The sequence below is a fragment of the Pelophylax lessonae genome (genome assembly GCF_965119305.1).
Source record: "Pelophylax lessonae genome assembly, chromosome: 2".
Classification (NCBI taxonomy): domain Eukaryota; kingdom Metazoa; phylum Chordata; class Amphibia; order Anura; family Ranidae; genus Pelophylax; species Pelophylax lessonae.
This window is the reverse complement of record NC_138769.1, coordinates 502520334-502664512: the sequence shown is the minus strand read 5'-3', so window position 1 is coordinate 502664512 and position 144179 is coordinate 502520334. Positions and strand designations below refer to the sequence as shown.

The following is a 144179-nucleotide window of genomic DNA, read 5'->3' as shown; positions in this document are numbered from 1 at the left end:
AAAAGGTGTTGCAAATTATTTCCAATACAGTGTAAAACTGACCAAATAAAATCACGCTTAGCTACTAAATTCAGCCTTCACAATAGCCGGTCCCAACAGATTTGGCCCAACTCAAATGATCCAGCCATTTGACATCCAAAATGAAGATCCAAACTGTTGGTTGTATTAATGGTATTGGTACAAAGATCACATGTTATTCTGTTATATATAATACCGACCATTTAAAGTATGATCAATGGCAATCAAATAATAATCAACAGCTCAATTTACCTGTATACTGCATGATTGCTGGCAAACTAGGCATGAAGAGGCTCAGTTATTTGTGGCAAATACCTTTTTTTATTATTACCTTCAACAGTTTATCTGTGAGATGTTAATATCTATCTCAACATGCTTTAATAAGCAATGACATGAAACTGCCAATGGTCATGTATATCTGCACATATTGTTATAGAAGAGTCATTACACTATCTGACATTCAGTCTTCATTTGATGTTTTATTTTGGCTGTTATATATATATATATACCAGAATAGGTTCTTACCTCAAACAGTCCCATTGAAAAAAAAACAAAAAAAACTGAAAAAAAAAAAAAAAACCGCAGGACCTGCCACTTACAACTATTAAAATGGTTCACTTGGTACCCCCCCCCCCCCCATCTGCACAACTATTACAAGGATCTCTTGCCTTATTTTTCATCCATAAGGGCTTGAAAATCTGTGGCCTGTGTGATGGGGAAAGAGGCAGATATAGGTACTTTGGAAGGGTTATCTGGTGATCTTAGAGCATAGGTATATATATATATACATATATATATATATATATATATATATATATATAAGCAGTGATTGGGAGTTGTGATAAGTGAATCCTTTTAAAAACTACGGTAAATGAATTAATTCAGAACAATTTTAAATGCTTCTTTGCAGTTTTGTCCAGTCAGCAGAGGCTCAAATGAATTATAGCTGTCAGGATTTCTATACTCCATAATTCTCTGTAGATCAGACAAGTCTATATACTCATATTGGGGAAAAAAATGTGATGAATGTACACTTCAATAATAAACTCCTGTGTTTATTCATATCTGGGCTATTTGGGTGGACTAACCATTAAAGGAGTTGTAAAGTCAGAAGTTTTTTTTTATCTTAATGCACTATGCATTAAGATAAAAAAAAAAAAAACCTTCTAGGTGTAGCAGCCTCCCCAGCACCCCCTAATACTTACCTGAATCCCACCTCTGTCCAGCGATGTTCAGGAATTCCTCTGCCCTTTGGGACTCTCTCTCCTAAATTGTCTGAGACACAGCCGCGGGAGTCAATGGAGCCAATCAAAGTCAGTTAGCCAATCAGGAGAGAGAGGGAGTGGGGCCGAATAGCAGCTCCATGTCTGAATGGACACATGGAGCTGCAGCTCGCCTTGGGTTTCCCCATAGCAAGCTGCTTGCTGTGGGAGCACTCGACAGGAGGGAGGAGACAGGAGCAGCAAGGAGGGACCCGAGAAGAGGAAGATCCAGGCTGCTCTGTGCAAAACCAACTGCACAAAGGAGGTAAGTATAACATGTTTGTTATTTATTTTTATTTTTTAAATGAGAGTTTACAATCACTTTAAGGCCTCATGCACACTGGACATTTTTACAGCTGCTGTTTTTACTTTTATTTCTGCAGCCAGTAAATTCCCCAGCATGTTATCCTATGTGTCCAAGCACACATAGGCGGTTATCAGCAGTTTTTGACAGGGGCGTTTTCTGCCTGGAAAAAAAACCCCTAGAACTAATGGGTTTTTAAGAGGCATTTTTCAGCTGTAAAAACGCTCTAACTATGATAAAAGCTTAAATACGCTGAAAAACACCAAAAAATGCAGAAAAACATTCAGCATTTATCAACGTTTTTGAGCCATAAGCTTTTGAGAGAATATAGTTTTGCTAAAAAAAAAAAGCTAAAAAAACCTCTACAGCTGAAAAAAGCTAAAAAACACTACAGCTTGAAAAAGCTAAAATAAAGCCTGCTACAGCTTTCTACCGACATTTTGATAACGTCCAGCGTGCATGTGGCCTAAAGTGTAATTCCACTTTTGCAGTCAAATTTGAGAGAATCCCACTATATGTTTATTATTTGTTCCCATTCATACAACATACCCCCAAAAAGAAAAACTCATTAAAAAAGAAAAAAAAAAGAAAATATTTCTTATCTTTTTAGATGTTTTCAAGGTGAAGGCCTGAACAATGTCAGAGTGTGTTTGTTCTAAGCACAGGCTGAGTCTCCTCACATTCCCATACAATGAAAGAAGGCCATGCCATATGTCTGCCCTGCTGTTTTATGAACACAGGAGGTTGCTCACTTGATAAGAACACCAGTCAGAATGCAAGGCATTCTCTGATTGGACACAGTGCAGAGGCTGGGTGGTGACATCACGATCTCCACTACGTCCAACCAGAGAACACTTTACATTCATTGAGAAATTTTTCTCTGAATGGCAGCAGTGCTGAGCATTGATCTCCTGTGTTCAGTAAGCAGAAATGCAGCTGCTTAGCACAGGAACCAGAAGTTAGTGGCAATCTAATCTATTTTACAGCTTCCACGGAGATCCCACAGATATGGCACATACATACTTACATTGGTCCACACTGGACCTATGTAGAGTAATTATGTAAAAATCGTCTTACTAAAATTCAGCTTGGGCGGCTAAAACAGTGCTGTGCCACTGCCTGACAAAGCAAAATGTCTTGTCCACTGGATGTCCAGTTCACACCACTGCATTGCAGTGGTGTGCGGGGGGTGTGATGTGAACAACAGTACAGCATGCAATCCACTGCCTCACACTGCACGGCGGTCAATTAAACTTTATGAAATTACGTTTCAATAAAGATCATATAAAAAGTCAACAGTGTCCAGATGGGAGAAAGACCTGGACAAGTTCTACACAGTTGCTCAATGGTTACGTGCATATAGGGCAACATACAAAGCTACGCGCTGTAATAAACTGTGGGAACTCTCGCAGAAACTCCTTCTCCGCTGGTACCTAATGCCTGACAGGATATCTCACCTTAAAGGTAACCCTTCAGACAAATGTTGGAGGAATTGCACCCACAAAGGTGACTTATACCATATATTTTGGGGTTGTCCACTACTCTTGAAAATCTGGCAGGATATCTTTGCTCTACTAACAAGATTAGTCCATTCTCCCATTCCACCCAATCCAGGAATGGCCCTATTGAATCTAGACCTTGACACCTTACCTCGCCATACACAAAACACAGTCACCCATATTCTCCTTGCAGCTAAATTGTCTATTGCCAGACGATGGAAATCTCCAGCTCCTCCTTCAATTTGGGAAACATTAGAACTAACCCACACTCGTTATACCTATGAACTCTTGATGGCATCCAGCAATGGAACCTTAGTACACACACAATCTAAATGGCTACCTTGGAAGAATGGGTGGCCTCCCCCCTTGGACACAGTATGCTCCCGGGTGTCCGAGTCGGGGAGGCTCATGCTGATTGATGAATATTGATGTTGAAATACCGAATCACACCTCTTAGGTGGACTGAACTGAATGGTTGGATTGTTAATTTCTACAATATTATTCTCTGTTTACACAGTTAAATCTCACCTTGGAGCCCTGTGTGACATCTATGCCTATCCCTCAAATGTTTTTTCTGTTTCTGTTAACATTACTTGAAAATCAATAAAAACTATTGAAACTAAAAAGTCAACAGTGCGGTTCCTCAGCACTGTGGTGATCTCGCTGGAACGCACCATTACAACGCAGTGGCTGGTGTGAATTAGTCCTAAAACCCAACACCAAGAAAATTAGAAATGATCCCTTGCAGTAGGGCTGCATCAGTTGCTTATTTAGGTCTAAGGGACATAGAAAAGAAGATCTACTTAACCCATCCTCCACTCCTCTGGGCTTCTAGACTTGTCCTTGCGGTGTCCCCCCCTCCCCTCCCCCCCTTGCTCCAGTAGTCTAAAGTTATGACTTCATCAGGACCAATTCAGGAGGATCCATAGCCCTGTATTAGACATGATGAAGCTGAGGGACAAACCAGTACTGGGGTAAAGGAGTGCCATTTGCCAGAGGAGTGGAGGATCAGGAAAGCTAAAGGGCTTTTACACTCCCCTAGACCAAATGAGCAGGTAACCTATCAGTGCAGGTGCAGCCCTAAAGGAGGAATTTCAGATTAGGCTTCGAGAGGAACTAAAGGTTTAATACTCACCTCACCGGCATCTTCTCCTGTGTGCCAGTTTTTGGCCTTCTTCATTGGTCAGTGCTGTATGACTTCACCCATGTGCATTTGGAGGAGCTAATCGTTCTGGTACTTAGGGATAGGGCCAACCGCTGTAAGCTTAGTTGTGCATGCACAGCTTAGTATACAGATCAGGGATCATTGAGACAAGGCAGGTAGGTATAGAGGGGAGATTTAACAAAGCTGGTGCAGCTGTGCATAGTAACCAAGTAGCTTCTAACTTCAGCTTGTTCAATTAAGCTTTGCCAATAAAATCTAGAAGCTGATTGGTTACTATGCACAGCTGCACCAAATTCTGTGTGCACCAGTTTTAGTTAATCTTCCCCCTAGTTTATTGCTGAAAAGACATTGACATTCATTTATTAAAACCGGAAAGTGTAAAATCTGGTGCAGCTGTGCATGGTAGCCAATCAGCTTCTAACTTCAGCTTGTTCAGTTAAGCTTTGATGAAAAAAAAAAAAACCTGGAAGCTCATTGGTTCCTTTGGAGAGCTGCACCAGATTTTGCACTCTCCAGTTTTAGCGAATAAACCCCATTGCATGTCTCTTTTGCAACAAACATTCTTCCTACTGACAGTATGTTATCGATTAACCACTTGCCAACCACCCGTCGCATATATACTGCGGCAGGCTGGCTCGGCTGCGCGAATCGCCATACCTGTATAGCGATTTGCTGGAGCCCTCCTAGGCAGTGGGGATGCTGATCCACAGAACTGGTGGCACCGATTGCCGCTGGCACCCGCGATCACTCCCTGCTGAGAGAGAACACCGGTCAGCTGTTGTAAACACAGCAGACCGTTGTTCTCTCTGGAATGATCACAGAGCGCCTGTGATCCTTCTCTATAAGATCACAGGTCTCTATGATCATTTCACAAGCCAATCCCCCCACAGTAAGAAAACACTCCCCTAGGCTTATATTTAACCCTTTGATCACCCTTAGGTTAACCCCCTTCCCTGCCAGTTTCCTTATTACTGTAACAGTGCACATTTTTTAGCACTACTGTAGTAATGTCATTGGTCCCCCTAAAAGTGTCAAAAATGTCAGTTAGGGGTCCGATCTGTCCGCCGCCATGTCACAGTCCCATTGCAAATTGAAGATCGCTGCCATTACTAGTAAAAAAAAAAAAATGAATATAAATGACATAATTTTTTCCCCTAGTTTGTAGATGCGATAACTTTTGTGCAAACCAATCAAAATACGCTTATTGGGATTTTTTTTTATTTTTTACCAAAAATAATGTAGCAGAATACAAATCGGTCTAAGAGGATGAAAAAAAAAATGATTTTGAATTTTTTTTTTGGGGGGGGGGGGGATGTTATATAGCAGAATGTGAAAAATATATATATTTTTTCAGAACTGTCGCACTTTTATGTTTATAGCGCAAAAAAATAAAAATCACACAGGTGATCAATTACCACCAAAAGAAAGCTTTATTTGTGGGGAAAAAAATTACATCAATTTTTATGTATAAAGTCGTACGACCACGCAATTGTCCGTTAAAGTAACGCAGTGCCGAATCGCAAAAAATGGCCTGGTCATTTAGGTGGAAATTCTTCAGGTCCAGAACTGGTTAACTAAAACTGGAGCATGCAGGGTTTTTTTTTTTTTTTAGTCAAAGCTTAATTGGACAAGTTGAAGTTAAAAGCTGATTGGCTACCATGCGTAGCTGCACCCGATTTTGCATTCTCCAGTTTTAAATAACTCAGCCCTCAATGTCTCTTCTGCAACAAACTATGGGGAAGATCTACTAAAACTGGTGCAAACAGAATCTGGTGCAGCAGCTGTGCATAGTAACCAATCAGCTTCTTGTTTTTATTAGCAAAGCTTAATTGGACAAGTTGAAGTTAAAAGCTGATTGGCTACCATGCGTAGCTGCACCCGATTTTGCATTCTCCAGTTTTAAATAACTCAACCCCCAATGTCTCTTCTGCAACAAACTATGGGGAAGATTTACTAAAACTGGTGCAAACAGAATCTGGTGCAGCAGCTGTGCATAGTAACCAATCAGCTTCTTGTTTTTATTAGCAAAGCTTAATTAAACAAGCTGAAATTAGAAGCTGATTGGATACCATGCACAGTTGCACCAGATTTTACCCTCTCTAGTTTTGGAAAATGATTCCCCAATGTAACAGCAGACCTTCAGTTCAGCTTAGTTATGCTATGTGAATAAGAACATACATATATATACACACACAAGTATAAAGCAGGTGGTAACCCAATATGGCTGCAAAACTGGAAAGGCATTTTAAAATATCCTAAATATTCTGTAAACCGTGCATCTGCATTGTAAAGCAATTGCTGTGCCTCCATATATTCAAGCTCCTTCCCTGTAAACTGTAGCTGTGTGAGCTCATCCCCTGCCTAGACAACCTGCAGAATGCATCCAGAATGTGTATTTTGCTTACATAGAATCTAAAGCAATAAAACCAACAGTCTTTACTCTAAAATGAATGCACATACAGTAGTTATCACGACTGTGCCTTGATGGCAAATGTATATTTCATGGGTATGGAGCTTCCCTGGAGAGCCCATATCTGTTGCATCAAGATAACTGAAATCTAAGGAATGTGATTGAAAAAAAAAAAGAAAACCAGTGAGGTTTATTCATAAATGGTGTGGGAACATTAAAAAAACACAAAGCCTGTGGGATGCTTCTCCCACTAATTAGTTTTCACATTTCCTACAGCTGCTGATGCTAAATTGTCTGCAGACAAGACTGTCAGTCATTTGTGCTGCATCTGGGCTCGAAGTGCTGACGATTCAAATCTGGAATCAGCTTAATGAGTCCTGCTCTATGGCGAGTCAATTACAGGAATTTCAAGATGAGCGTCCCCAAACGCTGCATCTGCATTGCCCCATTCACCGAAGATTAGGTGCCACCTAGAAAATGACATGCATCCTCCAGCAGCAGCAAAAAAAAACACACAACCGGTACCAACAAGCAACAACGACAAACAGACATTTGGAAACATTTCACTTTAATACTGAAAAATATGCCATTATAAAATTTTGAATATAATTACTGAGTTTTCAACATCACCCCCATTGCCATTTGCCATGATTATTTCCGTATTTAACTTCAGATTTATTATATGATTTTTTTTTTTTTTTCATTTTTTTTTTCCAGCTAGCCTCCCACCCTAAGCATCAGAATGACAGTAATTCTTCATGCTTATCTGCATCGGAATACTTTGTTTTTTTTACTTGTTGTATACACTGTAACCATAATAAAAAAAAAGAAAAAATAACCGATAATTTTATACATTCAGAATGGAAATGCATATGGTTATGTCATCAAATGAATACAGATCTGCCTAAAAGAAAAAAATAATCAAATCGAGGAATAATGGAACTAATCATGCAAACACATCTTAAATAAAACAGTACAATAGAATTTTCTTTTTTTCTTTTTTATATATATATATATATCCACAGTAAACTTAGGATCTGTACTGCGTTATCCATTACAAAAGATAGAGCAATGGCACTTTAAGTATACCGATACTGTATAGCGAGAGACTTGAAGAAGATGAGATTTTATTTCATTTTTTTTTTTTGGGGGGGGGGAGGGCAGAGATATTGGTTGCTCAGATGTGATCGCCCCCGGGGTACGTTGTATCCATGCGAGCCATGCAGCACTTTTTTTGATTTTTAGTTTTTATTTTTTGTTTTGGACTAGTCACTTATTTACATGACATTCATGCCTTCGTGCAACGTTCTGCAGCAGCAGCACAGCAGAGAGCAGACGCTGCATAAGAAGAAGGCCCCCCTTTTTTTTTTTTTTAATTCCAGCCTCTGGTCCTCCTGGAACACAACCCCCCCCCCCCCCCCCCCCCTCCCCAGTTAAATACCATTTTATGGCTGGTTACCCCATCCACATCTCATGGTTATTATTCACTGTTAACTGCGGCAGGTAGCACAGCTGGCACACTGGTACTGTATATGGGTCTCTTACCAGTACTTGAATTATTCATAGGCGTCCTTTTGTGTATTCGCAATAAGGTAGCTTTTGCAAAGAAATCCTAGTTTATGGGAATGGCACAAGTGTAGCGAATGTTACAGCAATGCACAAAAGAAAGAAAAAAAAAAAAGAATAATTTGTGTCCTGATATTAGGTGACAGCTGTGGGTGCAGTATTTATGAAACCCTCCTCCCACCCACTCTCTTTCAGTCTGACAGTGAATGAGACCCACAATCATAAACTCTATGAGTGCCATCTGCATTATAGGGGCCACTGTGCCAGTAAGAAGAATCGCACACTGTCTGCAGGGAATTGATTTCAGAGGCTGAGGAGTTGGCATCTCTTCTCTTCGATCTTTTCCTGTTCCTAAGGATAAATACCAGCATGCCAACTACTGTGAAGGCAGAGGTGACAAACACCAGCAGGAGTCCTGGCACTAGCACAGAGATAGACACCCGGCTTGTCTCTAGGTAGGAATTGGGGTGAGTGTTGGTCTCTGCCAGGCCAGTGCTGTTTTTGTGAAGAGCATTGAGAGTTGGGGAGATTTTTGCATACAGCAGGGGACACATCATGTCATTAGAAAGAAATCTGAAGTCTTTCCCCCAGAACTCTTCTGGGAAATAACATTTGAGATCACTTACAATGACCTCGGGGCCAAGTCGCTCTGCCCATTGTTTGAAAGGCACATTGTTACAAGAGCAGTCCCACTGGTTCCCATGCAGGTCTATCTGAATGATGGACGTCAGCTGGTCCAAGACCCCTGCCACTGGAAGGTACATAAAATAATTATTGTGAAGACTTAATTTGGAAAGGCTGACCCCAGCAAACACATCCACCGGTAGAGACTTTAGCAGGTTGTTGTTGAGGATGAGTATCCTGAGGTTGGGCATGGGGTTGAAGGTGTTGGGTAGGATGAGTTGGATGAAGTTAAACTCAAGGTTCAGGTACTCCAAGCTTTGCAGACCGATGAATTTCTCTGGGGTGAGGGTGTCTATGCAGTTTTTATCCATGTACAACCATCTCAGGTCGGTCAGATTGTGGAAGGTGTTGTTCTCCACAATGCCAATGTTGTTGTTGCCCAGATCCAATAGGGTTAGGTTGCCATACTCCAGAAAGTTGGCTTTCCGGATGGTGTGAATTTTGTTTTCCCTTAGGAACAATTCCTGCACATTGGGGGGCTTGGGCTCCAGGTCAGCCAGGCTTTTGACGTTCTTGTTGCTGCAATCTACTTTTAATCCAGGGCCGAGGATCTGCTGACCACAGCTGCAGATGGCCGGGCATGCAAAGACATGGGGGGCTTTGGCTTGCCCATTCATCTCAGACACCACAGCTGTGGGTCTGGTTTTGATTTGCCAGTTGCCTGGGATCTTTGTCCCTCCGCTCACCAAGGAGCCCTGGGTGGCCGTGTCCTCCTGACCATTGGCTTTAAAGGGGGTTGGAATTGGACCGGGATCACACGTTTCGTCTTGGGCAGGGGGGGCAGCCAGGCTAGAATCGATGGCATTTTTTAAGGGGCACAGCTCCTGCTCTGTGGTCTCGTTCAGATCGTTGCCCTGCAACCTGGTGGGCGCCTCGCAGATCACCCTACCGATCAAGGCATTCTTTGGGATATTTTCTAGCCATTCTTTTAAGGCTAAGAGATCGCAGCTGCAGTCCCAAGGGTTGTCCTCCAGCAGGATTTCTGCAATTCCTGGGATCTGCTCCAGGACCCCCTCATAGGGCAATGTCTTAACACGGTTCCCCCGCAGATCCAGGTGGGTAATGGGCACGTATTGGAACACATTGGTGGGCAAGGTGCTAATGAGGTTGTCGTTTAAGATTAAAACCTCGAGCTTGTTCAAGTCACTAAAGGCACCTGGGTCAATGTCTCTTAAAAGGTTGAAGTCAGCCTGGAGGTATTCCAGATCATCCAAGCCCAGGAACGTGTGCCTTTTGAAAGATTTGATCTTGTTGTTGTTGATGTGAAGGCGTTTTACCAACTGCAAGCCCAAGAAGGCACCGGGGACGATCTCGTGCAAGCCATTGTTCTCCATGTGCAGGCTGACGGCATTGTAAAAGTTGGCAAACTCATTAGGGAAAAGCCTGGTTAGAGAATTCCCATGCAGGAAGAGGTGATAGAACTGGGAAGTGGGAGCCGAGAAGTGCTGCAGGTTAGTAAATCCCTTTTTCTCGCAGTCCACATGCAGATCCCCCTCCACCTCGTTACAAGAACAGATCTTTTCTTTACAAACGTCTCTGGTAACGTTTCCGGCGGCCAGACAAAGAGATATCTCCAGCAGCAGAATCCAAAGCAGCATTTTTAATCAGAGCAATGCATATCCCGATCTCATCGCAAAGGTGTTAACAATCCATCTCCAGCAACAAAAAAAAAAAAAAAAGAGATGTGCGATAACTCAGGAGCAAAAAAAAAAATGAGCAATAAAATACCTGATTAGAGGGGTGTCTCAGTCCTCTCTCCTCCACTGCAACAATCCCAGACGACAATCACTGATAGATCCACAAATGATAGGATGCAGCGATCAGAGGTTAGAAATGGAGGTGCCCATTGGCAGCCATCAGCGGTGCCATGCGATGAGAGATGCACACAATCCGGTTACCTTGCCCTGTAGCATCCTCTCATCCTCCATCCGCTTGGACCTGTGTGCTGTTCACAGCTTGTTGGTGCTGAAATCACGCCCCAGCCGAAAAACTCGCCACCGAGCCAATGGCGCTGCAAAATTTCCGCAATCGCTGCGTTTTTTTTTTTTCCGTCTTCTCCTAGCCTTGTCACCCTTCCGTCTCTGCCGATCCTCGTCTGTACATCTACAGGGCACGCTTCCAGTGTGCAGGGCTCAGGGAACGGAGTCAGTTGTCTATCGTCTCAGCCTGGTGCACTCTCAAAGATCTGACACCCTCTGCTGAGCTGCAGTGGCAAAAATCCATTTGCAGAGGGAGTGATGCTGGAATAGGGAAGCAACACACACACAAAAAGGAAAATCAATCAACGCCTAGGGCAAGCGCTAAAAAATGTTGCCATTAGAGAGCGGCGATCTACTGACACTCTTATTTATTAAAGAAAAACAAAAATACGGGTTTGTTTGTTGCATTTCCCCCCCTCTAAGTTTAGAGACTGACAGGCTCCTCTTGGATTCCATGTGATGTCACATACACGCACACGGAGGCAGGAGCGCGCACACAGACGCACACATACACACCGGCCGCCGCGATTGTGTGTGTGGGCTTCTATGGATCTGTGTGTAAACATACAATATTCATAAACGTCTGCCTATATACACACACGGATCGGAGCTTTACGTTACACTGTGGATTTATTGCCCTGCCATGTGATCACGTCAGCTCTCCGCATGGCTAGCTGGCTAAGCTATATGTGGTCATGGCTGAATGTATGTGGATAATGGCTACATACATGGAATCAAATAGGGGGATCGATCTGTCAATTCATTGGATTGATCCCGTTTTTAAATTCTGCATGGATGCTCTTCTGGCATGTTGCTTTGTCATGGCACTGTAGGCATGCACAGCTGGAATTGCTGAGTGTATACCTATAATAAAGATAGAATAGATAGATAGATAGATAGATAGATAGATAGATAGATAGATAGATAGATAGATAGATAGATAGATAGATAGATAGATAGATAGATAGATAGATAGATAGATAGATTATCTTTTCAACATAGTAGACATGCATTGTAGGCATGCACAGCTGTAAAGATTTGTTGAGTATATACAGATAGATAGATAGATAGATAGATAGATAGATAGATAGATAGATAGATGATAGATAGATAGATAGATGATAGATAGATAGATAGATAGATAGATAGATAGATAGATAGATAGATAGATAGATAGATAGATAGATAGATAGATAGATAGATAGATAGATAGATAGATGATCCAATTGTAAAATCTGCATGGATGCCTATGTTGTATATTGATCACAGGCATGCACAGGTGTAATTTAATGTTGAATTGGACAATAATGAAATAGATAAGGTAGAATAGATAGATAGATAGATAGATAGATAGATAGATAGATAGATAGATAGATAGATAGATAGATAGATAGATAGATAGATAGATAGATAGATTGGTTATCTTTTCAACATAGTAGACATGCATTGTAGGCATGCACAGCTGTAAAGATTTGCTGAGTATATATAGATAGATAGATAGATAGATAGATAGATAGATAGATAGATAGATAGATAGATAGATAGATAGATAGATAGATAGATAGATAGATATGAGAGAGGGGAGATATGATCCAATTGTAAAATCTGCATGGATTCCTATGTTGTATATTGATCAAAGGCATGCACAGGTGTAATTTAATGTTGAATTGGACAATAATGATATAGATAAGGTAGATTAGATAGATAGATAGATAGATAGATAGATAGATAGATAGATAGATAGATAGATAGATAGATAGATAGATAGATAGATAGATAGATAGATAGATAGATAGATAGATAGATAGATAGATAGATGATCCAATTGTAAAATCTGCATGGATGCCTATGTTGTATATTGATCACAGGCATGCACAGGTGTAATTTAATGTTGAATTGGACAATAATGAAATAGATAAGGTAGAATAGATAGATAGATAGATAGATAGATAGATAGATAGATAGATAGATAGATAGATAGATAGATAGATAGATAGATAGATAGATAGATAGATAGATAGATAGATAGATAGATAGATAGATAGATAGATAGATAGATAGATTGGTTATCTTTTCAACATAGTAGACATGCATTGTAGGCATGCACAGCTGTAAAGATTTGCTGAGTATATACAGATAGATAGATAGATAGATAGATAGATAGATAGATAGATAGATAGATAGATAGATAGATAGATAGATAGATAGATAGATAGATAGATAGATAGATATGAGAGAGGGGAGATATGATCCAATTGTAAAATCTGCATGGATTCCTATGTTGTATATTGATCAAAGGCATGCACAGGTGTAATTTAATGTTGAATTGGACAATAATGATATAGATAAGGTAGATTAGATAGATAGATAGATAGATAGATAGATAGATAGATAGATAGATAGATAGATAGATAGATAGATAGATAGATAGATAGATAGATAGATAGATAGATAGATAGATAGATAGATAGATAATCTTTTCAACATAATAGACATGCATTGTAGGCATGCACAGCTGTAAAGATTTACTGAGTATAGATAGATAGATAGATAGATAGATAGATAGATAGATAGATAGATAGATAGATAGATAGATAGATAGATAGATTACCTTTTCAACATAGTAGACATGCATTGTAGGCATGCACAGCTGTAAAGATTTGCTGAGTATATACAGATAGATAGATAGATAGATAGATAGATAGATAGATAGATAGATAGATAGATAGATAGATAGATAGATAGAGAGAGAGATAGATAGATAGATAGATAGATAGATAGATAGATAGATAGATAGATAGATAGATAGATAGATAGATAGATAGATAGATATTCTTCTATATAGCCTTTTCAGCATAGTAGACATGCATTGTAGGCATGCACAGCTCCTGAATGCATGCATATAATAGATTTAAATGAAATTATAGATGGATACAAATCTAAATAGATTAACTAGAATTATCCTGATATTCTTGTATTTATACTTTTCAGCAATGTAGACATGAATTGTAAGCATGCACAGCTGCTGAATGTATACCTATAATGGATATAAATAATAATAATAATACTATATAGATGGGTAGATGATTGATAGATAGCTGGCATGTAGGTGGAAAAAAGTATGGATAAATAGATAATGGATAGATGTAGGCATGCACAACTGTAATTAGTTGCTGAATGCATACATATGGATATATATGAAATGATAGGTAAGTAGATAGATAGATAGATAGATAGATAGATAGATAGATAGATAGATAGATAGATAGATAGATAGATAGATAGAGGGCCGGCCCTACCATGGGTCCCACTGGGTCCATTGGACCCAGGCAGCACTTTGAGAGGGGCAGAAAATTGATGCCCAAGATTTTTTTTTTCCAGCAGTTTTGTGTGTCATCAGTTTGCGGCACGTTACGGGCGACGTTTCCCATCCCATACTGCAGCCCATAGTGCAAACTGATGAGTATGAGGAGGCGGAGCATCTCCTCTGGGGAACGTCCCTCACATGATTGTGGTGTGTGCAATGATGTCAGACATTTAGACAAACAAAATAAAACTGGAGTTTGTGGTTTGGAATTGAACATAATGGTATGTCATATAATTGTGCATATAGACAAGGTGCTGTTGCATGTAAATCTGACTCCCTGATAAATGTAATTTTAGTTTCAATTATCATGATATAAAATAATGGATGTGGGGGCCTTCTGGTGGGCAAGATTTTTTATTGAGGGGAGGGGGCAGCATTTAATTTTTGGACCCAGGTAGCACAATGTCTTGGGCCAGCCCTGGATAGATAGATAGATAGATAGATAGATAGATAGATAGATAGATAGATAGATAGATAGATAGATAGATAGATAGATAGATAGATAGATAGATAGATAGATAGATAGATAGATAGATAGATAGATAGATAGATAGATAGATAGATAGATAGATAGATAGATAGATAGATAGATAGATAGATAGATAGATGGGATTGATTGTAATAATCCTGATACTGTTGTAGATTGCATTTTCATCACATGCATTGTAGGCATGCACAGCTTTACACAATTGCTGAATGCTTACCTATAATGGATATACATTAAATTATAGATAGATAGATGACAAATAGATAGCTAATAGATAGATTAATTAGAATACTCCTGATATTCTTGTATATTGCCTTTTCAGCATATGCATATTAGACATGCATTGTAGGTATGCACAGCTATAATTAATTGCTGAATGCTTACCTATAATGGATATCAATGAAATGATAGGTAGGTCGATAGGTGCATGGACGCTCTTGCATGTTGCCTTTTAATCATAGACAAGCATTGTAGGCATGCTTAGCTGTAAATACTTGCTAATGTATATGTATAAGGGGTGTATATTAAATCAGATGGATATATTAGTAGAATAAATCAAATAATCCTGATGTTTTTTGGATGCTATCTTTGCAAGCAAGCACAGCTATGTTAATTACTGAATGTATATGATAATTGGGTATGAATGAATGTGGATGGATGGATAGATAGATAGATAGATAGATAGATAGATAGATAGATAGATAGATAGATAGATAGATAGATAGATAGATAGATAGATAGATAGATAGATAGATAGAGAGAGAGAGAGATAGATAGATAGATAGATAGATAGATAGATAGATAGATAGATAGATAGATAGATAGATAGATAGATAGATAGATAGATAGATAGATAGATAGATAGATAGATAGATAGTAGAATCCAATGGTACAACCTGCCTGGATAGCTCTGTTGCCTATTGCCTTTTGATCATAGGCATGCATTGTAGGCATGCACAGCTGTGATTAAATACTATAATGGGCTATTAATGAGATAGATAGATAGATAGATAGATAGATAGATAGATAGATAGATAGATAGATAGATAGATAGATAGATAGATAGATAGATAGATAGATAGATAGATAGATAGCAATTGTAAAATCTGCCTGGATACTTATGTTGCCTATTGCCTTTTGATCACAGACATGCATTGTAGGAATGCACAGCTGTGATTAAATACTGAAAGTATATGTTTTAACAGGCTATTAATAAGATAGGAAGATAGATAGATAAATAGATAGATAGATAGATAGATAGATAGATAGATAGATAGATAGATAGATAGATAGATAGATAGATAGATAGATAGATAGATAGATAGATAGATAGATAGATAGATAGATAGATAGATAGATTCTAATTGTAAAATCTGCATGGGTGCTTCTTCTTGCCTGTTGCCTTTTGATCAAAGGCATGCACAGCTGTGATTAAATACTGAAAGCATATGTTTTTAATGGGATTTTCATTAGATAGATAGATAGATAGATAGATAGATAGATAGATAGATAGATAGATAGATAGATAGATAGATAGATAGATAGATAGATAGATAGATAGATAGATAGATAGATAGATAGATAGATAGATAGATAGATAGATAGATAGATAGATAGATAGAGATATATGATCCAATTGTAAAATCTGCATGGATGCCTATGTTGTATATTGATCACAGGCATGCATAGGTGTGATTAAATGTTGAATTGGACAATAATGAAATAGATAAGGTAGGCAAGATGATAGATAGATAGATAGATAGATAGATAGATAGATAGATAGATAGATAGATAGATAGATAGATAGATAGATAGATAGATAGATAGATAGATAGATAGATAGATAGGATCCAATTGTAAAATTTGCATGGATGCTTAAGCTGTATATTGATCACAGACATGCATTGCAGGTATGCACAGCTGTAATCAATGGCCGAATGTATATGTATAACATCTAGAAATGAAATCAGATGGATAGATCTATTCATTGGAACATTGTGTATGGATTCTCATGTTGCCCATTGCCTTTTAGGCACTGCCAGCTGTCCTTATCCTAGAGCCCACAACTCCTGCCACTTGGGTTAGATGAATGTATTTGCTGATCAGCTCTCCCTATTATTGCTGATCATCCAATGTTCGTCTCCTTGCCATTTGCAGTTCCCATCTGATTCCCTGGCTATTAATTTGCAGCGTTTTCTCTTTAGTAAGGAGGGTGAGTCATAGAGCAGTGTTAGGGGGGGAGTGGTTTTTGATGCGGTAGATATTTCATGGAAGCTGTGTAGATGTAGACCTGCCATTAGGCTTAGTGTGTTCGGCTGCAGTGTGGAACCCTTCTCCTCGCCTCCATGCCTTTGTTTGACCAAATCTTCCCCCCTCCTCTCTTCTCCCTTCTCCTTCCCTGTATTGTCTATAGAGAAGGAGCAGCACATCCGATCGTGTCCCCTGGAGACACCATTGCGGTACCCTAACGCCTGGGAAATGTCACGTTAGTCGGAGGAAGCTAAGGAGAAGATGGCTTGGGAATGTCATGTTAGTCGGTGGAGGCTAAGGAGAAGATGGCTTGGGAATGTCATGTTAGTCGGAAGAAGCTAAGGAGAAGATGGCTTGGCAGCGTGGAGGAATGGAGCTGGAGCTTGCTGCTTCCACGAATGATGCGGAAAGCCTTTGGGAACTTTCATAGGCTTAACTCCAGTAGTAGGCTTTGGGGGGTGGGGGTGATAGACACAGGGGGGGAGGTGGAGAGGAGGCAGGTCCTACAGGCTATATATAGAAGAAGTCAGCCTAAACCATAAGGAATGTTCACTTGACGGTCCCTCATGAATACTAATCAGCTTGGGCTTTCACAGTCTGCAGTTGTTAAAACAAATGAGACATCCTAGCAATCCTAGCAAGTGACCTTATCAAAGTAAATTAATTAAGATTTTACGGAGCGCTCAGCAGCGCTAGACGTTGCAGATCTCCTCCTCACTGGCACCTTGTTCCTCAGAGTCTACGTTTATTACAGCCACTGGCTGGAGGTGTCCATTCCAGAAATAAATAACCAGCTAGCTTTGTGATTGCAAACTAGATTGAAAATCCATTATTTACCGATTCACATCGGTTCTGATAAATGACTGCAGCATCCTAAACTGAGATAACTACAAAAGAATTCCCTAAACCATTCCCTTCCCTTGGATATTGTTGTATCATTGCTTTTTTTTTTTTTTTCTTTGCAGCTTTTATATATAAAACCTTCACAGTACAAATCAGCCATCACTCCAACGAATTGGTTGTCTTTTATGTCACCTTTGTAATAAAAGGGCAAAAAGGGCTTTTGCTTCAGGCGCTTTAGAACAAGGGGCAATTAGGAGATTTGAGAGGGCTCTAGCTTGGATTATTATGCTGTAAATAAGTTCACGCTTCAGTTCTGAAGGGTCTAAAGCGAACCATACATGGTTCTTTTTTTTTTTATATTCCTCCCACTTGACTCCCGGAGATTTACCCCCCTTCCTGACCAGGTTGTTTTTTGCTATTTGGCATTGCGTTATGTTAACTGACAATTGCCTGGTTGTGCTACAGTGTAACCCTAATAAAATTGATGTCCTTTTTTTCTCTCCACAAATAGAGCTTTCTTTTGGTGGTATTTGATCACCTTTGCATTATTTATTTATTTATTTATTTCTCTCTATAAAAACAAACAAACACTATCAGTTTTGAAAAAAAAAAGACTTTGTGCTATAAAACATATCCAATAAAAACATTGAAAAAAATCGTATTTCTTCTTTGATTTAGGCCAGGGGTGGGGAACGCCCGCACAATCCTTCTGTCCGGCCCGCACAATCGTTGCGATCCGTGCCGCTGTGTCAGAAGGAGCCGATGGCTCAGTTCTGACACTGTGAATCTCCGAAAAGGCTGGACCCGAGGCGCAGAGCAGTGCGCTTTGAGCCCCCCCCCATTTGTGTGACAATAGCGAATGAAAATTCGCTACTGTCTCACGGATCCGCCTCCTCCTCGACCAACTGTGGGCACGCCGCATTAAAAGGGGGCATGCTCTGGGCACTCCGCATTGAAAGGGGGCACGCTCTGGGCACTCCGCATTGAAAGGGGGCACGCTCTGGGCACTCCGCATTGAAAGGGGGGCACGCTGTGGTCACTCCGCATTGAAAGGGGGTACGCTGTGGTCACTCTGCATTGAAAGGGGGCACGCTGTGGTCAATCACTCCGCATTGAAAGGGGGCACGCTGTGGTCACTCTGCATTGAAAGGGGGGCACGCTGTAGTCACTCTGCATTGAAAGGGGGGCACGCTGTGGTCAATCACTCTGCATTGAAAGGGGGCACGCTGTGGGCACTCCGCATTAAAAGGGGGCATGTTCTGGGCACTCCGCATTGAAAGGGGGCACACTCTGGGCACTCCGCATTGAAAGGGGCACGCACTGGGCACTCCGCATTGAAAGGGGGGCACGCTGTGGTCACTCCGCATTGAAAGGGGGTACGCTGTGGTCACTCTGCATTGAAAGGGGGCACGCTGTGGTCAATCACTCCGCATTGAAAGGGGGCACGCTGTGGTCACTCTGCATTGAAAGGGGGGCACGCTGTGGTCACTCTGCATTGAAAGGGGGGCACGCTGTGGTCAGTCTGCATTGAAAGGGGGGCACGCTGTGGTCAGTCTGCATTGAAAGGGGGCACACTATACCTTGATTACTGAAGGCCCCTTTCACACTTTTGTGACCTCAAAGTCACGCAATTTTTTACAGCGTTTTTTGCCGCAAATCAATGCCTATTACATTTATGCATACATTTTGTACGGCCCCTGAATGATGTTACAAAAATCCAAATGGCCCTTGGTTGAAAAAAGGTTCCCCACCCCTGATTTAGGCCAATAAGTATTCTGCTACAGATTTTTGGTTAAAAAAATCACAATAAGCTTATTCTTGATTGATTTGCACAAAAGTTATAGCATCTACAAACTATGGGTTATTTTTATTTGTTAATTTATTTTACTAGTAATGGTGGCAATCAGTGACTTATAGTGGGACTTCAATATTGTGGTGGACATTCTGACACTAATTGGCTCTTTTAATACTTTTTGGGAACCACTGACACTAATACAGTGATCTAGGCTAAAAATATGCACTGTCACTGTACTAATGACACTGGCTGGGAAGGGGTTATCATCAGGGGAACACTGTGTGCCTGATCAGAGTTTATGTGAACTGTGGGAGATGCTTTTACTTGGATCCTAGTCCCTGCTTTGCAGAGACACATGGAGCCATGCCTTCTTCATGCCGGAATGGCAATTTGCCTTGTTTAAATAGACAGATTGCAGTTTTGTCTCTGTGGCTGATGATCAGCGGGTCCCAGTGGATATTGAGTCCACGGCACCCGCTGATTGTCTCCCCCTGTGTGTAATCACAGTGGGTGCAAGCCTTCAGTGGTACGCATTGGTGCTTCCTAAGTGGAAGTGCAGGATCACGTATATATACGTGATCCTATGCATAGCAGCCGCCTTAGTAGCTGTAGCCGTAGTAGTAAAACTGCTAAAGGGTGGTCGGCAAGTGGTTAAATCCAAAATAACAAACATGCCTATACTCACCTGCTCCATGCAATAGTTTTGCACAGAGCAGCCCTGATTCTCTTCTTCCGGGATCCCCCGCCGGTGATCCAGGCCCCTCCTCTTCATTGGGTGCCCCCAGGGAAAGCCAATTTCCCTGGGTGCACCTGTTCATGCTCTCTCCTGAGTCCTGCTGCGTCCATTGACACAGACAGCGGGACTCGGCCCTACCCCCACTCCCATGTCACCGGATTTTACTGACAGCAGGGGGAGCCAATCGTTTCTGTTGCTAGCAATCTGTCCAATGGGGGGATAGACAGTGGCAGGAGCTGCTACGCTTGTGCACATTGCTGGATGGGCTCAGATAAGGAAAAGGGGGGGAGTCTGGGGGCAGTTGCAGCAAAAGTTTTTCATCGTAATGCATAGAATGCATTATGGTGAAAAACCTTAAAGCTTTAGAAACACTTTAAAAAAAAAAAAAACTGAACCAATTTCCCTATCCACACAGATTCATCCATCTTCCCTGCTGTACTATTGTATTCTGACACTGGGGAGATTCCACAGCCACGGATTGAACAGCTTTAGGCTCCTTTCACACAGCAGTCCGTCAAACGGACTCCGCTTTTCTCAGCGGGGGATCGAGCCGCCGATCCCCCGCTGAGCCGCAGGATGACAGCTGTGTCTCCGCGCTGTGTGCGGAGACACAGCTGTCAGTTCCCCATTCATCTCAATGGGGGAAATCGGATGGGAACGGACTGTCAGTCCGTTCTCATCTGATCCCATCCGATCCGATCCGCTGGATGGATGGAAAATAGGGTTTCCATCCGTTCAGATTTGACGGATCGGATCGGGTGTCAGCGGACATGTCTCCGCTGACATCCGATCCCCCATAGGAATGCATGGGGGGACCGTTCATAGCCGCCGAAAAAATGGACAGGCGGATCTGAACGGCCCGCCTGTGTGAAAGGGGCCTTACTCTGACTGAGCGGTTGAACAAAAGTCAGTAGATGAATTTCTATTCCATTGCAATGGCCACACATTGACTAAAATTTGGCCACTGTGAAACTTGGTTTTATCCATTAACCCAAAAGACAACATGGGCGTACCTGGCTCCAGCTCCCAGCATTATTCCAACAGGACTGTTGAGCAGAAGTCAATTGGTAGATCAATTTCTGTTCAACTGCAATGGCTACACATAGATTGAAATTCAGCTGCTGTGAAATTTGGTTTGATCTAGTACCCCAAAAGACAGCGTGGGTTTACCTGGCTCCAGTACCCAGCAGAGATTCCCCTGCTGTGAGAATACACAGGTTAGCACTGCAGACATCGGGCACAGCTGCTGAGGGAGCAGCTTTTATCCAACAGGGCGGTTGAACAGAAGTCGATCGTTAGATCAACTTCTGTTCCACTTCATTGGCCACACACAGATTGAAACTTAGCCCCTGTAAAATATGGTGTTATCCATCACCCTGAAAGACAACATGGGTGTACATGGCTCAACACCCCATCAGAAATTCCCCTACTGTCAGAATACACAGATCAGTGCTGCAGACATCGGTCATAGCTGCTGATCGAGCAACTTTTATCCAACAGGGTTGTTGAACAGAAGTTGATTTGTAGATCAACCTCTGTACAACTGCAATGGCCAAACATAAAATCCAGCTGGTCTGAAAATCAGTTCAATTCATCATCCCGTAGGACAGTGTGGATGTACCTAGCTCCAGCCCACCGGTCTTTAGGACAAATGGATATTTTTTTAAAGTTTTTTTTTATTCTGCAGTTCCTTACCTAGGAGAGCATGACATTGCACATCTGTGGGCAGATGGGATGAAGGGTTCAACCAGGCTTGGTGACCTGGCAGAGACCTTAGGCACTTTTGCACACCTGCAGGTTTCCATGTGCAAGGACGGTGCAGTGAAGGAGGTCCGGGACCTCTTTTCCTGCAAATACGTGAGTGCATCTCATCACGTGCGCAGATGCACTGCAGAGCTTTGCCAGATTCCATCTGTGCATGTGCCAGACTATTAAAAATGGAGATGCTGCTGTAGGGTGGCGGAGCTACAATCAATGGGAATTAGGTTTCTTTAACTGGGCCTTAACGCTAGGAAGCAAGACAGACTCCTAAATCACATAATGACTGTGATTGGCTGTCACAGTGGTCACATGATCAGGAGCCTGTTCTGCTAGCTCCAGATCCAAAACAGAGCTGAAAGCTGTCACTGTGCAGGAAGTGTGCAGGGAGCGTGCAGGGAGCGTGCAGGGAACATACAGTGAGCACGCTCACAGCACAGAAACCTCAGCCCCCAGTGATGCATACTATATATATATACAGCATATGGCAATTAAGGCTCACCCTTCCTTCCGCCATCGCACATATGCTTTACATGGTTAAAGCTAAGTTCAGTGAAATTAATAAATAAAAGCTAAGTTCAGTGAAATTAATAAATAAAAGCACATCAACAGGGACGGTACATACGATAAATGAAGAGTGTCCTGGTTGTTGTTGGCTATTGTGTTTGATTAAAATCTGAATTCCCCAGATACCTCTGCAGCAGTGATCTTCCACACTCAACTCCCCCACTGGCCCCACCCCCTGACCCCGCCTCGAAACAAGATGCAGCTCTGTTGCTGCTTACATATGCGCGTGGGACCAACAAGTGCATTCACAATTGCCCAAAGAGCGAGGGCAGTTTACATTTATTTTACATTTTATTTTATTATCTTATTAAAAAAAAAAAATGACACTGTATCTTTATATTTTTTTAATTTCTTTATTTTTTTTGCTATCACAAAGGATGAACAACATCACTTATGATAGCATGGGTCATGACAGATTCTCTTTATGGAGAGATCTGGGGTCTTTTAAACCCCAAATCTGTCCTCTGGCCTCCAAAGCATCTGATCACACCAAGATCAGTTCGATCAGATGCTTGTTCAAGCCGGTAATGGCTTGGACCGAAACTGGAAGTGATAAAATCCCCCTCACTTGTGGTTTCTGATGTCACACAGTGGGAAAAACAGCATCCATCCCTATTTTTTTTAATTGCAGTAATGAACTGTATGGCTGCCTGGGCTCACATGTGGATCTGATTGGGCTTGGCCAGGTACAACAGGGCCAGATGCACTGCCCTATCAGCGGCCCTGAATAAAGCTTCTATGGGGCATGAGGGCAGCATTTGAATGCCTATTTCAGGTGCAGCTGTAGCACTGGGAGTTCACAGCTGCAGGGGTATCTGGGGCCAGATTCTAACTGAAGGCAACAGCCACCAACACAAGGGGCACTTTTGATTCATGGTAAGTATCATAACTGCTGGTATGAGAAAATTGAGTAGATATCTTACTTATCTGAAGCCCCAGTCACGTGATGATCCTCTCTTTTGCTGTTTACATCCTGGGGTCCTTCTTGAAGTTCCACATCACTGTCTGCATTATGTGGACACTTCATATTGGTGGAGGTGACAATTCCAGTGGCCAGTGTCTCATTGGCTCCAGAAGCAGGAGAACTCATGGGGGAGGTAAGGGGACCAGTGCCCAAAAAGATAATGAATGGAGAAAAATGCCTGGTCCCCAGGACAGGATATCAGCTTGGCTCAAAGAGGAACTTGTGGATCTGATCCATTGCAGTGCAGCATGAGTTAGGAAGAGATTTTTTGGAAGTAAGACTGAGGAGAAAGGCAATTAAGGCACTATTTAAATTGTATTTTTCCTTTAAGTTTCATTTTAAATTTAGTGGCAACCCTAAATTTTCTTCCTTAGGGCTTATTTTCACTTGATGATTCAGACAGAAACACGTTTTACGTCCTAGGGTGCCACCACTCTGGATGGAGGAGCAACTGGTACACCTTTGGACAGCAGCATTGTCAGTTTGGGGGGAAAGTTGTGTGAGATGCACTAAGGGCTTGTTCACAGTTGCTTTGGTCCCTGAAGAATGATCTACGTTCAGATCTCTCTTCAGAGAGGATTTGATAGGATGTGAGGAGGCATTGTAGCGCCTCCACACTGCTTGCTTTACCCTGCTGAACCCTTCTCAAGTGTGCTTCAACCACATGCATTGTGCGCAGTTGTGGGTCACTTTCAGAACAGCCTTATTCACTTGAATGGTATGTGCTTGGCGGGAGTAATGACAGGGAGTATCGTTCCTCCTACGGCCATGAAGCAATTTATGTACACCCCCGACCATTGCCTCTTCAGCTAAAGGGGTTGGGGGTTTTACCACCCTTTAACCATTAGTTTGAATGAGCCCTAACAGATTTAGATGGATTTAACACATTAAAGCCAAACTCTAACCAAATTCAATACTTTTATTTTAGTGATTGCAAGGTAGTTTTTTCCCCCTTTGAAATACCAATTTTTACATAAATTAATAAAAGCTTATCCTTGTAAGCACCCCAGTCAGTGCCAAATGATTTGTCTCAACCCTCTAACTGCCACTCTTGCTTGGTCTGTTAAAGGAAGTTGATAAATAACTGAGTTACTGGATCACCAGGTAAAAATACAAGGAAACGTAATGCAGCCACTACATCTCATCCCTCTATCTGCCACATTTGGTGGAAAACTTGGCTTGTTAAACAGTGTCATAGATATTTTTTTTTCCAGGCTTGGGGGGTCAGCTCTCTCAAATTCTCCAAAAAAAAAAAAAAGTGAGTGTGCTGCCTGGCACAAGATGGTGCCCTTTCCACCTCAGGTGGCACACTAAGTTGTTGTTCACACTAGTAGTTGGGGGCAGTAAAACCCTGTGGTTGAGTGGCAGTTCTACTGCTCCCCCCCCCCAACCACTCCATCTTCAGCTTCAGAGGCAGCTCCTGGAGATTTTACAATGCTACAGCCACAATGCTTTGCTACTAGGTTGTGGCAGAAATGATATCCCCTGTTGCACTACTGCCTGCTGAACATGAACCATTCAAGTGAATTGGGCCACTCTGTAATTGGCCAGCAATTGGGTGAAATGTCCAGGATTGCAACATGGTGGTGTGGCATTCAGGAGGTTAAATCAGGCAGTGAGGAGGTGAGATATTACCTCTTTACCTCCTTTAAAATGCTTCTTAAAAGCAATTCAAGTGCAGATCACTTTTCAAAGGAGCAGCTTTTCCTGCCACTAGTGTGAACAAGCCCTAAAACTTTGATACTAGCCAACCTTACTGTGCAACTGTGAGTACTGTACACATAGGTATGCGCAGCATTAGGGTGTGCACCCCAAGGCTCAATCACACACACTTTCTCTGCAGTCTCAGCTGCACTGGACAGTGAATGAACAGGATAGTGCTCTGCGCTGGACGGCTTTCTTTTGAGTCACACACTGAAGCATAGTACATACCATTTACTATGCTTCGTTTGTGAATGAACACAGTGAGTGAGTGTATTCACTGTGTTCATTTAGAAAAGGAAGGGGCTGGTAAATGACATATTTGCATGCAACACAGGGGGAAGCCCAGGCAATAGGGGAAATTGGCACCACACACAGACACACCTGTCACACCCCCTGCACACGACTATGACAGTAAAGGGTTTCATATTGTGGTAGGCAGTGCAACCACAGCTTTTTTTTTTTTTTTTTTGTAATATACGTAACACTTTGATTAAAGCAATTAAAAGCAGTACACTGCTTGCCTCCATAAGAAACAATACTGCACTAACTTTGATTTCATTGTCCTGAACAACCGCGGCCATTTTCGGTACTCAACATTTTTGGATGTGCTGGATCCCTGGCTTTGATTTCACACGACACATCCATGAATGCCAAAGATTCTGCAGGAGAGTGAAGTAGTAAGAAGATCTGAATAACCACCCATTGAACTGGAGGTTAAGACCTTTTGCAGGTTGCCTTTTTTTTTCTTTTTTTTTCTTTTTTTTTTTTTGGCAATAGAATTACTTAAAGATCAACAGTAACATTTTATTAATTTCAACCCAACTTGCATTTCCTTAAGAATATAACAATTCTGATACCCTCACCCTTATTGCCATTTTTTCATACCTGTAATTGGATGTACACAGGTTGACTTTTGGATACAAAATAGTAGTGGAAAAACCCCTAGGTCAGGTGCAGTGGTAGTCAAATCAAGTATGGATAACCACCCTAGATCATTAACTCATCTAAAATTAGATGTGGATTAATAACCAAAATGGAATGAAACACAGCAAAAAAAAGCATGGACAGAGTCATGCAAACAGTTAAAGGTATCTCTTTGCTTGGCTCTCTCCATGCTTTTTTTGCTGTGTTTCATTACAGGTTGACTTTTATTGCATTTAAACCTAATCCACACTTTTATATTTATTATATTTATGACACAGTCTCAGATTAAAGCTGAGTTTAAATATGACACCAGGAGACCTTTTTATTTTGAATGGTAACACTGTAACTTTCTTGGTCTAACAACACATAAGATTACATTTAACAATTTGCTACAAATGTAGTGTTAGTAACACAGCAATATGCTACAATAGAATCATTATTTGAAAACATGCTACATTATATGATACTGAATACAGTAGATGGGTTGCAATTAAACCTATTTTTACATATTATTACATACTGTTGACACTACTCCTTTTTGCAAATAAAACAAACATGCACTTTACAGGCACACCTAATGAAAAAATAGCTCCTTTTTGAAGATTTAAAGCTCATAATTTGGAGGCAATGACTGATCCTCTCCCTCATTATACTATGTATTATCATTCTCATATCAGTTATACATTTTTATATACTATTTCTACTTGTACTACTTTACAAAATTCTCATACCAATATTTATTCTTATATATTATTTCCACGTTTGACACTTTTCATCATTCTCATATTAAGTATTTATTTTTATATAATATTTCTACTTTTACCACTTTTCACCATTCTCATATTAAGCTATTTATTTTATATAATATTTCTACTTATACCACTTTTCACCATTCTCATATCAAGCTATTTCTTTTTATATACTATTTCTACTTATACCGCTTATCATCATTCACATATTAAGCCATTTCTTTTTATATACTGTTGCTGCTTATGCCACTTATCATCATTCACATATTAAGCTATTTCTTTTTATATAATGTTGCTACTTATGCCACTTATTATCATTCACATATCAAACTATTTTTTTATATATATATATATATACTATTACTACTTATACCACTTATCATCGTTCTTATGTCAAGCTATTTATTTTTTATATAATATTTCTTCAGTTTTATAGGAATTCTACTCTAGCCTACTATGATTGTTAATTGGGTGAATTAATCATTTGCTTGAGGGTGATAGCTTATGATTTTGATGTCATGAAGCTTATCAAAATCCTTTAATAAGGGATCATGATAATCTACTCTATATTTGAAACAACTGACCAGACAGAATGCACACTGTTTGATGTTACGCTTCATGTGCAATGATGTCTCAGAGAATACAGAAGATAATTTGTGAAAAAGATATGTCTTAAAGCAAACAGTCTTTTCTGGGAAGGGGGGAATGAAAATGCAATGATTTTTTCTATTTTTTGTTACGGTTGTAACTTGTTTGATCTCTTAGGCCTTGGTATGGTGCTGCCACTCAGCAGACACCGCTATGTATATTGTATGTCTGTATGTTATTTTTCTATGTAATTTAATAAAAAGAATGAAAAAAAAAAACAGTCTTTCCTTGAAGTGTAACTAAAGACAACACTTTTTTTTTTAAATTTTGGATAGGATGGAGAGGGATTCAAACATTTGTCAGTTTTTCTATTGCTATCTTTGCCCCTGTTAGGGAAATTCACACACTCTGTTTGTCCTGTTTACTATTATCACCAAGAGTGAAAATAATAGATAACAGATCAGGAATAAAGGGGAGATTTCAAATAAGGATACTAGTTCTGGTGTTCTTGGGGACAACCAGGGATTCCCTCACTTTGGAGATATTTTCTCTCATTTCCTGTTTTAGCTATTGCACAGGAAATGAAGCAAAATCTCCCAAATAGGACAAAGGTGGAAAAAATGAACAGGGGTTTAGAATCCTCCCATTCTCTATCCAAATGAAAAAAAAAAATGTTTTGCCTTCCATTCTCCTGGCTGGCAGATTGAACTGGGAATTTTACCTTTGTTTGTTTCACGTGTGGAGCCCTTCCATGTGTTCTTTGCCATGAAGGCCAGTAATAGGTGGGGGCAGTGGCCATTTTCTTTGTTGTTAATGTGTACTGGTGAGTGGACATACTGGAAGCCTTTGCTGTAATACTATCAGCTGGGCTTCCATTATGCCCCCAATTACCTTTCAGAGGAGAGATGGGCCACCTCCAGGCTCACCTGCCCCCTATCTATCCATTAGCTTGCATGTGCTTCCACTGTGAAGACTCTCATTAATTCATTAGAGTTAGGACTGCAGGTAATACAGGGAGCCGTGGAGTGGCCCTGCAGCTTTCACATGCATTTGCAAATGTGTGCTAACTAAACCCCTGTTTTGACGCAAACTGTTAGACAGGTTAATTTGGTTGGTAAGCAGACTGGCTGGCAGATTGAACTGGGAATTTTACCTTTGTTTGTTTCCTTGAAGTGTAACTAAAGACAACACTTTTTTTTTAAATTTTGGATAGGATGGAGAGGGATTCAAACATTTGTCAGTTTTTCTATTGCTATCTTTGTCCCTGTTAGGGAAATTCACACACTCTGTTTGTCCTGTTTACTATTATCACCAAGAGTGAAAATAATAGATAACAGATCAGGAATAAAGGGGAGATTTCAAATAAGGATACTAGTTCTGGTGTTCTCGGGGACAACCAGGGATTGCCTCACTTTGGAGATATTTCCTCTCATTTCCTGTTTTAGCTATTGCACAGCAAATTAAGCAAAATCTCCCAAATAGGACAAAGGTGGAAAAAATGAACAGGGGTTTAGAATCCTCCCATTCTCTATCCAAATGAAAAAAAAAATGTTTTGCCTTCCATTCTCCTTTTTTTCCCCAGAAACATATGTACACTTTTCCTTAGTTCCCATGGTGCTCTATTCAGCTGCCAGGCCTCTGCCAGTTTATGTTTTGCTGTGCAATTGTGGACATTTTTATTTGCTTCCTTTCCCAGTGACACAAACACAAAGAAAATTTCCTAGAATTGGGGGCATGAGGGGAATTTCATTCTTAGACCCCAGAAACGGTGTACTGATTTGAAGGGTTTCTACAACCTTTTGTTCAGAGGCCAACTCTATTATTTTGGATTTGATTTCACTTTTTAGATGGCAATGGTCACCAGTACTAATAGGGAAGTGGGGGGGGGGGGGGGGTGTATCTTCCCAATGAGGACACTAATAGCTTGAAAAAAAATTGGCAGAAAGAAAAGATTTGTTGGGCACTTGTGCTGAGAGATGGATCCCCAATTATGGGGTCTTGATGGGAGCGTGCGATCAGAACAATGACTGGACTTCTGGGGTGCACGGTTGCACCATGCTAACACCAAGGGCAGAAGTGATGTCCCGCTGACGAACAGAAAAGAGAATAGGCACCGCTAAGTCAATTTTGCTACACTTAGCGGCACCTATTCTCTTTTCTGAAAAAAACTGGCAGATAAAATAACTCTTCCCCACTTTATCCAAAAAAAGGTTTTCCAAGAGGAAAACGTCAGGCATGCCAAACAGGGTACATTTTTTCCTTTTTAAATAAATAAATAAAATAACCACTACAGAAACTTCACAGGCTCAATTAGCTGTGAAAAATATATTCCATGCCTGGAGATGCCCTCTGCTGACAAGGCCCACTATGACATGGATTTAGGCTTCCAGACAGTGAGACTTCCTGAGTAGCTGAAACGTTCATGGCAGCATAGCCATGTAGTGCAGGGAAGTTCACAAAAAAGTGGTGATATCGGGATATTTTTCCCAGAGGCACAATGCTCTCCAAGAATTTACTGAGGGAGCTAGATTCAAATGACTTAAAGTGACACTAAACAATATCCTTATTCTCCAAAAACAAACCATACACATCCACTATTTAATAGCCCTGCAATCTGTTTTCATGAAATTGTACTTACTGTATTTTTCTGCCTCCTTGTAATGTCTTCTGTGAGCACCTGAACGTTTTTTTCTTCCACCTCATTTCTTTTTATTTTCAATGAGCAGTGTACATTAGTTATTGTCAGTTGCACCACTTCATGCACATTACAAATCTTGGATGCCAACAACAGAGGAAAGCTACATTTATAATACAGTGGGACCATGGAAAAGTAGTAGATGGTAGCCACTTTTTAACGGGAAGTCAGATTACAGCAGCAAAACTAAAGGAATTTGAAGATTTGGAGGAGGCTGAGAACAATAGAAGGTACCTTTTTTAGTTAAGAATACATACTTGAATGCAGCATCTGCATTTCAGCACCCTGACTAGTTAACAAATAAGCAGATGAGTGACCAGGTCCTTCCTGTTTTAATATTCTTCAATTATAGACCTGCAAAAAAAAAAAAAAACAGTTATGATTCTGCAGGGGGAAGTAGACGAGAAAAAGTAGTATGTTTGTTTTTAAACCAGTGTCTGGCTCAATTTTTCAATATGAAGTCTGAAATTAATCTTCAGGGGCCTGGGAGAAGAAGATTGTATACTTATCGTTTTTGCAATGTAGCTAACAGTAACTGGTTCAGTTTTCTGTATGACAAGCAAAGTTTCCAGATGTGTGTCAAATGAGCACTAAGTGGTCCAAACCAGAAATTAAACCTGAACTCAAGGCAGATATAAACAATGTAAATAAACAAAGCTCTATAATTATGAATAATCATTAAATTTATTTTTTTTTATTTAAGTAGTGTAAGTATCTGAATTTGATGAGATATCAGCATATTGCAGTCCCTTTATAGCTGGAGTGTGAGAGAAAGAAGCAGTACAAGGATATAAATGACTTCATATGCTGACAAGAAGTATGCTGATAGGAAGAGAAAGCAGAATGACAGAGAGTTGTGCCCATCACGGTGCTGCTTCTCCTTTCACTATTCAGTAACAGGCTGGAGATGATGCTGGCCATCAGATCGAGGGCATCTAACAGCAGAAAAAAATTACTGCAAGGGACAACACTTGATTGAAGCTGAATATTGCAGCAAAAAACAAAAAAATCCAAAAAACAAAAACCTGATTTTGTTATTTTATATCTTGATGGACAATCTTAACCGCTTGCCGACCGCCGCATGACTATTTACTGCGGCAATCAGCCCCCTAGAGGCAAAACGACGTAGGGCTACGTCGCTCGCCCACGAGCCTCTAGGGGGTGAGTGCGCGCCCCCGCTCATTCACTAACATTCCCGAGCGAGTGATAGGTGGCTCCGATGTCTGCCGGTCACTCGCGATCTCCCGCTGCAGAGGGAGAAAGGCAGGCGGCTAATGTAAACAAAGCCACCTGTCATTCTCCCTGGTGTAACTGCAGAGATCATACGATCCTGCTATGTAGGATCGTATGTCTCTGTGGTTACATCACAAGCCACGCCCTTCCCACAGTTAGAATCACGCCCCTAGGGATACATTTAACCCACTGATCACCAATAAAGTTAACCCCTTCCCTGCCAGTGTCATTTTTACAGTAACAGTGCATATTTATAGCACTGATTACTGTAGTAATGTCACTGGTACCCCCAAAAATGTCAAAAATGTCAGTCAAGGGTCTGATCTGTCTGCCGCAATGTTGCAGTCCCGCAAAAAAAAAATCGCAGATCGCCGCCATTACTAGTAAAAAAAAAAAACAATAAAAATGACATAAATCTTTCCCGTAGTTAGTAGACGCAATAACTTTTGCGCAAACCAATCAAAATACGCTTATTGCAATTTTATTACCAAACATATGTAGCAGAAAAAAAATTGGCCTAAAATGTTAAAAAATTTTGATTTTTACATTTTTTTGGGGGAATTTCATATAAAAAATGTGAAAAATATTGTTATTTTTTTCAAAATTGTCGCTCTTTTTTGTTTATAGCGCAAAAAGTAAAAATAAAAATTCATTTGGGTACAGTTCTGCACGACTGCGCAATTGTCTGTTAAAGTCACGCAGTGCCGAATCGCAAAATGGGCCCTGGTCTTTGAGCAGCCAAATCCTCCGGGGCTTAAGTGGTTAATACTCATAATGTAGAGCTGAGATATAAGATCAGATGGATGGTGCCACAACTCTTCAGTTGAGAAGATTTCTTCCTTGCTCTCTCCACTGATGCCACCACCTTTTTGTCACCCAGGGGCATTTCCTAGAACATATTCTTCAATTCTGCATAATGGCATCAGCACCTGGCCTTGATAATGTTTCCCAGTGATGGGATGAAGGTTTTTGTTATTTTTCTTTTTACCCTGATGTAGTGCTAACCCCACAGGAGGCGCTGGGGAATATGGGTATCTCCCACCCTGCACGGCCAGGTATACAAATTCTCCAAGCACACTGTATTCAAGAATCAGTCCTTACAACTTTGTTTTTGTATTTTTATTAAGGGTATTGAACTCAGATAGGGTTGAGGGTATTAAGGGATGCCCACTTGATCAATGTAGCAGCAAACTCTTCAGGGACACAACTATATACAGCCGGTGTACACTCTTCTACTTCCAGCACACTCTTGCTTGTAGAACTACATTTCACAGGTTTGGATGATCCAACAAAGCTTGGTTAGATCTGTAGCATGTGCACCTTACAGGCAGGGACCGTGAGCCCCTATTGTAGTGTAGCAAAGAAAGTCCTAGTGCCCAGCTGTCCTCCTCCTGTGGTTACTAATCCCAGTACCACTTCTTCAGGCACTTACAGCCCACCTGGCTGCAGCTGCGCCTTTCACTAGCCCTCCTGGCTAGGACACCACAGTCCTCCTAGACTGACTCTGCATGCATCCTAGACTACTCTCACCTAGTCCTCTTAGGTATGTCTGTAAGTCCTCTTAAATGTGACACTCACCAGCCCGCTTGGCTGTGTTCCTTCCTGGAGATTTGCCTGGCAGTGTTCTCCTGCTGTCTTCCACTTGCTCCCATGCCTCTGGACAGGACATCTCTATGTACAGAGATAGATAAGGTTCCTTCCACACCCGAGCCCAGGCCCAAGATCAACCACCACAGACTAGGGGCTTTTCTCAAGGGCTACTGACAGCCTAAATCTCCATATCCATCTTCCACCCAAACTCCACACTGCCCCCACTGGGCTGACCAAGAGTATTTAAAGGGGGCCTGCCCCCTGCCATCCCATCTCCCCACTCCCATCCTTCCAGAACCTTCTCCATGTTACTAGAAGTAGGGGGAGGTTTCAGAAATACTGCCTATGAGTCATACCAGCCTCCCTGAGTCACTCCCCTGACCCATATAAAATAACACAAGTTTGGCTGCCAGCCACATCTGACATTTTACCTACACTAACAAAAATACTATCACTCTCTAGCACACTAACTAGAGGGTTCTACACTGATTTACCCACACTTCCTGTTTCTCAGTTTAGTTTCACTTTCATCACAGAGACAAGGCTTCGGAAATTAATTTTCATCTTACATGACAAAAGACTGGAAAAACATCCTTTGTACTGCACTTACCTGAAGCAAAGCTATATTGTATTCAATTTCTGTGTCTTATCAAAGAGTTAATCTGCTTGTGGATTCTGTTAAGTCAAGCAAATGGTAATACTTTTCAAACAGACTGGGATCTAAATAGGTATACCATTGCACAAAGCAGAATTTGAAACAGAAAATTCAGAAGATAGTTTTTTAAAGTCTCTTGTCTATACTCTAAGTGAGCACATGTTGCACTAGAATCCTTAAACTTTTGTTGTTTGCAGTTCCCAGGCAAGGTAAACAAAGTGGCCAGATTTGGGCATGTTTGCTCAACAAAAAGCACTGCTGCTACTAAATGACAACTTCCTGCTGTGCAGGCTGCAAATGTTATTGGTTACTAGGACCCATGAAGTTACCAGTATCCTAGAAAACAAGGATCCCTGCTAGCTGTCCGCTATCTTGTTTAAAGCCTTGTTTCAAGCTTGTAAACAAACCAATGGGTGCATCATTGACCAAATATGTTCAATACCATATTTAGTCAATCATGTCAGGCAGCATTACCCGCCAGCTTGTTGATATTCAGCTGCTGGCTCAGCGAGCTGTCAGTTGCAGCAATATTTAGTCAATGATGCAACCCCCCAATTGCGATGTCTCTTTGTTGATGTGGCCAGAGGTTCCCAACTAAGTAAGAAAATGGGAATTTATGACATCGGTAATGACTAAAGAAGGAGCTGGTTCTACACCCGCTACATTCTATGACCTATTCACTTACATGGCTGGGGATTTTCAACCATAAAAATGAATAGGCCAGGTGATGTCAGTGGTTGCTAAAGATGCAGCAGGTGCTTCCAACCTGCTTCCTTAGCAACCGTTGACAGCAGGAACTTTAGACCTCTTGCAAATGATACTCTTGTTTGAGTATCTACTTTTTCAGATGTAATTTCATACATTTTTTTGTATGAATTTGCACGCATTTTTGCATTTGCATATATGGAGGAGAAGGTTGAGTGAAAATTCCCCTTTAAATGGCTGGAACTATGGTGCATATGCCCATATGACTAGATTAGGTCAGGTCAGTGCCCGGACAAGGTCATCAGGGCAACCATGCCAAACTGTGCCCCCACCTCCTGTTAATGGTATGCGAGCATCTGGGATCCTACGCCTAGCAGCAGCTCAACTGTCACATTTCCAGCGCAACTCCTGATGTGTCAGTCATGCTTTGCATGGACCTGCAAGTGAGCAGTGATGTTTTGGGACCTTCTTACTGCGTTCTCTGCCTCTGCTGGTCTCCTTGTGCCAAAGCCCCCCCAAAAAGAAGGCAGAGCGCACATGCCAGTCACAGTGCAGTATGTAGTTGGACAGTTAGGGAGAATCAATCTGTTGTTTATGCCAGATTATCTAGCTATTTAGTAGCTAATGTTTTAGATTAAAAAAAGGTGGAAAATAGCAACTTTTTCTGTATTAATACTGGGCAAGTTACTATTCCACGGCAATACACATAGTTGTGGCTTAGCTGTAGTAAACATCATGATCGTGCCCGCCTTTTCCGCTTCCTGTCCAGAGAGACTATTGAGTCTCTATGGCGATGGTGAAACGCCGGACATGACGAAATAGGCGCCGCCCATCTCAAGCTTAAAAAGCCGGACCTATTGACCTATCAGCATCCCCGCTGAAGAAGTCTACGCCCACCAGACGTAACGCGTACGGGGGATTGGTCACTCGGTCCGTCGGCCACACAACACGGAAGCCAGACACCTCACAGCACGCTGCATGCTCTGCTATTTACATGCCCATTGAACCGGGACATAATGTAAGTGCAATACCATTTTTTGAGCAATAAAATGTTATTCCTGCAACAGAGAGCACTAGATTGTTTCCTCTTTTATCCATATGTTTTGGAGCTTATTGGGAAAGAGTATCCTCTGTGATTTTGGGATATCGTTATGCTGGAGGCAATTGTCTGGTCCTATTGATATCGTTTTGGCTGATCATCGTGGAGATTGATTCATGCTTTTAGACCCTGTGGGGTCAAGTTCTGGAGGTGAGAGGCAGAGAATGCCGGGTGATGGGATTTTATGAGCACTCAAGTCACACATATTTTATATTTCACCGGATCACCAGTGGACTGTGTGTTTTTCTTACCATCTACATCTTCACCTATGAACTTTTTTACTACCATATGCTTTTAATGTTTTTTGTGGCTTTTTAAGGATTTACTTTAATTTGTCATAATTTATTGTAACACTGGACTGCGCTACACTATTATTTATATAAGTTACTATTTGGACTTTTTTTTAAATAATAAAGTAAGCAACAGTTTGTGAGGGTAGATTTACAAGGACTATGGTGACTATGTGTTGGGTGGCCCTTCCAGCACAGTCCACAAGACATGGTTAAATACTTTGTCCCCTATCTGGCCGGTTCACACCATCGTGTTGTGGTGTGCGCTGGAAAAGTACTGCATGCACTATTTTTTTTTTCAGCACAGTGCAAGGCAATCTACTGCCTCACATCACATATGGCTGATAGACTTTAATGAAATGTCATTCTGTGACATTTCAGCAATATGTTTAAAAAAACTGAATAGTGTGATACACTGAATTTGGCGGCACTGCTGTCATCCCACTGTGCACCCTAATGTAGCTGCTGGTGTGAATTTACCATAAAACTTTCTTATGTTTCTGTTTTTATCATTTCTTTTCTTTTTTTTTCCTTTTATGGATAGATTTGTGCTTTTTATCAAATGTATTTATAGTTCTCATCTCTGAAGAGAGTACAATGGTGATTTACCTGTTTCCTCACTTTCTACGTTTATAGAAATGGCTTTGTTAAATTGCAGGCCCAATCAAACATAATCAATGGATCTAAAGCCTTTCATTCCCTCAGATGCTGCTGTCAGATCGAATCATGAATTTATGAATCTTGGATGAATACATGATGATCTAATGTGAAAGGGACTAGCCTTAGTTGAGCTTTCCCTGTAACTAGTTGGTCCTTAAGCTTCCTAAATGGGTCAAGCCAGTTAAAGTTGCAACTCCTTTGGAAGGATACTAATTATCCCAACTTCAGGGTGACAGAGCCTTTCCCTTTGAACCTCCTGGGGTATGCCACCTCCACTCGCTGGTCCTCTGCTAATTTTTGAATTCAGACTACTCACCTCTATATCCAAGACCCCTGGGTCCTGAGGAAGCTGGTAAAGCGAAAAACATTAGCCTCTGATTTCTTGGCTAATCTCTTTTTCTGAGGTCCAGACAACAAATGAATAGTATAATCATGTTATGCTGGTCCTTCACTTTATGTGGGCCTTTTGATCAAAGTTTTTATCCTTTATAAAATACATGTTATTTTTAACATAATATTTTTTTTTTACAAACCTTTCTTAATATAGTGTCTGTCCCATCTGTACCAGTAAAGTTCTATTATAAAATGTTGGGTTTGGTCATTGGAAAATACATGGATGTGTTACATTTACAAGCAGCCAGACTTTTTGTATAGTTAATCTAGTTCTGTAAAGCTCCAAAAAGTTTCCTTCTACATTCCTGTAGGAAACTTTTGCCCTGCTCTGCAATTTAGCTACAGATTTGTCCATCAAGGCCCATGCTGACATACTGTAGCTGGAATCAGGGTCTCCTAGACTTGTAAAGAAGTTTCTTCGACCAGCTATACAGACTATTTTATTTCTGCACACAAGGGACATTGCAAGCTTGACATCTTTAGAGATGTGACCTGATGTTTTCTTGGACTGTCCTAGGATATGTTAAGTTTAGGACTTTGAAGAGTCAGTTGAGCGTTCATCCTTCCCTTATAGACTTAAGTATATATGTTTCCAGCATCTACTCAACTGAACCAACTTTTGTTTGAGGCATAAGAAGTCTAACATTGGACGAAACGCCACGTCGGGCGGGACCTGTGATGTGGGACGTCACTACGGAGTGAAGCAGCGGTCATCTCGTTGGCGGTCAAACATTTCTGGCAGATAAGCTCTTTTTACTCTTATTACATGTAAGCATTTATTTGGCATAAGGAAATTAAATGGTGGTTCATTAGGTGTTGCACTATGGTTTTATTTTTTGCTTTTTTCTGGTATATATGAGTGATCAGTCTGCCTTGTACCATCTGTATGGAGTCGCACCTAATTGGCTTGATCCTGGAATCGCTGAGGATTTCTGGAGGAGCAGTTTGGTGGAACCTTTGAGCCTTCTTTTATTAGTGGGACGGTAAGCGGCAGTGTGATTGGGGTTGCTCTCTCTCTCTCTGGTGGTGGTGGCACTTCAAGGAGACCAATCAGCTGGACCCTACCTATACCTGGACTTTTTATATAGCGCTGCTTTTCAATTTTATACTGTTTTTATGTTTTATCCAGCATATGTGCAGCAGCTGTTTTTTATTTAATAGACCCAAGCACAGTTTTTTGTTTCAATTATCCAATTCTTTTTCAGGTTTTTTTAAGCTAACTGATGCTGCAAAGTTTATTTTTAGGGTGGAACTCCGCTTTAAGCTTTGACAATAAAACCTAGATGCTGATTGCTAACTATGAACAATTGCACCAGATTCTGTGTGCACCAGTTTTGGTAAATCTCCCTCCTAGTGGCCTCTCTATCTTAAAAATGGAATGCTGTGTGATAAGGAGTCAGTTAATGGAATCGCTTACCTCTTCTGAAGACCTACATCTTCAGGGGAACTGTCTCTGTATTCTTTTAAAGAATCATAAAGTCATACACATTCATTGACTTATTTCTGTGTCAATTTATAATAATGAAATCTAAAGATTTCAGGTGAGGAGTGTTGCGGCACACATAGTATGTGCTTTATTTTTTATATATAGTGGTATCTTCTGATACCAGGTGGGGAGTGTGCTTCCACCACAGACTGTTTATGTTATAATGCCCCATACACACGTGCAGATTATCTGCAGACTTTTGTCTGCAGACTTACCAAAACCATATAAAATGAGGTCAAACCTAAACACTTTCAATTTGTATGCAATCCGGCAGGCCCTTGCACTACATAGAAAAGGTAATTCTGCAGACAAAAGTCTGCAGATAATCTGCACGTGTGTATGGAGCATAAGTTTCCCTTCCTATATTGCTTCTAGTTAGTGCATTCCTTATCTGCATATTCCCTGCTGTTTTTTTATATGTCAAAGGACAGGAAAACTTTCTTTGTGCGCTTATCTTAAATAAAATAATGTTAGAATCATCTTTTCTGTGTTTTTGAAGTTAAGCTGTCTCTGGAGTCAGAAAGTGGCCATAGAGTACACACATACTGGGATCTAAAGAAGTATGTGGGGCACTTCTGCCTTGCAGCAGTAAGATCTTTAATTTTATTCTGAGCCAGGACACAGCCTGCATGAAGTTTGCATTTTCTCCATGCTCTGATTTGAGTTTCCACTAAGTCCTTTGGTTATCTTCCACACTCTAAAGACGTGTTGGTAAGTTAACTGTCTCCTGTCTAGATTCTACTGAGCATGCCCAAGGTAATTGACTTACCTTCTATCTAACCCAACATCAATTTGATAAGCACTTTGAGTCCCCAGGAAGAAAAGTGCTATGGAAATATAACATAATCAAAAATATAAATCAGCAAGAATCAGCAGTCATCATATGACCACAGGAAAATCATACTTGTAAGAAATCTGCATAGATGTGTTTGAAGGATCTAGGTTTGCCATTAGAGGACCATACACATCTTATTTGTTTTGTAAGTTGTGGTTGGAATTCTTAAAGTGTCACTTTTATTGCCCATCTTTGTAACCAAGTGTAACCATGTTAATTGTCAACCTATATATAGTGCATTCTGATACAATATGTACCTTCATCCCTCAAAATACAATCCAACAATACATTAAAGGTGGCCACGTGACTTTATATGACGTAAAAACGCAACAACGGAATAAAGTAAAAAAGATTTTTATTTGATAGAAATGTATTATTAAAATCTTAATTGTGAAGACGTCATATAGGTGTTGTCTGAATAATTTCCTAAATGGTTAAGCAGTAAGCAGCAATAGTTCCCTGAAACGTTTTGTTATTGACTGGGAGTGAATTGAGTCAATGACTTTGAGGAGCTAGGGTGCCAGAGTTTTTGGATACTGGATCATGACTTTAATTGTTTTTACTAAAGTTGATAAGGGCTTTAGCAAACACTTTCAGCCTGATTTACTTAAAAGAACAAATATGTAAAAAAAATCACTCAGCTGAGTGTGAGTTTTCATTTGATTCAATAATGTTTTTGTACATACCAAGTTAATATGAAGGCTACAAATTATTATTTTTTTCCATAATTAAATATTATTAGAAACAAACTTTCAACAAAGTACAGTACTATAATCATCATATAATTTAATACAGAATATTAAAACAAAAAAAAAACTCATCATGAAGCATACCAGCATAAAATCACAGCCAGAAGAGAATTGTTAGCAATAGAAAACCATACGCTTGTATATATATTCATGCCACATATTTCAACAAAATCATGGTAAACATCCAATAAGCAAGCAAGACATTCAGCTTCTTGTATATCTGAAACAAAAACAAAAATAACATAGTAGCCTCCTGAGAGACTCTGCCCTATTACCAATTATTACTGTATCTTAACCCAAAATTAAACTGAATAAACCTAAGCTAGTAGAGGGTAAATAACCCCTATAAGATATAGAGATATAGAAAATAGAAATGAGAAAAAAACTAGCTCTAGAGTCTGAGTTGGAGCTGGTCAGCTGATAGGGAGCTATATTGGAAAATATATATATTATGTGGTTGCTTATATCCCATTCTTCAAACTATATTACATTACACATAATAATGGAGGAAGAGAAAAAAATACAAAATGTGGTTAACATTGGTTACCCTTGCAGTTCATGTTTTTTTTAAATCTGGTCATGGAGTCGTGTGCAATAGCTATGGTTCTCTCCATTTCATAAATGTCACCCACTTTCCAGAGCCAGTCCTTAATAGATGGATCCAAGCTTGACTTCCAGTGTGTGTCGTTGGGTTGGAGTAATGATTTGGCCACATTCAGCAAGTGTTTAGTTAAAGAGCGTTTGTACTCTTTCGGTGGGTTTGAACTGATATGGAGAAGACAACACTCAGGATTCTGTATCCGTAATGGGAATATTCAGTTCACAAATTTGCCGCAAATACTTTGTGATAAGGAAGCAATCCCACCAAATTTGTAGCATTATTCCCCTATCTTTCCCACATCTTCAGCAGGTGTCAGATGTCTAAGAGTATGAGCTTATAAGGCATTGCCTACCAATGTGTAAGGAGCTTATGAGAGGTTTCCCAAAACGTCTTAGTCCACTGCTCTTCTGAAATTTCAACTTGTAGGGCAGATTCCTGCAAAGCTCTGAACCTGTCTGGAAATTTGCCTGTACTTTACTGTAGCCAAGAATATGATAAATAAGTAACTTTGTTAACTTCCTCAACCTTCAGACAAAGTGCTTCAAAGGCTGTTAAAGCCTTAGTAAAAAGCTTCTTATTCTGATGACTAGTAGGATAAATGTGGATGTCGAGGTACATATAATAAGCAAACATCTCAGTATGGCTAGGCCTTCTTGTCCACATCAGTGGCCGACCTCACAATTGCGCATCTGAAAGAATGGTCAAACATTCCCATAGACACACTCCTAAACCTTGCTCCCAGAAGAGTTGAAGCTTTTATAGCCGCAAAGGGTGGGCCAACCTAATATTAAACCCTAAGGACTAAAACTGGGATGCCATTAAAGTTCATGTGGGTGTAAAGGCAGGTGTCCCAATACTTTTGGTAATATAATGTATATTGAGGGTGTTGTCATGCTTGCAGACCAATCCATGTTTGTGAGGTAACTACCTACAAATCAAATATAATCTGTAAATGACATGGTATACTTTCTGCAATGAAAAGAAAATGTAAAATAAACAGTACATTAACCACTTAAGCCCCGGAAGATTTTACCCCCTTCCTGACCAGGGGGTATTTTGCGATTCGGCACTGCGTGACTTTAACGGACAATTGCGCGGTCGTGCGACGCTGTACCTAAACAAATTTGGCGTCCTTTTTTTCCCACAAACAGAGCTTTCTTTTGGTGGTATTAGATCATCTGTGCGATTTTTTGATCACGCGCTATAAACAAAAAAAGAGCGTCAATTTTGCAAAAATAGCAATATTTTTCACATTTTTTATATGAAATTTCCCCCCAAAAAAATGTAAAAATCAAAATTTTTTAACATTTTCAGCCAATTTGTTTTATGCTACCTATGTTTGGTAAAAAAAAATCGCAAAAAGCGTATTTTGATTGGTTTGCGCAAAAGTTATCGCGTTTACTAACAAAGGAAAAGATTTTTGTCATTTTTGTTGTTTTTTTTTTAACGCGTAATGGCGGCAATCTGCGATTTTTTTTGCGGTACTACGACATTGGGGAGGACAGATCGGACCCTTGACTGACATTTGTGACACTTTTGGGGTTACCAGTGACATTTCTACAGTAATCAGTGCTATATATATGCACTGTTACTGTAAAAATACACTGGTAGTGAAGGGGTTAACTTTATTTGGGAGGGAGGGGCTGTGTGTATCCCTAGGGGCGTGCTTTCTACTGTGATTGGCTGTGGCTTGAGCTGTAAGGACACTGATCAACGGATCTACATACTAGATCCGTGTGATCAGTGTCTTTACAGCGAGGAGAATGACAGGTGGCTTGTTTACACAAGCTGCCTGACATTCTCCCTCTCCCCCGCCGATCGCCGAGTGACCGGCGGACATCGGGTCCGCTGGTCACACGCGCGGGGGGGTCCGTGACCACGCGGGAGCGGGAGCGTGCCTCCGGCGGTGCGCGCTCGCTCCCTAGACCCTCACAAGCTAGTGACGTAGCCCTACGTCACTTTGCCTGTGAGGGACTGACTGCCGACGTAGATCGGCGTTAGGCAGTCGGCAAGTGGTTAAGTGAATCCACTCATAATGTAATTTGGAACATGCTGTACTTCACTACATAGCATTACAAAAACATACAGATAAAATACTGCAGAACAATTGTGTTGAAACAGCTGAGGTATTTAAAGAATATATATGTATTTATGAAAATAAATTAAAAGAGAATAGAAAACTTTTACAGAGTAATCCATAAAATTGTCAAGCAGAATTGTGGAATGAAAAGAGTTACATGCAGTTCATAAAAGGCAAGAAAAAGCTTGTCGGACAAAAGGGCTTGGCAGGTAAGATTAAAATGTTATTATGGAAAAAGTACCTGTCAACTGAAAATCTGAATGATTATGAAGCCTTAAGGATATAAAGATATGTTACGGAGGAAATAGTGACGCAAGCAAAAAGGTAGGAATAGAAAATTTAGTTAGCAAAAGGAAAGAATATGGAGTGCTAAAAAGGGTAAGGAATGGAAAAATATCTTCTTTATTCATTTAAATGAGTTGTAGAGGCAGAAGGTTTTTTTTTTTTTTATCTTAAGGAGGGAGGGACCAGGAGCAGCAACAAGAGACCAGAGAAGAGGAGGATCCAGGCTGCCCTGTGCAAAACCAACTGCACAGAGGAGGTAAGTATAACATGTTTGTTTTTATTTTTAAACAAGAGTTTACAATTAGGGATGATCGAACTTTTCAAAAGTTCGGTTCGGCCAGAACATCCGAACTTCCCGAAAGTTCGGCCCGGATTTCAGAACCCCATTGAAATCAATGGGACCCGAGCTTCGGTAATCAAAAAACACCATTTTGATGCCTAGGGTTCTGGGTCATACCCCAGGGACTATTAATCACACAAAAAAAGTTCTTAAAAATTTAAATTTTTGATAGAGAGCTGAAACTTCACAGGTACACCTGTTAGACCCCCCAGACACAAAATCACACAAAAAAAGTTCTTAAAAATTGTCATTTTTGATAGAGAGCCAATTATTGAAAAAAAAATGTCTTTGGATTTAGTATCTGGGGGTCTAAAAAGTGTACCTGTGAAGTTTCAGCTCTGTAGCATGTCCAGAACCATAAAAAAAAAGATTGTTTGTATTAGGTCACTTATAGAACAGGTTAGTGGCTTCTCGCTTTTCACACCTTGCCGGTTTAGTAGCAAGCGTTTTTTTGGGCATTTTTTAGGTTCTTTGGAGGCAGGCAAAACATCTGAACTTGTGTATAGTGGTATATATACCACTTGCCTGCCTCCAAAGAACACAAAAAATGCCCAAAAAAAGCTAGCGTAAAAAAAAACACCCAGGTGTGTTGTTGCAGGCATTTTTTTGGGGTTTTTGGATGCAGGCAAAACATCTGAACTTGTGTATAGTGGTATATATACACACACATACTTATATGTATTTTACACTTAGACATATATCGGTGTTATAGGAGCGTAACCATATTAGTGTAAATGATTTCATTAGCGCAAGCATATATTTCTGCTACTATCACACCTATATATGTCTAGGTGTGTATATACATATAAGTATGTGTGTGTATATACCACTATACACAAGTTCAGATGTTTTGCCTGCCTCCAAAAACTCAAAAAAAAATGCCTGCAACAACACAACTGGGCGTTTTTTTTTTTTTTTTTACGCTAGCGTTTTTTTGGGCATTTTTTTGGGTTCTTTGGAGGCAGGCAAAACATCTGAACTTGTGTATAGTGGTATATATACACACAAACTTATATGTATTTTACACTTAGACATATATAGGTGTGATAGGAGCGTAACTATATTGGTGTTAATTATTTCATTAGCGCAAGTAGTTTTTTCTGCTCCTTTCACACCTATATATGTGCAGGTGTATATATACATACATGGGTGTGTATATATACCCCCTATACACATGTTCAGATGTCATGTCTGACTCCAAACATGTGCTCAAAAAATCCCTATAGACGCCTGCAGCCAAAAAGCAAGCTGACGGGGGCGAAGCCATATTACTGCAGCAAAAGTGACTTCAGAGAAACTAGCTTTTCTCTATAGCGGTCACCCTGATATGGAAGGGTTTGGTCACCCTGCCATAGCAGTCATTGTCAGTTCACCCTACACTACACTACGGTCACCCTGGCACTTAACACTTTCCCTACAGAAACGGAATAAATTAGAGCTAACTAAAGTGTAAAAGAGCACCCTAACTACACTAGATATCCCTTTCCTCACACTAATAAATGCTAAATGACACTTTGTAGCAGAAGTCCACAAACTGCTTCCACTCTCTTCCATGTCCCTGTATAACAATGCTAGGAATTTGGCGGGGGCTATCTTATATACTGGGGGGCGTATTCACTAATGATTGGTCTATGGACCCCCTAGTCACTCCAATCACATTCCTAGCATTCTCCTGCCCCCTCAATTGGCTTTTGCTAATGGTTCTGGTCCAATCATGGGCTTTTAAAGCCCATTTCCTGTCCCATTGCATTTTGGTCGGTTCTGGTTGCCGAATTCCGAACTTTTTGGGCAAAAAGTTCTAAATTCGGCCGAACCTCGAACAGCCAATGTTCGGGTCAAACCGATGGTCGACCCGAACCGTTCGATCATCCCTATTTACAATCACTTTATTGAAATAATTGCAGTCTAGTAAAAGATTACACCAAAATAATAGCACAACAAAATATAATCATTGACATAGTAATGAAGTGCACATAGGACATTTAAAATATGTCCTTCAAAAAATAAAATGACCAGGAATTGGGGAGCAATCAATGAAGAAAAGAAGGTGGGAGCTGATGTGAATGGATTCCCTTGGGAACATTCCTGTAGACATAATAAAAGAAGCATGGGCAGAAAAGATTTTCACAAGAAGTCAATAATACTAAGCTCTAGAAAAGGAGATAGCAGAATGATCAAACCACTTGGCAATTTCTCTGTTTATTGGTCAAGGAACCTTCTAGTCATATATTTTGAGATGCAGCTCCAAGATTGCAATGAGCCATTCTTGTTAAAAATTTAAAAAGTGCCTTTAGATCCAGCTTCAGATTTCAGGTCTATATCTTCACTCTCAGACATATTGGTAGACAGTATAGAGTTTAAGTGATAACCTTTATTGGCTAGCATCATTTATTAAAGATGCGATCTTGATGGATAACTTACATCCCTTCTTTAGGCTTTATACATTGAAAAATGTATAAAGCCAAAAGAAGGGATTTAAGCTATCCCAAAGGCTTGCATCTTTAAAAATTTAAATTCCCAAAAAGGGTGTCTCTAAACTTTTTTGCATTAATTAATGGTTAACAGAGAACAATACTCTGCTATTGCTAGATATATTAGTAGAAGAGCATTCCAACTTTCTAAGCAAATGTGTTTTTATTAAATTTGCAGCAAAAATGTAATGGTAGTAAATTGAAACACAAATCAAAAGTAATGATGATGAGTAGTATCAAAATCCTTAGTTAACCACTTTCAGACCGGAGGAATTGGCTGCTCAAAGACCAGGCACCTTTTTTCAACTTGGCACTGCGTGACTTTAACTGACAATTGCGCGGTCATGCAATGCTATACCCAAACAAAATTTACATCCTTTTTTTCCCACAAACAGAGCTTTCTTTTGCTGGTATTTGATCACTTTTGCATTTTTATTTTTTGCGATATTAATAAAAAAAGAGCAAACATTTTGAGAAAAAAATTACATTTTCAACTTTGTCTTTTAAAAAATATCCAATATACTCAATTTATGTCATATATTTTGGCCAAAATGTATTTAGCTACATGTCTTTGACAAAAAAAATCTCAATGAGCGAATTTTTATTGGTTTGCGCAAAAGTTATAGCGTCTACAAACTATGGTGTAAATACTGGAATTTATTCAGCTTTTACTTTCTGACTGCCTATCTCCTTTCATGAAGTGCTAAAATGGCAGGGCAGTACAAAACCACCCCAATTTACCACTTTGCCTGAGAGGCATGTTGAGCTCATTGAATATTCAATTTTTTGTCACAGGTGTTTGAAAAATGACTTGTTTTTTCACACAAAGTTGTCATTGAAATTATATATTGCTCACGCATGCCATGGGTATATGTGTAATTACACCCCAAAATATATTCTGCTGCTTCTCCTCAGTACAGGGATACCACATGTGTGAGACTTTTGGGAGTCTAGCCGTGTACAGGACCCCGAAAACCTATCACCAACTTCAGGCTTTTCAATGGCGTAAATTGTTGATTTCACTCCTCACTACCTATCACAGTTTCGGAGGCCATGAAATGCCAAGACAGCACAACCCCCCCCCCCCAAATTACCCCTTTTTGGAAAGTAGACACCCTAAGCTATTTGCAGAGAGGCATGTTGAGTGTATTGCTGATCTCACTTTTTGTCACAAAGTTTTGGAATTTGAAAAAAAAAGGAAAAAAAATGCATTTTACTTTTTTTCTTCATTTTCCAAAATAAATGAGAGCTGCAAAATCCTCACCATGCATCTTAGCAAATACCCAGGGGTGTCTACTTTTCGAAAAGAAAAGTGGTCATTGGGGGGGGGGGGGGGGGTTGTACTATCTTGGCATTTCATGGCCTTCAAAACTATGATAGGTAGTAATTATCATTTAGTGACAGCTTTGTGTAAAAAAACAACAAAAAAAAACCATAATAATAATTTTCCCGAAACTTGTGGCAAAATATAAAATATTCCATGGACTTACAATGCCTCTCAGCAAATAGCTTGAGGTGTCTACTTTGCAAAATGGTGTCATTTGGGGGGGGGGGAGTTGTGCTATCTTGAAATTTCAGGGCCTCTAAAACTGTGACTGGTAGTGCAGAAGTAAAATGCACAATTTACGCCATTAGAAAACTTGAAGGTTGTGATTGGTTTTCGGGGTCCCGTACACAGCTAGGCTTCCAAAAAGTCTCACACATGTGGTATCCCTGTACTCAGACGAAGCAGCAGAATGTATTTTGGGGTGTCATTTCACATATACCCATGGCATGTGTGAGCAATAAATAATTTAGTAACAACTTTGTGTAAAAAAGCAAAAAAAAAAACAAAAAAATTATAATTTTCCCGAAACTTGTGGCAAAATATAAAATATTCCATGGACTCCCCATGCCTCTCAGAAAATAGCTTGGAATGTCTACTTTGCAAAATGGGGTCATTTGGGGGGGGGGGGGGGGTTCTGTGCTATCTTGAAATTTCAGGGCCTCTGAAACTGTGACAGGTAGTGCGGAGGTAAAATAAGCAATTTACGCCATTAGAAAACCTGAAGGTGGTGATTGGCTTTCGGAGTCCTGTACACAGATAGGCTCCCAAAAGGTCTCACACATGTGGTATCCCTGTACTCAGGATAAGCAGCAGAATGTATTTTGGGGTGTCATTTTACATATACCCATGACATGTGTGAGCAATATATCATTTAGTGACAACTTTGTGTAAAAAAAACAAAAAAAATAAACAAATTGTCACCTCCCCGAAACTTGTGGCAAAATATAAAATAATCCATGGACTCAATATGCCTCTTAGCAAATAGCTTTGGGTGTCTAATTTCCAAAAAGGGGTCATCTGGGGGGTGTTTGAACTGTCCTGGCATTTTATGCTCAATCATAGCCACACATCACCCTCTCTTCTAACCACTTGAAAACCAAGCCTTCTGTGACTTTTTGTTTACATGAAAAAATATTTTTTTTTACTAGAAATTTACTTTGAACCCCCAAACCCCCAAACATTATATATTTTTTTTAAAGCAGAGGCCCTACAAAACAAAATGGTGGATTTTGCCACACGGTATTTGCGCAGAGATTTTCCAAACACAATTTCTGGGAAAAAAATGTATTTTTTAAAATTTAATGCACAAATACACTATAAAATTCCAAATTTTTTGGTAAAATTTAAAAGATGATCTTATGCCAAGTACATAGATACCAAACATGACATGCTTTAGAAATTGCGCACGCCTGTGCAGTGGCAACAAACTATGTACATTTTTAAAAGCATTTAAAAGTCTTTACAGGTTACCACTTTAGACTTACAGAGGAGGTCTACTGCAAGATTTTCTGCCCTCGACCTGGCGTTCGCGGCGATACCTCACATGCATGCTGCAATTGCGGTTTACATATGACACTAGACCAACGCTTGCGTGCGCCTTTGCGCGCAAGCACGGGGGGGCGGGGGGGCTTGATTTTTTTATTTTTTTTATTTTGCTTTTTTATGTTATTTTGACACCTTTACTTTTTTTTTTTTTTATCATTTTTATTGTTATCACAGTGAAGTTAAATATCCCCTATGATAGCAATCTGTAGTAACAGGTACTCTTTTTAAAAAAAATTGGGGTCTTTTATACTCTAGATCTCTCCTCTTAACGCATCTGACCACACCAAGATTGGTGTGATAAGACGCTTTCCCAATTTCCCAATGGCACTGTTTATTTCTGGCGAAACAGAAGTCATGAAATGCTCGTAGCTTCCGGTATCTTAGGCTATAGAGATGATTGGAGCCATTCTCGTCTCCAATCAGCTCTATGGTTCGATAATTGAACCACCGGCTGCACGGTGGGACAGGAGAGCCCGAGAAAAACCATGGAAGGTGGCGGGAGGGGGGGTCGTCCCCTCCCACTGCTTTTAAAAGCAGTCTAGCGGCCAATTATCCGCTAGGATTGCTTTTTCATGTAAGCCAACCGCTGGCTGTAAAAAACAATACCAAGATGATGCCTAAAGCTGCAGGCATCATCCTGGTATAAACCCTCAAAGTCCAGCAACGTACCAGTACATTGCTGGTCCTTGTTTGGCATATAGAGTAGGTGTGGGCTGAACGAAAAGAAGAGAACCTAACAGAAATCTCCACAAGAAAATTGTGTAGTATACCCACCATTAGCCGACAAAAACATCCAAACCCACTTTCTAATGATGGGAATACATGACAAAATTCCATGTATACCTATGTATATATGGTATATACATGTATACCTATGTATATATGGTTTTTTAACTGCGGTGGTGAAATCACCTCCTACAGCGCTGCCATCAGAGATTTCCATATATGCTGAGCGCAAACGTTGTTTGTGTCAGAATATATAAAATCAGTGTGGCAGCCAATGAGTGTACCTGCAAGGTAAACTGGTTAACAATAGAATGAAAAACAATAACAAAGTACAGTAAAAGTACAGTAGGAAGTGTAGAAAAATAACTCAAATGACAACTATTTTTGGCTTTTTTATTTTATGTTTTTTTTTTTATAATTTTTTTTGTAACGTTTTATTTTTTTTTTACACTTTTTTATTTCATCTGCAACTTTCCAGGTTAGGGACTCTCAAAATGTCGATAGCCATCGAACATCTTTCGAGACCCTGTGTTAGTGTGCCCTACACTGTGTCGTGCTGTACCCTACGCTAATACTCCACTAGTGTGTGGTAGTGTTGGAAACAGTCCTCGATGCAGAGACCAGGTTGGTCAAGACAGAAGGGACAATAAAGACAGGTGTCATGTCTAAATCCACGCCTGCTACAGACACGACAACTTCTTTGGGGCATTCTTTGGGTAGGGGTACGCGGAAATGTGGAAAATGCCTCTCATGCAGCCGGCTCACTGCATCTGGTAGGGGAAGTGGGGCAGGAGCACCTGCTGGATACAGACGATGACCTGTTCCTGGAATTCTAGGAAGGATCCAGCTTGTCTTGCCACTTTGTATAGCACAAAAGCGTTCAGAATAGCCAATTGGAATAAATAAACAGACACTTTTTTGTACCAGCGTCTGGTTTTACGGGCAACTAAGTATGGTGCTAAACTATAGTCATTGAGGTCCACCCCTCCCATATTAACCGGTTGCCGACCGCCGCACGACTATATACTGCGGCGGTCAGCCCCGGCCAGGCAGAGTGACGTATCGGTACGTCACTCGCCTGTCACTGACTTGCGAGCCTATCGCGGGCGGGCGCGCGCCCGCCGAGGCGCGCGCCCGCCGCGGCTCGTTCACAGGCAAGTCAGTGCGTGTGACCGGCGGACTCGATGTCCGCCAGTCACACTGCGATCGCTCCTGTGAAGGGAGAAAGACAGAGCAGCTTGTGTAAACAAGCTGCCTGTCAGTTCTCCCTGTGTAAAAGTAAAGATCTGTCCGTTCTACTATGTAGAACGGTTGATCTTTGCTTTTACACCAATAGGAATGTCCCTACACAGTAGAAAGCACGCCCCTAGGACACACTTAACCCCTCCCTTCCCAATAAAGTTAACCCCTTCCCTGCCAGTGTCATTTTTGCAGTAACAGTGCATATGTATAGCACTGATTACTGCAGTAATGTCACTGGTAACCCCAAAAGTGTCAAAAATGTCAGTCAAGGGTCCGATCTGTCCGCCGCAATGTCGCAGTACCGAAAAAAAAATCGCAGATCGCCGCCATTACGCGTTAAAAAAAAAAACACCAAAAATGACAAAAATCGTTCTCTTTGTTAGTAAACGCGATAACTTTTGCGCAAACCAATCAAAATACGCTTTTTGCGATTTTTTTTACCAAACATAGGTAGCATAAAACAAATTGGCCGAAAAATGTTAAAAAATTTTGATTTTTACTTTTTTTTTTGGGGAATTTCATATAAAAAAATGTGAAAAATATTGTTATTTTTGCAAAATTTACGCTCTTTTTTTGTTTATAGCGCGTGATCAAAAAATCGCACAGGTGATCAAATACCACCAAAAGAAAGCTCTGTTTGTGGGAAAAAAAGGACGTCAAATTCGTTTAGGTACAGCGTCGCACGACCGCGCAATTGTCCGTTAAAGTCACGCAGTAAAAAATCGCAAAAAAACCCCTGGTCCTTTAGCAGCCAAATCCTCCGGGGCTTAAGTGGTTAAGGATATATTCATGGACACAGAGGGGTTTCTCCAAAATGCCAGTTGCCGTGGGAATTTGGACCGTCATGTCTGTGTGAAGGGAGGACAGAACAAAAACATTCCGTGTATCCCTCCACTTCACTGCAAGCAATTTGTCAGTTTTCAAGCAGGCTCTCTCCCCTCCCCCCACTAAGACAGGAATTCACAAGCCATTGGGGGAAGCCCCAGGTTGCACGATGCCACATGCGCCAATTTGTAATTCAAGCAAGTGACTAAAAAGTGGCACGCTTGTATAAAAATTGTCCACGTACAAATGGTACCCCTTTCCGAATAAGGGTAACACCAAGTCCCAAACTATCTAGCCACTGCTCCCTATGTGGTATGGGCAGTTGGGGGGCTCTGCAGTGCTATCTTTTCCCTTGTAAACCTGGAAACTAACTGTATAGCCTGTGGCCCTGTCACACAGCTTATACAGCTTGACCCCATATCTGGCACGCTTGCTGGGGAGATATTGCTTCATAGCAAGGCGGCCAGTAAACTTAATCAGGGACTCATCAATGCAGATAACTTGTTGGGGGGTAAACAAGGCTGCAAACTGCTGATTATAGTGGTTTACGAGGGGCTGAATATTGTGGAACCGGTCATATTCAGGGTCTCCCCGAGGACGACAGATTTCATTGTCATTGAAGTGCATGAACCGCAGAATTTGCTCGTATCTCGCCCTGGACATGGAAGCAGAGTACACGCGCATATGGTGAATTGGGTTAGTGGACCAATATAACCGCAACTCACTCCTTTTGGTTATGCCCATGTTAAGGGAAAGGCCCAGAAAGGTTTTAAACTCGGAAACCGTTATAGGTTTCCAGCAGAATTGTCTGGCAAGGGACGAATTTGGGTTGGCGGTGATGTATTGACCAGCGTATCAATTGCTTTGGTCCACAATAGATCTGAAAAGATCTTCTGAGAAAAACAGCTCATAAAAATTCAGGGGAGTAAAATTGGCTGTTTCCACGTGGATTCCAGGTTGGACAGTGAATGGGGGAAGTACTGCGCTATAGTATCAGTGGGCTGCCAATTAGGATATGCCAGCACATCCGGGAGGGCACTATGGGCTCTATGGGCCTGTCTTGGAATTTGCGGTGGCTGCTGGCCACTACTTGTGCTAGCCACCACACCAGCTTCAACTGCACTTACTGGACTTGCCACGTCACCAAGTGACACTGCAGTGCTGGTTGTTCTAGGTCCAGGATGTACTAGGCCGCTGGTGCTTGCCAGTTCACCAGAAGCGTGAGCGGCACTAGTACCGACACTCTGCTCCATACAAGCATCCTGCGATTCCAGCACCTCAGCAACTCCAGAATGGGGTCGGGTATGCCTGATCTTAACAGGGACTCATCCGTCGTCAGAGCTATCTGTCAGGGAGCCACTGTTCTCTAAAGGTTTGTATACTGACCCTGATTCTGCAAGTGAGGCTTCCCCATCGCTCTTATCTGACATGGTCAGTATACTGTAGGCCTCTGCACTACTGTACCACCCTTTGGACATTTTAGCAAATAAATTTACAGGTGACTCACAGGTAAATAAGCACCTGGTTGTCAAGGACTATTTCAACCGCTACCAAAAAACTGCTAACGCTAGCAGGGATCAGGCCTGATTCTGCTAACACAGCGGTTTTGTGTTTTTTGGAGGTCACAGTAATCTATTGATTACTGCACTTGCCTGGGTGGGGTGGGCGGAGGGGCTAAACGCAGGTGCTAGCAGGAATCAGTGCTGATCCTGCAAACACCGCATTTTGGGAACACTAAACTATTGGGGACACTAGTATTGTTCTGATCAGATCAGATATTGATCTGTTCAAACACTATACTAGTAATGGAGGTGTATGTGTGTGTATGTGTGTGTATGTGGTAATCAAGGGGTTAACTAATATTTCTAACTATGCGCCGGGGATCTGCGCTGTCCTAGACTGACGCTAGCGCTAACTAATGTCACCTGTGAGACTAATAATAGTGATCAGAGAAAAAACTGTACACTATAAAAGTGACACTGTGATAGGGAAATGAAGGGGTTAACTGGGAGTGATCAGGGGGGATCAGGGGGGTAAATATTTATTGGGGGGGTGGCGGGTATCCTAAGCCTAAAAGTAACGGTTGCAAGCGCTAAACCAAGTCACAAATCACACTAATACAGAAATATAGAAAACAGCTATGTACTGTATACAGTGTGCAATGTGACAGGGGGTGTAGGGGTTAACTGGGGGGGTGATCAGTGGTTAAGTGTGCCTAGCTAGGTGTGTGCAAGTGTGCAGTACTCACAGTTTTGATCCTCTCTCTTCTCTCGATGAATCCAAAAAGGATTTTGGGAGGAGAGAGCGGGTCATTTGTGTGCCTGTGTTTACATTACACAGGCACAGGTCAGTTTCTGATTGGGCAGGACCGATCAACAGGTCCACACCAAAAATCATTGGCCTGGACCTGATGACTGATCGGTTCTGATCCCAAACAGATCATCAGCGGGGCTGGGGTCGCGTGGGAGCGTGCCCCAGAGCGGCAGGAGCGAGCGACGTTATATTACGTCGCTTTCCCCAGTTAAACTGCGACGGGCGGTCAGTAAGTGGTTAAAGTGGAGTTCCACCCAAAAGTGGAACTTCCGCTCTTTTGTTTCCTTGGAAGTTCGGCTCCCTCCTCCCTCCACTGCCGAGCCAATAGGAATGTGTAGCACACTTCGTGCATGCGCAGTAGGAACCCACCTGTGAAGCTGCAAGGCTTCACTGCTGGGTTCCCTTAGCGGCAATGGCGGCGGCAGCACCCGACAGCCGATGGAAACATCGGCTGCGGTGTCGACATCGCTGGACTCCAGGACAGGTAAGTGTTCTAATATTAAAAGTCAGCAGCTACAGTATGTGTAGCTGCTGACTTTTAATTTTTGGAGGGGGTGGAGGGGGAGGAACTCTGCTTTAAAAATGTATAAACTATCCAAGCCTACTGTATAGTCAGTTGAGATAAAATCCCAGTAGCTCCCATCTTACTTAAAAGTAAAAAAAGGCAACACTGTCTCTTCATACCACTTCATCATCATAATGGAGAATGTCATAAATAGAAGTACAGAAATGAAGAATAAAAAAGTTTAAGCTTGGAAACTAGGAAAAAAGCTAGAACATATAATGTCATTTTTATGTGTTGAACTTTTGTTAATTGCTAGATCCCAAGAAGCTTTGCATCGATTTATAGCATGCTGTATAACTTAAAGCAGGCCATAGATGGAGCGGATGTGTGGGAAGATCCCGCGCTATGGAACTAGGGGGGAGAAAGGCTGCAGCCTCCCCGGAATAAAGCCAAATGGCTATGTCAGAAATAAAATATATAGTAGGGGTAGGGAATATGGCTCTGCCAAATAGGTAATGGATAATAGATGGCCTTAAAATATAGTCAGGGAGTGGTTTATACGTAAACTGATCTGCTATATGGACCCCAATAAATAAGTAATTAAGAAAATATGCATTCAACTAAAAGTAAATAAATGAAGCAGATGCTAATTGAAAATTGCATATACGTCCAATGACACGCTAGCATAAATACAATATAAATACATAAACAGTCATATAATCATAAAGTGCTTGGTGCAGTAGCTTGATAAATAAATATCCCAGTAGGTCAGGGCTCAAAATGTTAAGTCCTGAGCTACTAGCCAGGCCTTAAGAGTTACTTGCCACTTGTTGCCCCACCCAAACCCTACCCTGCACCGCCCCTAAACACGCCCTCGTAAAATATCTCATAAAATTACACTGTTAAATGTTTTATTCAGAATTAAGTTATAGAAATAAATATTAACAACAACCACCGAGAGAGAGAGGGTTCAACAGAGAGAGAGGGGGTTTGACAGAGAGAGACAAGGGGGGGGGGGGGGTTGACAGAGAGAAGGGGTGACAGGGAGAGAGAGGGGGTGACAGGGAGAGAGAGGGGGCTGACAGAGAGAGGGAGAGAGGGGGTGACACAGAGAGAGGGAGAGAGGGGGGTGACAGAGAGAGGGAGAGAGGGGGTGACTTAGAGAGAGGGAGAGAGGGGGGTGACACAGAGAGAGGGAGAGAGGGGGGTGACACAGAGAGAGGGAGAGAGGGGGTGACACGGAGAGAGGGAGAGAGGGGGTGACACGGAGAGAGGTCGGTGACATGGAGAGAGAGAGGGTGGGATGACACAGAGAGAGGGAGAGAGGGTGGGTGACACAGAGAGAGGGAGAGAGGGGGGTGACACAGAGAGAGGGAGAGAGGGGGGTGACACAGAGAGAGGGAGAGAGGGGGTGACACGGAGAGAGGTCGGTGACATGGAGAGAGAGAGGGTGGGATGACACAGAGAGAGGGAGAGAGGGTGGGTGACACAGAGAGAGGGAGAGAGGGGGGTGACACAGAGAGAGGGAGAGAGGGGGTGACACAGAGAGAGGGAGAGTGGGGGTGACACAGAGAGAGGGAGAGAGGGGGGTGACACAGAGAGAGGGGGTGACACGGAGAGAGAGAGAGAGAGAGAGAGGGTGGACGACACAGAGAGAGGGGGGTGACATGGAGAGAGAGAGAGGGTGGGTGACACAGAGAGAGAGAGAGGGTGGGTGACACGAAGGGAGAAAGGGGGGGGTGACACGGAGGGAGAAATGGGGGGGTGACACGGAGGGAGAAAGGGGGGGCGACACGGAGGGAGAGAGGGGGGGGAAACACTGAGGGAGAGAGGGGGGTGACAAAGAGGGAAAGAGGGGGGTGACACAGAGGGAGAGAGGGGGGTGACACAGATAGAGAAAGGGGGGTGATACAGAGGGAGAAAGGGGGGTGACACAGAGGGAGAGAGAGAGAGAGGGGGGGTGACAGAGAGAGAGATAGAGATGGTGTAGAAATACTACTATAAATAGACTATAAATTATAGACTTGTGTGATCCTCTGCGCTTAAAGGTCAAAGAAAAAATATATAGATAAATCAATATCACAAATGCTGCTACTTAATAGTTAATATGTAGAATTGAAATTCATCAAAAAAACTCTAGGTCTTTCTGACTAAAATTTCAGTAGCGCAGGGATGGTGGTAACCTCTTACCATTGATACAATAGGTTCATTTGAATCCCTACGGGTGCTGATGTACCACAATGAAAATATAATAAACCAAACAATTATAAATATAAACTTCACAGACAAGTAAATGCATAAGATGAATGCATAAATAAAATAAAATAGAATCAATAAGAGTCCATCAAAAGTCCACTAAACTTGAAGTACATGGAGCAGGAGGAAACTGTTCATCCATAAAGGGTCACTAGTGTAGGTTTATAGGGAACACCCTTGCTTGCCACCACCAATGTGCCGGGAGTAATACAGCTGGATTTTAGACTCACCAGAAATAGATGCCTCCCCACTTTCATGGAACAGGCACATATAGCATGTGACAGAGGGACAGAGAGGAAAATGACAGGGACGGGGGGGGGGGGTTGAGAGGGTAGGCAGGAGTAAGTCCGGTCATCTTACTCACTCAGTCAGAGATGTTCACCATGTAGCTGCTGGCTGCTAATGAAACTGGAAGGGAGAGAGAGGGGCGGGAGAAAGCAGAGCAGATTCAGCCTCTCCCATTCCTGGAGGGGGTGGGAAGCTGCTCACTGGGCTATGAAACACACACACACAGCCTTGTGACAGGATGGGCAGGCTGAAAAGAGGAGCTGCGTATTTCCCCTACAGTACAGCCCTGTTCTTACTTGCCCTGCTCATCAATTCACTCCCAAAATGCGAGCAGGCGAGTTGAATTTTTGAGAGCTGCAGTAGGTGATCCAGTGGCATAAAGTGCAAATGTATATAAACATATAGTAAAAAGGAGTAAGAAATAGAAACTGCCCACTCACCCAGCGCTATCACAAAGAGCTAATATATATAGTGGCAGCTGCTATAAATAAAATCAATTGCAAGCAAGGTGTGAATAATGACTCTCAAAAGAAAATCCTGATCACGCTAGCAGCGATCCAATGAATACATAAAAGATTCATAAAATTTTCATAAAATTGCAATGCATATAAACATCCAATAATAAATACAAACACTATCCTTAGATGTGATGATCCCCACATAAAAGAATAAATAATGCTGGTAAAAGTTCATAAAAAGTTCAAATGATTCCAGATAAAAGTAGCCTTCACCACGGTGTTAGCTTGAGAAAAGCTGGGCCACCTTCACCACACCAAATGCGTGTCCCCCTAGTAATGAACACTCACCGGACCCAAGAAAAAGAGCAGCCTTATCATGGAACCCAGTATCTCCCATTCGGCAATGGAGGTAGTCAGCGTGGCTCTTAACAGCATCCACCGGAACCCAGAGAGAATGCAAACTTTGAACCTGGACACCAGCACCTTATATCAGGCAGTTGTGGCAGTCAAATGATCAATCCGACATCCACCAGTATCCAATACATACCGATATGCATATCATGTGAAGCAAACAAAGGGGACCAATAGTGTAATTCCACAAAACACATTTATTGAACTTCCCATTCCCCAAATAGTTGCACTCACATGTAAAGAAACTTGGTCATAGCATGTATACACAAAGCATGAAGTACGTTGGCGTCTTGTGTCCGTGGGTGACTCACCGCTAAGAGTATGGAAACAGCGGGTACCGGGACCTGGACGTCCGACGTGACTGGAGATGACTGCGTGCTCACGCCCTTACATGTTTCGTCACTATGGACTTCTATGGACTGTTACAAGGTTACAAAACTCAAAAATTTTCTATACACAAAAGCAATAATTAGTGAGATATAGATATTTTAACAAATATTGAAATATATTGGAATTCCAATGATTCTTAAAATGAAGAGAACTCTTCCATCGGTGTATTAAAAATAAAAAGTGGTGAAAGACAAGTGATGTGAAAAGTCCAATAATAATTCAAAATGAAGTAAAAGTGACTGGAATGTCCCTCCACCTGGTGAAATTCCTCCTTACCTGGTAGAAAAAGGTAAGTGCAGTGAGTATAATCCAGCTGTTACAACATATATCCTGATATTATTCACCTCCAAACGTGCACAGACACCGGTGCAAAACAAACAATCTGGGCCTCTTACCAAATGTGGAAGAGAGACAAGCTCAACAGCTGAAGTGAAGCGTTGTTCCCCTCTCCCTCAATGCTGATGTTTATTGATGTAAAGAATTGCACTTACATGTTACAGGATAAACACAGACGATAGATATAGACTCGAAACAGAGAGAATTTCTGAAGCAACTCGCAGTCCGTGCTGCAGCACGGACTGCGAGTGACGTATTGACGGCACGCTTCCCCTGCTGATAGATCCTAGATGCTAGATCCCCAATTAAGAAGCTCAAAATACTATGTCACCTTAAGAGATTGAAAACTGACATTGCCCTTCTAGAAGAATCCCACTTCACGTCTCCTGATTTTTATCGTATGAAAAAGTTGTAGGTGGGCACTGTGTTAGGCTCCGATACAGAAGGCCACAAGGCCGGGTTGCTCATTTTGATATACAAAAACCTTCCCTGCGATGTAGTTAAAGCAGACTCAGACAGCCAGGGACGTCTCCTTGCTGTACACATTCACTTGAGAAACAGAGATCTTATGATCTCAAATGTCTATGCTCCAAACAATCCGGCAAACAATTATTTGGGGACCTTTATACTAGACTTCTGAAACTACCACATCTCCTTCATGTGGTGGGTGGGGAATTTAACTACACTTTTCACATGACAGACAATAGATCCACATCTAAACGACCAAACAAAGCATTCGACAACTCAGGTCAGTCCTATCTTGCATCCACTATGGCATACCTGCACTTTGCTGATCCATGGTGTCTCTCTTGTTCAGCGGACAGGGAATTCACTTTTTACTCTATCCTTAACAAGGTTTTCACTAGAATTGATTACATCTTTTGCCCTGACAACGTAATCCCAATGGTAACAGAGACAGAAATCCATGAAATAGCCATATTAGACCATGCCCCAGTTTCAAAATCACTTGACTTTTCAACTTCCAACTTGAATTCTTGCCTATAGCGCTTCCCGTCTTACCTATACAACAATGCCGACTTATTAAAAAACCAAATGTAACAAATATTGCAACGTTCCTAGAGCACAGAATTAATCACATTCAGCAGTGCTGTATATGTTCGCACATATCCTAAAATCATAAAGAAATGTCCATAATACTTGCACATTCAAAATAAATAGTGTCCATAAGTACTCCTAATAACCAGTGAGTCTATCTCAATAAAGTGCCATGGAATCCACACATATGGGATCGACAAATGGTGGTACTCCCAGTTTTTGGATAAATCAGATGCGTCCTTCACCCCACCTCCAGTGCACCCCTTAGAAATGGACACTCACCGGATAAAGATAAGTCATAAGCCTTTGGATTTTTGCTTCAAAGACACTCTCGGTTCCTACGGCAGTATTGTCTCTCTTACTCCGTCCTATAGCTTCCTGTCTCAACTCAGATGACCGGGTCACATGCGGTCAAAACAGCCAATAAGGAAGAAGCAAAATATAGGGCAGAGATAGTGTGATATCGTTTTAAAAACCTTTATTTGTCATAATTAACACAAATCCACACCCCCCCCCCCCGTTTCCAATCTGCTTATATCAAACATATATTAATAAGCGTATATGCATTTATGGGTACTCAACGTAAAACTACCTCTCCACCCGCTGGTGATGTCCGCGCGGCATACAGCAGGGAGTTCCGGAACCGTAGCGATGGTATCTGGAGTATCCTTGGAGACAGCGTGCTTACGTCCTGACACATTTCATCACTGGGACTTCAACTGAGGACCTAATGCCGACTTATAGACTTCTATGACCCAGGCTTGGAAAGACTTCACAGTCACCAATGTAACACATACTGACAAACCAAACCTTTACTGGGAAACAGCAAAAGCTTATCTTCGAGGTCAGTCATCTCATACGCTGCCTCTTATAAGAAAAATTCAGTTTCCAGCTATAAGAAGGCAAGCTCATGTCTTAGGTTAACCCAGCACTTTCTTTCCACCAGAGACTCCCCTGAAAACAGAGAAAGTTGCCAAAAGGCTAAATACGAGTTTGATTCATGGGCTAACACTTTAGAACTGACCAATTGTTTACTCAGGGATGCCACATTTTATAAATATGGTAACAAAGCGGGTAAACTCTTTCCGAGACTATGTTACATATTTACATAGTTACATAGTAGTTGAGGTTGAATAAAGACAATAGTCCATCCAGTTCAACCTGTGTAGGTGTGTGTTGTGTTCTGATCCTTGAGATGTATGTCCAAGAGTCTTTTGAAAGTAGCCATACTTCCCACAGTAACTACCTCTTGTGGTAGAGAATTCCACAATCTTGTAGCCCTAACAGTAAAGAACCCCCTGCGTTGCCTGAGGTTAAAACGCTTCTCCTCTAATCGCATTGTGTGTCCTTGCGTCCTCATGCAAACCTTGCGACTGAATAGCTTTTTTTCTATGCTGAGATCACCATTGAGGTATTTGTAAATTGCTATCATGTCTACTCTCATGCGTCTCTTCTCCAGGGAGAATAAATTAAGAGATTGTAGAAGCTCTTCATAATTAAGGTCCTCCAATCCCCTAATTAGTTTAGTTGCCTTTCTCTGGACTCTCTCCAGCTCCTATACAACCCTCCTGAGGACTGGCGACCAGAACTGGACAGAATATTTCAGATGCGGTAGGACCAGAGTTTTATAAAGTGGTAGGATCACAGCCCTATCTCTGGAATACATCCACTTCTTTATAAGGACTATGCTAAAATTCTATTCTTCCTTGTCTGCTCCTGACCCCCTTGACGAAAGTATAGCCCATAAATTCCTTGATAGATTGCATTTACCAATGTTAACCCCTGCTCAACTCGAAACCCTGAATGCACCCATATCTAGCTCAGATATTTCCACAGTAATTTGCCTATAAGCTCCTAGCAAAGCCCCTGGTCCTGATGGATTCACTGGGGAATTCTACAAGACCCTTCAAGAGATAGTTGAGCCTACCCTTCTCAGCATCTATAATGGCATCTGGACAGGAGGCTCTTACCTACCCAAATGTAATTAGGCCATTATAAACATTTTATCAAAGAAAGGCAAGGACCCCCTTGAACCAGGCCCATACAGACCTATTTTCCTACTGAATCTCGATATACCTGTACAAAAACTTTTGAAAATTGTTGCCACCAGACTTGCTAGTATCATCCCCACTTTAATACACCCAGTTTAGTCAGGCTTTGTAAAAGGAAGAACAGCTACGTTAAAAATTCCTTAAGGTTCTGAAGGTATTAGAACCGCCAAATGTTAGCCAGAGAGGGATTTTGCCATCATCACCTTGGATGCGGAGAAAGCCTTTGACAATGTAAGCTGCAATTGGCTTTTGTTGGTCTTAAATAAAATGGGCTTCTCTGACTCCTTCAACCACCTCATCAAATCCATGTATACATCTTCTGCGGCCAAACTGGTGGTGCCAGGTCTCCTCATTGAAGAATTCCGCTTCCACAAAGGAACGAGACAAAGTTGTCCCCTCTCGCCTTTACTTTTTAACCTGGCACTTGATCCCCTTTCCAGATACCTAAATAGTCAGGCTCCACTACATGGGATCTATTTAGGCAAACACGAGTTACACACAGCCCTCTTTGCAGACAACGTACTTATATTCATAGCTAACCCAAACTCAGACATGATTTCTATAAAGGAAACTTTAACGGAGTTCAGAATCTGTTCTGGACTTCACTATAAAAAGAGTAAAATCTGTCCCTTAGGTTCCTCAGTCAACTCCAACTGGGCACCACACTCGCCTTTTGCTATAGCCAAGACACACATCACCTACTTGGGTATTAAAATAGGGAAAATTACATCATCCTTGTACACCTTGAACTATCGCCCCCTCTCTTAAATAATCATTCAAGAACTTCAAAACTGGATAGATCGCCCCCTCTCGCTTCAGGGAAGGTGCCATTGTTTTAAAATGGTAAGCTTCGCCCGATTACTACAGTATATCCACTCCAAACAGAACCATTGCTCCTAAAACATAAAGATAATCAGCTGCTGAACAGAAACAAAGTAATTTCCAAATTTATTTGGTGCAACAAAAGACACTGATGGCACTAAAAAGCTTTATCTTCCGAGAGGTGAAGGGGGCATCAGTCTCCCAAATATTGGGCATATAACTTACTACTACTAAGAATAGGCCTAGATTGGACGTCAAAGGCATCTCGCTACTCAAACTATTCTCTTGAATCGGATATGGTTCACCCCCACTCTCTGGTTTCCCTCTTCCACTGCAAATGGAAATCAATTAACCCTGTTCTACAGCATCTTCTTCCACGGGATACAGTTGTAGCGTGGAGAGATATACACAAGAGCTTAAACCTTTCCTCGTTCATCTCTAGACACCTTTCAATCCAAGGACACCACAACTTTCCCCCAGGCATTAAACATCAAACCTACTCCACTTGGCAAAGCAATGGCCTCAGTAAATTTTCCTCTCTATGTGGTTTGGACTCAGGCTCACCATACGCCTTTTCAGTCATAGCACAAAAATACTCTTTACCAAATTCACGTCTTTTACTTTTGGTAATGCGTCAAATTCATCCACACCTCTTGCAGGGAAGGCAGCAAATGATTCAGGATGTCCATATCTGACCGTCTACTCAAAGAGGGATCCTATACTATGTTGGATATCTAAAAACCTCTGATAAGTAAAATCACCTCTCCCTTTCACAGTCTCCTCTGCACCGAATTGGGGCAAGAAGTTCCCAGATTTGGAGCTATCAGACAAATTTTTGCAGGGCTACAACAAAGTTCTCCAGCTGATTCCTTCTGAACAATGGAGGGAAACTCAGATGAAAATTCTTCAACGTGCTCATATACCCTTCCTTATGGGTAAAAACAACCCCCAATCCACCTCTTGCCCTCTTTGCAACTAGCTTAGGCCCTACTTAACACATCGTTTTTTGTTCATGCTAATTTTTTTCCGCCTCCCGGGAACAAACCATATCCTTCATACAAGAAATTGCTCTGCTCTACCTACCAAAGGACCCTCTCCTCCTAATCTTTGCATATTGAGACAAGCAACTCCTGACATGGTCATCTCAATACAAAGATTAGATACTAATATGCCTCCTCACAGCCCGGAGAGCAATTATAAAAAAATGGACTTCCTCTTCATGCCCAAAAATATCTCAGATCAAACAAGAACTACTTCTACTGCTCCGCAGGGAAAAAATCAATACTGACCTAAACCACCCAACCACCAAAAAAAGCTTCCTCAAATGCTGGCAGGCCTTTATGAACTTTACCATACCCCCAGATGCACTCAAGATCTTTCACCAGTCTTTCGTATATTACAAGGATATCCAAGTACATCATGATGAAGAGGATACCTCTTGAGCTCTCCACGCTTTTTTACTTAACCCTCCAGAGATCTAAATGTTCAGATTTCTCTCTGATTCACACAACACACCAGCAAACAATGGATAACCTATCACTTTATCAAGAATCACAGGTTTTGTTGCCATAGCTAAGGAGATAGATGCAACCCCCCTCACAAGATCCATCCAGTTATATATTGTTCATGGTCTATGATATTTGACTTATTGTTTCATATTTTCTATGTTTAGTTTTATTATTATAATTCAGTGTGCTCACCTCTCCTCCCCAGAGAGAGATTGTGGGGTGCAATGAATGTATATTTTCATCTCTCCCTGCTATTTCACAGTTTTGGTCTCTCAGTTCTTACTGAATCACTCACCTATTTACCTACTTTCTTAACTATTACTACCGAAAGTGCTCCCTTGCACCCAACTGCAAAGGTTTCTTTATTGTACTTTGCTCAGTTCTCTGTAAACAGCGCTCTGTCATAAAAATGTTCTTCTCAGGCGACTGTTTTTTCCTGTTGCCTCATCATATATCTGTACTGTAAATTCCTTAACAATTTTGACAGATTCCAGCTGTCTGTGGTGGCTAAGGAAGCAATGGGTAATTTAAATCACCACATCTATACCAACCACTAATTCCACCAAGCTCATTCACTTATATGGCTAGGAATTCCCAGCCACATAAGCACATGAGTCAGAGGGGTTACATTATTGTCCAAATATGACCACTTGGACATATTTGGATAAGAATTTTGACCAAATATGGCTATGACCATATTTAGGAAATAGTGTTACCACTATCCCTGTCCCCTCACTTATTTAGCTGATGACCGCTCAGGGAGTCGTCATTCAGCTAGTTTTGGCTAGTAGCAAGTCATCAGGTTTCTTTTTTTTTCAGCAAGTCAGCTTGCCGAAGGCATTGTGATTGATCATGGATTTTCAATTAGAGATTTTATGGGGGATTTTTATTTGTTTATCAAATCACTAAAATATTTGAGTGTCTTTATTTCTAGCTGACATCTGTTTTTTGAAAATGAAAGAAAGTGAGATCCCATGATAGCCACCATGGAATCACAGCATTCATCACTCCAGTCCTCTGTAAAAGCTGCCGACCATGTCATAAAATAGACTGTAATATGTAACACAATGAATATAACAGTTAGTCAATAAGATCATATGAGAAAACAACCAGACTACACAGGTGCATAGGTAATCCAACACGAATTAGCAAAATACTGCTCTAAATAAGCTTGGAGTGCTGCTGAATAACCTGGAGAGGACCTTTAGCTAATGCAAAAAATAGTAGAGAAAAAACACAGCTCAAAACCTGCATAGTGTAGTAAGTTAAATCCAGAAAATGTATTAAAATGTAAATTGCAGGGGGTAAAGTGACAGGTGGATGGTAAAATGCTCTCATTGTAGACTCTTTAAATTGTAGAGTTAGGGACTGCAGATTACAGGGTGCCTTGCTGGGGCCTGCAGCTTACGCATGTATTTGCAAATGTGTGCAACCGAACCCCTGTTTTTAAAGCATACTGTTAGACAGTTCAATTTGGTTGGTCGCTGGCTGGTTGGTAAGTTGTGACTGGAAATTCGTTTTTTGATCTGCGTCTGCCCTTCCAGTGCTCCTTACTATTAAAACCAGTTATAGGTGGAGGCGGTGACCACTTTTTGCAGGATGGTAAAATATCACTAGGTCATAACACAGTGAAGAAGCTAACAATCTCTGATAGAGACACCTTTGCCTAAACCAAAAGCATAGATGACCCAGTGATAGCAGAGCTCCAGCACTGCTGCAAGATTGTGAATACAGCTGACAAGCTAGGATGTGTAACTGCAAGATCAGGATTTACCCACCTTTGATTTCACCATCAGTCTAGGGTTTGCCACCTCATCCCTTTAAATCAGGACACACATTAATTACACATGTTCTGTGGCTGATTAAGATGGTAATTAAACTCACTTAGTGCCTTATGTGCAATATATTAGCTTCAGAACTTGTGTAATAAATATGTGTCCTGGAAAAAAAGGGATGAGGTGGCAACCCTACCTCGGACATACATAATAGGATGTGTTTCAAGGTACAAGCTGGCTTGTCAGCTGTCCTCATCATCTCACAGTGGTGCTGATGCTCTGCTATCCCTGGATCATCTATGCTTTCAGCCAGTGCACAGATATCCTTATCAGAGATTGTCAATTTTCTCACTGTTCAATAACCTGATTGTATTCCTCCATCCATCTGTCACTTTAACCCCTGTGACTGCATTTCTTATAATTTTTATGTAAACAATTAATTGTCTGCTTTTTGTGTAAATTTGCCAAGTGTTCCACCAAAACTATGTTCTGTGTGCAATGCAATCCTTTTTAAGCTCAGAGCAATTCCACACAAACCCCTCATGTATTTCACCCACCAAATGACATACAACCACTTATAATTAAGATGGCCTCTTGAGCTTTATGTATTTCAGCTCCTCCAGGTTCCTTTTTCTCCAGGATGCCCCTGCAAACTATATCCTCCAACTAAGTTCATACCTCTAAAACACATCGAAGGCCACCAATAGCATAATACCATTTTTAATGAAAAGTATATACAATTCCAGTTGCGCACTTACATTAAAATCAGGAAAGAATCGATCCATCTATTTGTTGTAAAACAACCCCAACTGTATTCCAATATGGCTGTGCAGTCCAAATAGCGGAAATTACGCCATGTACATAGCCCAGTCAAAAGCTTTTTGTTGGTTGGATGTCTTTAGGGAGCGGTGTCTGCCCCCTGTCACTCTGCTCCTTATGTGCACTTAATTTTGTTGTCAAAACCAATTATATGCAATTTATCTTCATCTAGACTTTACAAGATGCCATCTGATCCTTTTTTGTTGCCATCTTGTGACAGATTATATTTATTGCACTTTATCCACTTGCTGACCACCCTATAGCAGTTTTACTTCTACAGGGCGGCACCTCTGCACAGGATTACGTATATACAGTATAAGTGAGCCTACACTTCTGCCTGCAGGGGGCACACCGCCGTCTGGCCGCTTCTGCTGTGATTATCACAGCAGAAGCCGATCTGCAAGAGCTGGGCACTTGATGTCCTCTGGCATCAACCTACCATCTGAAAACCACACAGAATGGGGATCTGTCTATGTAAACAAGGCAGATCTCCATTCTGACAGGGGAGAAGAGATGAAATTTGGGTTCCTGCAAAGCAGGGAGTAAAATCCATCTCTTCCCCCAGCAAAAGCAGAACACAGTGTACACAAATACACTGGCTAGGCAAACAGTTAACACTCTGATCACCCTAGATGTTTAACCCTTTTCCAGCCAGTGTTATTAGTAGAGTGATAGTGCATATTTTTAGCACTGATCACTGTATTAGTGTCACTGATTCCTGCAAAGTATCAATAGTGTCAGTTAGTGTCCGATTGTGCCATGGCAATCTATGCCAATCTATGCCAATTCTCCAACATTAAGAAAAAATGACAAAAGGCTACTGGAAACCCTGACTTTTTTAGTGAGGGGGCTAGCACATAAGAAAATCCCAATTTTTGGCCTTTCTTAACTATCTGACCACAGCTCAGAAATCCAGAAAGTTCATTTGTTTGGAACTGATTTCTGTAGCATTATTTTGCTGTGTTACCTAACTTCAAACGTGTTGGGTTTGCCTCAAACTCATGATCAATCTGAACCTGAAGCTCATCAATAGCTAACACTTTCATCAAACAGCCAGAAACATAAAATGATTGATGTTTGACTGCTAATGTTTTCTGAACTTCCAACATTGCCTCCTACTGTAGATGTAAAAAATAAGCCCAGTGGTTAAGACTGTAACATTTCAACAAATAGCTCTAAAATTCCCCTGAAAAAAGTTTCTTGACAGACATGACAGATACCTCAACAGACATGTCCTTCCCACTGCTTAGGTTTTCTTATTTTAAACCCCTTAAGGGCTAGAGTTGGACAACAGGATTGTCACACATCAGAAAATGTATACCTATGTTTTAGCTTAAAGCGGAGTTCCACCCTAAAAATAAACTTTGCAGCATCAGTTAGCTTAAAAAAACCTGAAAAAGAATTGGATAATTAATATTTTTTTTTGTTTGACTTACCTTGTTTTTAATGAAAATAAACATACCTTCCTTCCTCTTCCTCCTTGTGTGGCCATGGCCCCCGACGTCACTTCCTTCCACGGCTTCAGATGCCCACACCGGAGATGGCCGCGCTCTGCAATCAATTTTAAAGGTAAGAATTTATCTTTATTTTCTAACTATAAACATGTACTGTAATGTGGGGTTATTGTTAAGGTAATTGGGGATAGCTTAGGATTAGGGGGGTATTTTTAGCTCAAAAATGTGTATATGGCCGGAACACCGCTTTAACCACTTGATCACTTGAAGAAATTAAACAAGATTTGTTTTTGTTTTCACAATTATTTTTTACATACTGTCACCAGTGCAATACAGCATCATCATACTGTATGACTGGTGTGGTGGTGATTGGGGATACTGACTGGTTACAATATGTTAAAAAAAACTAAATACAGGTAATTCATTTTTTATTCCACTTTTTTAATCTTTTCTTAACATTTTTTTTTTAACTATTTTTTTTATATATATTCATCAAAGTGGTTCAGTGTCACCATAGTCACATATTGGCACTGTACTACTCTGTATATATTTTTTTTAAACGTTGCTGTTATATTGATGATCACTGCAAAAGCAATGCTTTGAACTATCATTAATGGGTTAAAAAAACAGGGTATCAGAAGCTGCAATCAGCTGTGGACACAAGAGACACGGTGGACTCAAGAGTTGTGGGAGCACCCTCTTATGATATACATGTACATAATCCAGCCTGCCCATTCTGCCTACTTGTAGTAAATGTACTGTGGGTGGGAACTAGTTAAAAAATGCAAATTACTGAAGATAAAATGGTATATTTATTTTATCAGGGTGCAAAATTGGGAAATTAATTTCCATAGTGTTTTCAAATAATAATGTTCCAAATGTTTCCCTAATACCTTCCATTCTTATATACTCTGATATGATTATCACACTTTAGCATGTACAGTAAATGGTTGCAGGGGTTCTGATTTGTGTTATGTTTCATGATCCTCTATCATAGGTAATTTGAATCAATATGTAAAAAAGATGGGTTCTTACCAGACAGAAGCATGCAATAGTTGAACAGAAATAGAAATTATATTTCTGCTATATTTAGTAGGTTTCTGCTGCAAGGAGAATTGACTTGCTTTGCTGTCCCTGTACAAAGGATATGCTAATCTGTACACTCATGGGAAGCTGACAACGTTCTAATGTAGTATCATGCTCAAGAGTTATTTTATTTACTCTAATTTCAACCCAAAAACAGAAAATTGTGGTGGATTGCATCAATAGTTCTAAGAATATTGAGATTATGATATGTTCCTGGGAGACCTAAAGAGCTTCTAGGTATACAAATCATGTGCATAAGGTCTAAAGTGAGTAGGAAATAGGATTACTCATACAGCTTTGCCTACAAGTGCTTTCTTACATTCACATGTAGGAGCTGATAGAAATGGTATATAATACAACTATGTTTTAACAGTGTAGCTTATGTAAAATCACATAACATTTTTAAGGAAAACTATATTTATTAACGTAAAAAATAAAGTCATAAGGGTTTCTATTGTCTTTTGCAGGATGAATGTAACATTTCTCTTTAAGAACATTCAACCAATAGAGAATATAGTCTAACATTATTGGCTAAGAACTTTTGACCAGAAGGGGAAATAATATGAGATCTCTACACTGTATACAATGTTTATGAGCTGCAGGTTCATTAAATATTTGGGAAGTTCAGCAAACAGTCAAACAAATGGGTGTTCAAACCTCCAGCTGCAGCAGAAACTGAAACATTTAACAATGGTATTTCTATCACACTCACCAGCATCCTAATAACCAGTGAGCCATCCCAGTCTGGCACATTCAGCTGTCAGCCAGGGATTCCCAGGTGTCAGATAAATATACTGTAAACAAAGACACAAGGATAGTGTAAAAAATGACATGGCGTCCCTTTCAAAGAGCATACAAGTCCCTTTGGGGGGGCACACATTTACACTGTCCCAACCCTTTTGTTTACATTCTCCTGACAGATAGACATGATCACCTAATCACTAGGGATGATCGAACGGTTCGGGTCGACCATCGGTTCGACCCGAACATTGGCTGTTCGAGGTTCGGCCGAATTTAGAACTTTTTGCTCAAAAAGTTCGGAATTTGGCAACCAGAAATGACCAAAATGCAATGGTTCAGGAAATGGGCTTTAAAAGCCCGTGATTGGACCAGAACCATCAGTAAAAGCCAATTGAGGGGGCAGGAGAATGCTAGGAATGTGATTGGAGTGACTAGGGGGTCCATAGTCCAATCATTAGTGAATACGCCCCCCAGTATATAAGATAGCCCCCGCCAAATTCCTAGCATTGTTATACAGGGACATGGAAGAGAGTGGAAGCAGTTCTGTTACTTCTGCTTCAAAGTGTCATTTAGCAATTTTTAGTGTGAGGAAAGGGATATCTAGTGTAGATAGGGCGCTATTTTCCACTATAGTTAGCTTTAATTATTCAGTTTCTGTAAGGAAAGTGTTAAGTGTAAGGGGACCGTAGTGTAGTGTAGGGTTAACTGACTCTGACTGCTATGGCAGGGTGACAAAACCCTTCCATATCAGGATGACCGCTATAGAGAAAAGTTTGTTTCTTTTATGTCACTTTCAGAGCACTGATATGGCTTCTCACCGGTCAGCTTGCTTTTTGGCTGCAGGCGTTTATAGGGCTTTTTTGAGGAGATGTTTGGAGTCAGGCATGACATCTGAACATCTGTGTAGGTGTATATATACATACACCCATGTCTGTATATATACACATACACATATATAGGTGTGAAAGTAGCAGAAACATATGCTTGCGCTAATTAAATAATTAACAGGCATATGGTTCCACTCCTATAACACCTATATGTGTGTATGTGTATAAATATATACAAGTGTGTGTGTGTATATATATAACCCTATACAGAAGTTCAGATGTTTTGCCATGCCCAAAAAAATGCCTGCGCCAAAAAAAATGCCCAGGTGTGTTCTTGCAGGCGTTTTTTTTGGGCATTTTTTTGGGGTCTTTGGAGGGAGGCTAAACATCTGAACTTCTGTATAGGGTTATATATACACACACACTTGTATGTATTTATACACATACACACATATAGGTGTTATAGGAGCGGAGCCATATTAGTGTGAATTAGCGCAAGCATAGATTTCTGCTATTTTCACACCTATATATGTGTATATATACATACATGGGTGTATATACCCCTACACAGAAGTTCAGATGTTTTGCCTGCCTCCAAAGACCCCAAAAAAATGCCCCAAAAAAAACGCTAGCTGCAAAAACACACCTGGGCGTTTTTGTAGCTGGCATTTTTTTTGGGCATTTTTTGGGCGTCTTTGGAGGCAGGCATAACATCTGAACTTCTGTGTAGGGGTATATACACCCATGTATGTATATATACACATACACATATATAGGTGTGAAAATAGCAGAAATCTATGCTTGCGCTATTTCACACTAATATGGCTCGGCTCCTATAACACCTATATGTGTGTATGTGTATAAATACATACACGTGTGTGTGTATATATAACCCTATACAGAAGTTCAAATGTTTTGCCTGCCTCCAAAGACCCAAAAAAATGCCCAAAAAAAACGCCTGCAAGAACACACCTGGTCATTTTTTTTGGCGCAGCCATTTTTTTGGGCATTTTTTTGGGGTCTTTGGAGGCAGGCAAAACATCAGAACTTCTGTATAGGGTTATATATATATACACACACACTTGTATGTATTTATACACATACACACATATAGGTGTTATAGGAGCCGAGCCATATTAGTGTGAATTAGCGCAAGCATAGATTTCTGCTATTTTCACACCTATATATGTGTATGTGTATATATACATACATGGGTGTATATACCCCTACACAGAAGTTCAGATGTTATGCCTGCCTCCAAAGACGCCCAAAAAATGCCCAAAAAAAATGCCTGCAACAACACACTTGGGCATTTTTTTTGGCGCAGGCATTTTTTTTGGGGTCTTTGGAGGCAGGCAAAACATCTGAACTTCTGTGTAGGGGTATATATATACATACACCCATGTCTGTATATATACACATACACATAGTATGTAGCAGAAACATATGCTTGCGCTAATTAAATAATTAACAGGCATATGGCTCCGCTCCTATAACACCTATATGTGTATAAATATATACAAGTGTGTGTATATATATATAACCTTATACAGAAGTTCAGATTTTTTGCCTGCCTCCAAAGACCCCAAAAAATGCCCAAAAAAATGCCTGTGCCAAAAAAAAATGCCCAGGTGTGTTCTTGCAGGCGTTTTTTTTTTTGGGCATTTTTTTGGGGTCTTTGGAGGCAGGCAAAACATCTGAACTTCTGTATAGGGTTATATATATACACACACACTTATATGTATTTTACACATACACATATATAGGTGTTATAGGAGAGAAGCCATATTAGTGTGAATTAGTGCAAGCATAGATTTCTGCTATTTTCACACCTATATATGTGTATGTGTATATATACAGACATGGGTGTATGTATATATACTCCTACACAGAAGTTCAGATGTTTTGCCTGCCTCCAAAGTCCCCCAAAAAATGCCCAAAAAACGCTTGCTACTAAACCGGCAAGGTGTGAAAATAGCAGAGCCATATCCCTGTTCTATAAGTGACCTAATACAAACGATCTTTTTTTTATGGTTCTGGACATGCTACAGAGCTGAAACTTCAGACCCCCCCAGACACTAAATCCAAAGATATTTTTTTTTTTTTATTTTTTTTTTCCAATAATTGTCTCTCTATCAAAAATTACAATTTTTAAGAACTTTTTTTTGTGTGATTAATAGTCCCTGAGGCATGACCCAGAACCCTAGGCACTTTTTAGGGGCATTTATTGGGTTTTAGGGCTTCAAAATTGTGTTTTTTGATTACCGAAGTTCGGGTCCCATTGATTTCAATGGGGTTCTTTACAATCACAGTGATTGGTTATCACAGTGATTGCACGGTTCAGTGCAGCTTGGATTGGCTCTTAACACTGTATTTGTGAACAAAGAAGTCCAATGGTTGTTCGGTTCACAGTCATTATTTGGGCACTTGACTTCTACAGTGTTTTTGTTATAAAAATGGCACTGCAGAAATGATAGTCCACCCCTTTGCCATTCAAAAACCTATGGTGGTACATAAGTGGTTAAAGTTTTTTAAGCCAATGTAAACCCAAACATATCTTAAGAACTGCTTTAGTTTTAAAACAGTTGGAACTGGAAACCTGGAAAAAAAAAGGATGTGATCTTTAATATTCCTGGACAACCACGAATGGGCAAATGTGAGTTCCAGCAGTTGAAAAAAAGGTAAGCTATCAACTCTCACCTAATTGATCAGTCTTCCAGTCTCAGAAATATTTGATCCCATAACATTACTGTTTATGTGAAAATAAAACATCAGAAGGCAAATTATTGTGACTAAAAGGTAAAAGCTCAGAAGCCCAAAAGGTTCCAAAAAAGAATGAATGAAAGCAGAACAAAAAGGTAAAGATTCAAATCCACAAGAGCAAAGCATATACAGTATGTTGCAGAACATATTCTTTGAATATCTGAAGTAATGAGCCTTCTCTCATCAGGTTTAAATTATGATTTTCTATAACCTCTAGGTGCATGCTTAACAAAAAAAAAAACAGCTTGCAAAAGGTGGGTAATGAGGAAGCTTAAGGAAAAATGAAACACTTGCAGGAATTTTGATAATGTGAGAATAGGGGTAATTACAGCTCATTAAATAGCTAAGGCATAACAGAACAGTATAATCAGCCGTGGAAGCATTAGAGGAAGGAAAACATGACGCCAATGGGCACCAGAGGGACCATATTGCCATGTGATTAACCCATGTTTTAATAACCACAGTCTTGGCCTTGATGTTGGCAATTGCCAGGCCTAAATTAGATTCCAGAGGTGTGGTGGGCAAAAGAGTCCCACATAATTTACGTCAGGGACCGTCTGGCAAAAGCAAGACATCTATGAATATAATAAGGAATTTATGTTTTAATTCTGCTGAACAGGAACATACAATATTTAACCTTAATATATACAGTATGTTCATTTCAAAGCAGCTTAATCATAAATGTATCAAAATTGTGATAACATGATAACTGGAGGTGACTTGAAACAAAGACAATTTACAGTGTGCAGTACACCCTTATTATTAGTCTGAATTAGTCTGAATGAGAATTCAGCAATTATAAAAATAATAACCCTAAATATCTAAGGCCATTAAGGCTGGGAAGAGTTCCAGGAAAACCTTATTTTGAGTTAGGTCACCTGAAACCCAAGACTATGGCCAAAAACTGTTTAACCAATGGCCCTCTTCAATAGGCCACAAAATCCAATAAGCCTGCAGCACCCAAACTTAAACCATAAAGTCCTTATTGCTGTCAAATTAAGTCTGAACATTATTGCTGGGAGATTTTATACCCAGGATCATTAAATGAAGCTGTGAAAATATGCACCCTTTCACAATGTATCCTATGCAAATTCCAGCAATTCAAGCATAGTCTGCTTATCTTTCAGTGTCACCTTTTTCTTTTAAGGAAGTCAAGTATCAAGGACTGCAATTTGTTCACTCTTTTAAATGTTAGCCTAAAATGAATACCTGCCATGTCTATAGGTATACCCAAACAAATAAATACAGATGGTCAGCTGCACTGATTTCTAGGCAGCCAGGGGAACCCTATAGTCACTGCAGACAGAATTAAACATTACATTGCCTAAAGTGGGCCAGACAAATCCATTGGTCCAGAAAATAATCTAAATAATATGAAACAGAACTGGACCCTGATCTAACTTTAAAGCGTAACTCCACTTTTGTCGAGAGAAAGAAACATTCTCCTCTGGGTGATCTATGTATATTACAAGGATTTTAACAAACTTTGTTGCAGATTCCTACCTTTTGTTATTTTGAAGAAATCATTGTTTGTTCCTCTATGGCTCTGTGCTGAGTGAGTCAAATGGGAATGGTTTCATAAATATCTATCAGCTGTGGCAGCTGCAGGGTGTTTAAATGAGGAAAGCTTCTGGGCCTGCATCCCTTTAGACGTGTTTCTATTGGGAGTATCTTACTAACAATTACATTTTTGTTGCAGTGGATGCGAGAAATCTGACTTGTATCTTAAGCGGACTTCTGGGAAAATTGGTGAGCCAATCACACAAGCAGGAAATTATGTTTCTGGGGTGTGGTCAGTATACATTCTGTGTCCAGAACAGCTCCAGGTAGCCATATTGCATTGCAATTTCAGAAAATACAACAGCTGCAGATTGAAAAGGAAAGGTAATTTTTAACCACTTAAGCCCCGGAAGTTTTTACCCCCTTCCTGACCAGGGGTTTTTTTGCGATTTTTTACTGCGTGAATTTAACGGACAATTGTGTGGTCGTGCGTCGCTGTACCTAAACGAATTTGATGTCCTTTTTTTCCCACAAACAGAGATTTCTTTTGGTGGTATTTGATCACCTGTGCGATTTTTTGATCATGCGCTATAAACAAAAAAAGAGCGTAAATTTTGCAAAAATAACAATATTTTTCAAATTTTTTATATGAAATTCCCCCCAAAAAAATGTAAAAATCAAAATGTTTTAACATTTTTGGCCAACTTGTTTTATGCTACATATGTTTGGTAAAAAAAAATAGCAAAAAGCGTATTTTGATTGGTTTGCGCAAAAGTTATCGCGTTTAATGGGAAAGATTTTTGTCATTTTTGGTGTTTTTTTTTTTTTAAGGAGTAATGGCGGTGATCTGCGATTTTTTTTGCGGGACTGCGACATTGCGGCAGACAGATCGGACCCTTGACTGACATTTTTGACACTTTTGCGGTTACCAGTGACATTACTGCAGTAATCAGTGCTATACATATGCACTGTTACTGTAAAAATGACACTGGCAGGGAAGGGGTTAACTGTATTGGAGAGGGAGGGGTTAAGTGTGTCCTAAGGGCGTGTTTCTAACTGTGATAGGACATGGCTACTAGTGTAAAAACAGAGATCAACGGTCCTACATAGTAGAACCGTCTGATCTCCATTTTTACACAGGGGAGAATGACAGGCGGCTTGTTTACATTAGCCGCCTGCCTTTCTCCCCCCTCCCGGCGAACGATCGCGAGTGACCGGCGGACATCAGGTCCGCCGGTCACACGCACTGACTTCTTAGGGAACGAGCCAGGGCGGGTGCGCGCCTCAGCAGGCGCGAGCTCGCCCGCTATTGGCTCACAAGCCGGTGACAGGCTAGTGACGTATATATACGTCACTTTGCCTGGCCGGGGCTGACCGCCGCAGTATATGTATTTGCGGCAGTCGGCAAGTGATTAATAACATTCAATTACAATATGACTTGTGTCACAATTGTATACGTTATATTTTTTTTTCTTCATTTGCTATTCACCCCCCACGGAAATAGAGTTGCCCTTTAACTAACCATTTTTTATAAAATAAGAGAAACCCTCACAGTAATAGAGCAACTTATAGGAAACCCAATCAAAGATATATTGACCTTCAAAGCAAAAATCCAAGAATTAAAAGATTGTGGTTGAACAAGTAAAAGTCTAAAAGCAGACTTGAGTGTATGGAGTTCCAGAGGAATATATTACCTGTCCCATATATTAATCGATGGTAATCTTAAATTCTTTGACAGATTGAAAGATGAGTTTCAGTTAACAAATCAAATGTTCATTAGGTATCTACAGCTTTGTCATGCTTTTTAAGCACAATTTCCCAATGAAATCCCTCAATTAGAACCTATGCCTATTATGGAGGTAGTTATGGGTACAGATTCTAAAAAACAAATTTCAACAATTTATGCCCTCTTACATATACCTTCCTCAACTAACCTTGGATGAAGAGTGGAGTGAGGCGTTGGATGCCTGTAGGTTGGTGTCTCCCAGACTATCGGGTCATCTTACACAAATATATATCCTACACCGAACTTATCTTACCCCAGTGAGGCTGGCTAGATATAAAACAAACCAGAATGATTTCTGTTCAATGTGTATGAATGGCCTGGGCACATTCTATCATCTAATTTGTCAATGTAACAAAATCCAGAACTACTGGAAACAAATTATTAAATTTCTACATGATAGCATGGGTTCTCCCCTGACACTACACCCTCTTTTCTCAGCTAGAAAACTCATTGCCAAACATTGAATGATGGAGCAGTCTCCTGACCTTAAATATTGTCTCACAGAGATAAACAACACCTTACCATATAAAAAGTTTATATATATTCATAGAGGTTGTCTGTCTAAATACTATAAAATATGGGATAGGTGGTTTCAGACCATTGAGACATGTGGATAACGTATACATGATAAAACCGAGACCCCCTTTACGTGGAAATCAGCAATGCTATAATCTGCTTTACCCCATAACTGATTACTAATTAGGTTGAATAAATTTTAATTTGTAACGAAAATGTGAACACGAAATAACAATAGTGTTGTACAGTAACCAGGTTACACAAGGCAACCATCCTGATATAAAATAATACACCAAATAAAAACCCTTCACAGAGGGAATAAGTAAGTATAGCATTAGCATTATTGATAGAAAAAGAAGACAAAAATAAAAGAAAAAAAGGGGGGAGGGGGTAAGGGAAGAAAGGATCATCTCCCAAACATTAACGTAGGGACGTTCTCTCTACTAGGACCAGACGTGGATGCCCCATAACCGCAGAGTTGCATCCATTGGGAAGTCTAGCCCAATCCCTGCACTAGTGACAGCATTGTTGGGTCAGGGTTGGGGGCACATCCTGGGTTTGGTGGCTGTGTACTAGATGCTGGTGAAGTTTGTCCAAAGAGGAGTAGTGTATCTATGTATACCATAACAATATATGTTTATCCCAGGCATCGCCCTCCATGACTTGTTTTTCCTCCATTAACATGTAGTCATACATAATATCCACCCACATAGAAAGTGAGGGAGAGGTCTCAGTTTTCCAAAATCCCGGGATCAATTGTCTAGTGGCTGATAAGAAGAAGCGGAGGAGCTTAGTTTTCCGTGAAGTGACCGATCCCGGGAGGATGGAGAGGAGTGGCGCTTTAGGTGAGGGTGAGATCAATTCGTCATATAGTTTGTTATATATGTGAAAGATCTGCTGCCATAAATTTTGAATACGATCACAGTTCCACCAGATATGTCTGTACGTACCTCTCGCTCTGTGGCAGTGCCAGCAGGTCACCGAGGACTCAGGGAAGATTTTCCTCAACTTGCACAGGTCCCGGTACCACCTGGACAATATTTTTTAATTTTTCTCTTGTGTAAAAGTGGATATAGAGGATTTATGAGTAAACAGAAAAGCAGTTTGCCATTCCTCAGTAGATATCTCCATCTCCAGTTCCTTTTCCCACACCTTGGTATACCATGGTAAGGAACCATGGTGTGAGACATAATCCCAAGATATATGTGGGAGATCATATGGCGGGTGACCTGTGAAAGAGTACACGTGATTTCAAAGATGGTCAGAGGTCTATGTATTTGTCGTGTTGTGTGAAGGGCGGAACAGAATTTAGTGAGGCTAAGATTTGTGAGCCAATCAATAGAGGAGAGTTGTGAGGCAAAACTAGAACCCGTAGAGGGATCGATAACATTTTAGGCTGTGGGCCCATATCCTCTATCATAAGAGGCCTATGTCGCCGCCTTCCTGCCTTCCGGGAGCAGTGGGTTGTCAAAAAGAGGGGTCAGGGGGCTGGGGTTAGTGGACAACGAATATAGATCTTGACGGTGATACCACTGCTTCAAAGCCACCTGTGTGAGGGGGATAGGGAGGGCATCTGTTTATAGTGGTTTTGGTATCCCCATTGCAATGCTTGCAGGTCCACTGGAGAAATGTCTTGTTCAATGAGTGTAGTGGATTTTACCAGTGATCTCGGGAACCATTCCAGTATTCTAGAAACGGTGGCCGAGATGTGGTAGGTCTCAAAGTCGGGTAGTCCCATACCTCAGAGTTGTTTATGAGTGCAGAGCGTCTTATGTTTAAGTCGAGGTGGTCAATTTTGCCATAAAAAAACTGATTACTAATTAATATAGTGACATGCTGTTGTTTTAAAACACAAAATTCATTTTATTATGTGCTGTACTTTGTCTTACATAAGTTTGTATATGGCAGGGATGAAAGACTCCCACAAAAGTTATGTTTATTGTTTATTCCTGATGTTTTATATGTCTTTTTTGTACCTTTTCATATGTAAGATTTTATTTTCAATACAAGAAACTGTTTAATTGAAAAAAGGAAAACAGGCAATTCACTTTGCAAGGGTATTTTTCCTTAGCTTAGTAAATGTGGCGAAAAATCGCTTTATAAACAATATTCAATCACATTCAGGCAAAATGAGAAAAAAATAACTTTATTTTTGCTTGCATGTGATTGGATAATGGAAGTCAACAGAGCTTTACTCCATTAACACTAAGGTAAAATTCCTTTTTAATGTGAAAATTCTCTTGCAAAGTGAATAGCCTAATTGCCTTTAGTAAATCAATCATATTATGTCTGCTTTAGCTTATAATGCACTAAAAATCTAACAATAGAAAGGCTTTGAAAGAAGAATAAGAAACTAAATGAAGAACAATAAAGAACCTTTATATTATTATAAAGGATTTATATAGCGCCAGCAGTTTGTGCAGTACTTTACAAGGTGAGGGCAGACAGGACAGTTATAATACAATTTAATACAGGAGGAATCAGAGAGCCCCGCTCATTAGAACTTACAATCTATCATTCAAAAAGAGAGTGGGACAAAATGAAGAATGAGTCTATTGCAAATGAGTGCCTTTTTTTAGTAGCATGACCCAAATCATGAAGAATTGGTAACTAGTGCTGCTGTTCCACCTCTAGTAATGCTGCTAGGAAACATGACATTAGCTTTTTGACTATAGAGAGACTTTTTGCTACATCTTTTACTGGACCCCTTCTCAGTGATGGGGATTCAACACGAGATGGCATGGAATCCTCTTCTTTCTGTTCTCTAGGACTGTTATCTGTATCTAAGGATGCCTCCTCTTGCCAGGCCAAAATAGACACCAGAGGAGCAGTGATGGGCTTGATGTTCGAGTCGAACATAAGTTCGACTTGAACATCGGGTGTTCGTGTGTTCGCCGATCAGAGAAAAAGATCTGGCGAACATGCAAACTCTATTAAAGTCTATGAGACCCGAACATGAAAAATCAAAAGCCCTCTTTTTTAAGGCTTATAAGCAAGTAATTACCATACAAGGTGTATGGGGACCTGGGTACTGCCCAGGGGGACACGTATTAATTAAAAAAAAAAACATTTTAAACAATAGTTTTTACAGGAACAGTGATTTTAACGTTAAAGTCAAACAATAAAAATTAAAAATTCCTTTAAATATCGTGCCTGTAAAATGGCGCACATGTACGATGTATGTAGCCTGTTGCAGCAATACTGATATTTCTAAAGGAAAAAAATGGCATTTAAACTTGCTCATGGCTGTAACGTATTGCCGGCTCCCAGCAATACAGATTAAAAAAAATGAAAAAAAATGCCAAAAAAATAAATAATTAAAAATTGGCGTGGGGTCCCCCCCAAAATCCATACCAGACCCGTATCTGAGCAGGCAGCCTGGCAGGTCAGGATAGGCCTGGTATTGTTCAGGAGGGGGGGCGCTCACTCGTCCCCCCTCTTGAACAATACCAGGCCGCTTACCCTCAACATGGGGAGGGTGCTTTGTGGTGGCCCCCAAAGCACCTTGTCCCCATGTTGATGGGGACAAGGGCCTCTTCCCGCAGACCCTGGGCTGTGGTAGTGGGGGTCTTCGGGTGGGGGGCTTGTCAGAATCTGGAAGCCCCCTATAACAAGGGGGCCCCCAGATACCGCCTCCCCATGTGAATGGGTATCAGGTACATCGTACACCTACCCATTCACCAAAAAAGTGTACAAAAAATAAAAACAAAAGACAGTTTTTCTATTTTCAGGTTTGGTGAGCGTTGTGATTGACGATGGATTTAAATCGAGGAACGCTATTTTTTTATTTTTATTTTTATTTTTATAAAGGACTTGTCAAAAACTGACTTTTGTGTTTTTTTTGTGCACTTTTTTGGTGAATAGTAGGGGTATGATGTACCCAATATCCATTTACATGGGGGGGCCTTGATCTGGGGGCCCCCTTGTTAAAGGGGGCTTTCAGATTCCGATAAACCCTCCACCCACAGACCCCCACCACCACAGCCCAGGGTTGTCGAGAAGAGGCCCTTGTCCCCATCAACCCAGAGGGGTGTTCAGCCCATCACTGCAGAGGAGGGTGGTCAGTCCAAATATAATTTATTATTCTCAAGGAGCTCCATAGATCATCTCCCATCCAAAGCTAGTAAAATATCGAATGGAGGTGTAGACATTGTTGTAAAAAAATCAGTGGTGCTCAACCCCCATTTCCAATCCAAGATAGAGGTTGATATATTAAATACATGCTGTTCGGTCAAACTAGATTTAATGTGACTGAATGCCAGCTGCAGACTCAGCAATGTAATTTAACGTTGTCGCCATGCTTCCAGGTTTGGGGCGCATATGTTTGCGCCCCCTGCTCACCCACTCTGTATCCCTCTGTAGACACACAAGATTTTATCAGCAGGTCCCGACCAAAGATTTTTGGTTCAGACCTGGTGATTGGATATGTCCAATAACAACATGGGGTCCTGTGTGTAAAAAGTGTGTACAGAGCAGTGAACTAGTTGTTTCTTCTCCATGCAAAGCAGGGAGAAAAAACATCCAGATTATTTAGTAAAAGCAGCACATATTACACACATTTGCACATTAGTCACACAGTTAAGCCCCTGATTGCCCCTAGATGTTCACCACTTCCCAGCTAGTGTTATTAGTACAGTGTACAGTATACAGTATTATATATATATACCATATTTTGTAGATGCTAGAACCTCCACACAAACCAATTAATATGCATGTATTGGGTTTTTTTTTTTTTTTTTAACCAAAGAGATATAGCAAAATACATTTTTACCTAAATGTATGAAGAAATTTGATTTTTTTATTTTTTTAATGGATATGTAGAAAGTAGAAATATTTTTTTTCAAAAATTTCAATCATTTTATTAATTGTTTAGAATAACAAAAAAAAACTCAGTGGTGATCAAATACCACCAAAAGAAAGCTGTATTTGTGTGAAAAAAATTATATCATTTTAATTTGCGTAAAATGTTACATGATTAAGCAATTGCCAGTTAAAGTAGTGCAGTGCTGAATAGGAAAAAATGTCCAGGTCATGAAGTGGTTAAACTTTTTGGAGGTCAAGTGGTTAATAAATGTCCACTGAGTAGCTAAGAAGTGTTTCTCTTTTTGCTGAAACTCTCAGAAGTCTGTTGAAATAACTGCTATTTCTATTCTTTAATAGCCTCTGGCCTCCTCAAGGAGCCCACATGGATCTCAAACTAGACTGACAGCTGGAATCCAAAGGTAAGCAAAAGAGGAGCAGACAAAACATACAGTTCAGTTGTGGTTGCGACATTCCTATGTGGGAGGGTATGTTTATTTATTCACCCCTTCAGGCACTTGAATGCTATATTAAGGTGACATTTTTTAAGCTACATCCTCTATAATATATGGAAAACTTGTGGTGCTTTCCTAACAATGGTCATATTAAAACACTGATTTAAATTTTATTATGTAATTCAATTGTATCTTTCTACATTGTTCTTATACACTATCATTATTAATATAATATAGTTTTGCAATAAAATGAGTGATTGAAATAAAACTTTTTTGAGTTATCTGTTTTACTAAAAGAAAAAGAAAAAAAAAGAGTTATATAGCAAAAATCTATTACAAGTACAAGAATATTAGAAAATATTTTGCTCATGAATGTAACATGACTTTACGTTCTTCAAGCAAGGTTTGTGTAGACACATTACACTGTTTGATCTCTACAACAATGTCCATATTTCTTATCCTGCAGAGCTGCATTAATAAAAATCTTTATAAAATATTTTGTTTGTTGTGTTTCCGCTTACTTCGCTACTTGTTTATTTACATGCAAGTTTATATACTTTGAACATGAACTAGATTATCAAACATAGAAAAAAAGATAAAAGAAGCAGAACTGTGAGGAGATGAAGATAATGCTGGTAACAACAAATCTTCTTCAGGAAGAAACAAGAGAAATAGAACAAAAAAGAAGAAAGAGGAGGGGGTAATAATTCTTTACCATTTGTTATTCTGCATAAATCCAAATGAGGGGGCATGTTGCAAAAATGCATAGTTAAGTTTTAGTCAGTGCATTTTCTAATAGTTTACCGTATGGTTTCAAAATGTAGAGGTTCTAGATTTGTTTTCTATTTGTTAAAAGTATTATTTAACCTTACGGCAAGATATACCATCGATCTGACATTATGGCATACAGTTTGAGTTTGGTTGGACAATAGTTTTTTTTTTTTTTATTAGAAAACAATCATATTTAAATATTATAGGGTATTCTGTTAACTAGATATGTTAATGCACTGTCAATATGCCTTTGAAAAGGCTTACAATAATCTAAGTTTGAAGAGATAATTAATACAACCATGATTGTTTTTATTACAATTGAACCATGATCTTTTTTTTTTTTACAATAGGGCTATCAAATGCATATTTTTTTCTATTTCTAATTTTGTCATTATTATTATTTATATCAAAATTATTATTTAAGTGTTTCAATCCAACAATTTCATAAATACCACACTGAAAACTGTTGCTGGCTCTCAAATGGGGGAAAAACCCATTATGTTGCATTATGCTTGGAAATGTTTATAGATCATGGGTGGGTAGGAAGAGATTTAGATCCCATAAATCTGTCTGTGGCATTTTCTGATGCCACACACACTGGCAGAAATGTATCTTAACATTTTATAAAAAAAAAAAACTTACTGCTCTCCTTGTGAAACACTTAAAAATTGTTGGACAAGTAATAGACTTGTTTAGTAGACGTGTTTAAATGTACAGAACCCAATACCCACTTGTAATTGTGCTATCGTTTTATATTTAAAATATGAAATTCTGTAAATACCAGTCTTAAATGTGGAAATTAAGCACTTTATTCTTTAAACTACTGATGATATTTAATCTGGAGAAAGTAACTTCTAAGTGAGGTAAAGGAAGAATAATGGGTACGTTTTGTTGACGAAAGAAGTCACCAAACATATGGGTATTTAAAGATTTTTTTAAATGGCTTCAGATTAGAAACCATAAGTATGATGTTTCAAAAAAAATATGAAAATTCAACATACTGTGTTCAAATTGTATCTAGCAAGAGTATCTTTCGTGATGAGTGTCAACACTATAATTATGCGTTTATGTGATAACAGAATACATTACATTAACATCATAATAAAAGAAACAGATATGTTTATAAGAAAAAAAAATACATGAAAAATTATAAAAGATAAGAATTTTAATGATATTTAAATAATTACAATTTTCAATATTCTTCTTTTCCCTTAAAAAATTATAGTGAACATAGTGAGGGACTCTGGGAGGCGGGGCTTCGGGTATGGCTGCATAGCCACAAGCTCTGCCAAGATCCGGCCGCATCGCACGCCATCCTGCCTGCCCATCATAGCTGGACACCAGCACCTTATCTGGGGAGATAGAGGAGACCCCAAGGAACCCCCACGTACTACTATTTCCCGTATTGGGGTTGTGAGGATCGGAATCGGGCTCGCTCCGTTTTGGGCCTAGAAGCTGCATCTCCCGTCATCCTGCTTACCCCTTACACCTGGACACCAGCACTCCATCTGGGGTGATAGGGGTGACCCCACAGACCCTCCAGGTACCACTATTGCCAGGATTGGGGCTGCGAGGCAGGAAATTAGGAGCTCTCCTTCTCGGGCCTAGAATCTGCATCAAGCGCCATCCTGCCTCCCCCTTACACCCGGATGCCGGCAAACCATCTGGGGTGTGTGAGGAGAGCCTACAGACCCTCCAGGTACCATTATTGCTCCACTTTAGGCAGTTTTCAACATAATCTGCCTCTTTCATTTTCGGGCCTACAAATCCAAGATGGCGGCCGCACCTCAGCCAGGCTGCCCATCTGATCTGCAGTTCGGATCTCCTCAGCCCTCCCCCCTATCTCAGTTCCACACACAGCCCCCGGGGACCCCCCCCTTTACCATCCTGGACTCCCAAACTTCCCCTGCATCTACAGAATCCCTCATCGGCCAGACACTGGATGAGCTGATAATGTCCCCCATGGAGTCAGGTACAGCCTTGTTCCAGGCCAGAGACCCTCCACAATCTCACTCCACAGAAGTGCCTTTTGACCCTAACTCCATGATGCAAAAATTCTCTGAAATGTTAGACAGGGGCCTCTCTATCACAGCTGCCAGAATCACCACAGACATCAAAGCTGATCTTGCACATCTAGGTAACAGGATTGAGGCTATCGAATCCAAAGTGGATGTTTCAGTGACCCGGATCAATCAAAATACTGATCGGATCCAGGAGTTACACTCCCAATTGGACTCAGCACTTTCCAAAATAGACGATTTAGAGAACAGGACAAGGAGATATAATTTCAGGATCAGAGGTCTGCCAGAATCTTACACTGAGACTGTTGATACTGTCCAGGCTGTCATGAAAATGCTGCTACCTGACATTCCCACTCACAAGCTGGAGCTTGATAGAGCACACAGAGCTCTAGGCCCTCCTCGCTCTGATGGTCTCCCTAGGGACATTGTAGTTAAACCTCACTACTTTTCAGTCAAAGAAGAGGTGATGAAAAAGGCCAGAGCCACTGCTCAGCTCTCCTTTCAAGATCATCCTATACAAATCTTTGCTGACCTGTCACCGTTTACTATTCAAAAGCGCAGATCTCTCAAACCACTGCTCACTGTTCTCACTCAAAAGGAGATAAAATACTGGTGGCTTTTCCCTTTCAATTTGAAATTCTCCTTCAAGAACAAATACTATACATTTTCCAACTTTGCTGATGGTGAAAAACTTCTTCTGGAACTCCATCTTCTTGCACAAGCTCCTGCCTCTCTACCTCCACTGGACCCGCCTGCAAGCTCCACCAAACGCCAAATGCCTACCAGCCCTGTGGCACCTCTATGGCAGAAGCCTAAACACAAGAGATCTAAAGATTCCAAGCACCCTGGATGAACAATTTTTTCATATGATGTCTCCTATCTTTTTTTTTTTTTTTTCCAGGTTGATTTTGAACATCTGTACCTGGTCCTGAGCAGGTGTTCTGGTTGCGGGAGGTGATTTTTTTCTACCCCCCCTGCCTGCTCAGGTCGCCCTACACTCATATTGACTTTGTCAAGTGACTTTCCTTTCGTGTTGTTATTGTCTTTTTTTTTGGCCTTAAACCCCATCCCTATTTCATAAACCCAATTGTACTGCTTCTCCCTGGAACTTTCTGAGATCCCTCTCCCCTCCCTCACCCACCTGCCTTCCATTCCTCTTCCCCGTCCAACCTCCCCCCCCCCCCTCCCCGGGGTATTTTTTATTTTTTTTTTCAGCTGGCCCCCTACATGGTAATATCCAGCTTTCCCCACAAATATTTACATGGCTTTATCTTATGCCTTAGTTTGCTACTGAGCACTTATTTATACATGTCTTGCATTCATTCTACCTACCTTTATGCATGCTGGCATCCACTGTGCAACACTGTTTACTTTCTGTATAATGTAGGCGCTGCGGCCGGATCAGAGATCCAGTGCCTTACCTATCTCGAAGACTAGGTACATTTCCGTCTTCTTGAATGGTATCGCCTCGCGATTTTGCGAGGGATTTAATTTTTTATCCCTTCGGGAGTTGCGGGACCTTGCCTCGCACCCTTCGAATGGATATCTTCTTCTCTGTCCACCTCTTCCTTCCTTCTTCCTTTTCTTTTTTTCTCACTTTTCTATATACTTTCAGTTGCCCTGGAGGTCTTTCATGCTGCCTAGAACTCCCTGAGGTCATCCATATCCTGGAGGTGCTGCTCCGTACTCTGACTACTCTCGAGACTGGGGTAAGTGCCTTATATTCGCTCTGGTTCCTCACCAACTCTCTCCATGGCTAACACTACAGATCCTCACCCACTCCTCCAAATAGGCACCCATAACACGCAGGGCCTGAACTCCCCTGTTAAGAGGAGGAAGGCCCTTCAATATTACCACTCACAAAAACTAGATGTCGTATTGCTCCAAGAAACACACTTTCCTAAACAATATTGCCCGAAATTTCTCCATGCTAAATTCCCGGTTTTCTTTCTGGCAAATGCTGTGGGGAAAACGAAGGGGGTGGCAATTCTGTTCTCTCGCCACTGTAAATTTGCCCCATCTCTGATTCACCAAGACCCCGAAGGCCGCTATATCCTAGTCAAGGGCTCCATAGACGACCATATGTACTCCTTTGTTTCTTACTATGCTCCCAATGTCGCCCAGGATAGATTCTTCAGCTCCATGTTCTCCACTCTGTCCCCACTTATTGAAGGCACTGTCATTTGGGGAGGGGACTCCAACATTGACTTTGATATGGGCATGGACAAAAAGCGTCCGGTTGGATCTCAACTCCTGAGACCTACCAAACGCAGCTTAAAATTGCTGTATAGTCATGGACTAGTGGACGTTTGGAGAGAACTCAACCCCTCACACAGGGACTTCACACACTTCTCACACCCACATCAATCTTTTGCTAGAATAGACCATATTCTCTTGCCAACCTCTCTTGTTCCTCTAGCACGCAAAGCATACATTAGGGACACGGCGTGGTCTGACCATTCCTTGGTGACACTTCTCCTTCAGAGGCCTACCTCCCGTGCCACACACAATCATTGGAGACTGAATGAATCTCTTTTTAGTGACCCAGTAAAAACTCAGGAAATTGAAGCGCACATCAAAGAATACTTTTTGCTTAATGATATAGGGGATATCTCCCCGTCGACTCTCTGGGCGGCCCATAAAGCCACGATTCGGGGTAAGATAATGCAAATCTCTGCCCAACTTAAGCGGGCCAGACAAGCTGACATTGACCGACTAGAACAGGAATTCCTCAATCTCTCAAAACAACATAAACAACGACCACAATCTGTCTCGACGACCCAAATAGACGCAGCCAGGACTGCACTTAATCTTGCTCTGACAGCTAGGGCGGACAAACATATTAGATGGCAGGGTACTAGATTTTACTCCCAACGGGATAAAATGGGATCTCTTTTGGCCTTGGGTTTAACTCCTAGACCACGTCTGCATACCCCACCTGCCGTTCGCCTTTCCGATGGTACAAATTCCCGTAACCCCCGGAAAATTGTGGCGGAATTCCACAAGTACTACAGCACTCTTTACAGTTTGTGCACTTCCCCTCCCCTTGCCCACCTCACTGCTTTTCTAGACTCTGCCCCTTTACCGAAACTAAAGGACCATCACAGCTCCATTATGGAGGCGTCTTTCTCCACTGAAGAGATTGAACTGGTCATTAAAAATTTAAAGGGGGGCTCCGCACCGGGTCCGGATGGCTTCTCTGTCCCTTATTATAAGGCCTTTTCCTCTATTCTTTCACCCTATATGGCTCGCTTCTTCAACGACCTTCGTAATACACCACACTTGGATTCCACACTTAACTCAGCTTTTATATCTGTGATTCCCAAACCCGGGAAGGATGACAGTGAGGTGGGTAGTTACCGTCCAATCTCCCTCATCAACAATGACCTGAAGATTATGACCAAAATTTTGGCCAACAGGTTATCTTCCTTCATTTCGCAATATATACACAAAGATCAGGTGGGTTTCATTCCGGGCAGACAAGGTACAGACCAAATTCGCCGAGCCATTGATGTGGTTTCACTGCTTCACTCAGGTTGGGATGGGGGTCTCCACCAGGAAGGTCTTCTTTTATCCATAGACCTACAAAAAGCGTTTGATTCTATTTCATGGAATTATCTCTTTTCTATCATTGACAAATGGGGTTTTGGCCCACACTTCACGAATATCCTTGGAGCACTCTACTCCAGGCCCCAAGCTAGGGTGAGGTTTCAGGGTTGCTACTCTGACCCTCTTCCTATCTCTAGAGGCACACGCCAGGGCTGCCCCCTGTCGCCCCTTCTATTTGCTATTGCGATTGAAACTTTGGCGCAGGCGATCAGAGCCCACCCCGATGTTCACGGAGTTCAATGTGGTCCACACACGCACAAGTGTGCCCTCTTTGCCGACGATTTACTCCTCTTTGTTACCTCACCGCTAATATCACTACCGAACGTTTATAAACTACTGCAATCTTTTGGTGCAATCTCGGGGGTTCAAATTAACTTTTCCAAATCCCACGCCTTAAATGTCAACGTGCCGGACCGCGTGTTATCGGGTATCAAATCCCACTTCCCCTTTATCTGGAACGACCGGGCCATCTCTTATCTGGGCATCTCTCTCACAAACCACATAGATGGGCTGTATGATGCTAATTACCCACCTCTTTATAAGAAACTATGTCAGGATTTACGTACCTGGTCTCACCTTCCCTTATCCTGGCTTGGCAGGATTCATGCATTGAAAATGACGCTGTTACCGAGAATTCTCTATTACTTTAGATCCCTGCCCATCCCCCTAGTTAGGGAGCATATCAACCGTTTCCAATCTAAAATTCTGACTTTCGTTTGGGGATCAAAGGGTCATAGAGTAGCTAAGGGGACCTTGTTTCGATCCCGGAAAAAAGGAGGGCTGGGCCTTCCCAACCTCGTCTGGTATTACCAAGCGGCCCAATTGGCCCAGCTTTCAGTTATTTACTCACGAGCTGCGAAGCCGGACTGGGTGACCATGGAACGTCAGGCAGTCCCACTTCACACTATTGATTTCCTTTTGTGGTGTCTCCCAAAATACAGACCTGCTATTCTAGCCCCAACTCTTTCACACTCCTTCGCACTATGGGATAGACTTAAAGGTAGACCTGAACTTACATCGTCTGTACGTCCCCTCTCCCTTCTGTTCCAAAACCGTAACTTTCCCCCGGGCTTACACATCTCAGACTTCAAATGGTGGCTAGACAGAGGCCTTTATAGAATAGGACACTTTTTCACTCCCTCTGGACCTCTCTCTATTACCCATTGCACAAATAAACTTAAGATGCCCAAATCGGAACATTTCCGGTTCCACCAGATTTCACACTTCCTACACTCTATTTGGACAACTAAACCAATACCTCCTACTGCTACAAACTATGAAGTGTGGTGTGGATCAGCCATGGAGCAGAGGGGGGGTATCTCGGTGATATATGAGTCACTCTCGGGACAAGGCCCTAAACCAGGATACGCTCTGGCCTGGGAGAGGGACCTATCCCAGGAATGGGATCCGGAGCAGTGGTATTCCACAATGACAAGGGCATACAAAGGGGTCCTGAACGTTGCATTAATTGAGGCCAGTCTGAAAGTTATTACTAGATGGTACCTTGTTCCAGAAAGGCTTCACCAATGTTTCCCTTCCTCCTCCCCACTATGCTTCAGGGACTGTTCACATAGAGGCTCATTTTTACACATTTGGTGGGAATGTCCAAAAATCAGGGGTTTCTGGAACAGGGTTTTCCATCTAATCCGCAAAGTCACTGGAGTTCCGGTGGCACAATCCCCTCACGTAGCTCTTTTGAACTTTGCACCGGCCGAGGCTTCTAAATCCCAAAAGCGATTGATTCACTTTATGTTACTGGGAGCTAAGTTGACTATTGCTAAAGCATGGAAATCCTCCACAGTTTCATTCACTCTGCTGAAAAGAAAGATATCTTGGATCATGACTCAAGAAAAACTGGCTAGTAGTCTCTTGAATACTTCCCAGAAGTTTGAGATTACATGGGAACCTTGGGCGAAGTACACAAATACTTCCCTGATCTTTTAATCATCTCTCTTCTCTGTTGTTTCGTGAGACCTCCAGGGCATATGTAGCCTCCTTTGTTCTTCCTTTCTTCCCTCCTTCTTCTTCTTCTTTGGCTTCTCTTTTGCTTCTTTTCTCTCCTCTTGTTTCCTGTTCTCCTCACCGCTCACATGAGTTCTTATACATCTTCATCCAGATTACTTTTAGGGGTTTCCTTTGGGTTCAGTTATCTTTCAGTTCAGGGCTCGTTAGGGGTATACCCAATACTGATGTTCTCCACTCCATTTAGGTGAAAGCAGTCTGCTTTCGGGTTATGCCCTTTGCTTTTGTAGTCTTATTAATTGCTCAAGCTGCTTTCCACTCATTATAAGACAGTATTATTTTGCTTAGGCTCCTTGGTTACCTGTTGAATAATTTGCGCTGTGGGGCTTCTTCCAGTTCCCTTGGTAACAGCTTCTGATCCCATTGGGGTTGCCTCGGGACTGGGCGAATCTCCCCCAAAGTTTTGGTTCTTTATCTAGGCCGGTTGCCTCCTCTTCCTTGGAGCCTTGGTACCTGTATTGCCTTGTTTTACTGAAGATGTTATTTTACCATGTAATGCTTTGTTAAGCGGTGCACAAAGTTTGTTACCCCCTTTACAAAAAGCGAAATGTTTCGTTTTGCAGTTGTTACCTGTATTGATATCTCTTAATAAAAATCTTTGAAAGAACATAGTGAGCACATATTTAATTTATTATTGCAATGTTTACCTTAAAGTTTTTATATTTGACGTGACCTTTTTTATATGTTTTCTGTTCTAACGAATTGTCACAGCAGTAAAGCTATTCTGTGATAGCTACAGTATACATTGAGCCGTGTTTTTATAGATATCACCTAAACATAACTGCACTAAATTTAAATGTTTGTTTTCAGAATGGTCATGCAAGTGCATCTCCTGTCTATAAAACAGAACAGGTAAATAAAAGGTATGGCTGAACCTAAGTAGGATCTGCAAGATGTAAAGGCTCGAGGGAAATATCCTTTAGCCAACTACCTCTTACTTTGGATGTAGCTGATGTATAATGCATTATTAATAGCGAGCAACAGTCATTAAAAATCAAATAATCTGCATTCATGGGGAGTGTTTCTCAGCTGACAGTTAATAACAGTAATACAAGTGTGAACGCAATAAAAGACCACTAATGTTTTATTGCTAACTAGATCAAGGTGTTTCAAGGTGAACTGACCTCTTTAACATGAATAGGATTAATTAACAGAAGACATTTCATTGGTTTTTGTATAAAACTTATAATCAATATTCGCTAGTCAAATAGTAAAGTCTAGTTGCAGCTATTTATTAACACCTGAAATAGTGACAGCTCAAAAGCAGATAATGAAAATAATAAAGAATACTAAAACAAAGGTTATCTGAAGTTGGGAATGTAAGGATGCTAGAGACAAAATGGATTAAAGTATTTAAAGTACCGCTGCTTGCATACTTTAATCAATCCTGAAAGTAAAGTAATATGTTTAAAGCAGATGGAAACCCAATTATTAAAGAATATGTTACCCCAACATTTAATATTCTGATATATGCCTGCTGTACCATGTGCTTACAGTATATGAAAAAGTATCCTGTTATCTTTGTATTGCTTCCTTTGTGTGAAAAACCTGGTGGTCCTTATGGACCCTCTGCTTTTAAAAATTGGCCATACAAGGCATGAGAGCGCAGCTTGGTCAGTTCTCTTTCTGTGCTAGGAACTCAGCCTGCTCTCCTCCAATGATTAGAATTGTCCTGACACCCCCCCCCCCACACATACACACACACACACAGCTTATTCAGCTGAGAACAGAGGGTATTAGATCACATATGAAAAAAGGGGAGAAAAAAAGGCATTTATAATGTTTTTTTTTATATCTATACACAAATGTTTTGCCTTGCATTTCTATTTTAAACTGAATGGGTTGTTTTAAAAGGTGAAGGTTTACATATACTTTAAATTTCACATAAGCCTAATGTCTTGCATTTCTATTTTAAACTGAATGGGTTGTTTTAAAAGGTGAAGGTTTACATATACTTTAAATTTCACATAAGCCTAATGTCTTATTGTAATTTAAAGAATACTTTTCCAACATTTTTACATCTACATATTTAATTAAAAAATGATTTAGTCTTGCCATATTGGTCCTTGTTTAGGCACTACTTGTACAGTATATGGTGACAGTTCTCTATTCTAGTCTCCCAGCTATGCCCTTGTCTTGTCAAACTGATATACAGGTTTATGATGAAGACTGTTGGCCATTTCATCACTTATTTCCATCAATCCATTTAAACATTATGCAAGCATGGTCTACTTAAGTGACATTTAGGAAACTTGCTAAAATGGGTGCATGTAGGCAGGAAGTGGCTGCAAAGATATGCAACAAAGTATTAGCAGTCGTATATTGAATGTAAGTCCAACAAGGGCCCACCCACAATCTGTGAGTATTACTGATTATTCCTCTATGCCTAGGCTAAAATATTATTTAACCAATGCAATACAGGAGGGGGGGGGATACTGCAAGCCGAAATTAAAATGTTTGAATTTTATTACAACGTTTTATAAGATGTCTTTCAAAGAAGCATAATAAAAATCATCTACATATGCATTAGGAATAAATTTATAAAGGGAGTAAATAAATAGATCCTAAAAAGAAAACGCCCAGACCAATTCCCAAAGGAGTTGGACTTACGGTGTTCCTGCTCAGAATGTCTTCCCAACACTAATGGAACATGGAGATATAAAGTAAAGAGCCAGCAACTCATTCTTCCTAAAAATTCACTTTATTACATTAAGTGGAGTACAGTGACTTACACGTTTTGGCAATAAGAATCAATCATGGCCATAAAAAAACATCTCAGGACACAGCATTTATATACAATAAAGTAAAAGAACCCCTACCCCCATCCTCTCCTGTCAATAGCTCATTAAATTAATTAGGCAAATCAGTTGGTCAATTAGCTGTGGAGATCTGAGAGTATCCCTGACAGGTGAAGGGGAGTGAAAGAGAAATGACAAAAGAGTGAATAAGAAAAAAAGTTGAATGTTAAAAATAAATTGAATAAAAGATGAAAGTAACAAATAGAACAGCAGCGATTTTCACAGGAATATAGCCCAAAGAAATGAATAATATGTATGAGTATCTAGATGGAAGTAATATCCTAAATTACAAGAGAGGGAAACATATATGCAAACCAGGTATTGAAAAAAGGTATGACAGTTAAAAGGATATGACTAGCATATATAAACAATGTTATATGGTATACAGACCTCAATTGTTGTTCAGAAAAAGTCACACATAAATAACCCCAGCAGCCTAACTAATTAGATGGGGTTCCCTCTTACCAGACACAAAGTGAGAAAATATTTGCCACGGGGAAAGTGACAACAATAAAAAAAAAAAAAAAAACTGGCAGTGGTTCTAGACTTCCTCTACTTAAGTTTTAAAGGCACTTTTACTTATGTCAGTGTTGCTGTTGGTGAATATCCTTCACTTACAGTCTAGGGGAAAGGTTGTCCCTCGGCCAATGAGTGAGGGGAAATCTCAGCAAACCTGACAGCAGTTCTAATCCTTCCCTACTTTATCCAAAAGCAACATAAAAAGGTTTAGATATATATACGCTTTAAGCATAATTATCATGAATAAAACAGACTGAATTTTCATAAGTTGCTATATTTTTAATACCTGTGTTACTTCACTCATATAATAATATAATGCATTAACATCTATGACATCTAAATAAAACAGATGCCCTTGATACAATCACATTTACTAATTCCAAAAAGTGTCTATGTTTTTTTCATTTAAATGTTAAATTAGTTTATTTAGTGCATTAGACTTTGCTTTGAATTGTAGAACTGTGCAAGCTGCAATGTTTAATCAGTTAATAATATTGTGTTCTTGTGATACATTTTAAATCTATGATCTAGTATATTATTTTTTTTGTACCAGTTTCTATAAAGGTACAGAAAAAAGTATACTGCGCTGTCCTGACTTATTAGTCAAAAGCAAACATTCTCTACAGATGATGTATGCCTCAAGCACCAGTTCTGCTGTGAATTCTTCTAAACCTTAGAGAGTTCTAGTCATAGGACTACACCTGTGTCATTTCCAAAATGGAAATGTGTTCCCCATTGGTATATGGCAAATGAATCCTTCACTCAGGTGTATCGCGTTTAGACAAAAGCTTGTTGGCTGAGTATTAATACAATGCGCTGGAAGCTTCTTGAATACAGGAAACAACTTTACTTGCATGGAGGATAGCAGAAAATATTTTAACAGCATTGAAACAGAAACACAACTTGACACTGAGAAAAGCAATTCCTCTCATTGTATCATACAATAGCTTTACATGCACATTACCTTATAACACTACAGCACTACCTGCTGCATTGACCGGTATAATGCATATATAGTCACAGTACATAAGCAGCTTACTGTTGTTCTTCTAACACCCCTTCTCAACAACAGTGCTTTGTCAAATTAATTTTGACATCTTCTGGATATAACTACGGTGTTCCTTAGACAAAGGCTTGGCAAGTGCATCAGCAGTCATCTCCTCTGACTGGCAGGACTGAATGTCAATAACACCTTGCTCTTGATTATCTGTAAGAATATTTAATAATAAATATCTCGCGCTCGTACTTAATTATGTCAGAATATTTATACTGCTCTGAATATAGCAGTGTATTTATGGTTAATAAGCAAAGATCTGTGAAAAAGGAGAGTCTTCACCTATTGCCATAAATCAATGTCTTGAATTCTTTTTAATTGATTAATTTCTTTTTAAAAGCATATACCAATCTTAGTGAGTACAGTGTACAGTATGGAATATATATAAAAATATTTATTCTCAAGACATGCAAACACGATATATGATCAAACAAGAAGTGCCACAAAAATAACTTTACAGAAAAATACTAACTTCAAATAATCAATGCAATGTGATGTTTAGCTCAATAATGAAAGTGAAACTGAAACAAAATGAAAGTGAAACGAAAGCAAGATTACCATTTCTTCCCAGGTATAGTATAATCCATAAATTAATGTTCTATATAAACAGACTACGTTGGTCTGCGCAATGCATAGCCGAAAGTCACTCACTGCAGATAAGTGAGAATAAGCCATGCAAAACGGAAGACTTAAAATTGCACTAAATCTGATATTAATAAAAATGTTATAAAACAAAAATCAGCTTTTTAGAGAAAAATCTACCATGGTTTATTCGGCTGGGATTGTAATCTCATTACCCTTAAATATGCAATATAAAACATATAAGGAAGGAAATAAACAATTGTTGAATTAAATCAAATAACATAGCAAGGCATATTTACCACACTTAAGATGGCCGCTAGCTTCAGATGGTCATAACCAGAGTCCTAAGATGGATGCCAGTGAGGGAGGAGTTTCCTCCAAGTTTCAGATGAATGATGGACAAGATGGAGTTTGTCTGGATGAGTCTATAAAGTAATGTAATAGTGTGTGTGATGTAAGTGTATTGTCTGATGGGCAGTGTAATGTGTCCTCTCTCATATCTGGGCTGGTCTTTTATAGGGTAAGAACAAAGAGCTATAAAAATTTCCATAAGTAAAACCCAGAGGGATGAAACATTATCCCTATTGGATGGGATATTCTATACCTAAACTGGTGAGGTCAGAGACACACCTTTTTTGATAATTAACCCAATACTTGGTATAATAAAATTAAATGATGATTTCCCTATGTGTAAGAGTAATCATAAAACACAACATAAAACTTTGTCCAGACTCCCAGTACATACATAAATGTCCACCTGTATCTCCATCATTCACCTTGGCAAGTAATGCCATTTCAATAATTATATTATTTAACACAATATAATATTTTTATATGGGAATATCTCAAATTATCTCAAGACTGCACCTGGTATTTTGTCTCCAGAGGGCAGTATCGTACCGTTCATTAGATTTTGTATTTAACATAATTTGAAACAATTACCCATCCTTCTTATCTAATGACCTCTGACCTGTCGGCTAGTGAGAAGCCATTACTTATTTGACCATGCCAAAGACTGTCAGGCATAGCGTCTAGAATTGGAAGATCTATTACTTAGTCTATTCTAAAACAACGCTTATATAAACACTCCTACCACATACCTTAAAATGAAGTAATTAGTATTCACTTTAGTTTTAAGTCTAAGTAAGATACTACTATGAGAATATAAACCCAAAATGTGATACAACATTCCTAAATATATATGTATATGCCTTACATAATATAATGACATAATTATGGCTAATATCTTCACACACATATAATAATGTATCTATAAAAACATATATAGTTCTCATTTTAAAATGTCTGATGTAAAACACTGAGCCATTGTCTATTGTTAAATACTTACAGACAGACTGGCACTACCATCCCCTTAACATCTGTTATCTGATAGAGATGTCAAAAAGGCCTCTTATTTACGATAAAAGAAAATAGAAATGTCTGCTGAAAGTATAAGACTCTATTGTAAGCCTGTAAGAGACATTTTGTTTAACAAGTACATAATGAACTCTATTTCACCTTAAAAACAAGATGGACGCCATGCAGCACCATTCAGAATCTCTTATGCATAATATGAAATACATGGCTTTTAAAATCATTTTTATTCTATTATTATTTTAATCAACCCCCAATAGTCCCGACATATCTCTCAGTAGGTGATACTTGATGTCGATGTGTTTGGTCCCAGGATTGACCCTTTCTGATTGTGTAAGCTTTATACATCCCTGGTTGTCTTCAGAAATGGGAACTGGTTTTGACATGTCTACCCCAATGTCCACAAAAAGTTGAAAAATCCATATGGCTCTTTGACACGCGTGTGCTTTTGCAATGTACTCTGCTTCAATTGAAGCTAGAGTGACAGTTACCTGCTTTTGACTAGACAAAGGTATGGTTCCTTCCTCATTCTGGAAAATTAATCCTCTTATGTATTTGCAGTCTGTGCAGTCCCCGGCCCAATCATTAACCACATATCCTAGCAATGTTGGATTTGAAGTTGCTGTTAACTGTAACCTGATCTAAATTGTTCCTTAGAGGTACTGAATCACTCTTTTTCCTGCGTTCCAGTCACATTAACAGGGAGCTGACACTTCCCTGCATGGTATGCCCACTGCTGTATCTGGTCTTGTCAAAATGGCAACATATAGCAGCTTACCGATTGCTCTGTGATACATGTCATTGTTGGATAGCAAGTTTTCTGCTTCATTGCTCTTTTGATAGCCTGGTTCCATAGGAGTTTTCACTTCCGTTGCATCTTGTATATGGAAATTTTTCCAAGATTTTTGAGATTTTCTGTGATTGGTTGAGAAGATAACCATTTTCTTCTCTCTCTATTTGGATTCACAGATAGTAGCTAATGTTCCCTAGCTCTTTGATTTCAACATTTTCTTTCACCTTGTGAACTATCTGATTATAATCCCCTTCTTGTTTAAAACAGGTTATAATGTCAGTGACATTAATAAGGATGTATAACCATCTTTCTTCTTGATTCCTGGAATAGAGACAGAGGTCTGCTTTACTTCTTGAGAATCCCTCTCTAGTAAGAATTTCATTCACTTCCTCTTTCCACAACCTTGCAGATTGCTTAAGACTGTAGATGCTCTTCTGAAGTTTACATACAAGGTTGTCTCCTCCTTGCTCAAACCCTGGAGGTGGCTCCATGTAGAGGTCTTCCTTAATGTCTCCATAAAGGAAAGCAGTTTTAACATCTAGGTGTTTCACTTGCATGCCCTTCTGGGCTGCAATGCTAAGAAGTACTCTGATTGTGTTTTACATCAGGAGCAAATGTTTCATCGTAACCTTCACCCAATTTCTGGGAGTAACCCTTGGCAACTAGTCTGGCTTTGTATTTTTGGATATTCCCTTCTGTGCGTGGTTTTACTTTGAAAGTCCACTTACTTCCTATAGTTTTGTGGTTAGGAGGGAGCTCTGTGAGTGTCTAGGTTTTATTTTCCTGTAGTGACATTAATTCCTCTGTTGCTGCCTGTCCATTTATTGGCTTCATGGTATTGCAGTTTTTCTATGTCTTCCCAGGGTGTTGGTTCAAGTGTGCTATGTGTTTTAACAGTGTATAACAGCTTGCGGGGTGGTATCCCTTTTGTAGTCCCAGTGAATCTTCTGACTTCAGATAGTTCAGCAGGATCAAGTAGGGAACTTGATTTAGGCACCATGAGTTCCACCCCTTGTTCTGACTCCTGCACGTGTTCACTTTGGTCAACCTTTTATTCTGGTTTGCTGGGCATATTCACTTTACAGCTTTAAGGGATCAGTGTTTCTGGTGATAGGCTCTCATCAAAATACACACCATGGCTTATTGTCACTTTGTCAGTCTTTAAATGTAGGATTCTGTAACCCTTAGTTTGCTCACTGTAGCCAACTAAAATGCCCTCTATATCTCTGTTCTCCAGCTTGATTTTCTTCTCACTTGGAATATAGGCATATGCTTTACATTCAAACACTCTGATGTGCCCTATGTTAGGCTTTGATCCATGCCCCATTTCGAATGGAGTACTTTGTGTAGTCTGTTCTGCAGGTAGAATTTGTACAAAAATCCTGGCGCTGTGGTGCCGGTGACCAGAATGCAGGGATGGGACAGTAAGGACGGACAATGCCCAAAGAGATCCACCATCAGTTAAAAGTCCATGTCAGGGCTGCAGCCTACCCAAACCCAGATCCTGACTGAGAAATAAGATAGTGCAACAAAATCGGGTATACTGGCGCTCCCAGACAAAGTGACAGAAGGACAGAATGGATGCTGCTCAGGATCTTGAAGCATTAAAACATATTTATTAAAATGGGTATAAAAGTGCTCCTTGACAGACAAAACTGGCAGTGTGCCCATGGTGCAACAGTCCAATGGTACAGTAGTCAGATGATACAGCAGTCAAAAAAATACCTCAGATCAAGGAGGACCCAGGAGCGGGAGGACAACGACTATCCAACTGTAGAGCCTGGATGATGTCGGCGCTTGGGAGCGGGATGGCCGCCTCGATCGCCCGGGGGAGCCTTGCTAATGATGTGCCTCCAGACCGAGTAAGGACCAAGATGTTGGGGGTGGGGGGGAGTGGAATCCTCGACCCCCGCAGACCGCACCTGTTCCGGATGGTGCACAACCGAGGCGGCGGCAGCCGCTGCTGCTCGGGCCCCACTGCAGTGGCGGCGGATGATGACGTCACCGGGCGCCTGTCAGGGACGTGCGCACTGGAGACTGCCTTGCGGATGTGAGTCTATGGCTGCTAGACTGGTCCAGGGGCAGCGCATCGGCAAGTGAACTGTCAGCTGGCAGAGCTAATGAGGATGGCCACGGATAGAGGGGGATAACATGTTTCGGGCCAAGCCCTTCTTCAGATCTCCTCGCGGACATCATCCAGGCTCTACAGTTGGATAGTCGTTGTCCTCCCGCTCCTGGGTCCTCCTTGATCTGAGGTATTTTTTTTGACTGCTGTATCATCTGACTACTGTACCATTGGACTGTTGCACCATGGGCACACTGCCGGCTTTGTCTGTCAAGGAGCACTTTTATACCCATTTTAATAAATATGTTTTAATGCTTCAAGATCCTGAGCAGCATCCATTCTGTCCTTCTGTCACTTTGTCTGGGAGCGCCAGTATACCCGATTTTGTTGCACTGTTCTGTAGGTAGGTTGCAGCCATGACTGCTTCTCCCCTGTACTTGGGAGGTAGGTTGACAACATGCACCTGGCCATTTCTATAATTGTGTGATTTTTCCTTTCTGCTACATAATTTTTTTCAGGAGTGTATGGTGTGGTCGTCTGGTGTACTATTCCTTGTGTCTTTAGGTATGAGGCCACTTCTTTGCTTATGTATTCTCCCCCAATGTTGGTGCGTAATATTCCTGGTTTTTGTTAGATCTTGTTGCTAGACGTGGCAACAAACTCTTGAAGTTTATCTGATGTTTCATTCTTGTGTTTCATCAGATAAGCAGTTGTGTACCTGGAATATTCATCAATGAAAGTCAGTAGAAATCTGTTCCCACCTGATGTGAGAGTTTTCATTGGACTGCATACGCCACTGTGTATGAGCTGCAGGTGGTGGGTAGTTTTTCTTCGAGAGACCTATGGAAGGGGAGTACGTGTGGCTTTTGCTTCTATACAGCACTTGCATTTCATGAGCACTTTGCAAGGCACTATTATCAAATCTTCTGATAAACCTCTCTTTTTAATGTCCTGTATAGCTTCAGGACTTCTGTGCCCCAGCCGCCTGAGCCATAAGTGAATACATTTGCTGTGTAGGTCATTAGAGTCTATATTGGCTTTTTGGTCTGTGGTGATGAGCCTGTATAGGTGATCATCCAGTTTTCTTCTTGCGAGAAATCGCTTATTATTGTGAATTATACATTCATCACCCTGGAACTTAACTGTGAGTCCATTTTTTGCAAGACTTTTACTGATAGAAGGCTGCCTTCTAGTTCTTGAACATACAGCCTGTTCTTTTTAAAAGGATACTGTTTGTTAGGAAAATGTTGTCTTTTGCACTGTAATGAATGTTTGTGAAGAATGTCGTATTGCTAGTCATGTGGCTTGTTGCACCTGAGTCTATGCACCAGCCATGTGGCTTGCCGCTCTGTGTCACCTAAAAGGTGCCACTCAATGATGTATCTGCAGTTTCCTTTGTGGCTGCTTTGATTCTTTCTTTTGTGGATAGTTCTAGCTTTTGCTGCTCGGCTTTCCAGACAGAACAGTCCTTTTTTAAGTGACCAGTCCTTTTACAGTGAAAACAGGCTCTGCTTTTTTGTTGTGCTTTGTGCCTTTGTACATCTTAAGAGCTTTGTCATCATGGATATACCTTATACAGTATCTGGCAAAGTCTGACATGTCAAGGCCAGATGGCTTGGGGTAATATGGACACTAAAAACATTTTATTTAGGGACTTAGAAAGTTTGCAGTTTGTTGCTTTGGCAGGATGTGACTCTGGAGTAATGCTGGTTAAGGAGATAGATCACAAACCTAATAAGGTGGTAGTGGTTTGTTTTTACCAGCCTGTCTTGATGTATAGAGTTAAGTGAACACCTGGATGTCTGGGTTCGGCGGGTCCGGCCAAACTTGAAAAAAAGTCCGGGTTTGTGACCCGGACTTAACCCTAACTTGACCCCGATCCCGAACCCCATTGAAGTCAATGGTGACCCAAACTTTTGAGCACTAAAATGGCTCTAAAAAACACATGGAAAGGGCTAGAGGGCTGCAAATGGCAGCAAAATCTTCTTAAGAGCATGACAAGTGCTCTGCAAACAAAGGTGGATAGTGAAATAACTTATAATAACAAAAAATAAAAAAAAATAATCATGAATGATGTAGGAGGAGGACGAGGCCCATATGGAGTAGGAGGTTGGGGTGGCGGTGGATATGGCGGTGTAGGTGGAAGCGGCTGCGGCGGTGGAGGAGGAGGACGAGGTAGCCAACACTGGTTTTTGTTTTTAATTAAATTTTTTTTATATTAGGGTACACCCCAAAAGAGTAAGAAAGATCAAATACAACAATGGCTGGGTAAGGCCGGTATACATGTCTATTCTGCACAAGGTACGGACAAGTCCTGTTGGGATCCATGCCTGGTTCATTTTAATGAACGTGAGCTTGTCCACATTGGCTCTGGACAGGCGGCTGCGCTTGTCTGTGATAACGCCCCCAGCCGTGCTAAATACACGTTCAGGTAATACACTGGCTGCAGAGCAGGCCAGCACCTCCAAGGCATAAAGGGCAATCTCAGGCCATCTGGCCAACTTGGAGACCCAGAAGTTGAAATGGGCAGACCCGTCATTCAGTACGTCTAAGCGTGTGCACGCATACTGCTCCACCATGTTAGTGCTGGGTCGTGGTGCTGCTGGTGGAGCTCCTGTTGCAAGGAGAGGACGTGGTCGATCTGTGGCAGCTACACGCACAAGTGAAACACCTTTCTTAGCTGTGAGTAGGTGACAGAACCTGCAGCAGTATTTGGCAGGGCCTAATGCGCCTCTACAAATGTTGAGGCCAGAACAAGTACAGGCGATAGTAGATTGGGTTGCTGAGAGTGCCCCCAGTTCCTTCACATTGTCTCCCACCCAGTCTTCTGATGAAAGGTCAGAGTTGGCACCTGCAGCCAATGTCCATCAATCTTTCACCTCACCCCCTTGCAAATCAGCCAAGCAGTCTGAGCCCCAGGTCATGCAGCAGTCTCTTCTTCTTTTTGATGACTCTGTCAGCATGGTTTCCCAGGGCCATCCACCTAGCCCTGTCCCATAAGTGGAAGAGATTGAGTGCACCGATGCCCAACCACTTATGTCTCAAGATGAGTACATGGGAGGACCATTGCAGCACGTCTCGGTATATGACGAAACACAGGTGCCAACTGCTGCGGAATTCCGAAATGTGGAGACCGACAAGGAGGGCAGGGGTGAAGACTGGGTGGAAGATGATGTGGAGGACGATGAGGTCCTCGACTCCACATGGAATGAACATCATGCAGGTGACCTGAGTAGTTTGGAGGAAGAGGCGGTGGTCCCACAGAGCCACCAGCATAGCAGAAGAGGGAGCAGGGTGCAAAAGCGGAGTGGCCGTGCCCTAGACACTACGCCTGCTACTGCCCAACGCAGCAAGGGACCAAGCACACCAAAGCCAGCTCAAAGGAGTTCCCTAGCGTGGCAGTTCTTCAGACAATGTGATGATGACAGGACACGAGTGGTTTGCACGCTGTGCAATCAGAGCCTGAAGCGAGGCATAAACCTTCTCAACCTGAGCACATCCTGCATGACCAGGCATCTAAGTGCAAAGCACGAGCTGCAGTGGAGTAGACACCTCAAAAAGCAAGAAAGGTCTCTGGCTCCTCCTGCTTCCTCTTCTGCTGCTGTAGTCTCAGCCTCTTCATCCACCTCTGTAGTGACAGTGGCACCTGTCACCCTGCAAACAGAGTATCTGCCAGCAACACCACCACCACCTGGGTCACCAACAACCATCTCCACAATGTCCCGTGGAAGCGTTCAGCTTTCTATCTCCCAAACACTGGAGCGGAAGAGGAAGTACCCCCCTACCCACCCGCGATCCCTGGCCCTGAATGCCAGCATTTCAAAATTCCTAGCCTTTGAAATGAAACAATGTCATTCTGTCTGTCATTCCGTCTGGTGGAGATGCAGAGTTTTAAAAGCCTTACGGCGGTGGCTGTCCCACAGTACGTCGTGCCCAGCCGCCACTACTTTTCCAGGCAAGCCATACCTTCCCTGCACAACCAAGTGGGTGACAAAATCAGCTGTGCACTGCGCAACACCATCTGTGGTAAGGTCCACCTAACTACGGATACGTGGACCAGTAAGCACAGTCAGGGACGTTATATCTCCCTAACAGCACACTGGGTAAATGCAGTGGCGGCTGGGCCTGAGGCGAATAGCAGTTTGGCGCATGTCCTTCCACCACCGAGGATTGCAGGGCGCTTCAGTTTGCCTCCTGTTCCTAACTCCTCCTACTCCACTTCCTCATCCTCTACCGCCTCCTCATCCGGTCAGCGTAACACCTTCACCACCAACTTCAGCACAGCCAGAGGTAAACAACAGCAGGCAGTTTTAAAACTTGCCTGTTTGGGGGAAAAAACGTCACACCACGCAGGAGTTGTGGAGGAGCATGGAACAGTAGACCGATGAGTGGTTGGTGCCAGTGAGCCTCAAGCCCGACCTGGTGTGGTGTGCGATAATGGTCAAAATCTTGTAGCAGCTCTGGGCATAGCCGGTGTGACGCACATCCCTTGCCTGGCGCATGTGCTGAATTTGGTGGTACAGAGCTTTCTTAAAAATTACCCGATGTCAGAGCTGCTGCAGAAAGTGCGGGCCGTCTGTGCGCACTTTCGGCGTTCTCACCCTGCTGCTGCTCGCCTGTCAGCGCTGCAGTGTAACTTCGGCCTTCCCGCTCACCGTCTCATATGTGACGTGCTCACAAGGTGGAACTCCACCTTGCACATGCTGGCCAAACTTATTGATTGACTTATTGACTTATTTATTGAGAAGCGGAATAGACAGTATCCAATGGGTGTATCTCACTGTAACATATGCAGACTAGCCCGCAATTAAATTTTTTCCCCTAAATGGGTTTTTATTGATAAGCGGAATAGAACAACAGTATCCAATGGGTGTATCTCACTGTAACATATGCAGACTAGCCCGCAATTTAATTTTTTCCCCTAAATGGGTTTTTACTGATTAGTGGAATAGAACAACAGTATCCAATGGGTGTATCTAACTGTAACATATGCAGACTAGCCCACAATTTAATTTTTTTCCCCTAAATGGGTTTTTATTGATAAGCGGAATAGAACAACAGTATCCAATGGGTGTATCTCACTGTAACATATGCAGACTAGGCTGCAATTTAATTTTTTTCCCCTATATGGGTTTTTATTGCAAAGCGGAATACAACAGCAGTATCCAATGGGTGTATCGCACTGTAACATATACAGACTAGGCTGCAATTTAATTTTTTTCCCCTAAATGGGTTTTTATTGCAAAGCGGAATACAACAGCAGTATCCAATGGGTGTATCTCACTGTAACGTATGAATGAAAAAAAAAAAGTATTTTTCCCTTTAATTGGTGAGTTTTGACAAGCAGATTTGAACAGCAGTGTCTAAACGCTGTATGACAGTGTCACAGTAAAGTATGAATGAAAAACTGAAAAATAATTGTCCCCTTAATTGGTGCTTGTTGAATTGAATAGCAGATTAGAACTGCAGTGTCTAAACACTGTAAGTCACAGTAAAATATGAAGGAAAAAAGTTTTTTTTTTTTTAATCCAGATTAAGCAGACATATACGCACTGAGCTTGCATTACATGGCTGTTACACGCCGCACACCTAACAGGTTGGATACTGTTGTTGTTCTATTCCGCTATTGAATAAAAAAACCCATTTGAATGAAAAACTGAAAAATATATTTTTTTCCCTAAAAACTGAAAAATAATTATTTTCCCCTTAAATTGGTGCTTGTTGAATAGCAGATTGGAACTGCAGTGTCTAAACGCTGTAAGTCACAGTAAAATATGAAGGAAAAATGTATTTTTTTTTAAATCCAGATTAAGCAGACACATATGCACTGAGCTTGCATTACATGGCCGCTACACGCCGCACGCCTAACAGGTTGGATACTGTTGTTGTTCTATTCCGCTATTGAATAAAAAAAAAAAACATTTTAATGAAAAACTGAAAAATATTTTTTTTCCCTAAAAACTGAAAAAAAAATATTTCCCCCTTAAATTGGTGCTTTTTGAAGAGCAGATTAGAAAAGCAGTGTCTAAACACTGTATGTCAAAGTAAAATATGAAGGAAAAAGTTTTTTTTCTTTTTTAAATCCAGATTAACCTCCCTGGCGGTATGATTCTTTTGGATTTTAGGTGCTGAAAGCGGTACCATTATTTTGCATGTAATTCTTGTGAATGAGCAGTCCAAACCAACTGTATACATTTATTATATATATATTATATATACATATATATATATATATATATATATATATATATATATATATATATATATATACAGTGGGTACGGAAAGTATTCAGACCCCCTTAAATTTTTTACTCTTTGTTATATTGCAGCCATTTGCTAAAATCATTTAAGTTCATTCTTCTTCCTCATGAATGTACACATAGCACCCCATACTGACAGAAAAACACAGAATTGTTGACATTGTTGCAGATTTTTTAAAAAAGAAAAACTGAAATATCACATGGTCCTAAGTATTCAGACCCTTTGCTGTGACACTCATATATTTAACTCAGGTGCTTTCCATTTCTTCTGATCATCCTTGAGATGGTTCTACACCTTCATTTGAGTCCAGCTGTGTTTGATTATACTGATTGGACTTGATTAGGAAAGCCACACACCTGTCTATATAAGACCTTCCAGATCACAATGCATGTCAGAGCAAATGAGAATCATGAGGTCAAAGGAACTGCCTGAAGAGCTCAGAGACAGAATTGTGGCAAGGCACAGATCTGGCCAAGGTTACAAAAAGATTTCTGCTGCACTTAAGGTTCCTAAGAGCACAGTGGCCTCCATAATCCTCAAATAGAAGATGTTTGGGACGACCAGAACCCTTCCTAGAGCTGGCCGTCCGGCCAAACTGAGCTATCGGGGGAGAAGAGCCTTGGTGAGAGAGGTAAAGAAGAACCCAAAGATCACTGTGGCTGAGCTCCAGAGATGCAGTCAGGAGATGGGAGAAAGTTGTAGAAAGTCAACCATCACTGCAGCCCTCCACCAGTCGGGGCTTTATGGCAGAGTGGCCTGACGGAAGCCTCTCCTCAGTGTAAGACACATGAAAGCCCGCATGGAGTTTGCTAAAAAACACCTGAAGGACTCCAAGATGGTGAGAAATAAGATTCTCTGGTCTGATGAGACCAAAATAGAACTTTTTGGCCTTAATTCTAAGCGGTATGTGTGGAGAAAACCAGGCACTGCTCATCACCTGTCCAATACAGTCCCAACAGTGAAGCATGGTGGTGGAAACATCATGCTGTGGGGGTGTTTTTCAGCTGCAGGGACAGGACGACTGGTTGCAATCGAGGGAAAGATGAATGCGGCCAAGTACAGGGATATCCTGGACAAAAACCTTCTCCAGAGTGCTCTGGACCTCAGACTGGGCCGAAGGTTTACCTTCCAACAAGACAATGACCCTAAGCACACAGCTAAAAATAACGAAGGAGTGGCTTCACAACAACTTCCTGACTGTTCTTGAATGGCCCAGCCAGAGCCCTGACTTAAACCCAATTGAGCATCTCTGGAGAGACCTAAAAATGGCTGTCCACCAACGTTTACCATCCAACCTGACAGAACTGGAGAGGATCTGCAAGGAGGAATGGCAGAGGATCCCCAAATCCAGTGGTGAAAGACTTGTTGCATCTTTCCCAAAAAGACTCCTGGCTGTATTAGATCAAAAGAGGGCTTCTACTAAATACTGAGCAAAGGGTCTGAATACTTAGGACCATGTGATATTTCAGTTTTTCTTTTTTAATAAATCTGCAACAATGTCAACAATTCTGTGTTTTTCTGTCAGTATGGGGTGCTATGTGTACATTCATGAGGAAGAAGAATGAACCTAAATGATTTTAGCAAATGGCTGCAATATAACAAAGAGTGAAAAATTTAAGGGGGTCTGAATACTTTCCGTACCCACTGTATATATATATATATATATATATATATATATATATATATATATATACATATATATATATATATATATATATATATATATATATATATATATATATATATGTATGTATACATATATTATATATATATATATATATATATATATATATATTATATATATATATATATACGTGTATATATATATATATATATATATATATATATATAATGTATACAGTTGGTTTGGGCTGATCATTCACAAGAATTACGTGTGTATATATATATATATATATATATATATATATATATATATATATATATATATATATATATGTATATATGTATATATATATGTGTGTGTATATATATATATATATATATATATATATATATATATATACATATATATATATAATGTATATGTGTATATATATATATATACGTATATATATATATATATATATATATATATATATACTGTATATATATATATATATATGTATATATATATATATATATATATATATATATATATATTTACATAAAAAGTACAGTAAAACTGCAGGAAAGGGCACTGGGGGGCAATGTAATGTGATTTTATTTTGAACGGTATCAGTGTGTTTGGTGCATTTTACATTTGAATTTGCCGCCGGTTCCACCCCCCGGCGGACGTCACGTCGCCGGAGACGGAAGCCGGGGCTCGCAAACGATCGGGAGGAAGCTCCGCCGCCGCACACCGCCCGCATTCTTCGCTGGATCCCAGAGAAAAGGTAAGTAAAACCTCCTCCAGCATCCAGCGATCTTCTTAGCGCTACCCCGAGTGTGACTCGGGGTTACCGCTTTTGGCACTAAAATCTTACCCCGAGTCACACTCGGGAATACCGCTAGGAAGGTTAAGCAGACACATATGCACTGAGCTTGCATTACATGGCCGCTGCATGCTGCACGCCGCACGCCGCCCACCTAACAGACTGATAAAAGTTTTTTTTTCTCCTTCCTCCTCACTGGGCTCAGGTCATGGCAAAAAGATTGTGCACTGCACCCCCACACAATAAAATCAATGTAGATCGCTGTCTGATTAAAGAAGATTCTTTCTATTCTTTCCCTGAAAGCAATCTCCAGCCTGCCCCTACAATAATCTCCTATCTCTCCCTCAGCAGCATCAGGAACCTGTCCCTTGTATAGTTAGAGCAGAGTGACGTGCGGCGCTATGTGACTCCAGCTTATATAGAGGCTGGGTCACATGCTGCACTGGCCAACCACAGCCATGCCATTAGTAGGCATGGCTGTGATGGCTTCTAAGGGTACACTAGTTACATGCTTGCTGATTGGCTGCCTTGCAGCTGTTGAAACCGCGCCATTAAAACCGCGCCAAAACATGAAATAACATTACAGAACAACGGACTGTATCCTGAACATACAGTGAAATGTTCGGGTCCGTGTTCGGGTACCGAATACCCAAAAGTCTGGTACGATCCCGAAAAATACAGTCCGGGTTTGCTCAACCCTATTTATGTAGGCTGCAACTAAGTAGTATAGCATGGGGTTTTAGCCTAATGAATAGAGAGAGCCACAGGTCTGTACTGGTTATTTGTGGTCACAGTGGGGTTGATTTACTTACCCCCTCCTGTGATAGGAGGAGATGGGACTGGAGGAGGACATGGGATGGAAGAGATGGGACAGGAGGAGGAATAGGATGGAGGAGATGGGACTGGAGGAGGAGAAGGACATAGGATGGAAGAGATGGAACTGGAGGAGGAGGAGGATGTGGGATGGAGGAGATGGAACTGGAGTAGGAGTACATAGGATGGAGGAGATGGGACCAAAGTAGGAGTACATGGGATGGGGGAGATGGGACTGGAGGAGGAATGGGAAGAAGGAGATGGGACTAGGGGAGGAGGACATGGAATGAAGGAGATACGACTGGAGCAAGATGTGGAATGGATGAGATGGGACTGGAGAAGGAGTACATGGGATGAAGTAGATGAGATAGCAGGAGGAGGATGACAGGGGATGGAAGAGATGGGACTGGAAGAGGGTGAGGAGGATGTGAGATGGAGGAGATGGGACTGGAGTAGGAGTACATGGGATTGAGGCGATTGGACTGCAAGAGGATGAGGAGGACATGGGATGGAGGAGAAGGAGGACATGGGATAGTCCTTTGTGGGATAGCCAGTGGGTAGAGTCCGTGGGATAGCCAGTGGGCTGGCCCTGGGGAATGTTGGTGGTCAGGACTGGGGAGCCCAGGCCTAATACTGTGTAAAATGTCTGATTGCTGCCCTGTATACTGCTCATGAGGAAAGGTATTTAGCAGTTTATAATTACTAAAATGATTGCAGTTCTATGTTCTGTGTACTGTGGGAGACCAGATATACAGTAGTGAATGCAAGGTCCTGGGTTTAGTAACACTTTAACATAAGGGAAGAGCAGAGGGAAAAGCCAATGAACATAATGGACATAACAAGTTGCGGTAGCACTGAACTACAACCGGATGTCAGCATATAACAGAACATTAGTAATATGTACACAATATACATAGCAATAGTGGAAAATACATCAAAGGTGGTACACAAACAAGCTAATATGCTGGCATTGGAAGACATTGATTTGAGAAGTAATTGCCTGTTTATGGTTGCCTAGAACAACCTCTTCTTTTGTATGCAGTTTTGTGTCATTGTGCAGATATTCAGAAAGAGAAACCACCAGGTAAACTGTGCTGGAAGATCCAATCATATTCTATTCCTGTGTTCCTATGTCAGGAATTATTATGCTGACTAACCTTGTCAGCATCTTTCTGGTGAAAATGTAACACTTAAAACTGCGTCTCTTCTTTTTATTTATGTATTTATTTATTTTTAGCTTTTTCTTGTATTCCTAACTTTTTTATGTAAAAAAAAAAAAATCCTCAGTTTTTATTTCTACTTGTCCATTGGAAACATGCAGTTTTTCATTTAGATATGTGGGCTCACAGTTAAGCTGTGTTTTAGTGCCCCTCAACTGCCCCACACCTTAAGCTGAAAAGGTAGGGGGGTTTACATGCTGCAGTTGCAATTCTTCGTTTTCTGCCGGTGGCAAAAACTATTACATCTGTTGCAAGACTGCCCATTGGTAATTGGGGTATCACCGCAAATGCCCTGCAACCACAATGCAATGCACATAATTGTGGTGAATTGGTCCAGCAACGAGGAGGTTTAACAGGTGGTAAGTAGAAATCAGAACACCTACTTACTGTCTGTTAAATGCCTCTGAAAAGTGATTTGAAACTTGATTGATTTTCAGAGATGTCACAGTTTAGACACAAGTCTAAACTTACCCTAAATCAGTATATAAAAGTGTCTGTGTGATACAGACTTTAGTTTATCTACAGAGGAATGCAGGAGAAAAAATCCTAACAGCTCAATGAAGTAAGTTCATTACTGATTCAATAAGCCTATGGATAGGTATAGGTTTTATAAATCATTACCTTCATTTACTACATAAACAAATAATGATGGTTGGAATGCCATTAAATTTGCCATTAAAGTGTGTGGTTTATTGCATCAATTTACATGTATGTCACCAGTCACATAATTTGTTTTGAGTGACAGAAATCAATGGTATTATAATATATTGACATATGCATAAATTCACAGGTATAGATGACACTAAGTAAGGATCACTGATAAAGCTTACATATGTATTTTCAACATGTCATTAGAACAGATGCTACAAATCTAAGTATTTTACCGACAGATCTATTATATATTATTATTATTATAGCCTAATTGTACTCAAGAGAAACATCATTTCTATACAGGAATGCTAATCATTCACGTTGAAAAGAATTTAAAGAATATTCCTATTAGGATGGTAAATATTGAATAGTATATATCAATATGTTTTTCTGTGATTAATATTTCATTTGAAGACTTAACAGGAATTAAAGATTCTACTATTGAGCTTCTACTAGAAAATATTCATAACATTATTAAAAATTTGAAAGACTCAATAGAGATAAGTAAGAGATGAGTGAACTTCTAAAAGCCCTCTTAATAAAAATGTGCCAGATAAATCTGTAGGTCTAGTTTTAACATGTGTTTTTGCACATACAACAGTTGATTTCCTAAAACTGGAGAGTGCAAAATCTGGTGCATCTGTGCATGGTAGCCAATCAGCTTCTAATATCAGCTTGTTCAATTAAGCGTTGACAAAAAAGAAGCTGATTGGTTTCTATGCAGAGCTGCACTAGAGTTTGCACTCTCCAGTTTTAGTAAATAAAAAAAAAAAAAGTAAATCAACTCCGCTATGTCATCCCTTTTTTAGATCTAAGAATACATATAGAGTACCCATTGTCTTTATTTTGTCAATTGAAAGTAACTGGTACATTTTCCATGATCTGCTAGAGTGTACACTAGTGCTTAAAGTGATTATAAAATTATTTGTTTTTTTTTCTTAAATAACAAACATGTTATACTTACCTGCTCTGTGAGCTTTGCACAGAGCAGCCCAGATCCTCCTCTTCTCTGGTACCTCGTCAGTGCTCCTGGTGCCTCCCTCCTGTTGAGTGCCCCCACAGCAAGCAGCTTGCTGTGGGGGCACCTGGGCCAAGTCACAGCTCCCTGTGTCCATTCAGACACGGAGCCGTGACCCGGCCTCACCCCCCCCCCCCTCTCTCCTGATTGACTTTGATTTACAGCAGTGGGAGCAAATCTCGCAGCGCTGTTGTCTCAGTCAATGAGGGTGGGTGTCCTGGCAGCTGAGAAACTCCTGCAACGTCGCTGGATAAAGACGGGCTCAGGTAAGTATTAGGGGGCTGAGGGAGCTGCTACACACAGAAGGTTTTTTTTCTCTTAATGCATAGAATGCATTAAGAGAAAAAAACCTTCTACATTTACAACCACTTTATTGTAAACATTTTGTGGTCCCAGTTTGCTTCTTTGTTCCTTATATTCTGATAAGGCAACCCGAGGAGAGTGTGATGAACAAAATATGACACTAAGATATGTAATTCCCATATGTCACACAAAGGAAAAAGTTCCAAAATACCAGTACAACCTACTTTTGGGGTAAAAAAAATGTAAGGGTATTCATCACTGACACCTCCATTGATCAGCAACATTATATAAAATATTTATATAAATTTTCTTTGGTCAAATTCTGCATTTTTGCTCATGTTACATGCATTTGCATTTTTTGCCCTCCATGTAGCATGGTCTATGGCATTTTTATTTGAGTTTTTTTTTTTTTTTTGTAGCATCTTTTAATGTGTACTTCATGTGCTCTTGTTCTTGGATGAAATATGCATGCAAAGTAGCATCCATGCAAAGTAACAGATGTCATATAGGCTACATAAATATAACATTATTCTTTTAGGTACACAAGCACTTATTTGTTGGACATTTGGATGTTTGAGCCCCTTAGTAAACCACATTTGTTAGTAAGTTTATGTATGTACACTAATACACATCCACACACTTTGTGGGTGCATAGTAAATATTATTGGGTTTGTTTAACTTGCTCCAAAGATGGGAAATTAGATATTTTCTGTTACTGTTTTCTATGTTAATGCACAGCAATTCTGCAGGTGCCTTGATTGGCTCAAGTGACTCGGATCAGTCATCATTGACAAGGTTTACAAAAAGCCCATGCTTCCTGCTTTACTGTTTTGCAGCATAATGCAATAGCTGATTTTAAAAGGTGGTTGAACAATTGCAAGGCGGAATTATATTTTGAGGGAATATAACAGAAGATTGTAAAAGGAAATGCTGTGCTATGTTTGGAAGGCATTGAGATTATCTCTTATCAGCTCAGCAAGACTCTTCTTGCCATACCCAGCACCTTTTATAACCTTGAACAGATTTTTTAGACATTTCTGTGCCACTAAATACTAAAGTAAGTAAAGTATAGAGAGTTTTAATTTCTCAAAGTGCATTTCTAAGGAAAATGTCTTACTGTGGTCACTGTGGCATGTGGAGAACATCTCCCAAAGCATTGGTGTTAAAGATGGGAAACAGGATCAATAGCAACCAATTAGGTCATGAATCACTCCCAGGTTTACAGACTAAGGGTCCCTTTACCCATTCCCATGTCTTAAAATGAATAAAAAAAAAACACACAAACAGTTTATTATTGAATATTTAACTAAAAAATTAATCCAGTGATATTTTGATTATTTTGTCGTCTGTCTTCTAGGTATTGGTCTGCAGTAATCCCCTGCTAAGCTATAAAACTGGGAACATAGTTTCCCTCTCTCTTTGGAAATTAGAGGATCCTCACCCAAAAAACACACACAAACAGTTTATTATTGAATATTTAACTAAAAAATAAATCCAGTGATATTTTGATTCTTTTGTTGTCTTTATTCTAGGTATTGGTCTTCAGTAGTGTTGAGCGAACACGGACTGTATTATTCGTGTTCGTACCGAATAATTGGATTTTTTGTACCCGAACACGGACACGGACACTTTACTGTATGTTCGGGTAAAAATCCGTGTTCGGTCGTTTTATTTCCGGGTTTTGCATGCTTTGGCGCTCTTTTCATGGCGGGCTTTCAACAGCCAATCAACAATCGTTTAACTGGTGTGCCTTAAGCCATCCCAGCCATGCCTGCAAATGTCTCAGTAGCTGTGATTGGCCGTCTGAAGCATGTGACCAAGTCTTTATAAGTTCGAGGCAGCCGCAGCGGCGTCATTATGCTGCTTAGATTCAGGGACAGAGAGCACACATCAACGTGCTGGCTGCTGATTAGGGAAAGATAGGCAGGAAAAAACCATTTGTGTCCGGATAGAATTGAGGGACAGGTCGGAGTGTTTAGGCAGGGCGAGTTGTAGGCATTTTAGGGATAGAGTCTGCTGAATTATATAGGGTCAGTGTCTTCTACAAACTACAATCGATATTGCTGTGTGGGGGGTGGGGTGAATCTGCACTCAATCCTGATCTACGATCTCTTCTCAATCCTGTTAGGGACAGAGTCTGCTGAATTTTAGGGAAACTGTGTTCTACAAACTACAATCGATATTGCTGTGTGGGGGGTGGGGTGAATCTGCACTCAATCCTGATCTACGATCTCTTCTCAATCCTGTTAGGGACAGAGTCTGCTGAATTTTAGGGAAACTGTGTTCTACAAACTACAATCGATATTGCTGTGTGGGGGGTGGGGTGAATCTGCACTCAATCCTGATCTACGATCTCTTCTCAATCCTGTTAGGGACAGAGTCTGCTGAATTTTAGGGAAACTGTGTTCTACAAACTACAATCGATATTGCTGTGTGGTGTGGGATTGGAGATAGGCAGGTGTCAGTGATCCACATCCATTTTTCTGTGTGTGAGCTGCAGTGAACACAATCTTTTTGGGCTGCAGTGAACACAATCTTTTTGGGCTGCAGTGAACACAATCTTTTTGGGCTGCAGTGAACACAATCTTTTTGGGCTGCAGTGAACACAATCTTTTTGGGCTGCAGTGAACACAATCTTTTTGGGGTGCAGTGAACAAAATCTTTTTGGGGTGCAGTGAACACAATCCTTTTTGGTGTGCAGTGAACACAATCTTTGTGGGGTGCAGTGAACAAAATCCTTTGTGGGGTGCAGTGAACACAATCTTTTTGGGGTGCAGTGAACAAAATCCTTTTTGGGGTGCAGTGAACAACATCCTTTTTGGGGTGCAGTGAACACAATCTTTTTGGGGTGCAGTGAACAAAATCCTTTGTGGGGTGCAGTGAACACAATCTTTTTGGGGTGCAGTGAACACAATCTTTTTGGGGTGGAGTGAACAACATCCTTTTTGGGGTGCAGTGAACAAAATCCTTTTTGGGGTGCAGTGAACAAAATCATTTTTGGGGTGCAGTGAACACAATCTTTTTGGGGTGCAGTGAACACAATCTTTGTGGGGTGCAGTGAACACAATCTTTTTGGGGTGGAATGAACAACATCCTTTTTGGGGTGCAGTGAACAACATCCTTTTTGGGGTGCAGTGAACACAATCTTTTTGGGGTGCAGTGAACACAATCTTTGTGGGGTACAGTGAACAGAATCTTTGTGGGGTGCAGTGAACACAATCTTTGGGGGGTACAGTGAACACAATCTTTGTGAGGTGCAGTGAACACAATCTTTGTGGGGTGCAGTGAACACAATCATTGTGGGGTGCAGTGAACTCAATCTTTGTGGGGTACAGTGAACACAATCTCATACTGAAGGTTTGAGGGTGCTGCCTGTTCCATACTCCCCCTACTCCTCATCTAGCCTTTTAGGGGTACAAACAATAGTAATTGGGGCCTAGTGTGGTTGTGTACGTGTGATATACATACACTTTTTTGGGATCATATTTTCTATTCCGCTATTTAATCAAAAACCTTTGGGGATCAGTTAAATTGGGGGATAGTCTGTGTTGGTACGTGTGAGAGAGATCCACCTTTCCAAGTTGTTGGGGTTCATCTCATACTTCTGAAGGTTTGAGGGTGCTGCCTGTTCCATACTCCCCCCTACTCCTAGCCTTTTAGGGGTACAAACAATAGTAATTGGGGCCTAGTGTGGTTGTGTACGTGTGATATACATACACTTTTTTGGGATCATATTTTCTATTCCGCTATTTAATCAAAAACCTCTGGGGATCAGTTAAATTGGGGGATAGTCTGTGTTGGTACGTGTGAGAGAGATCCACCTTTCCAAGTTGTTGGGGTTCATCTCATACTTCTGAAGGTTTGAGGGTGCTGCCTGTTCCATACTCCCCCTACTCCTAGCCTTTTAGGGGTACAAACAATAGTAATTGGGGCCTAGTGTGGTTGTGTACGTGTGATATACATACACTTTTTTGGGATCATATTTTCTATTCCGCTATTTAATCAAAAACCTCTGGGGATCAGTTAAATTGGGGGATAGTCTGTGTTGGTACGTGTGAGAGAGATCCACCTTTCCAAGTTGTTGGGGTTCATCTCATACTTCTGAAGGTTTGAGGGTGCTGCCTGTTCCATACTCCCCCTACTCCTAGCCTTTTAGGGGTACAAACAATAGTAATTGGGGCCTAGTGTGGTTGTGTACGTGTGATATACATACACTTTTTTGGGATCATATTTTCTATTCCGCTATTTAATCAAAAACCTCTGGGGATCAGTTAAATTGGGGGATAGTCTGTGTTGGTACGTGTGAGAGAGATCCACCTTTCCAAGTTGTTGGGGTTCATCTCATACTTCTGAAGGTTTGAGGGTGCTGCCTGTTCCATACTCCCCCCTACTCCTAGCCTTTTAGGGGTACAAACAATAGTAATTGGGGCCTAGTGTGGTTGTGTACGTGTGATATACATACACTTTTTTGGGATCATATTTTCTATTCCGCTATTTAATCAAAAACCTCTGGGGATCAGTTAAATTGGGGGATAGTCTGTGTTGGTACGTGTGAGAGAGATCCACCTTTCCAAGTTGTTGGGGTTCATCTCATACTTCTGAAGGTTTGAGGGTGCTGCCTGTTCCATACTCCCCCCTACTCCTAGCCTTTTAGGGGTACAAACAATAGTAATTGGGGCCTAGTGTGGTTGTGTACGTGTGATATACATACACTTTTTTGGGATCATATTTTCTATTCCGCTATTTAATCAAAAACCTCTGGGGATCAGTTAAATTGGGGGATAGTCTGTGTTGGTACGTGTGAGAGAGATCCACCTTTCCAAGTTGTTGGGGTTCATCTCATACTTCTGAAGGTTTGAGGGTGCTGCCTGTTCCATACTCCCCCTACTCCTAGCCTTTTAGGGGTACAAACAATAGTAATTGGGGCCTAGTGTGGTTGTGTACGTGTGATATACATACACTTTTTTGGGATCATATTTTCTATTCCGCTATTTAATCAAAAACCTCTGGGGATCAGTTAAATTGGGGGATAGTCTGTGTTGGTACGTGTGAGAGAGATCCACCTTTCCAAGTTGTTGGGGTTCATCTCATACTTCTGAAGGTTTGAGGGTGCTGCCTGTTCCATACTCCCCCTACTCCTAGCCTTTTAGGGGTACAAACAATAGTAATTGGGGCCTAGTGTGGTTGTGTACGTGTGATATACATACACTTTTTTGGGATCATATTTTCTATTCCGCTATTTAATCAAAAACCTTTGGGGATCAGTTAAATTGGGGGATAGTCTGTGTTGGTACGTGTGAGAGAGATCCACCTTTCCAAGTTGTTGGGGTTCATCTCATACTTCTGAAGGTTTGAGGGTGCTGCCTGTTCCATACTCCCCCTACTCCTAGCCTTTTAGGGGTACAAACAATAGTAATTGGGGCCTAGTGTGGTTGTGTACGTGTGATATACATACACTTTTTTGGGTTCATATTTTCTATTCCGCTATTTAATCAAAAACCTCTGGGGATCAGTTAAATTGGGGGATAGTCTGTGTTGGTACGTGTGAGAGAGATCCACCTTTCCAAGTTGTTGGGGTTCATCTCATACTTCTGAAGGTTTGAGGGTGCTGCCTGTTCCATACTCCCCCCTACTCCTAGCCTTTTAGGGGTACAAACAATAGTAATTGGGGCCTAGTGTGGTTGTGTACGTGTGATATACATACACTTTTTTGGGTTCATATTTTCTATTCCGCTATTTAATCAAAAACCTTTGGGGATCAGTTAAATTGGGGGATAGTCTGTGTTGGTACGTGTGAGAGAGATCCACCTTTCCAAGTTGTTGGGGTTCATCTCATACTTCTGAAGGTTTGAGGGTGCTGCCTGTTCCATACCCCCCCTACTCCTCATCTAGCCTTTTAGGGGTACAAACAATAGTAATTGGGGCCTAGTGTGGTTGTGTACGTGCGAGATACATACACTTTTTTTTATCATATTTCCTATTCCGCTATTCAATAAAAACCTTTGGGGATCAATTAAATTGCGGGATAGTCTGTGTCGGTACGTGTGAGATCCACCTTTCCAAGTTTTTGGGGTTCATCTCATACTTCTGAAGCTTTGAGGGTGCTGCCTGTTCCATACTCCTCCTCCTCCTCATCCATCCTTTTAGGTGTACAAACAATAGTAATTGGGGCCTAGTGTGCTTCTGTACGTGTGAGATACATACACATTTTTTGATCATATTTCCTATTCCGCTATTCAATAAAAACCTTTGGGGATCAATTAAATTGCGGAATAGTCTGTGTCGGTACGTGTGAGATCCACCTTTCCAAGTTTTTGGGGTTCATCTCATACTTCTGAAGCTTTGAGGGTGCTGCCTGTTCCATACTCCTCCTCCTCCTCATCCATCCTTTTAGGTGTACAAACAATAGTAATTGGGGCCTAGTGTGTTTCTGTACGTGTGAGATACATACACTTTTTTTGATCATATTTCCTATTCCGCTATTCAATAAAAACCTTTGGGGATCAATTGAATTGCGGGATAGTCTGTGTCGGTACGTGTGAGAGAGATCCACCTTTCCAAGTTGTTGGGGTTCATCTCATACTTCTGAAGGTTTGAGGGTGCTGCCTGTTCCATACCCCCCCTACTCCTCATCTAGCCTTTTAGGGGTACAAACAATAGTAATTGGGGCCTAGTGTGGTTGTGTACGTGCGAGATACATACACTTTTTTTGATCATATTTCCTATTCCGCTATTCAATAAAAACCTTTGAGGATCAATTGAATTGCGGGATAGTCTGTGTCGGTACGTGTGAGAGAGATCCACCTTTCCAAGTTGTTGGGGTTCATCTCATACTTCTGAAGGTTTGAGGGTGCTGCCTGTTCCATACCCCCCCTACTCCTCATCTAGCCTTTTAGGGATACAAACAATAGTAATTGGGGCCTAGTGTGGTTGTGTACGTGCGAGATACATACACTTTTTTTGATCATATTTCCTATTCCGCTATTCAATAAAAACCTTTGGGGATCAATTAAATTGCGGGATAGTCTGTGTCGGTACGTGTGAGATCCACCTTTCCAAGTTTTTGGGGTTCATCTCATACTTCTGAAGCTTTGAGGGTGCTGCCTGTTCCATACTCCTCCTCCTCCTCATCCATCCTTTTAGGTGTACAAACAATAGTAATTGGGGCCTAGTGTGCTTCTGTACGTGTGAGATACATACACATTTTTTGATCATATTTCCTATTCCGCTATTCAATAAAAACCTTTGGGGATCAATTAAATTGCGGAATAGTCTGTGTTGGTACGTGTGAGATCCACCTTTCCAAGTTTTTGGGGTTCATCTCATACTTCTGAAGCTTTGAGGGTGCTGCCTGTTCCATACTCCTCCTCCTCCTCATCCATCCTTTTAGGTGTACAAACAATAGTAATTGGGGCCTAGTGTGTTTCTGTACGTGCGAGATACATACACTTTTTTTGATCATATTTCCTATTCCGCTATTCAATAAAAACCTTTGGGGATCAATTAAATTGCGGGATAGTCTGTGTCGGTACGTGTGAGATCCACCTTTCCAAGTTTTTGGGGTTCATCTCATACTTCTGAAGCTTTGAGTGTGCTGCCTGTTCCATACTCCTCCTCCTCCTCATCCATCCTTTTAGGTGTACAAACAATAGTAATTGGGGCCTAGTGTGCTTCTGTACGTGTGAGATACATACACATTTTTTGATCATATTTCCTATTCCGCTATTCAATAAAAACCTTTGGGGATCAATTAAATTGCGGAATAGTCTGTGTCGGTACGTGTGAGATCCACCTTTCCAAGTTTTTGGGGTTCATCTCATACTTCTGAAGCTTTGAGGGTGCTGCCTGTTCCATACTCCTCCTCCTCCTCATCTAGCCTTTTAGGGGTACAAACAATAGTAATTGGGGCCTAGTGTGGTTGTGTACGTGCGAGATACATACACTTTTTTTGATCATATTTCCTATTCCGCTATTCAATAAAAACCTTTGGGGATCAATTGAATTGCGGGATAGTCTGTGTCGGTACGTGTGAGAGAGATCCACCTTTCCAAGTTGTTGGGGTTCATCTCATACTTCTGAAGGTTTGAGGGTGCTGCCTGTTCCATACCCCCCCTACTCCTCATCTAGCCTTTTAGGGGTACAAACAATAGTAATTGGGGCCTAGTGTGGTTGTGTACGTGCGAGATACATACACTTTTTTTGATCATATTTCCTATTCCGCTATTCAATAAAAACCTTTGGGGATCAATTAAATTGCGGAATAGTCTGTGTCGGTACGTGTGAGATCCACCTTTCCAAGTTTTTGGGGTTCATCTCATACTTCTGAAGCTTTGAGGGTGCTGCCTGTTCCATACTCCTCCTCCTCCTCATCCATCCTTTTAGGTGTACAAACAATAGTAATTGGGGCCTAGTGTGTTTCTGTACGTGTGAGATACATACACTTTTTTTGATCATATTTCCTATTCCGCTATTCAATAAAAACCTTTGGGGATCAATTGAATTGCGGGATAGTCTGTGTCGGTACGTGTGAGAGAGATCCACCTTTCCAAGTTGTTGGGGTTCATCTCATACTTCTGAAGGTTTGAGGGTGCTGCCTGTTCCATACCCCCCCTACTCCTCATCTAGCCTTTTAGGGGTACAAACAATAGTAATTGGGGCCTAGTGTGGTTGTGTACGTGCGAGATACATACACTTTTTTTGATCATATTTCCTATTCCGCTATTCAATAAAAACCTTTGAGGATCAATTGAATTGCGGGATAGTCTGTGTCGGTACGTGTGAGAGAGATCCACCTTTCCAAGTTGTTGGGGTTCATCTCATACTTCTGAAGGTTTGAGGGTGCTGCCTGTTCCATACCCCCCCTACTCCTCATCTAGCCTTTTAGGGGTACAAACAATAGTAATTGGGGCCTAGTGTGGTTGTGTACGTGCGAGATACATACACTTTTTTTGATCATATTTCCTATTCCGCTATTCAATAAAAACCTTTGGGGATCAATTAAATTGCGGGATAGTCTGTGTCGGTACGTGTGAGATCCACCTTTCCAAGTTTTTGGGGTTCATCTCATACTTCTGAAGCTTTGAGGGTGCTGCCTGTTCCATACTCCTCCTCCTCCTCATCCATCCTTTTAGGTGTACAAACAATAGTAATTGGGGCCTAGTGTGCTTCTGTACGTGTGAGATACATACACATTTTTTGATCATATTTCCTATTCCGCTATTCAATAAAAACCTTTGGGGATCAATTAAATTGCGGAATAGTCTGTGTTGGTACGTGTGAGATCCACCTTTCCAAGTTTTTGGGGTTCATCTCATACTTCTGAAGCTTTGAGGGTGCTGCCTGTTCCATACTCCTCCTCCTCCTCATCCATCCTTTTAGGTGTACAAACAATAGTAATTGGGGCCTAGTGTGTTTCTGTACGTGCGAGATACATACACTTTTTTTGATCATATTTCCTATTCCGCTATTCAATAAAAACCTTTGGGGATCAATTAAATTGCGGGATAGTCTGTGTCGGTACGTGTGAGATCCACCTTTCCAAGTTTTTGGGGTTCATCTCATACTTCTGAAGCTTTGAGTGTGCTGCCTGTTCCATACTCCTCCTCCTCCTCATCCATCCTTTTAGGTGTACAAACAATAGTAATTGGGGCCTAGTGTGCTTCTGTACGTGTGAGATACATACACATTTTTTGATCATATTTCCTATTCCGCTATTCAATAAAAACCTTTGGGGATCAATTAAATTGCGGAATAGTCTGTGTCGGTACGTGTGAGATCCACCTTTCCAAGTTTTTGGGGTTCATCTCATACTTCTGAAGCTTTGAGGGTGCTGCCTGTTCCATACTCCTCCTCCTCCTCATCCATCCTTTTAGGTGTACAAACAATAGTAATTGGGGCCTAGTGTGTTTCTGTACGTGTGAGATACATACACTTTTTTTGATCATATTTCCTATTCCGCTATTCAATAAAAACCTTTGGGGATCAATTGAATTGCGGGATAGTCTGTGTCGGTACGTGTGAGAGAGATCCACCTTTCCAAGTTGTTGGGGTTCATCTCATACTTCTGAAGGTTTGAGGGTGCTGCCTGTTCCATACCCCCCCTACTCCTCATCTAGCCTTTTAGGGGTACAAACAATAGTAATTGGGGCCTAGTGTGGTTGTGTACGTGCGAGATACATACACTTTTTTTGATCATATTTCCTATTCCGCTATTCAATAAAAACCTTTGAGGATCAATTGAATTGCGGGATAGTCTGTGTCGGTACGTGTGAGAGAGATCCACCTTTCCAAGTTGTTGGGGTTCATCTCATACTTCTGAAGGTTTGAGGGTGCTGCCTGTTCCATACCCCCCCTACTCCTCATCTAGCCTTTTAGGGGTACAAACAATAGTAATTGGGGCCTAGTGTGGTTGTGTACGTGCGAGATACATACACTTTTTTTGATCATATTTCCTATTCCGCTATTCAATAAAAACCTTTGGGGATCAATTAAATTGCGGGATAGTCTGTGTCGGTACGTGTGAGATCCACCTTTCCAAGTTTTTGGGGTTCATCTCATACTTCTGAAGCTTTGAGGGTGCTGCCTGTTCCATACTCCTCCTCCTCCTCATCCATCCTTTTAGGTGTACAAACAATAGTAATTGGGGCCTAGTGTGCTTCTGTACGTGTGAGATACATACACATTTTTTGATCATATTTCCTATTCCGCTATTCAATAAAAACCTTTGGGGATCAATTAAATTGCGGAATAGTCTGTGTTGGTACGTGTGAGATCCACCTTTCCAAGTTTTTGGGGTTCATCTCATACTTCTGAAGCTTTGAGGGTGCTGCCTGTTCCATACTCCTCCTCCTCCTCATCCATCCTTTTAGGTGTACAAACAATAGTAATTGGGGCCTAGTGTGTTTCTGTACGTGCGAGATACATACACTTTTTTTGATCATATTTCCTATTCCGCTATTCAATAAAAACCTTTGGGGATCAATTAAATTGCGGGATAGTCTGTGTCGGTACGTGTGAGATCCACCTTTCCAAGTTTTTGGGGTTCATCTCATACTTCTGAAGCTTTGAGTGTGCTGCCTGTTCCATACTCCTCCTCCTCCTCATCCATCCTTTTAGGTGTACAAACAATAGTAATTGGGGCCTAGTGTGCTTCTGTACGTGTGAGATACATACACATTTTTTGATCATATTTCCTATTCCGCTATTCAATAAAAACCTTTGGGGATCAATTAAATTGCGGAATAGTCTGTGTCGGTACGTGTGAGATCCACCTTTCCAAGTTTTTGGGGTTCATCTCATACTTCTGAAGCTTTGAGGGTGCTGCCTGTTCCATACTCCTCCTCCTCCTCATCTAGCCTTTTAGGGGTACAAACAATAGTAATTGGGGCCTAGTGTGGTTGTGTACGTGCGAGATACATACACTTTTTTTGATCATATTTCCTATTCCGCTATTCAATAAAAACCTTTGGGGATCAATTGAATTGCGGGATAGTCTGTGTCGGTACGTGTGAGAGAGATCCACCTTTCCAAGTTGTTGGGGTTCATCTCATACTTCTGAAGGTTTGAGGGTGCTGCCTGTTCCATACCCCCCCTACTCCTCATCTAGCCTTTTAGGGGTACAAACAATAGTAATTGGGGCCTAGTGTGGTTGTGTACGTGCGAGATACATACACTTTTTTTGATCATATTTCCTATTCCGCTATTCAATAAAAACCTTTGGGGATCAATTAAATTGCGGAATAGTCTGTGTCGGTACGTGTGAGATCCACCTTTCCAAGTTTTTGGGGTTCATCTCATACTTCTGAAGCTTTGAGGGTGCTGCCTGTTCCATACTCCTCCTCCTCCTCATCCATCCTTTTAGGTGTACAAACAATAGTAATTGGGGCCTAGTGTGTTTCTGTACGTGTGAGATACATACACTTTTTTTGATCATATTTCCTATTCCGCTATTCAATAAAAACCTTTGGGGATCAATTGAATTGCGGGATAGTCTGTGTCGGTACGTGTGAGAGAGATCCACCTTTCCAAGTTGTTGGGGTTCATCTCATACTTCTGAAGGTTTGAGGGTGCTGCCTGTTCCATACCCCCCCTACTCCTCATCTAGCCTTTTAGGGGTACAAACAATAGTAATTGGGGCCTAGTGTGGTTGTGTACGTGCGAGATACATACACTTTTTTTGATCATATTTCCTATTCCGCTATTCAATAAAAACCTTTGAGGATCAATTGAATTGCGGGATAGTCTGTGTCGGTACGTGTGAGAGAGATCCACCTTTCCAAGTTGTTGGGGTTCATCTCATACTTCTGAAGGTTTGAGGGTGCTGCCTGTTCCATACCCCCCCTACTCCTCATCTAGCCTTTTAGGGGTACAAACAATAGTAATTGGGGCCTAGTGTGGTTGTGTACGTGCGAGATACATACACTTTTTTTGATCATATTTCCTATTCCGCTATTCAATAAAAACCTTTGGGGATCAATTAAATTGCGGGATAGTCTGTGTCGGTACGTGTGAGATCCACCTTTCCAAGTTTTTGGGGTTCATCTCATACTTCTGAAGCTTTGAGGGTGCTGCCTGTTCCATACTCCTCCTCCTCCTCATCCATCCTTTTAGGTGTACAAACAATAGTAATTGGGGCCTAGTGTGCTTCTGTACGTGTGAGATACATACACATTTTTTGATCATATTTCCTATTCCGCTATTCAATAAAAACCTTTGGGGATCAATTAAATTGCGGAATAGTCTGTGTTGGTACGTGTGAGATCCACCTTTCCAAGTTTTTGGGGTTCATCTCATACTTCTGAAGCTTTGAGGGTGCTGCCTGTTCCATACTCCTCCTCCTCCTCATCCATCCTTTTAGGTGTACAAACAATAGTAATTGGGGCCTAGTGTGTTTCTGTACGTGCGAGATACATACACTTTTTTTGATCATATTTCCTATTCCGCTATTCAATAAAAACCTTTGGGGATCAATTAAATTGCGGGATAGTCTGTGTCGGTACGTGTGAGATCCACCTTTCCAAGTTTTTGGGGTTCATCTCATACTTCTGAAGCTTTGAGTGTGCTGCCTGTTCCATACTCCTCCTCCTCCTCATCCATCCTTTTAGGTGTACAAACAATAGTAATTGGGGCCTAGTGTGCTTCTGTACGTGTGAGATACATACACATTTTTTGATCATATTTCCTATTCCGCTATTCAATAAAAACCTTTGGGGATCAATTAAATTGCGGAATAGTCTGTGTCGGTACGTGTGAGATCCACCTTTCCAAGTTTTTGGGGTTCATCTCATACTTCTGAAGCTTTGAGGGTGCTGCCTGTTCCATACTCCTCCTCCTCCTCATCCATCCTTTTAGGTGTACAAACAATAGTAATTGGGGCCTAGTGTGTTTCTGTACGTGTGAGATACATACACTTTTTTTGATCATATTTCCTATTCCGCTATTCAATAAAAACCTTTGGGGATCAATTGAATTGCGGGATAGTCTGTGTCGGTACGTGTGAGAGAGATCCACCTTTCCAAGTTGTTGGGGTTCATCTCATACTTCTGAAGGTTTGAGGGTGCTGCCTGTTCCATACCCCCCCTACTCCTCATCTAGCCTTTTAGGGGTACAAACAATAGTAATTGGGGCCTAGTGTGGTTGTGTACGTGCGAGATACATACACTTTTTTTGATCATATTTCCTATTCCGCTATTCAATAAAAACCTTTGAGGATCAATTGAATTGCGGGATAGTCTGTGTCGGTACGTGTGAGAGAGATCCACCTTTCCAAGTTGTTGGGGTTCATCTCATACTTCTGAAGGTTTGAGGGTGCTGCCTGTTCCATACTCCCCCTACTCCTCATCTAGCCTTTTAGGGGTACAAACAATAGTAATTGGGGCCTAGTGTGGTTGTGTACGTGTGATATACATACACTTTTTTTGGATCATATTTTCTATTCCGCTATTCAATAAAAACCTTTCTAGGGCAAGATCTTAAATTACAGAAATATGAGGAGACCGTCAAATAAGGGCCGTGGCCTGGGTCGTGGTGCTGCTGGTAGAGCTCCTGTTGCAAGGAGAGGACATGGTCGATCTGTGCCAGCTACACGCACAAGTGAAACACCTTCCTCAAGTGTGAGTAGGCGACAGAACCTGCATCAGTATTTGGTAGGGCATCAAACGCCCCTAGAAGTGATGAGGCCAGAACAAGTTGAGGCGATAGTAGATTGGTTTGCTGCTGACAGTGCCTCCAGTTCCTTCACATTGTCTCCCACCCAGTCTACTGCAGAAAGGTCAGAGTTGGCACCTGCAGCCAATGTCCAACCGTCTTTCACCTCACCCCCTTGCAAATCAGGCCAGCAGTCTGAGCCCCAAGCCATACAGCAGTCTCTTATTCTTTTTGAGGACTCTGTCAGCAGGGTTTCCCAGGGCCATCCACCTAGCCCTGCCCCAGAAGTGGAAGAGATTGAGTGCAGCGATGCCCAACCACTTATTCCTCAAGATGAGTACATGCAAGGATCATCGCAGCACGTCTCCGATGATGACGAAACGCAGGTGCCAACTGCTGCGGCGTTCAGCATTGTGGAGACCGACAAGGAGGGCAGGGGTGAAGACTGGGTGGAAGATGATGTGGAGGACGATGAGGTCCTCGACCCCACATGGAATGAACGTCATGCAGGTGAACTGAGTAGTTTGGAGGAAGAGGCGGTGGTCGCACAGAGCCACCAGCACAGCAGAAGAGGGAGCAGGGTGCAGAAGCGGAGCGGCCGTGCCCTAGACACTACGCCCGCTACTGCCCAACGCAGCAAGGGAACGAGCGCACCAAAGTCAGCTCAAAGGAGTTCTCTAGCGTGGAAGTTCTTTAGAAAATGTGCTGATGACAGGACACGAGTGGTTTGCACCCTGTGCAATCAGAGCTTGAAGCGAGGCATGAACCTTCTCAACTTGAGCACAACCTGCATGATCAGGCATCTAAGTGCAAAGCACGAGCTGCAGTGGAGTACACACCTTCAAAACCAAGAAACGTCTCTGGCTCATCCTGCTTCCTCTTCTGCTGCAGTCTCGGCCGCTCCAGCCACATCTGTAGTGATACCGGCACCTGCCACCCCGCAAACAGACGATCTGTCAGCAACACCACCACCTGGGTCACCAACAACCATCTCCACAATGTCCCGTGGAAGCGTTCAGCTTTCCATCTCCCAAACACTTGAGAGGAAGAGGAAGTACCCCCCTACCCACCCGCGATCCCTGGCCCTGAATGCCAGCATTTCAAAATTATTGGCCTTTGAAATGCTGTCATTCCGTCTGGTGGAGACGCACAGTTTTAAAAACCTTATGTCGGTGGCTGTCCCACAGTACGTCGTGCCCAGCCGCCACTACTTTTCCAGGCAAGCCATCCCTTCCCTGCACAACCAAGTGGGGGAAAAAATCAGGTGTGCACTGCGCAACGCCATCTGTGCCAAGGTCCACCTAACTACGGATACGTGGACCAGTAAGCACGGTCAGGGGCGTTATATCTCCCTAACGGCACACTGGGTAAATGCAGTGGCGGATGGGCCTGAGGCGGATAGCAATTTGGCGCATGTCCTTCCACCACCGAGGATTGCAGGGCGCTTCAGTTTGCCTCCTGTTCCTAACTCCTCCTACTCCGCTTCCTCATCCTCTACCGCCTCCTCATCCGGACAGCGTAACACCTTCACCACCAACTTCAGCACGGCCAGGGGTAAACGACAGCAGGCAGTTTTACAACTTGCCTGTTTGGGGGACAAACCACACACCGCGCAGGAGTTGTGGAGGAGCATGGAACAGCAGACAAATGAGTGGTTGCTGCCAGCGAGCCTCAAGCCCGGCCTGGTGGTGTGCGATAACGGGCGAAATCTCATAGCAGCTCTGGGCCTAGCCGGTTTGACGCACATCCCTTGCCTGGCGCATGTGCTGAATTTGGTGGTGCAGAGGTTCCTTAAAAACTACCCCGATATGTCAGAGCTGCTGCAGAAAGTGCGGGCCGTTTGTGCGCACTTTCGGCGTTCTCACCCTGCTGCTGCTCGCCTGGCAGCGCTGCAGCGTAACTTCGGCCTTCCCGCTCACCGCCTCATATGTGACGTGCCCACAAGGTGGAACTCCACCTTGCACATGCTGGAAAGACTGTGCGAGCAGCAGCAGGCCATAGTGGAGTTTCAGCTGCAGCACGCACGCGTGAGTCGCTCTGCGGAACAGCACCACTTCACCACCAATAACTGGGCCTCCATGCGAGACCTGTGTGCCTTGTTGCGCTGTTTTGAGTACTCCACCAACATGGCCAGTGGCAATGACGCCGTTCTCAGCTTAACTATCCCACTTCTATGCCTCCTTGAAAAAACAATTCGGGCGATGATGGAAGAGGATGTGGCACAGGATGAGGAGGAGGAGGAGGATGAAGAGGTAACATTTCCAAGGCTTTCAGGGCAGTCATTCGCAAGGGGCTCCGAGGGTGGGTTCCTGCACACGCAAACGCCAGGGACGCAATTGTCCAGCAGGGGCACAGTTCTGGAGGATGAGGAGGATGAGGAGGAGGAGGAGCTGGAGGAGGAGATGGAACCATGTTCACAGCAGGGTGGCACCCAGGCCAGCTCATGGCCATCACTGGTGCGTGGCTGGGGGGATACAGAGGACACGGACCATACACCTCCCACAGAGGACAGCCTTTCGTTGCCTCTGGGCAGCCTGGCACACATGAGCGATTACATGCTGCAGTGTCTCCACAACGACCGCCGAGTTGCCCACATTCTAACTTGTGCTGATTACTGGGTGGCCACGCTGCTGGATCCCCGTTACAAGGACAACGTACCGTCCTTAATTCACTCACTGGAGCGCGATCGCAAGATGCGCGAGTACAAGCGCACGCTGGTAGACGCCATGCTGCTGGCATTCCCATCTGACAGCGGGGCCACAGTGGAAGCACAAGGCAGAGGAGGAGGAGGAGGAGGTCGCCAACGCAACCAGGGCACCGCCAGCACCTCAGAAGGCAGGGTTAGCATGGCCGAAATGTGGAAAAGCTTTGTCAGCACGCCACAACAAACAGCAGCACCAGCAGCTCAGATGGAACGTCTTAGCAGGAGGCAGCATTTTACCAACATGGTGGAGCAGTATGTGTGCACACGCCTACATGTAGTGAATGACGGGTCTGCCCCCTTCAACTTCTGGGTCTCCAAATTGGGCACATGCCCTGAGCTTGCCCTTTACGCCTTGGAGGTGCTGGCGTGCCCTGCAGCCAGTGTATTATCTGAACGGGTATTTAGCACGGCTGGGGGCGTTATAACAGACAAGCGCAGCCGCCTGTCCAGAGACAATGTGGACAAGCTCACGTTCATTAAAATGAACCAGGCATGGATCCCACGGGACTTTTCCGTACCTTATGCAGAATAGCAATGGATACCGACCTTACCCACCCATTGTTCCATTTTTGCTCTTTCTCACTCTTTTGGGGTGTACCCTCATTTAAAATTTGTGAAAAGAAGCAGTGTTGGCTACCTCGTCCTCCTCCTCAGGGCCAGATTAATGTAGGGTCTATTGGAGCTGCAGCTCCAGGCCCCTACCTTTTATATAGGCCCCGGGTTGGCCATATTCACTGTTACCGCTCTTCTGTCACTTGTAAACACAGAAGTCTGGCTTCTATGCTCGCTTCCCCAGGCAGCACCCTCAGAACCTCCCCACACAGCGTGAAGGCCGGACAAGGAGGGACAGTTGGCGATGCATGGATGTGTTTATGGGCTTCAGAGACAGCATCCCATGTTGAATTAGGCATGCATGGCTGCACCCTTCCTCCTCTGGGTGCATGGCAAGGCACGGCCCTAAGGCCCTTCAAAATCCTCAGCACCAAGCCCATGATGCTGTTAATCCGGCCCTGGTCCTCCTCCACCGCCGCTTCCACCTACACCGCCCATAGGTGTGCGCAGCCTATTGCATTAAGGTGTGCACCCCAAAGTTGAAATACACATGCATGTGTTTGCCAGCAGGGAGAGTAATGTATCGGGCCATGTACCTGTAGGCAAGGAGAAATAGAGCAGAGCAGGTCCCAGGGAGATCTTTCCCATCTCCTCACTGGCAATGCTATGTGCCCTAGGTGATTAGGGTGTGCCCAGGCACACCCAGCACACCCTGTGCGCACGCCTATGTCACCGCCACATCCACCACCACCTCAACCTCCCTCCTACTCCATATGGGCCTCGTCCTTCAGAGATGAAGAAGAACATTGTTTTATTTTTCTGTTTTTTTTTGTTGTTTTAAGTTATTTCCCTATCCACATTTGTTTGCAGAGCACTTGCCATGCTCTTAATTACGTTTTGCTGCCATTTGCAGCACTCTAGCCCTTTCCTTTGGTGTTTTAGAGCCATTTTAGTGCCTTAAAGTTCGGGTCCCCATTGACTTCAATGGGGTTCGGTGTCCGGGAAAAGTTCGGTAAAAGTCCGGGACACGGACCCGGACTTTTTTTTAAAGTTCGGCCGAACCCGTCGAACACGGACATCTAGGTGTCCGCTCAACCCTAGTCTTCAGTAAACCCCTGCTAAGCTATAAAACTGGGAACATAGTTTCCCTCTCTCTTTGGAAATTAGAGGATCCTCACCCAAAGAAAGAGTGCAAGGAACTATTGGGATGAGATTCCTAAAGAAAACTACTAAATGCCATGAAAACATTTATTAAAAATGTTCAGTACAATAGGGGTCATATCTCAAACCTGATGGATAGTTTTGCTCATCGGTTGGAAGCCTGCAACAAGCCACATAAAAGAGACTTGCTAATCACACTTTCCACACAAGTAATGAACCTCTGGTTGTGGTTTACTGTTTTAGATTATTTAAATTGTGGCTATGTGCAGTCAGCACATGGATATTTGCTTTTGTGACTGCCTATAAACATTTCAGGAGTAAAAATTTGTAAAATGTATTTAAACATAGCTGTTTCTTTTGGTTGAAATATATGTGAAGCCTAAAAAATGAAACTCTTTTGACAAAGGTAGGTCACTCTGCCTGCCAAGCAGTTCCTTTCCCTGCTGGTAAGAAGGCTGGGAGCCATAGCTCTAGACACAAGTAATTAAAATACAATGTTAAATATCCCACGTATTGTCAAGTAGATTTAATGCCTACACATTTTTCTGTTTGTGTATTTGTGTAAATAAAATGTCTCTTTTTTTAAATCTTTTGTAACATTTATGTGATCTCAATTGACAGGTTAACTATTGTTTTCATGTTCTGTTGATCAGATTAGAGGGTAAAGGAGCTATAACAGGTTTAATATTGTTTATTACAATACTGTATTTATTATTTATGTTATTTATCGTATTTAAATATATTATATTATATTATATTATATTATATTATATTATATTATATTATATTATATTATATTATATCATATTATATTATACAATTTTGCTTTCTTTTTTAAAAAATACATCTGAACAAACAAGGTGGTAACTTCCGAAATTCAAGCTGTAATTTAGGTCATGCTCCTTATCACTGCAAAGGCTTCACTGCTGTAAAATGCTGTAAAAAGAAATGTAAAAAATCTATGTTTCTAACATTTTTATTTTGGTCCTTAGTATACACATGGGGCATGTAAGCAAAACTGTCATGAATGGAAGCCATTTATGACTGCTTTCTTCCTATTATAATGCTGTGATTGGTCCACAGCTATCACATGGTACCTGGGCCAATCAGAGCACCCTGTACCATGTGATTAGCTTTAGCCAATCACAGCATCACAATAGATAGCAGGCTACTTTATTATGTGTGTTTGGCTTCTGCTGTAGAATTGGACTTGTTCATACTCCTGAAGAAGCTGAATTCAGTTCTGGGAAATGCACTTTCAAGTCTCCATCCCTTCACCTAATCTGCTGTAACTATAGTAATTAACAACTGATATTGTTAAGCATTAGGTTACATCTATATATATAAAATGTATAGAATCTCTTTTAAAGAGATATGTGTGGGTTGGGGATATTTTGATTAAGGAGGCAATGTGGTTAATTTACTCAAACTAGAGAGTGCAAAATCTGGTGCAGAAACCAATCAGCTTCCAGGTGTTTTGTTTTTGTCAAAGCTTAAACAAACAAACTGAAGTTAGCAGGAGATTGTGGGGTGAATATACTAGGAGTATATCCCTCGCACCAAATGGACTGGAAATTAATATATGAATAAACAATTGTTTAAAAATAAATATGAGTGTTAAGAATATGCAGCTGCTATAGTATGGAGTGTAAAGTGAAAGTGAATAGCCTCAAGATAGGGGCTACCTATAGCGCTTGCTAATTAAATGATAAGATGTAAACATGCACTTTGGTGGCACATGTTTACATCTTATCATTTAATTAGCAAGCGCTATAGGTAGCCCCTATGCAAACAGTAAATCACCGTTTCCACCGTGAAGAGTAATAGAAATGCTCACTCACTAGAGGGAATGGGTCTTATGTGCCTTATGGCACTAAGACCGGACAGTGCTTGTTTGGCCACCTGGGCCAGGAAGGGTCCCACTCTAGGGTTCAGCAGTTTCAGCCCTCACTCCTCTCCATCCATGCATCCGACTGAGTAGGGGACAGAAAGAAAGCTCCAAATGGTGTATTATCGTTTAAAATGAGTTTATTTAGCTTCCAAGATAAAAACAAGCTGGACATCCGATGCCCCATAGGAATGCATGGGGGGACCGTTCAGATACGCCAAAAAAAACTGACAGGCGGATCTGAACGGTCCACCTGTGTGAAAGGGACCTAATGCCTCGTACACACGTACCGATCGCCGGCCGACCGATCGGCCGTCTTTTGTCCAGGGCTGTCGTGTCTGTTGTTTGTCTGTTGAAAAGTGCTCTAGACTTGCCCTGTACTTTTGTCGGCCGACAGAAAATGACGTCAGTACGTTCAACGCACGTTCGACGCACGTCCGCAGCTACAAAAGAGGAAGTGAGTGTTTGGCCGTGACCCTTCTGGGCATCTCGCGCTGATTTCGGTAGCATTTGTTTGGTTGACGACATTTCGCTATTTTCCGAGACATCGTTCGAGAATTCATTATGGAGACCGAGGATTCGACCCTTGCTGTAGTTAGTGTTGGAGTTTTGGCTCTGAGGCGAGGTATGAGCAAGAGGAAGAAGAAGCGGACCTCCTGGATGAAAAATTGGTTGCTTAACCGTGATCAATTTTCCCACATGTCCTTGCTGAGGGAGCTCCAGGAAAATAATCCTGATGACTTCAGGAATTATTTGAGGATGACGGATCCCATCTTTCACCGTCTTCTTGCCCTGGTGTCCCCCTATATTATCAAGCAGGATACGTGTATGCGGGTTGCAATTACTCCTGAGCAAAGGTTAATTGCGACTTTGAGATATCTTGCAACAGGGGTGAACTTGCAAGTTCACCACAGGCATCTCCCCCCAAGCACTTGGTATCATCATCCCTGAAACCTGCTCTGCTATCATCAAGGTCTTGCAGAAGGACTATATCAAGGTACGTTGAATTTATTACATTATATTACATGTATTAGTCATCTCACCCGAATTATGATGTTTTTGGATGTACAGCAATTTACACAGGCCATTATTTTGTAACTACCCTCTGTCCGCATGCACATAGTAGTAAAGATGTAGATTATCTTAACCATTTGTAAAATTACCCACTAACCACCCCAGCATTCTCTCCTATGTGTCCCTAAACGCATTGCCTGTTAACAGTATATTGAATCTGTGTCATTTTATGACTTTCCCTCAAACAATTATTCCTTGGCCAATGTTTTAGTACCTAGTTTATGATTTATCTTAAACACATCAGTCCATCCATTCCCACCTATGATTGTGTATGTTTATGTAATGATGTTAAAACCTTCACTGACCACAAGTCCTTATTGATGTATAAATGCATAGTTTTACTTACCCATCCCCCCACCCACATGCTAAATCTAAAAGTTAGCATATACCAAAGCTCTAGCTCAGAGGTCTTCAAACTATGGCCCTCCAGTTGTTCAGGAACTACAATTTCCATCATGCCTAGTCATGTCTGTGAATGTCAGAGATTTACAAGGCCTCATGGGATGTGTAGTTCTGCAACAGCTGGAGGGCCGTAGTTTGAGAATCTCTGCTCTAGCTGGTGAGTTACAATATAATAACATTAGGAGGTGTAAAATAAATGTATGTATTTTGATATCTTATCAAAGTTGCATAAGCATTTAACAGACAACTGTGTGTGTAATTAATAATGTGATGTGCTCAAGCACTAAATCTTGTTTTTTTGTTTCCCCCACAGTTTCCTTCAAACGCAGAGCAATGGCTGGAGATTTCTGCTCAATTTCTGGAAAAGTGGAATTTTCCCAATTGTGGGGGTGCTATAGATGGGAAGCATGTCCGCATTGTCCCCCCCCCCCCGAATTCCGGTGCATTTTTTTATAATTATAAAGGTTTTTTTAGTATAGTCATGCTAGCCATAGTTAATGCTAACTATGAGTTTATCTTTTTGGATATTGGCAAAAATGGCCGCAATTCGGATGGGGGAGTTATTTAGCAGACGGAGTTCACTCGTCGTCTTCATAACGGCACTCTGAACTAGCCATCCAGGGAGCAAACCATTGAGGGCACGAGCTTTGTTTTTATAGCAGATGATGCTTTTGCGCTTGGGGAGCATCTTATGAAGCCCTACCCTCAGAGGAACCTCACCCCCGGGCAAAGGATCTACAACTACCAGTTGTCCAGAGCTCGGAGAGTTGTTGAGAATGCCTTCGGGATAATGGCCAACCGGTTCCGGATATTCCTGACGTCCATACACCTGGCACTCTACAAAGTAGATCACGTGGTCCTCTATTGCTGCATTTTTCACAACTTTCTACGCAGGAATGATGAAAACTATCTTATGCAGCAACTGGATACTGACCCTGCTATGCCAGGGACAAGTGGAGAGGCACAACCCCGTGAGCAAGTGGAGTCCATGACCTCAATGCAAGTTGGACATTCCGGATTGGCATCACAAAGGGCCCGTCAGATCCGCCAGGAATATCTGGAATATTTTGTGGGGAGAGGAGCTGTGTCCTTGCAGCAATCACTGCCACACACCCATTAATGTTATAAAATATTTTACACACAAGATAAATGTCAGAGATATAAGATTTTTCTACACATTAAACCAAAATTGCAATGATTCTGTATTGTGGATTCTAATCATTTGGGCACATATCCCAAACATAATTTTTTGGGTTAATCATGTGTTATATATGTGTGACTTTAGCAGGGTTAATACATTCATCAGTGTGTTTCTTTACTGTAGTCTCTCCCCAGCTGATCCAAAGTGATGGTGGCCATATGTTATTTTTTACCCAGTGGTGTAAATACAAGGGCCTTCTGCACCCCATTAAATTTCCACAAACCCTCTCACATTGAGAACTAGGTCACACCCAAGGTTCATCTAATGTCACCTTACATTGGTGGTCATTCTCCAGAAGGTGCCCATACTATATATTTCTTATAATACATTAGGGTATTAACAACGTACCTACACCTGTTATGTTGTGTTCATTTATGACATCCTTCTCACTGCCCACCAATGTTAGGCTATGTCAATGTTATGTGAAACTGGATCATTGTTGAGCTCAAAGTGTTATATATAGGTAATGTAAAGTGAACTAGACCAAAGAACCAGCAATACACTATAGATTACACTGATCTCCCTACACTGATTGCTACTGGCAATATCAATGCCATATTGAATCCTAGGACTGCTAGTACCTTGAGTGTTGAGTCACACTTATGCGATGCGGGAAGGCTGCGACTTTGCAGCCTTCCTGCATCGCATAAGGGTGACCCACCACTTACATTTTGCACAGGATTGTATTCCACAAGTGTGAAGCACTGTGCGATCCAATCCAGATACATCAGAAATAAAGGGTCATGTGCGACTTGTGTGCGGGTTCAGTGCAAATGTAGCCATACAAAGTGTATGGCTCAATTCACACTGCACATCTGATCGCATGTAATATCAGAGCGCACTACTCCTTTATTTATTACATGCGATTGGAAGTTCAGGGCAAAATCAGCTATACAGTTTGTATGGCTAAATTCGCACTGCACTCGCACAAAAGTCGCACATGATGCATTTATTCAGCCGCATCAGGATAGGATCGCACAGTCGTTCACACTTGTGTGATCCGATCCTGTGTGAAATGTCAGATCGCACTGTGATATGCGTTAAAACTCGGGGGGGGTCTTTAACATTTCATTGACACCTCCAGCAACTCGCATATGGCAGTGTCAAAACTGCTTTCATTAACATGCAAATATGTGAATAGGACAGCCATCATACATTTAGTGCTTCTTTACACAGCTTTAGACCTGGACCCCCCAATGAAAGTCAAATAAAGAATCGAACACACATTGTTGAATTTAAAAATGTTTTAGTAACAAACATTCACAGGGTTAGGGTTAGGGTTAGGGTGTTGTAAAGTGCTTTTCCCAAACTTGGGTACACCCTTAACAGCTGAGTGCAATAAATATGCCATAAAAGACAACACAAAATGGGTAAAATCAGGAACATCCCAATAAAAACATTTAAAACGTTGTAAAAATTATTTTTAAAATTTGCCAATCATGTCCACGAAGTCTCGCATTTTATTCTGTAATGCTGTTGCAGTCTCCTTAATTTTTTCTAGGTCTGAGCAGCATTGTAGAGCCTCAGCGGTCAATTTTGCAAGAGTGCAACTATGTAAAACATGATCTGTATAAAAAAATAAAACAGAGTCAATGTGAATCACCTACATGAGGTCATAATATAGAAACATTTGGTGTCCAGTTTATCTTAAATTACTCTCAAGTTAATAACTACCCTGTTCTTATGCTCTTTTGCCCTAGGCTCTTCTTCTTCCTCCTGTCCTCCTCCGATGCTGTTGCTGATGATTCTGCCGGTCTCCGGAGCTTACTATATATTCATTAGGGGTGTGAACGCATGATGCCGTCATTGTGAGGGCATGGTCATAATGTATATATATTAAGCTGCAGAGACCAGAGACGGGCAGAATCCACGGCAACAGCATCGGAGGAGGACAGGAGGAAGAAGAAGAGCCTAGGGCAAAAGAGCAGACAACATAAGAGCAGAAGATTGGACAGCAGAGTGGAGAGGAGAAGATACAAAGAGCAGAGTGGAGAAGACCGGATGAAGATATTTAAGAACATTTCAGAAACGTCTCCTGTCGTTATTCACATACACTTCCTTTTATGTGGTTAATGTGTAGGGGTACCCAATACCCATTCACATAGGGAGTGGGGTCTGGGATCTGGGGGCCACCCTTTGTTAAAGGTTGCTTCCAAAGTCCTAGGAACCCCCTGGCCGCATGACCCCCCAAAACCACCAGACAGGGTTGTGGGGATGAGGCCCTTGTCCTCATCAACATGGGAGCAAGGTGCTTTTGGGTGTGGGGTTCAGAGCCCCCCCTGGCCCAAAGCAACAAACCCCCCCCATGTTGAGTGCATGTGTCCTGGTGTGGTCCAGGGGGGGTTTGGTCTGCTTGCTCGTCCCCTCCCCTTTCCTGGCCTGCCAAGCTGCATGCTTGGATAAGGGTCTTGTATGGATTTTGGGGGTAACCCACGCCGTCTTTTTGGTGTGGGCCTACCCTCAAACTCCATACCACACACAAAGGGCCTGCTTGGGAACTTGGGGGGGACAACCACGGCGGGTTATCCAATTTTTGAGTGTAGTTCCCCCTCAATAATCTCACAGCGCAAGTCCGACTTACGGTGCGACTTCCATTCAAATAAAGAGGCTCCCATAGGGAACTAGTGTTTAGAAATGAAGGCTGAAAATAACGCTGATAAAAGCAACATGGCAAAACGTGCGATTACGCAAATTCTCAAAAATACTGAAAGCACGTATTTACAGCTGCTTTTCTGGCGTAAAAACAATCTTTGACACATCTTTTAGCTCATGCCCCGTGTGCAAGGGGCCTTGAAACCTGCAAACGTCAAAAACATATGTTTTATGTAAAATGTTAATCAGGTGCGCAAAACAATTTAATCATGTGTGTAATATATAATCATATAGTCACAAATCTACACAAAAAAGCTAAATAATGACGAATTTACACTATATGATTATATAATGGACAACTATTTTCAAAGCTTGGCACACCTGATTTACATTATTGAACAAACAGGTCGTTCCTTTGAAGCATTACATCAAATACAGCAAATGACAAATACACTTTAAAAATCATTATTAAAAAACCTACGTGGGCACACAACTGCCTCCCCGACACTTGCTCCATGATCCTGAACAGTTGCAGATGTGCCGGCAAGGCTGCTTGGCAAGTTGCCATGAGATTTCTCTTCTGACGTTTGAACATCCGATCCGGCTGGAGATGACACATCCTCGCATGAGGGAACATCTGCAATGTAAATTTGTAAGGGAATACAAGAATATAAGGTTAAACAATCATTGCAAATACACATATTTCTATTATCCCACTACCCAAAAATCTGTGCCTACCAACCTTCATGTTGCTCTGGTGGCTGCACACTTGTTGGCTCCACCATTATGCACTCTGGAAGAATGTCTTGATCTACATAATACAAAAAAGTTGCCATATAATAAAAGTCACAAGAGGTACATTTGATAGGACATGGTGCCCTGCTTGATAGCTATTTTATTAACAAATATTAAGACATGTACATGGTTATCTCAGAAAAATTTGGTACATTAATGTTTGACTGTGCATAGGAACCAATTACCTTTTGGAGAATGTGTGCCAGCATCTGGGCCCATGTTCTCTGCTTCTTCCTCCACTGTAGATGGAGCTGCCAAAGTACCTGCACCTCTCCTCCTCCTTTCCCATTCCTTAGCTTTTAATTTTCTTTTTTCTCCTATTTCAAGGTTAGAATAATAATATGTGAATAATAGGAATGTTTGCAGAGAAAATTCATGACAAGAAAGAACATTTGTTGCAATACAATACATATATTTTTAACTATGGCTTCCTGACTTTTAATGTAATATACTAAAAAATCAACAATAGATCGATCTAATCATGACATGACCAATAAAATGAGTAATAGTACTTTTTATATAGACATTATAATCTAGACATGTTAATACAACATACACCAAATATAACCAAAACATATTGCATGTTCAAAAAAAATACTTACTTTTTTTAAGAATACGATGTATTTGCCCAAGCTGATCTTGCTCACGATGTTTTAGATCAGACCATCTTTTCCTGATTTGGTCTTTGGATCGCTCCACACCATACTTTCTCTTTAAACAGGCCACCACCTTGTCCATAATGCGGTCTTTTCTGGCATTGGGCCTCTCATAATTTTCCAACTTGCCATCATAGTCCAGCCTTTCAAGTATTCCAACCATCTCCACCATTTCCCCCTTGGTCATGGGTGTAGCTTTGGTTTTTATGGTGGCCCAACCACTTCGGCCCACACTAGTTGAACTCTCAGATCTTTGAGACATGTTTCTTGGCAAAGATTGTTCCACCGCCTCAGGTGTGTGTGTGTCGCATGCACCCCTGATCTTCGGCACGTACACACCCCTGCACAAGCCCGCCACTGGAGGGGGAGTTGACGCATGCGCTGTATTTAAAGGACGCCAGATCCTTCGGTCAACGATTCGCTAGCGGACATATCGTTGGTTGGAGCACGAGCGATCGGCGAATCACGACTCTTCCCCGCAAACAAAGGTACGACTATTGATTATAAAGTGTGTGTTTTTGGCCCTATACAGCTTTTATTGGGAATATCTTTATTATGTCCCAAAATACATGCTATTTTACTATGTTTTGTGTTGTGTTGTGTTTTGCAGGCATATACTGTACTGCATTATGGTGGACACTTTCACCACCCACGACTTTTTGCTACAGTTCATTGAGGAGTACAGGCAACTGCCCTGTTTGTGGCAAGTAAAATCTGCAGCCTACAAAAATAGGCAGATTAAGGAAGAGGCCTATCAACATCTAGTGGCCTTGTACAAGCCCGTATATCCCAAGGCAGATATAGCATACATAAAAAAAAAAATTAGCAGCATTAGGACAGCTTACAGACGTGAGCTGAAAAAAATTGAAGATGCCACAAGGTCTGGAGCTGCTGCAGAGGATGTCCCTGTACCACGGCTGTGGTACTTTGACAACCTGCGATTCCTGGCAGACACGGAGGAATCCAGGCCATCCCTTTCAACGCTGCCTTCTACTTTGGCAGAGGCCTCAGTTGATCCCAGCCAGGAGGAAGATATCCTGGAGGAGAGTTTGACTCAGGTATGGCATTTCACAATATATTGTCTGCTAAAAATGTAATCATGTAACAAAATTATAAGCAAAACCATAATTGACCCTTTATGTAAACGGGCATAGCAAGGGGTTGGCATGACAGGCAACCGCCAGGGGCGCAGGCCAAGGGGGGTCGCAAAAACATTGGCATTGTTTTAGTGATTTTTTAAAAATCCACTCAGCCTGCACACCCCAGAACCCCCAGTTTGCATGCGGATTCATCCAGGTTTAAAACATTGAGAGCAGCTTCATGCAGGTGTAAAACATTGAGAGCTGCTTCATGCAGGTGTAAAACATTGAGAGCTGCTTCATGAAGGTGTAAAACATTGAGAGCAGCTGAGCCAACAGACCAGGAGACTGAGACTGCCTCTCACTGCATCCCCAGCACACCTCCGGTCTTAACAAACACTGCTATAGCCTCAGCACACCTCCGGTCTTACAAACACTGCTGCATCCCTAGCACACCTCCGGTCTTACAAACACTGCTGCATCCCCAGCACACCTCTGGTCTAATGGGCCATACACACTATAAGATTTTCAGAAGACTTTTTCCTTCAGACTTACCAAAACCATATAATATGAGGTCAGACCTAAAGACTTTCAATTTGTATGCAATCTGGCAGGCCCTTGCACTACATAGAAAAGGTAAATCTGAAGGAAAAAGTCTACAGAAAATCTTATAGTGGGTAAGGCCCTTTACAAACACTGCTGTAGCCTCAGCATTCCTCCGGCTCAACCTTTTTTTTTTTAAATCTAACAAACGAACAGCTCCTGCAAATGATACATCCACCCTTGCTTCCATGCCTCTGGTCTCTCACTCCGGGTCAGCAAGGCAGGTGGCTTCCTTATTCCTGTTTCCCTGCACCGCTTCACCCTCAATGCCCTACATCAAGCCCTCTGCAAGTTCAGGCCCCTCTCTCTCTGCAACCCCCCTCCTCTCTCTCTCACACCCCCTCTTTCTTTCCCTCTCTCTATCTCTCACCCCTCTCTTTCTTGTTGTTCACACCTGAGACAATGATTGCCCACTAGAGAGCTCTACACTGGGCAAACAAGGGACAAATGAGAAACTTTTAATACCCTTTTAGATTTTTTTGGGTGGTTAAATTTTTACATTGATCTGGGGGGGGGGGGTTGTTGCCAAATACAGCTCCTCAACAAGGGCACTGGAGACCCTAGATACGCCACTGTATGTAAAGTCTGTTATTTGTTCACAATAATATAACAAACATGCATTTTTATATACACTATAACATTCTAATCAATTGTTCATTTCATCAACAGGGAAGTATCACTGAGGAGGAGGCAGGTGGCAGCCAGGAGGCTGTGGAGCCCTCAGTATCATTTCCACCTCCTGCCAAACGGAGACAAAAAAAAAACATGTGGATGAGATCACCACCCAGTTTATAAGTGAGGCCACCATAGCCCTCCGTAGAAAGCTTGAAGCCCATGAGTCCTTCGGGAATTTAACTGGCAAAACTTTAGGGCAAGTGGAGTTACTCCAGTGCCAATTTGCACAAGAACTTATATTGGAGGTGCTGCACAAGGCCGAAAGGTGCATTATTGAAGGCAACAGAAAATTGCATTAGACTTGTCAGTAAAAGCAAAAAAAGGAAGAGACCACTGTGGTACTCAGCAGAAGTGGCCCAAATCATTAAAAATAAAAAGCTAGCATTTTGTAATTTTAAAAAATCCCAGAGCAATGAAGATAAGGAAATCTACAAGATTAGGCAGAAAGAGGCCAAGCAAGTTATAAGAACTTCTAAAGCGCAGGCAGAAGGAAAACTAGCTCAGTCTATGAAAAAGGGGGATAAGACATTCTTCAGATATATAAATGAAAAAAGGAAATTAAAACAAGGAATAACTAAATTAAAAACAAAGGACGGAAGGTATGTAGAAGAGAATAAAGGGCTAGCCGACTGCCTTAATGAATACTTCTGTTCAGTTTTTACAGAAGAAAAAGAAGGAGAAGGACCTCCACTTGAAAGGATGACTAATGAATTGTTTGATGCATGTGTCTTTACAGAGGAAGACGTTCTAAGATTGCTGTCTAAAGTGAAGACAAATAAGTCACAGGGTCCTGATGAGATACACCCAAAATTATTAAAAGAGCTTAGTGGTGAGCTGGCAAAACCATTAACAGATTTATTTAACCAATCATTAGTAACAGGAGTCGTCCCGGAAGATTGGAAATTGGAAAATGTCGTGCCGATTCACAAGAAAGGTAGTAGGGAGGAATCGAGCAACTATAGACCAGTGAGTCTGACATCAATAGTAGGCAAATTAATGGAAACCCTATTAAAGGATAGGATTGTGGAACATCTTAAATCCCATGGATTGCAATATGAAAAACAACATGGGTTTACTTCAGGGAGATCATGTCAAACAAATCTTATAGATTTTTTTGACTGGGTGACTAAAATAATAGATGGTGGAGGTGCAGTAGACATTGCATATCTAGATTTTAGTAAGGCTTTTGACACTGTCCCACATAGAAGACTTATCAATAAACTGCAGTCATTGAGCATGGACTCCCATATTGTTGAGTGGATTAGGCAGTGGCTGAGTGACAGACAACAGAGGGTTGTAGTCAATGGAGAACATTCAGAACAAGGTCATGTTACCAGTGGGGTACCTCAGGGATCTGTACTGGGACCAATTTTTTTAATATCTTCATAAGTCATATTGCAAAAGGCCTCGATGGTAAGGTTTGTCTTTTTGCTGATGACACAAAGATATGTAACAGGGTTGATGTTCCTGGAGGGAAACGCCAAATGGAAAAGGATTTAGGAAAACTAGAAGAATGGTCAGAACTCTGGCAACTGAAATTTAATGAGGATAAGTGCAAGATAATGCACCTGGGGTGTAAAAACCCAAGGGCAGAATATAGAATATTTGACACAGTCCTGACCTCAGTATCTGAGGAAAGGGATTTAGGAGTAATTATTTCAGAAGACTTAAAGGTGGGAAGACAATGTAATAGAGCAGCACGAAATGCCAGCAGAATGCTTGGATGTATAGGGAGAGGTATAAGCAGTAGAAAGAGAGAAGTGCTTATGCCGCTGTACAGAACACTGGTGAGACCTCACTTGGAGTATTGTGCGCAGTACTGGAGGCCATATCTCCAGAAGGATATAGATACTCTAGAGAGAGTTCAGAGAAGAGCTACTAAACTAGTACATGGATTGCAGGAAAAATCTTACCAGGAAAGGTTAAAGGACCTTAACATGTATAGCTTGGAAGAAAGAAGAGACAGAGGGGATATGATA

General features: G+C 41.4%; 1 protein-coding gene across 1 annotated transcript; it reads right to left on the bottom strand.

Annotated features, from left to right (window-relative positions):
- Window positions 1-7808: 7808 nt before the first annotated feature.
- On the bottom strand, window positions 7809-10642 carry SLITRK1 (SLIT and NTRK like family member 1). Its single transcript, XM_082246754.1, has one exon. The coding sequence runs from the start codon at window positions 10504-10506 to the stop codon at window positions 8416-8418; it is 2091 nt and encodes a 696-aa protein (XP_082102880.1). The 5' UTR covers window positions 10507-10642; the 3' UTR covers window positions 7809-8415.
- Between the last annotated feature and the right edge of the window lie 133537 nt (window positions 10643-144179).

What these genes read in the sequence shown, in the direction of transcription:
- SLITRK1 (XM_082246754.1), bottom strand. Translation starts at nt 10,506, where the DNA reads ATGCTGCTTTGGATTCTGCTGCTGGAGATATCTCTTTGTCTGGCCGCC.